The 140467-nt window shown below is 31.3% G+C and overlaps 16 protein-coding genes, 1 long non-coding RNA gene and 1 pseudogene across 24 annotated transcripts; 13 read left to right on the top strand and 5 right to left on the bottom strand.

Annotated features, from left to right (window-relative positions):
- The first annotated feature begins 15766 nt into the window (after nt 1-15766).
- LOC125370479 lies at nt 15767-20279 on the top strand. Of its 2 annotated transcripts, none has more exons than XR_007216497.1 (2): nt 15767-16276; nt 20061-20279. It is a non-coding gene; the product is annotated as an uncharacterized LOC125370479 (long non-coding RNA). The 2 variants fall into 2 exon arrangements; XR_007216498.1 differs by having other exon boundaries at nt 19994-20279.
- Nucleotides 20280-23411: 3132 nt separating this feature from the next.
- On the top strand, nt 23412-24746 carry LOC8287255 (lectin-like protein LEC). Its single transcript, XM_002530357.3, has one exon. It carries the CDS (start codon nt 23528-23530, stop codon nt 24566-24568), a length of 1041 nt encoding a protein of 346 aa, XP_002530403.2. The 5' UTR covers nt 23412-23527; the 3' UTR covers nt 24569-24746.
- A 5256-nt stretch (nt 24747-30002) lies between these two features.
- Nucleotides 30003-34428, top strand: LOC8287256 (proline transporter 1). Of its 2 annotated transcripts, none has more exons than XM_002530358.4 (7): nt 30003-30539; nt 31095-31319; nt 31437-31531; nt 31799-31988; nt 32915-33039; nt 33583-33798; nt 33911-34428. In XM_002530358.4, the coding sequence occupies exons 1-7, from the start codon at nt 30437-30439 to the stop codon at nt 34286-34288; spliced, it is 1332 nt and encodes a 443-aa protein (XP_002530404.1). In that variant the 5' UTR covers nt 30003-30436; the 3' UTR covers nt 34289-34428. The 2 variants fall into 2 exon arrangements, with proteins under 2 accessions (XP_002530404.1, XP_048231869.1); XM_048375912.1 differs by lacking the exon at nt 30003-30539 and adding an exon at nt 30649-30991.
- A 487-nt stretch (nt 34429-34915) lies between these two features.
- On the bottom strand, nt 34916-37562 carry LOC8287257 (immediate early response 3-interacting protein 1). 2 transcript variants are annotated; one of them, XM_048375913.1, is made up of 3 exons: nt 37319-37562; nt 36258-36506; nt 34916-35213 (listed from the first exon to the last, which is right to left on the bottom strand). In XM_048375913.1, the coding sequence occupies exon 2, from the start codon at nt 36499-36501 to the stop codon at nt 36268-36270; it is 234 nt and encodes a 77-aa protein (XP_048231870.1). In that variant the 5' UTR covers nt 36502-36506; nt 37319-37562; the 3' UTR covers nt 34916-35213; nt 36258-36267. The 2 variants fall into 2 exon arrangements, with proteins under 2 accessions (XP_048231870.1, XP_002530405.1); XM_002530359.4 differs by having other exon boundaries at nt 34916-35220; nt 37319-37548.
- Nucleotides 37563-38745: 1183 nt separating this feature from the next.
- LOC8287258 (O-fucosyltransferase 19) lies at nt 38746-41756 on the bottom strand. The gene is made up of 8 exons (XM_015726139.2): nt 41253-41756; nt 40951-41023; nt 40775-40845; nt 40487-40575; nt 40273-40405; nt 39927-40159; nt 39370-39846; nt 38746-39255 (listed from the first exon to the last, which is right to left on the bottom strand). The coding sequence occupies exons 1-8, from the start codon at nt 41637-41639 to the stop codon at nt 39027-39029; spliced, it is 1692 nt and encodes a 563-aa protein (XP_015581625.2). The 5' UTR covers nt 41640-41756; the 3' UTR covers nt 38746-39026.
- A 3466-nt stretch (nt 41757-45222) lies between these two features.
- On the top strand, nt 45223-47260 carry LOC8287259 (60S ribosomal protein L35a-3). The gene is made up of 5 exons (XM_002530361.3): nt 45223-45372; nt 45517-45552; nt 45967-46195; nt 46286-46328; nt 47074-47260. Exons 1-4 carry the CDS (start codon nt 45341-45343, stop codon nt 46325-46327), a joined length of 339 nt encoding a protein of 112 aa, XP_002530407.1. The 5' UTR covers nt 45223-45340; the 3' UTR covers nt 46328; nt 47074-47260.
- Nucleotides 47261-51098: 3838 nt separating this feature from the next.
- Nucleotides 51099-55594, top strand: LOC8287260 (probable sugar phosphate/phosphate translocator At3g11320). Its single transcript, XM_002530362.4, has 4 exons — nt 51099-51962; nt 52591-52694; nt 52835-53063; nt 55039-55594. Exons 1-4 carry the CDS (start codon nt 51522-51524, stop codon nt 55183-55185), a joined length of 921 nt encoding a protein of 306 aa, XP_002530408.2. The 5' UTR covers nt 51099-51521; the 3' UTR covers nt 55186-55594.
- Nucleotides 55595-56017: 423 nt separating this feature from the next.
- LOC8287261 (uncharacterized protein At2g39910) lies at nt 56018-60414 on the bottom strand. Its single transcript, XM_002530363.4, has 8 exons — nt 59962-60414; nt 59339-59879; nt 59146-59232; nt 58488-58678; nt 57784-57979; nt 57311-57375; nt 56711-56812; nt 56018-56626 (listed from the first exon to the last, which is right to left on the bottom strand). The coding sequence occupies exons 1-8, from the start codon at nt 60000-60002 to the stop codon at nt 56527-56529; spliced, it is 1323 nt and encodes a 440-aa protein (XP_002530409.2). The 5' UTR covers nt 60003-60414; the 3' UTR covers nt 56018-56526.
- A 945-nt stretch (nt 60415-61359) lies between these two features.
- On the top strand, nt 61360-63493 carry LOC8287262 (trihelix transcription factor GTL1). The gene is made up of 2 exons (XM_002530364.4): nt 61360-61850; nt 62425-63493. Exons 1-2 carry the CDS (start codon nt 61438-61440, stop codon nt 63191-63193), a joined length of 1182 nt encoding a protein of 393 aa, XP_002530410.2. The 5' UTR covers nt 61360-61437; the 3' UTR covers nt 63194-63493.
- A 1566-nt stretch (nt 63494-65059) lies between these two features.
- LOC8287263 (LIM domain-containing protein WLIM2b) lies at nt 65060-68673 on the top strand. 2 transcript variants are annotated; one of them, XM_048375731.1, is made up of 7 exons: nt 65060-65530; nt 65843-65957; nt 66221-66364; nt 66782-66881; nt 66980-67014; nt 67126-67215; nt 68208-68673. In XM_048375731.1, the coding sequence occupies exons 3-7, from the start codon at nt 66230-66232 to the stop codon at nt 68415-68417; spliced, it is 570 nt and encodes a 189-aa protein (XP_048231688.1). In that variant the 5' UTR covers nt 65060-65530; nt 65843-65957; nt 66221-66229; the 3' UTR covers nt 68418-68673. The 2 variants fall into 2 exon arrangements, with proteins under 2 accessions (XP_048231688.1, XP_002530411.1); XM_002530365.4 differs by lacking the exon at nt 65843-65957 and having other exon boundaries at nt 65066-65530.
- Nucleotides 68674-71845: 3172 nt separating this feature from the next.
- LOC8287264 (glucan endo-1,3-beta-glucosidase 2) lies at nt 71846-73603 on the top strand. The gene has a single exon (XM_015726144.2). The coding sequence runs from the start codon at nt 72232-72234 to the stop codon at nt 73378-73380; it is 1149 nt and encodes a 382-aa protein (XP_015581630.1). The 5' UTR covers nt 71846-72231; the 3' UTR covers nt 73381-73603.
- A 3003-nt stretch (nt 73604-76606) lies between these two features.
- LOC8287265 (uncharacterized protein At2g39920) lies at nt 76607-80084 on the bottom strand. 4 transcript variants are annotated; one of them, XM_048375728.1, is made up of 5 exons: nt 79932-80084; nt 79011-79164; nt 78172-78619; nt 77779-77979; nt 76607-77008 (listed from the first exon to the last, which is right to left on the bottom strand). In XM_048375728.1, the coding sequence occupies exons 2-5, from the start codon at nt 79078-79080 to the stop codon at nt 76804-76806; spliced, it is 924 nt and encodes a 307-aa protein (XP_048231685.1). In that variant the 5' UTR covers nt 79081-79164; nt 79932-80084; the 3' UTR covers nt 76607-76803. The 4 variants fall into 4 exon arrangements, with proteins under 4 accessions (XP_048231685.1, XP_048231686.1, XP_048231684.1 ...); XM_048375729.1 differs by lacking the exon at nt 79932-80084 and adding an exon at nt 79844-79889; XM_048375727.1 differs by lacking the exon at nt 79932-80084 and having other exon boundaries at nt 79011-79903.
- A 2165-nt stretch (nt 80085-82249) lies between these two features.
- Nucleotides 82250-86039, top strand: LOC8287266 (adenylosuccinate lyase). The gene is made up of 10 exons (XM_002530368.4): nt 82250-82576; nt 82712-82846; nt 83111-83326; nt 83454-83636; nt 83862-84083; nt 84254-84370; nt 84460-84603; nt 84992-85093; nt 85253-85321; nt 85446-86039. Exons 1-10 carry the CDS (start codon nt 82337-82339, stop codon nt 85677-85679), a joined length of 1662 nt encoding a protein of 553 aa, XP_002530414.3. The 5' UTR covers nt 82250-82336; the 3' UTR covers nt 85680-86039.
- Nucleotides 86040-86443: 404 nt separating this feature from the next.
- LOC8287267 (sedoheptulose-1,7-bisphosphatase, chloroplastic) lies at nt 86444-89013 on the top strand. The gene is made up of 8 exons (XM_002530369.4): nt 86444-86658; nt 86870-86989; nt 87054-87239; nt 87481-87562; nt 87658-87879; nt 88090-88190; nt 88315-88386; nt 88553-89013. The coding sequence occupies exons 1-8, from the start codon at nt 86557-86559 to the stop codon at nt 88835-88837; spliced, it is 1170 nt and encodes a 389-aa protein (XP_002530415.1). The 5' UTR covers nt 86444-86556; the 3' UTR covers nt 88838-89013.
- A 645-nt stretch (nt 89014-89658) lies between these two features.
- Nucleotides 89659-90633, top strand: LOC8287268 (annotated as a pseudogene).
- A 7529-nt stretch (nt 90634-98162) lies between these two features.
- On the top strand, nt 98163-102423 carry LOC8287269 (laccase-4). Its single transcript, XM_002530371.4, has 6 exons — nt 98163-98328; nt 99143-99294; nt 99716-99960; nt 100081-100209; nt 100338-101255; nt 101939-102423. Exons 1-6 carry the CDS (start codon nt 98239-98241, stop codon nt 102067-102069), a joined length of 1665 nt encoding a protein of 554 aa, XP_002530417.1. The 5' UTR covers nt 98163-98238; the 3' UTR covers nt 102070-102423.
- A 4489-nt stretch (nt 102424-106912) lies between these two features.
- LOC8287270 (transcription factor DIVARICATA) lies at nt 106913-109462 on the top strand. Its single transcript, XM_002530372.4, has 2 exons — nt 106913-108089; nt 108644-109462. Exons 1-2 carry the CDS (start codon nt 107701-107703, stop codon nt 109119-109121), a joined length of 867 nt encoding a protein of 288 aa, XP_002530418.1. The 5' UTR covers nt 106913-107700; the 3' UTR covers nt 109122-109462.
- A 12644-nt stretch (nt 109463-122106) lies between these two features.
- LOC8287271 (coronatine-insensitive protein 1) lies at nt 122107-126976 on the bottom strand. The gene is made up of 3 exons (XM_002530373.4): nt 125849-126976; nt 123682-124165; nt 122107-123274 (listed from the first exon to the last, which is right to left on the bottom strand). The coding sequence occupies exons 1-3, from the start codon at nt 126358-126360 to the stop codon at nt 122462-122464; spliced, it is 1809 nt and encodes a 602-aa protein (XP_002530419.3). The 5' UTR covers nt 126361-126976; the 3' UTR covers nt 122107-122461.
- Between the last annotated feature and the right edge of the window lie 13491 nt (nt 126977-140467).

Here is a 140467-nt window from a genome sequence, read left to right as displayed (position 1 = left end):
ATAGAATTAATATATATGCCACCTTCTGAATTTGATATTGATTAGTCATTTTATCTTTTGTTTTTCTATAAAAACTATTTAGCAACCTCAATTATAACTTATAAATATATTTTTACTTTGTCGGACATATGATCCATTTTATTCTTGCTTATGCGAGCAAGTGACTCATTATTTTCTTTCCCTTTTCTTGAACTTTTTTCTTTCATTTATATTGTTTTGAACTTAAGAGTAACAAAATAAATTTGAATGGCCCAAACTAATATAACAAAATTATATTTAAATCCCGTTTAGATAAATTATTTTTTTTATATTAAATAATTTTAATTTTAATTTTAAGCTAGTTTCATTTTTTTATTTATATAAATTAAATGTAACTAAAATATAACACGGATTAATGAAAAATTTATTTTTTCTCCGATCTTGCCAACAAAGCAAAAATTTATTTATAAGTTACAGCTTACCCAAATTGAAATAGCTAAATGGTTTCTATGGAAGAATAGAGGGTAAAATGATCGATCATACCAAATTCAGGAAGCCATGAATGTATTAAGTCTATAAATATACATATTTACAAATTTATATTATTTTTTAAATATCTTTGGTACGCATTTTTTAAATTACACTATCAATATATTTGTTAAAAATAATATTGATTTCACGGTACGTATGCACTCTAAATTGCACGGTTAATATATTTCTTTTAAAGCGTGTTTTTTAATTATGTAATAGAAAAAGGTATGCACCCAGTTCATGTACCAGCTCCAAATCATTTTTCATCTCTTATCATTGTCTAAATTAATTAGAGATTGTCTGTGTGTTGAAGCATCTCATATGGACTACAAAGAACAATATCCTATCGCAACTAAGTGGTCCAAGGCTAGCTAGAGTTCCTCTTCGTTCTCGATCAAAATCTTTTGTTCGTCCAATCTTTTGTACAAGCTTTTTGTGGCAATGTGAAGCACATAATTTCTTTTAAAATGAAAGAAGGAGATCAAAAGGCAAAGAAAGAGATATCGAAAGGAACTCACCATTTTCGAAATAACCAGGTAAGTTAGAGAGAAGCAGAACTATGTAATAAAACACTAAAAAGAGATCATGTGCATGCTTTCAAACCAACCAAAGTGCATGGTCCAACTTCTTCTATACCCAAAATAAAAGGACCACACCTCACATTATATCAAGATTAGGCGCATCAAAGGGCCAATTATCACCTTTTTATGGACAACCATGAATGTCCCCCAATGTGTTTGTGATGGCTAAATGGGGTGCTAACAGTAAAATCTTATGGCTCACAATATCTCTCTTTAGCATGACTAAGATTTGCACAATCCTTAAAGTGAAAGCAGCAGCATGCACCAGAAGAGAGTTCCAGAAACCCAGTGGCTAGGAAGGCTGTCTTTTGTGTGGCAAACTCAAGGACTTGCACTTACACTATCCATGGCTAAATTAGATGAATGTGAAGAGAAGGTAATGGAACGAGAAGAGATAATTGTCCTCTTGTTATGTTTTTGAAAGGAAATTACTCAAGTAAAGGTTAGGTAGAGAAAATGAAGAAATGTATTGTTCTTTTTCTTTTTCTTTTTACTGGATGCATCAGAAGAGAACAAAATTAAATTGTAAGAGATATATAGATCTTTATTGTTTAATCTATATATAAAAATTGTGATACTGTGGAAAATTGAATGTAGAAGAACTGAGATTTTATTGATTAATAATGGTTTGGAATTCTAAATTACAAAAGAAATATGTATTCTGTTATATACACTTATAGACTAACGGTAATTTTCTGTGTAGGGAAAGGTAGAAGCAGCCTTTTTCCCTTAGGGGAGAGGTGTTGCTCCTTTTCCCTAACTAGGCCTGTGATGATCTTGATATCTCAGGCCTTGACCAACAGTCAAAGACTGTTGGTCTTTAATGTCGGTCTTTGCCTGCTGAGTTTTGCAGGTATTGTATGATTTGGGTGCTTCAACACTCCCCCTCAAGGTGGGTTCGAATAAATTGATAGAACCCATCTTGCTAAGAAGTCTTTGGTGGCTTGCTTTGTCTAGGGCCTTGGTGAAGACGTCTGCCAGTTGTTCGTGGCTTCTGACAAACGGGGTTGTGATTTCTCCTGACTGGAATTTTTTTCTTATGAAGTGGCAGTCAACTTCAATATGTTTAGTCCTTTCATGAAACACTGGGTTTGATGCTATGTGTCTGGTTGCTTGATTGTCACAGTACATCTCCATTGGATCCTTGCACTTTACTCCCATGTCAGTGAGCACTTGCTTAATCTAAATAAGCTTGCTAGCTGTTGATGTCATGGCTCGGTACTCAGCTTCAGCACTGGATCTTACTGTTACTGATTATTTTTTGCTTTTCCACGTTACCAAATTTCTTCCTACAAAGACACAGAACCTAGAGGTTGATTTTCTGTCGCAACTGCCTGCCCAATCTGCATCGGAGAAACCAGCAATGGTGTTAGCATTATTATTATTCTTCATCAAAATACCTTGGCCTGGAGTACCCTTGAGATATCTTAGGATTCACGACCGCATCCGGGGTGGGAAGTCACGGGAGCATGCATAAATTGGCTAATCATGCTTACGGCATAGCTAATATCAGGCCTGGTGACAGTTAGGTAGATTAATTTTCCTACCAACCGCTGGTAGTGACCTATGTCACTTAAAGGGTCGCCATCCTCTAGATTGAGATGGGTTTTCATTTCCATTGGAGTATCTATAGGCTTGGCTCCTATTTTTCCTGTTTCTTGCAGAAGATCCAAGATATACTTTCTTTGAGATAGGAATAGTCCTTTATGAGATTTGGCTATTTCTATTCCGAGAAAGTAAGTTAGTTGACTGAGATCCTTGATATCAAATTCTTTCTTTAGAGCTTGTTTTACTACCTCAATCTCCTCATTACTATTTTCTGTAATAATAATAATATCATCCACATATACTAAAATAATTATGGTGTGAGTGTGAGTGTGTTTAAGAAACATAGAAGAGTCAGAGGTACACTTGCTGAAATTAATTTTTAAGAGAAACTGACTAAGCTTGGCATACCATGCTCTCGGTGATTGTTTCAGCCCGTAGATTGCCTTTTTTAATTTACATACCAGGGAAGGCTTAGAGGCTAATGTATGGCCTGGTGGAAGTTTTATGTATACCTCTTCGGCTAGAGACCCTTGAAGAAATGCATTCTTGACATCCATCTGAAATAAGCTCCACCCTGAGTTAGTAGTAATAGACAATAAAATACGAACTGTGCTCATTTTAGTTACTGGAGCAAAGGTCTCCTGGTAATCTACACCATAAGTTTGGGTAAAACCCTTTGCTACTAGCCGGGCTTTGTACCTTTCAATGGTACCATCATGCTTGTATTTGATCTTATTTACCCATTTACAGCCAACTGATTTTTTATTTGATGGTAGGGTAACAAGATCCCATGTTTCATTTTTCTCCAGAGCCTGGAGTTCCTCTTGCATAGCCTTACACCAATTAGGATTGGTGTTAGCGTCATAGAAGGAGGTGGGCTCTGTGTGTGATGTGAGAGTGTTTAAATAAGCTTTGTAGGAAGGTGATACTGAAATATAACTGATATAGTGATGAATGGGATATAATACCGAATTGGACACATAATCCTTTAGCCGAGTAGGAGGTCTGGTAGGTCTAGTGGATCTCCGCAGGGCAAGTTCTTCTATTGGTGACTCATGATTTTCCCCTGAAGAAGTTGCCATGGGGATGGAAGTATCTCCCCCTGAAGGGTTAGGGCCGATGACAGGCATATGCGTGCGCTCCTGTGCAGAGAGAGTGTCCTGAAGTATGCTGTCAAAAAAGAAAAAGTTAGAGGGAAACAGGTCAGTTGGGGGTGCTGTGGGAAGAGAGGGATCATTAGGAAAGTAAGGGATGGTTTCGTTAAAGGTCACATCTCGGAAAATGTATGATTTGTAAGTAGTAGGATCATAACATTTGTAGCCCTTTTTTTTCTAAGGAGTATCCAAGGAAGATGGTTTTGACACAACTTTTTTCCAGTTTATGGTGACGTCTAATGTGGACAAAGGCAGTGCAGCCAAATACCCGAATATGACCTAGATCGATTTTTCTTTGTTTGAGGAGTTCTAGGGGGCTAAGGTTGTTAAGAACGGAGCTGGGAAGCCGATTGATGAGATAGGCTGCAGTGAGGAGGGCATCCGACCAAAAAATGTGGGGAACATTATTTTGAAAAAGGAGAGTACGAGTAACCTCAAGAAGATGTCTATTTTTCCTTTCTGAAACCCCATTCTGTTCAGGGGTATAGATGCAGGTAGTTTGGTGCAGAATACCTTTTTGGAAAAAAAATTCAGAAATTTTTTTGTTGATGTATTCAGTACCATTGTCTGAACGAAAGATTTTAATTTTGGCATTGTACTGATTTTTAATAAAGGTATAAAAATTGAGAAAACATGTAAAAACATCATTTTTCCCTTTTAATAAATAGACCCAAGTAATTCGAGAGTAATCGTCAATAAAAGTAACAAAATAGTGAAAGTGATTATAGGAGGTGACGGGAGCGGGTCCCCAAACATCAGAGTGGATTAAATCAAATAATTTTTCTGATTTAGTAGACGACGATGGAAAAAGTAATCTAGTGTGCTTGGAAAATTTACAAACATCACAACAGCTGGAGTCTATTTTAAGATGGAAAAGGTGATTCAAAATTTTATCTGACGGATGCCCAAACCGCCGATGCATCAACAGGCCTTGGTTGGAAAGTTCGGTTGTGTCAGACTCTGACTGGGAGTGGTAAGATAGTATAGGCCATTGTGAAGATATCCTTCACCAATCGTCTTCCCGGTAATTCGATCCTGAAAAGTCACAGCAGATGGTGAGAAAATAACGTTGTAATTTAAAGTCTGAGTTATTTTACCAACAGATAATAAATTCGATTTAAAATTAGGTAAGAGAAAGATATTTGGTATAGGGTGATTCAAAAGGTTGGAGGAGCCAAAACCAGAAATTTCGGCTCGATCCCCATTGGCAATGATCACATGTTGGAAATTCACAGGAGTAAAATTGTGCAACTGTGTCGAATCCCAAGTCATGTGGTCGGTCGCCCCAGTATCAATGATCCAATCAGAATATGCAGGTAAAAAATCTGTGTAATTGTGAGATACTAAACCTGACCCACGGGATTGTTGAGATTGTAACATGGACTGGAGCTGAGAAATTAGGTGTGAGAGTTGGGAATTATCAACTAGGTCGGATCCGGGTTGTATTGGCTCGGCCAAGAGGTCTGGTTTAATTTGGACTAGCCCGGGAGTTATTCTTTGGACTGGACTGGACTAGACCAATGGTTCTTTGTTGGGTTGGGCGAGCGAGTTGGGTGGCCAATCTTTAAGTCGGACGTCGGGTCGGATCGGGGCAAACAAATTTGACCCATTAATGAGTCCCCCCGACCCGACAAGTGTGTCATAACCCGTAGGGTTAAACACACTTAATCCCACGACGCCGCCCACTCTATTCTCCCATCTCCTTTCTTCTTTCTCGCGCCGCCCTCTCCCTCGCTCACCTCGGTGCTGCACCGGCCGGAGGTTAGGGTGCAGGTGCCAACAACGAACGGCGGTGTGACCCTGCTTGTTGCAGTGGTGACACCGCTCGAGGTTGATGGGCATCCCCCTGCCTCGGGCTTGGTCTCCTGAGAGTGCAGTGAAGGCTCAACCTTCATTCTCTTCGGGGTTCGATGCTCCCATGGTAATACGTCGAGTTTCTTCTTGTTAAACGAGTGCTATGACGGCGTCGAGCGAAGGGAGGCTGCTTGAGAGAAGTATTTGGGACCAGAGAGCTTCATAGCTCGTATCGAGCCCGCCGAGGTAAGTGTACACTAAGTCCTGTTCCTGTCGCTTGCGTGCTTGATCGGGGTCTATTGTGGGTGGGAGGTAACTCTGTAATTCCTCCCACCGGGTTAGTACTTCGATCGCGTAGCTTGCGCTGGACCTGGTTCCTTTCTTGATGTGTGCTAATTCTTGTTTTAGACTGAAAATGTGTGCGAAGTTGTGCTCTTGTCCATACAGGTTTCTCATCTTCTCCCACACAGCCTTTGATGATGCCAGAAGCATATATAGTCTGGCAATCTGAGGCTCCATCTTGTTGGTAATGAGGGACATGACCAAATGGTCGTTTGTCTGCCATTCTTCGATGGTTTCAATCTCCTCTTTTGTTGGTTGGTTTGGATTTTGTATTGTTGGCTTGGTTAGGGTTCCTGTGATGAACCCTAACTTTTTCCTGCCACTCAAGCCAATGTAAACTGCTCTTGACCACTCGAAATAATTCTGATTTCCCTTTAACATAATGTTTGTGAGTTTGGTGAGATCATTTTGTGACATGATGAAAGAAAAAATTTCTGATTGTTGGGTAGATGATGACAGGATCAATCCCGCTCTGATACCATGTGGAAAATTGAATGTAGAAGAACTGAGATTTTATTGATTAATAATGGTTTGAAATTCTAAATTACAAAAGAAATGTATATTCTGTTATATACACTTATAGATTAACGGTAATTTTCTGTGTAGGGAAAGGTAGAAGCAGCCTTTTTCCTTTAGGGGAGAGGTGTTGCTCCTTTTTCCCTAACTAGGCCTGTGATGATCTTAATATCTGAGGCCTTAACCAACAGTCAAAGACTGTTGGTCTTTAATGTCGGTCTTTACCTGTTGAGTTTTACAGGTATTGTATGATTTGGGTGCTTCAACAGATACATAATATTCTTTAATATGTGTCATTATTTTGAGGCAATTCTTGATAGAGCAAACCCAGTAAAGAAAAACGATAATATTTTGAAGTAATAAGAATGATAAACCAAGAGAAAATTGGTGTCACCTTGAGGTATAATACCTACAAGTCTATGGAATTCTTGAGTGAAGAGGATAAACATGACATACAGGGGAATTCAGTGAGTTATATTTACTTATTTAGTTTGACAGAGGGAAGAGGAAGGATAGGAATTAATAAATCTAAAAGATATCCTTTTGGAAGTTTAATGAGATGGAAAAACAAAAGATAACTAATAAAAATCATAATAATCATATTATACCCTTAATTCTTATTATCCTTTATAATTCTTTAAAATTTGCAAACATATCATTATCACAAAGAAGAAAAGAACTTCCAAAAATAAGAATATGTTTTGAACCTTGTATTTCTTTTCTTTTCACCAATCAATTAACTCATATCTTTCTTTAAATTCCTAGACTGCTAAAAAAGAAAAACAGAAACAAAAACATATAGAAGTGGAATAATGCCACAGGCAAAGCATGGCCCAAACAAAATACAAGTCACAGTCAGAAAATTTAGTCATGTAACCAATTAAAGGGAAGTTTTGTATACAATAATAATACCGTTAATCCTCGACATCTGATGAGACATTTCGTGACCCACTTCTCTTACACACCTGATTGAAAGCTATAGAAAGTCACTCCAAACAATTTAGGAGTAGGGCAGAGTTTGTGGGGTAAAGTCTTCTGCTGTCCTCAGTACTTATTGAATTGTCCTTTATGAGACCCCTCCCCTACTTCACTCCATGTGACACTGAACATTCATCTTCTGTGTTTCCTTTGAAATCTGTCATTGACATCTTTAGGGTTTCAACTTCTACATTAAGATCCTAGCTAGGGCATCTTTCTTTTTCTATAACAAGAAGGCATAATTTCAAATGTGTTTCTGTTCTCGGATCTACTTGAACCACTTCGTAGTCAATTAATCGAAACTTTAACTTCAAACTGATTTGAAAAAAGTTACTGAAATTATTTATATGGTACTAGAGCCGTCTTGAGAAAAAATATACCTATGTTCCTTTTTATTTTTATTAACTGAATTACCTAGTTGCTACATTATTTATGTCCTTTTGATGCAAGACGTCAAGCAGTGTGGTATACAAATCTGAACACAGATTGGCCACTGTAGTGTACCACATATAGATTAGATTAGTGGGTATTACTTTAGATGGTCCCAAGAAAGTTTTGTATACATCTTCATCACTTAGCTGCACAAGTTATTGCAACACATGATTTCATTAACTTTTTTTCTCTTTTGATTTTCAGTTGTAAAAGGGTCACTTTTTTTTTTTTTGGGTTCAAGATACCAGGAAGATAAGGTCTGGACATTTGCAGGTTAAAAAGTTTAGTACTCCCAGACTATATACACTTACAATTTGAAATCAAAATTGACTGCAAAAGCTATACAAAGATGTGTACATATGTATATAGCATTCATATGTAAACTTATATCTATGTTATTATTTAGTTCTTGTCGTCAGCTCTTGATTCAAGTGAAGAGACAGAGCACTAAAAATCTCATTGCCAATGTAATAAAAGAATGATGCCAGAAGTTTTGTGGTCCATGGCTTTGAAACATGTAATGAAGCAAAATAGTCGTAAGAAGAGGGTAAGCAACTGTAGGACCACCAAATGATAATATATCAAATGATACAAAAGCAAGAAACCAAAAAAAAAAAAAAAAAAATTGAAAAAGAAAAAGGAAACAATGATAAGAAAATACAATTTATCATCAATATTATACATGTGACTACCCCTCCCCTCCATCCATTTATGATGCAAAAGAAAAATTATGATCAATCCAAAAAAAAAAAAGATAATCAATTGCTTAGAAAACAAAAAAAAATCAAGATATGATATTTACAGGTATGTATATTGTTGTTCAATTAAAATTATCGAGAGAAAAAATTATATATATTTTAAATATTCACTATCTATTTGAATTTTACCAAAAATTAACCGACCCTAAATATTAAGTTGCTGAATTTTAATAAATGCTAAAGTAGAATTGTAATTGGTTGATTTATTATGTTATAAAATTGAATTTAACATTTTGTATAAATAGGTGAAAATTAAACTGACAAGTGAAAAGAAGCTGAAAATTTTGGGATTTATTTTATAAAAGACTCAAGAAAACAAAGAGGTAAAAGATAAATAGGTAATTTATCATGAGGAGTTGAGCATCCACACTAAGGTGAAGAGTCAATTTTCTAACACTGAATCCAAACAAGAAAGGAACTGTATGTGGAAGTTGGCATATATAGAAAAGGAAAAAAGACTGTGAAATCCCCATGTGTAGAAAGTAATGACTTATGATACATAAGGCTCTATCTCTATACTTGCTGCAAAATGGCAGGATTTTTCCATGAAGGTCCCTGTGCTCTACCAGATGGGTAACAAGAACTGGAAGGATATAATATTCATGTCTTACAAAGAAGGGACACTGAATTCTCTGTGACGTATACAGCCCAAAGATGCAACCAAAAATCATTGCTGTATCAGACACAACCAGCCAGCCAAATTTTTTACATGTGTATATCAGAGAGAGTAAAAAATATATGTATATATATTTGTGGTGGGTGTGGGGTCTGTAGAGCACCATAGAAAGCCTGCACTGTGCTAATGGTCCATTTATGCTTCATTAGTGTGGACAAGATCTAGCACCATATATCATAAATCTGAAGTGGTCAACTAGGAAACCTTATTAGAGATGTGGCTACATTGCTTCCATCCAATGGTTGAGATGGGTTGTTGAGACTGCTATGCAGCTAGGTAATTAAGCACTAGTTTGTGATTTTCATTAGTCAGAAACATTTCTTTTCAAGTCATGGGTTATTTGTATGAAGGGAATGATAGTTTTCAGTGTGCGCATGGAAAACACATAAATAGAAATCATGTAAGAATTAATAGAAGTTCTGAAACTAGCTGGTTTCTCTTACTGTCTAGTTAGAAACTAACAGGATATCACATATCCTAGGTTAAGGATAAGTTAAACTGTGTAGAAGTTTCCAATAAGCATGCATGCATTTTTATGACATCTATATGGCAAAGAGGTTTTCTGCAATTGTGATATAATATTCTGAACCGAACCAGTTTTATTGCAAGTAAAGGAAGTTAAAAATCGAGACTGATCTTTGACCGAATCAAGATGAATCACCAGATGAAACCGGATTATGTTTTTCTCAATAACCGAATCCTGAAAAAAAATCAAACCGCAAATAGAAAAAAGAGATACCAAAGTGGCCCAAACACCACTATATCATATATATATATGGTGGTCGGTTGAGATAGGTAGACAAGAAATCGTTGATCAGTTCATAGGTTGCTGGGTTGACACAAAAGGGACAAAGAAATTATAAAAGGCTCTCTCAAAGTGGCAAATAACTTTAGAAACCTTAAACCCTATATCAGTTTTTCATAGCCGTTATTAGATTTATCATCAATGCATTGTTTTGAATGAGTCATTTGCAAGAGCTTAATTTAAATGAAGTCTTGCAGAATTATGTCAATCTTAATATGATTTTATTGCTTTTCAAAAAATGTTTTTTTTTTTATTTTTATTTTTATTTTTAAGTTGAAAAGAATCGAATTCTCCCAATTAATTGCCGGGGGATCATTCTGACTCTGCTTATTTAATATCCTGTCAAGGGAGATTTTCACGACTCTATTGGATAGTAAACTGTAGGACTTTTCTCTCCTTTTTCATGTATTTTCTTTTTAGTGGTAAATATTGATCGCACCATGAAATTTTGTTACTTACAATAAGGATATTTAGTGCTTTATATTTTTTTTAATTTTAATTTGAATGATAATATTTGATTATTTTCTTTTTTTACATGATTTTATAAATTGATCATGATGTAATTAATTTTCATAAGAAATCTCTTTAAGGGTTAATATTCCTAAAATCTTAGTTTGCTTGAGTTGAGGTCAATATGACATATTACTTATCTAATTCGTCTCCAATGCATAATTTTTCATGTGAAAATCTTTTAATCTCAATATGAATATTTCTCTTTTAACCAAATAAACGAAAAATAAATCTAGTAAAATGGACAAACCGGTGTCCCATAATACCCACCAAGAAAGAGTTTCGGATATGTGATTGATGAGTAAACTCTCCCAAAATGATCATTCTTGATAAATATGAAATCTTCTTAAAAAGAATAATAAGATCAAAGTTTAGAAATTAAATTTCAAAAATCGAAAATCAATGATATAATAGTTTGTATGGAAATCAAAATCAATAGATACAATAATATGAGTAATGATGGATTATGGCCCTTGTTTCCCTCCACAATTATAATTCATGACACATATATTTGTAAACTTTAATTTTTTATTTTTCTTAACATAAAAAATTTAACACAATTATATACTTAAGATTTTAATACGAAATTTTTATTAATTTTTAATCTTTTTACTTTTCTTTCTATCAATAACTTACCAATCTATCACAGTAATTAAATAAAAATTTCATTGGCTTTATTTATTTTTTCTTGCCCTTTTTCGGTGGCACACTGGCACCACTCATCATTTTAGAAGCTTTCAATCTCTTTTCAGTGATTGTCTACCCGTTGACTAGTCACCAAAAAATAGGAAATAAAATAGTTTTAAATGTAAAAGAAAAACATATAGTTCCAGCATCTTAATTATCACTAATTTAATTGTCTCTTATAGAAGGTCATTATGTGATAAAATGCAGTGTGTTTTGGGATTTACAATCCCAATCAAGTGATGAAATTATTGCACCTAGCTTTTTGAAATCACTTTTACTTTTATTTACTCATTCAAAAGATTCATTTTGGGGTCATTCACTTATCAACTCCATTAATTTAATTTTTCATTGATAAATTACTATTGATAATTTTTCATTTTTAATCTTTTAACAAAAAGTTTGATTTTCTTACTTAAATTTTTCGTACCAAACTATGAAAAATGAAAGAATGATAAGAGTGAATTAGAAATTTGTGTTTGCACTGAGTAAAATTATTGTGCTCAACTTTATGTGAACAATGTTTGGTAACTATAGTGAAAATAAAAATTTATTTATTATTTATTTGGTAAAATATTATAAATCTTTTTAATTAAAATTAAAAGAAATATTATGATTAATAACTATATTTTCTAAAATTTTATTTAAACTACAATTAAATAAATTATACTCAAATTTAATATAACATCAGTTTATTACATAAATATATAAATATATTATCATATTTTTATGATGTACATGCTATGATAATTTATCTTTATTAAAAAGAAATGACAGTAAACTTTTATAGAATAAGAAAACAAATCCTAGTTGCTGATAATAATAATGAATCAGTTCATATGTACAGAGAAAGTGTATTTAATCAAAGATTTGACAAAAGAATATCAAATTAGTTGTCTTTATGCAGAGAGATTGAGATGCAGGCATAGGAGAGACTAGAAGGTTTAAACGAGGCGCAGTGTATCACAATTCACACAGCAAACAGATCATTCTATTCCAAAACAATTGAAATAAAGCATAAAAAATTTACTTTATTGAAATCTGGTTTTAAGAGTTTAATTTTTGTAAAACTCTATTTTAAGATAAATAATTAAACAATATCTTATTATGGTGTGAACTAAAAGTACTTTCTAATACACCACAATATCTAACTGATATTATATTTTCGGGTTAAATACCTCGCTCGTATCAATGAGGAATCCAACAGTTATTTGCTGACGTGGCTGCCGGATTTATAAAATACCATAGACCTGTTGCCACATATGTTATTGATTCATTTACTTTATTCTAGTCAGCAAATAAATAACCCTAATCTCTTAAAACAAAATCAAATCTCTTCATCTCTGTAGATCTGCACAGGCAGCGGCAATCGTTGTTCACTACTCTTCTCCATCTCTGTTTTAATCAATCGCAGCAGCAACCACTCATCGTTATCTTCGTCTTTATCAGCTGGAAGCAACAATAAGCATTCTAACGACGTCCTTCATACAAGGCTGGCGAGTAGGGGACTTCTGCAAACAGAGAAGAGCAACAATAATGCATAACAGAGCTTTGCAAGGTCTAGCTTTACATCAGGTTGTGTCGAAATCTACAGGGCCAACTAAATCAGATTTCCATTTCCGTATTTTCCATCTTTAACATCAATCATAAACCATTTTGATTTTGTTTTAAGAGATTAGGGTTATTTATTTGCTGACTAGAATAAAGTAAAAGAGTCAGCAACATATATGGCAACAGATCTGTGGTATTTTATAAATTCGGCAGCCACATCAGCAAATAACTGTCGGATTCCTCATTGATATTCGCGGAAATAACATAAATAATAGAAGAGGTACCAAAAATAAACAAATTAAAGGTTTGGTACCAAATGGATATAAGTGGCCAAATTTAGTACCAACGGGCATTTAATCCTTGTATTTTCATTTCTTTCATCTTTTAAACACACTTTTACAGAAATACACTAAATATTTCACTAATATTTATATCAGTTCATGCCTATCTGATGTAATATACTAGATTTATAAAACTGTCCATTAACTTTAAAACGTCAGAGGATAATTTAATAAATATATTATATACTACGTCAAGTAGGCAAGAGTTTAAATATATATTGATGAATTGTGTAACATTACTCACTTTTAAATCAACTAAATTTATATAATTATTTCGTGATAAATATTAAAATAAAGCTGATTCTGATTTATACAAAGTATATATGTATATATCAAATTAAAAAAAAAATACTCATAAAACCACATATTTAAAAAGAAAACATGTTTTTCTATTTTCCTTTAAAATAGATCATTTTTACACAATACAACGCGAGAATATAATGAGATATATATCATTTTTACTCAACACAACACAAGAATATAACGTAATTAGGACCCAGAAACAGTCTTCTTGAAAAGAACAATCAATCAGATTTTTGGTTTCATGATTGAAATTTATAAACTTATACATATATATATTCATGTGTAGGAGCTATATCAATGAATCGAAATGGCCAAGATCAAAGATTTTCGGGTATTATATTGACAGCTAATATTTTCCTGGTTAGTACCTGTGTTGCCATGGCTACCCATGTGCACCTACGTCTTCTCTTTAGCTAGGTCCTTGCGGTTGCAGGAGCACCTAGCTAAAATCCAAGGGTAATAATCTTGCTAATTAAAGACATGGATGCTATTCTTAATTATATCTTTCCTTTATATGTATATATTTAATTAATACTTATACAATAAAGTGATTCCAGTTTAATCTTGAGCCAAGTATAAACTTTAAATTCTTTACTGAATATATTTTACTGGATATATTTTAGATGTTTACTCCTAAAGTGTCTTTAAAGAATTTATCATATTTATAGCGATAAATATATAAAAAGATAAATAAACTCTTATTTCTCGTTTCTATTCATAATCTATTAATATCAGCGGTTATTTGTTATTTTTATAATAAATATATAAAGAAACAGTTATCTCTTATTATATGCAGTATATATTGTCTGTTCGACTAGAAAAACTATAAATACGTAAAAAAATAAAAAAAAATCTATCAACTTTATAAAGATGTAAATAATTTAAACTGGCATAAAATAAGGTGAAAAACATGAAATGATGGGGGACTACTCATGGATGCACCGGCCAATGTAAAGATGAATGCAGGAAGAGAAAAAGGAAATGATGAAGGAGGAAAAGAAGAGTTGGGAGATGGGTGGGCACACCCATTAATCTGATGAGCTACACATGACCTGGAATATCATATTTTATATTTTGCACTCTACATGTTCTTAATATTTCACAATAATACAAAGTGAAAAAATGAAACTAAGACAAAACAATTAGAATCCCATTGCCATAACATTATTCAATGAAAATGTTGGCGATTTGGTCTAATAATAAATTTAAAATCACTTTATATAATTTTTTTAATATTCATACTTACTTTGACACAAAAAAAAAATTATTTATATATTTACTTTGATACATTAATATTATGCTAATGTATGATTTTTTATATTTATTGTATAATTATTTTAAATTTTAAATTTCTTGTATAAACTCATTTATATTAGTATTTTTTAGTGCAACAGACGATAAATAATTAGTATAATTAAATTATAGAAAGACTAAACTAAAAATGGTGTCACGCGATGTCATCCATCTTTGACCATGCTTGATATAAGCCTAAAAATCATACATCTTGGAATGCTTTATATCCACTAATAATATAGTATTAGGTCAGTCATATTGATCAGATCCTTGACCTTAATACCACCCATGAAGACCAATGTAAGTTATATATATGTACCTATTTTAATTTTCTAAGGAGTGCCCTAAAATTATTACTGAAGATCAAATCAAACTTTGGTAAATCAATTAAATTTAATTTGATTTCTTTAGTTAAACAATTTTGATTTGAGAATTTCATCAAACTGCATCAAATGATATTGTGAACACAAGTATATGTGTTGAGGAAATTTAAGAATTATATTCCTTGCGAAATAAGCATAAAAAAGGGTTTGGTATAAAAAAGGGAACATGGATTGGACCACATGACCTTCATAAAAATAAGCAAACAACAAATTATTCAATAAATATTGCCACCCAACTTGTTGGGGTATTTCTCAGAAGAGATAGCTGACCCACTACTGCTTAAACCTTTTCCATGTGTCTGGTTTGTTAGAGAATGGGGTCTACAATTAAATAAAAATATCTTAATTTTAAAAATAATCAATTACTTTTTATTTCTATATTCATAATAAATATTTCTTGACTATTTTTAATGTGTTGTTTTAAATTGTTAGATAAGTAATATATATTTTGAATGCCATATATTTTTATGATAATTATATATTTAATCGTTAAGTAATTTTTAAATATTTAAAAATAATTACTAATTAATATTTTAAATTTTATAACTATTATATAAATATAGCTCATTTAACAAAAATATTTTTTTAAATAGAGATTTTTTGGAAGCATAGAGCACTTATAGTCTCTCTTTTATATTTAAGAGCTCTATCTCTCTCTTCTCTCAGACTCACTTTCCTCTCTATAGTAAAGAGGAGATGGAGGAAGAGAGAGAGAGATAAGTTTTTATGGATTGTGGTCTGTTGGGTCTTCTACTACTACTACTACTGCAACTTGAGGAGACATCCAAAGGGATCGCATTGATCCTCAGAAAAATTAAGAATAATCTCTTCTTATGTAATTTCTTGCTTGTTTGCTGTTTCATTTTTTCTTTTATTTGGATCATGCTATCCCTTTGGATTCCTCCTTTGGTAGCTTCTAAAACATGGTGTTTTTTACATGGTGGTGGTGCAAACCCTCTTCCTTTTCATGCACCACCACCATCAACAACAACAACAACAACAACAACAGCCCTGATGATGGTTCGTCGAGAAAAGTGACCGGAGAACAACCTAGCGAGTGCTGAATATTATGTATGGAGGAGAAGACAATGCAAATAGTGATAGATCAGTAAGTCATGTAAGTTTCTTTAGTATCCATATATATGCTGTTTCTTTAATTCATTTGTGCTTCCTAATCTTTTCTTGCATGAATTCTCAATTTCATTATGGTTTATGCATACTAAACTAGATATTATATAACTAATTACTTTCTCCTCTAATTAATTTGCAAGCTTCTTTTCCCCTTATAAATGTGTCCATTTATATGAGGAACTCGTATAATTTATTCAGTTTTCAATAAATGACCTAACTGGTAAAAGATAAAAGATTATCATGTAAATGAAAATTGTGATTGGAACCCCAAAATCCCATACAAAATCATTGGATCTGATATTAGTTATAGGATGCAACTTGGCCCTAGTACTTGGAGAGATCAGCTCCAAGAAAAGTTTCATAATACAGGTATATCATCTTCTTCTTCTTCTTCTTCTTAATTGATTACAGTTGTCATCAGTGTGATTTTTGTTATTTCTTTATACACAAAATATATACATCTACTTTAAGATAAGAGCTAAAGATGAAAACCAAAGGATGTATACATATTCCTTAACATGTGAAAACAATTAAATTATGTCTTTTAAGGAAGTACTATTCTATACTATATACTACAGTATACTATAGGATCTTTAGGCTTAGGCTGACCTTTTATTCTTTCTTTCAGAAAAAAAGAAAAAAGAAAAGAAAGACCTTGTTTGTGTATAAAATTCTATATCTGTTAATTTCAAGCAGCTATCATATAGGTGGTGGAAGTGATATTTTAATCTCTGGTGGAGGCTCTTCTTGGGCACTTATTTCACACACCTACAATACACATATCCACCCTTCTACTCACACATCCTAAATTTGCATTTAACATCTTAGTCATTTTCAATGTAACATGCAAATCAAGCAATTAAAGCTTTGATTATTTTATAGTGAAGGCTAAAGAATGTCTTTTTATATCTTAATTACAAAGTACATATATACTATGTGCTATCCTTTGTAAAAAGGACTTTTGGGTAATTTTCTTTGTATTGAATCATCATTAACAAGCTATCCAAATAAATTTTTTTGACTAGCTTGAGTAAGAATTTTTATTTGATTACAGTTTACCCTATTTCTGGTAATTTTGATCATTACATACTTCCAACAATGTGATTTCATTTCACCTTTTTAAAAGGTAAACTTTTTTTTTTTATTTTTAAACTTCATAGAAAATTACTTGAACAATGTACATGTAAGTGCAGAAAAATGTGAAAGTTCTTATAGTTTTCTTGCTTGATGTTTGCTTTCTGCTTTGCCTGAGCCATCTCTAAAAAGTTATAAATGAAAGTTGGGTTATTAAAAAGGTCATCATAGCACAACAGAGGTAGCATGGCCAAATGTTTGAGGCAGCCCTGGCTCAAGTGTCCAAGTCACATGGTATTGAGGACTTTAATTAGAATCCAAGGTAGTGAAAGATCATAGTAAAAGGACTTAATTTCTTTTTCTTTTTCTGTTATATTTTTATTTTCTTCTTTGGGCCTCTTATTGAGTGTCCCAAAGGCAAAGGAATCATCCACATGTGATGAGAGGCCTTAGAAAATAAAAGAGTCCTTTAAGAACATTGCCCTAATTTTCTAATAATTTTTTTCTTAAAAGCAATATCCAATAGCTAGCACATGACCCCCAACATTCTAGCAATCTTTTTTCACATGGCCACAACCTTTAAGCATTGATACATCCTATTTTTATCAGTCACTCCACCAATATCAGTGCATTTCTTATTCAACAATTAAAGGGCACATCCTTAATTAATTTAGGAACTGCATATCAGTAAGGCATGAAAATGGGGGTTCTCTCCTCTAGTGTAATTACACATTCAATGTATAGATCAATTGTGGCATTCATCCATTTGAGTTAGATCATTTTATATTTAGCATGATATGTTGCATCTATATCTATCTGGTCAATACATCCAATACAGGTTACTTTCTTTTCCCTAAAATTTATATTACATGAAATTGATTATATTAATATGTAATAAGATTCATAGTTGGGTATGGGTGTGACCACCATGTCATGCCATGAAATTCAATTTGTTATTTTATTTTAGTCCAGATGCATATTTATCCTCTTAAACTTTCACTTCAGTTCGACTTGTCTTTTTGACCATAAAACAATTATAATCTTTATTACTTTTAAATACTTTTTTAGTTCAGTCAGCAAAATGCATTCTGTGACCTTATCCAGTGTGAAACTTTTTATATAGTATATAAGTTAAAATAGATATTTATGTCTTTAAATTTTAGTTATTGAGTTAGTTTAATACTTTAATTTTTATTTTTATTTAATAGGCACTTAAATTTATTTTTTTGTGATATTTTAATTTTCTTTGACATATATCTTCATTCAATACGTTCACATATATTATATAAAGGTATTTAAATATTACAAAAAAATTCAAGTGTTTATTAGGCTAAAATGAATAAAAGTGTTTAGATATTAAAAAAGTAAATATTAGGTGTCTATCAGGTTAAATCAAAAGTTAAATGTTAAACTGACTAATTGATACAAGTTTAAGAGCATAAATATAAATATATGGATTATATGGTGTATATATATATATATATATATATATATATATATATATATATATATATATATATATATGTGTGTGTGTGTGTGTGTGTGCACGCGCGCTCCTTTATGCTCTTGACTTTCTACTCTCTTTTTTTCTTTTTCTTTTTTCTAAACCTTAGGAATTCAATATTTCATTACTGATTAAAGATAGATATATTTTAGAGCAAAATAGAATGTAAAATTTTGGAAATATTAATAATTCCATTCTGATAAAGAAATGGTTGACACATTCTTATAGAGTCATAATGCTTTATCTACTTCCAACAAAGAAACTGTTCTTCAGATTTTCTTATACAAAATTTCTGAGATGTTTTCTGAAAGTTAATGATGCATATAGTAGGCCAAGCAATTATGAAATTTTAACTATAAACAGTAAAAGAGTATGTAATTCTTGAATGAAATGAATGGAAGTTGAAATGGGTACAAGAAGGTAGGGTCGTAGGGATCAGAAGTAATTAGAATTTTTCTTCTGGACAGTCGAGTGAACAAAATGTCTTCAAATGTACTCCAAAATGTCTCCTTCTTACACTACAAGGTTTTGTCTTGGATACAAGAAAAATTGACAAAAGAAAAACCCTAGACATGATTTTGGCTTCTACAAGTCTTCCAGGTATTGGATGATTCTGCTTGGGGACCCAACTCCCTTGACCTTGCCTCACAAATTTATTCTCAATATATAACATCCTATATTGTACCCTCTTTATTTCTTTTCTTTGTGGCTTTCATTTTCTGCCATGAATCAATAGGACTTTACTGAAATTTTTTATACCCTATATATGTATGCATCCTTTTGTATTTTTTATTTAGCAAGATTAATTGATCATAAAGAGGTTTAAAATGAACCCAATTTCATAGAATGTTATGTGAACTAAACTCTATAGGCAGTAAGAAATTTGATCATAGAAGAAAAAGTTTTAAGAGCTATCGTATCTATGATGAATACAAAAAGATGATTATATATCTTATATTATATAGTTTCTGACCTATTAAATTTCTAATAAGAATAAATAAATATATAAGTAAATAAGTTCTTATAGATTATGCATGATAGTAGCTGAAATTCTAATGATAAAAATGGTATAAAGACATTAATTAGATAGAGTTATAAATTAAGAAAGTTACTTCATTTTTACAGGCACAAGGGAAATATGAAGGGTTGGATTAAAGTTATTTATCGTTTCACTTTCTTATTGTTTTCACAGTAGCAGGAGAAAGTACTTGGCCGAGAAAATCTTAGCATCCTTGAGACAACATTTAATATTTCAGTTTAGAGTTAAATGGCACTATCAGTTCTCTTAATTAGTCTATATCAGCTAAAGTTTTATTTATGTCCTGGTATAAGTTTTGAGCTGCCTTATGTATAATTGACCATATATATATTAAAGAGTGAAATTACTGTTAAGTCTTACTTAACAGTTCAAGATTTTGTATGAAATGGTTGTTTGAGATGGTATCATTGGTCACTTAATATTATTAATAAGCATTTAAGTGTGTCTCTAATATTGATTTAAACTCAGCGAAATGATTTTTTTTTAATAGTGTGTCTCTAATATTCTGCTACTAAAATAAATAAAAATAGAAAGGTTGCCCTAATTTCTTGAATTCTTTGATCCAAAGACCTATGGAGAAGAAACAAATATCTATTATCACTTATATATAGCTTAATTAATCTATTAACTTTCTTTTTTGGTTTCTGATGATAAAGAATGATTGAATTAACAAGCAAGAGTGGGTTTCATATAATCATTAACTCCCCTAATCTTCACTGGAATGAGACTAACTAACAATTTGTCAAAAGCACATAAGCTTTACTACTTTTTTTTCCATATTTTTTGAAAACAAAGGAAGAAGAAGAAGAAGAAGAAGAAGAAGAGTGGGACTGATTGGGCCAGACAAAGATGTTGGAGTGCAGCACAAAATATCCCAAAATATTAAAGTGGTTAATTTGCCCCTTAAAATGTACTGTCTGGTGATTATTTTCCTCAGTGCAAACATAATCTACATATATCTTCTATGTCATTATTTTGCATTTGACTAACTTTACCTTTCCACTATCTCATCTTTATTTATATTAAAAAAAGAAACAGAAACCTTGAAGCATAAGTTATGATTTTGTTGGAGCAAGCAAGTTCTTGGCCAGGGAAATGGGTAGCCCTACACAAACATCATTGTGCCTCTTATAATATCTTTCCTTTTCGAAAGAAAAAAAGAAAAAAAGAGGAAAGAAGATTCAAGAATTCTATAATTTCAAGAATGTTCCCCATCAAATAATTATGCGTGTTGCAGTTCCAAAGCTGGCTTTCCTGTTTCTTGCTTCTTTTCCATCCCGCACAAAGAAAATGGCATTATATGCTTTTTAGCATCTAAGATTGCAAGCTTCAGTAAGAGATTTGATGATCATATTGAGGCTATACTAATTATGAAGAGACCCATCAAACCATTCACAAAAACAGAATGGCAGTTTTGATCATGGGAGTTTCTGGCAAGGTTTCGGGTTGGTCATATAATAATGTTAGAGAAGCAATGTCAGGACTGTGTTATAATTTTGCAGAATTGACTATGGCAACTCCAGCTCTGCAGACTTTTATTTGTATACAGTAATAAATCTTTGGGCACATTATTACGCGTACAAGAAGTTTTCAGCTGTTAAATAGCATATAAAAACATACCTGAAAATCACAAGCAAAGAAATTGATTTTCAAAATATACTAATATTACTAAGCAGGGGAAATTTTATTAATGAATTCTCTAACTTTGTATTAATTAATAGAAGCTCAGAATTTTATTAATGAAAAAATTGATACCGAGAATAATAGTAAATAAACAGTTTAAAAAAAATGACCGAAGACAATTATTTATAGTTCTGAAAATTAACCAAACATCAACTAAACATCAACCATACCAATCATATCTCTTTTAACATCAACAATATATCGGAATAATTATGTCAATGGTCACTTAACTTACACTAAGTTTTATTATGATCATATAACTCTTTTTGTTTCATTAAAGTAATTTAATTTTAAGTTGGATAACAAATTGTCACTTGTCTAACTCTCCTAAATCTACAATTTAAAATCTCTAATGCAATAAAATGAAATCCCTAATTCTAAAGTTTTGAGCAAAGCATTAAATTTTAATTTTTAAAAATCAATTTCAACGGCTTAGTGTCATAGACAACTAAGAGAAAACACTCTTATATACCGTAAGTTCTACATATTAGTTATTTTTGTAATTAACATTCAAATTTAATTAATTTTGTGGTTAGGCACTCTTTTAATATTGAAGTTTTTGCACCAAATAAGAACTAATTGTATATCCTCATATAGACATATGATATGTAAAAAACATAAAGAAAATGATAGCTTAAATACAAATAAGTGCAAAAATATTACTAATTTAGTGGTTGGACACACTTCCAATTTTTTATTTTTCACTTTCTTTCTTTTTTGTTTATTGTTATTATTATTTTATATTTTCACTTGATAAAAATAGAAAAAGTAATTAATATTGATTGATTAAGTTGAAAAAAAAATTATTGTAATAATAAATAGAAAAGACAATAAAAGATGAGAAGACCATAAAAAAACTATAGCCAATATTCATTATCAAATCCTAGAGGATTTTTGGAGTCTAAAGTTTGTGTCTGATTTTGGATTAAGTTAATAGTTTGGTTAAATGGTTTAATGAATAAGACAATGACTTGTTAATTTCTTAAAACACGTGTTAATCTAACATTGAATGCTTTAGACATATCATTATTCTAGCAAATTGAATCACTAGATTTTAGATAAGTGATTAACATGTTACCCAGCTTAAAATTAAATGACTGTAATGAAATAATAAAAATATATGTGACCAAATTGAAACTTATTGTAAAGTTAAGTGCTCATTGATATAATTATCACACAAATATCATTCAACTAATATAATACCCAAAAGTTTTAATTTAATTTAATAATAATCCTTTAAGAATATTTTGATAATTTAATATTTATCTATTAAGAATTTATTCAAATATTAATAAATATTTTAATCCTCAACATCTTTTAATTTGTTAATTATTTTTAATATATATAAAAAAGGGATTAAATACAAAAGAAATTCGTGGCAGAGAGTGCTGGAACCGTGCTAGTGGATGTTAGTCCCATAATATTTTTAATTAAAAAAAATCAAAGATAAAAAATAGGTAATTGATAAATGGTTGGAACAACGTGATGTGGGTATGAAACTTTTGGATAGTGATGAAGATTTGTGGGTATTTAGTTGAGATTTGCAGGTGTGTTTAATGGTGGTGTGTAGAGAAGAATGTGAAAATATAAGTGAAAGGAGTAAAAATATGAGAAATTAAAATCAAAGATATTTTTGTAATTATTTAAAAGAAAGGTATAGAGTATAATTTTCTCAAATATTAAGGTGAATGTTCCACTTTGAAGTTTATGGATTTCTTATCCGGGCTTTGATCAAAACACTAGTCTAAAGCCCAGGCCATCTGCAAATGCAATCCACAGTTCTTCCTTAATATTAACAAAATAAATATACAAATTAAATTAAAGCCTGTATTCTGTGTCTATGCAGAATAAACCCCAAAAATGGATTGTTGTAACTTTTAAGCCATAATAATAGTGATCTATCACTTACCACTTCACTACATAATTCCTTCAAAATCATGGCTACATTTCCCATTGCCAAATCCGCATTGCCCTTTCACTTGCTAATTTTCCATCTACTAACTTTATATCCCATTTATACTCTTTCACTTGAAACCCTAATCACCAGTAACCGCAACTTCGATCCCCAAACTGTCCTCCTCGGCAACGCCACAATCTCCGGTAATGGCTCTTCGGTACAACTCACTACTCCAAATGCCTCAAGCTCTGGTCTTCTCTTGTACAAGAATCCCTTCAGATTACACAGTTCTACTCCAAGCAAACCAATGTCTTTTAGCACTGAATTTGAGTTCTCATTTACTGGTAATCTCATTGGTCTTTCTCTTGTAATGGGTCCTTTTAATTTTGTGTCAAACTTTATGGGTCAAGGTGCGGTTGACAGTGTAAATAAGAAAGGGTATCTGGGTATTGAATTTGGCTATTCAAGGGATGGTAATGATGGTAATTCTACTAAGATTCTTGTACTTATAAGAGTTAATAATGAACCATTAGGGCATGTATGGACAGAACGTGGACAAAGGATGAAGGCTTGGATTGATTATGATGCGAGTTCCAAAAGAATAGAGATTAGGATAAATGAATTGAATGGTAAAAGGCCATATGATCCATTTGCTGCATATGCACTTGATTTGTCAAAAATGTGGAGCGATAATGAGGCTTTTGTGGTATTAGGCTCAAATAATGGTGGCAATCCATCAGGGACGTGTAATGTTTATTCATGGAGGTTTAGATTAAGGAAGGTTCCTAATTGGATGCATTCGTTACCGGTTAATCCACATGGTTCTATGCATAATGATAATAGTGATAATGAGAGGTTAAGAGTGCATAAGAGGAAATTTTGTCCTTTGACAATTCTTGCTGGGTTGATTTTCGCAAGCGGGTGTGTAGCATTGCTGGCATTTGTGGGGTTATATATGTGGCCAATCTTTGTCAATAGGCGCTCGGCATTTCCACTTGAAGGCAAAATGCAGAGAATGGATTTTAGGTATGAGAAGATCAGTGTCGTTGTGGAAAAAGATGGGAATGTTGTTAAGAATTAGAGTTTGTTTTGTAATGTTTGTATTTGTTGCGTAATATATGTACTTGTATTGTGAATCTTAGTTGTGCTTAGAACTTGTTGTGAATGGAGTTTGTCATGAAATTATGTTGGTTACTTCTTGTTCTTGTTGTACTAACTGATCTTATTTGAAATACAGTTTCTTTCTTTGATGTGCCCTATATATGGAGCATTCAAACTAGTAGTTTATTGTAGATATCTTTTTATTCTGGAGCATCTTGTTTGAATGTTTTGGTAAACAAGTAATTTCTTATCATATAAGTTAGATAAATGTAGCTCTTTCGAGTTCTCTATGGTCAAGCAGCGAGGATTTCTTTCTTGAGCCAGAAAAGTTGGATAGGTCTTAACACCTAAACTATAATAGCTTAACAGTCATATCAGAAGAGGAGCCCCTCTAACAGCTATATCATAAGAGAGCACCTTTAATCCCATGTTGACAGAGTGGAGCAATATGACTGCTCTGCCAGGAGATCTAGCACTACTTGTTTTATCGTTGAGGTGGATGAATGGCTATAAATGTAGTAATTTCTCTTAATTCTAGCTAAAAGGGTTCATCATGGTTTGATCAAGAATCAAACTTTCATGAAAGGAAGACTTCTGAAATGCAGCTTATATAAGTTAGCATCATATCCAGCAAGCCTTTACATGCTATTAGCTACTCTATCTTGACTGACAAAAAAGAAAAAGAGAATAGCAACAAGATAATATAACATGTTGTGAGTTCCAGCTGATGATCATCACTAGAGAACTCGATCTAATGGTGCACAGCTTGATGGATGAACGCCTCTGATCAACTGATATAGTCCTGTCTTGATACGCTGCTGATGCAGCTTATTAGTGCTTAGCTATAACAGTTTAGCAGCATAGTTGCTAAAGCTATTGCTTATTCTTGGTAATGTTGCCTTATTGTTTTGTCACTCGCTATATTTCTGGACTTCATTTTAGGCCAGAATTTTTTGTTGAAGTTATGGTTGGAAGCCTGGTGGGTGGCTCAGCCCAAAACATGAAATTACTCGTTCCTTAGGAAGCCTGTGTTTTCCGGGTCAAGCTTTGGTTAGAAAAAGGCGAAAAACTGCCAAAGAATGGCCATTGCCGAGCTGCTATTAAGTCATCTGGCTCACTTCCCGTATCTAAGGCCGTTTCCCTTTCACCCCAAAAGAGGATATGAACAAGCCAAGTGACATAGACCTCCCACCTACTTGAGAAATTTTTTTGGCTTGGCATGCCCTATTGACAGATCTTCTTTGACCCCATAAATCTTTCATAACTTGAATACCTATTCCTAGTCATGATATTTACACATCATTTATAATAATAATAATAATTATTATTATTATAATAATTATAATCTACTCTAAACTACTATAACTGCCTACAACAACAATATTCCTCTTTAAATATCAAAAACAATCTGCACTTGATCATTTATTTGGACATCTGTCTAGCAATACAAATAGAACAGAAATTCAACTTCTGATGCTTTCTTCTTTTAAAAAAACAAGTATACATGTAAAGAGAGATAAAAAAGAAATTACATTAGCATAAAATGATTGGTCCTTCACTTGCTCATTGTTCTTGAAAAATAAAAATAAAATTGATTTTTGTACAAAATGATATAAATTGTTTAGTGATTTCTATTACTTTAAGGTGGTGCTATTAAATTTAAGTCTATTGCACTAATTCTTTTTCCAATGGTTAAGCATATAATGTATATGATTTGTCTTCTTTGTTGTTTTAGAGAATTGATTTACTGCCCCACTAATTGAAGTTTTATTATTATAATTTGCATGTCCTTCCTAATCACTAGCAACCTCATAATGTGGAGTCTTATTAATTGAATTTAATTAACAAGCTTTATACAAATTGGAACCCTTTAATCCTTTATAATATCTTCAATCTTATATTAAGATTTTCAGAAACTTGCTTTGAGAAAAGATTTGGTCAAAACCAGATCTCTCCATTAGAAAAATTGAAGCCACTAAGCACCTCATGGATTGGAAAGAAACGTAAAAGCTAAGAACAAAATCTAATTAATTGCTCCACTTAAGCAGTAGCAATAGAAGTAATGCAGCTCAGGATATATGTTTGCTTGAGGACTCCAATCAAGAATATTCCTTGATTGATTGATTGATTCCCACCAAAAAGAAGTGAAAACACTAATATTTAAGCTTGTAAATTATGCAATAATGCACCATATATTAATATTTTGTTCATGTTTGCAATAATTTCTTTGTTTTGCTTTTTTCTTCTAGTGACTGTTCCATTGAAGAACTGGCACTCAGGCAGCTCATCATAAAGTTGTAAACATCAGACGGAAAATCAATCTTTTAATAAAAATGTTAGAAATCTAATTTAATTATATGTCATTGATCTTGCATAACATTTATTAATATCATGCCAATTCTATAAATAAAAAAATGCAAGAGTCTGTTAGTCCAAATTTTAATGAAAAAGACAATGATGATGATGATAATACTTATTACATGAATTTAATATTTTCATAGAATGGATTGCCATCACACGCAAAATACTATTTAATGAAAAAATAAAGTTTAGTCTTTGTATTACAAGAAAACCACTCATTTCCAAATTTAATTTAACTATCTGCAAACAATTTATAATATTATGAATATTCGAATAAAATATTTCTTTGAATAATCCTGACTATATATTTTGCTTTGTTTTCAGATTGGTACTTTAAACCAGCTGTATACTAAAAGCAAGTTTGAAATGCTTCCAAATTAAATTGAAATGCAATTTGAAAATAAAATTCCATTTTCTTATTTAATATATCATGAATTTAGATTTTTAATAGTAAGTATTTTATAGGAGGCCCATTTTAGTAAAAGTAATATCTACTAGTAATACATAATCTATATAAAAAAAATGTAATTTGAGGATATATATATATATATTTTGCATTCATTTTCATTTTCAATGCATGCCAAACCTGTTTTCTAAGATCATAAATTTTAGAATCAAATCTCATTAATCTGAAGAAAAAAATTCCATCATATGTTTATTTTAACAAGGCTTAATTGCCACAAAACTCCTGAATTTTGTACTTATTATTAAATATAGCACGTAATTTTTAAATTTTTAATTTCAACATGATTTTAATTTTAATATTTAATAAAATTATTATTAAATCTACTAACTTGTTATTAAAGAACCGAATTGACATTAAAGTTGTTGATTTGCTTTATTACTAAAATATTATCATTTAAATACATAAATTAATTATTTTTTAACTTTAAAAATTTATTAATCGTATATACTCAAATGATAATATTTTAATAGTGAGAGTATTGACTTAATTCTTTCTTTTTATTATTGTCTGGAGTTCACGCTACGTCAACAAATTTTGATAATTTCATCGAATGTTAAAATCGAAATCAATATTAAAATTTGATGTAAAAATTTGAATAATACATGCTAGATTGGATAAAAAATATAAAATAAATAATTCTTTTTTAGCAATTAAGCCTTTTAACAATGGCATGAATTATTTTATTGCCATACACTCTTTTATAATTAGGCGTTAGCTGGAAAACAAAGATTCATGCTAATGATAATAGAAACTAGAGTCATACAACATAAAATAATTATTTTTTAAATTCATTATAAAAATAATTATTTATTTGGCGCATAATTGAAGACTTGAATTTAAAAACTCAATCTTTTAAGAGAAAAGGTTGCTACAATTTAATTAAAATATACAAACTTGGTAGAATCATCTAATCATTGGTGCTCTCCTTTTTTCTTTCTTATTCTTTTACAAGTTGCAATGCAAAGGAAGAAAGACATATTAGTGACTAGTATTCTACTATCACTCTCAAAATAAAGGAAATGCCCACATACTACACGTGGCATCAAAACAACAGAGATATTATTTCTTGTTATAAACTATATTATAACATTCTAATATAATGATTTATATTATAAGAACTAAAATACGATTGATTCATTTTATTTGGTATAAAATTGATTTAATCACATTATTTACAATAAATCAAACATTTCGATTGGTTGAAATATATTAATTTATTCAATTTTTAGGGTTTTTTTCTTTAGTTTCTATGTTAAATTAAAATGAAATTGAACCTAGCAGTGAATTCCAAAAATAAAATCTTTATCTGTAATCTATAAATCATAATACAAATTGGTGCTATTTACCTTTTATTTATAAAAATTAGTTGTTTATTCGTGCATTGCACAACTATTATTATTATTTTAATTATAAAATTAAAGTTGATAAATTTAATAAAAATTTTAAATAATAATAGCAGATTAACTATTTTTAGATATTTTTTATTTTTTAAAATTTTTAGATTTTATTAATTTAATCATATACTTTTTTAATATTATATAAATTAATATACCAATATAATTAATATTAATTTTTTAGAATTAAAAGTAATTTATTATTAAATATAATATTACAAATATAATATAAGATGCTTATTTTTTAGAATTAGAATTATTATCTAATTATAAAAATAATTTATTAGTTAATATAATTAATATGTCATTTCTTAATGTAGAATTAATATTATTATTTTATTAAAAAATTATTTATTAGTTAGTATAATATTACAATATAATTAATATACTGTTTATTAGGATTAGAGTTAATGTCTAATTAGGAATATAACTTATGAATTAATAGATTAATAGAAAAAATTATAGGATTATATTAAAATAAAAATCTTACGTGTTAAAATTAAACATACTAGCAAAAAAAATTTAAATCTCAATATATAAATATATATATAGCTTCCTAAGAGTAAATGAATTCAAAACTTTTAACTTTGACAACATTTTAAATTATAAGATCAGATCACAAAAGAATTATCCTCACTCAGTTTAATTTTTCTTATAAATAATAAATGGAGTGATAATAAAAAAAAGTACACTTGATATATTCCATCATATCAGGAGATTTTTTTGATAATCAAATAATAAGAGAAATATATGATGAATAAATTTATTATAAATTAATGTGATAAAATTATATATTTATTTTGTATTTATACATGTTAATTTATAAAAAATTTGAAAATGAATCAAATACCAAGTTATTGAGCCTTTGAGGGTATGAATTTATCAGTAGTTCCCTCTTTGTTTATGAAAATAAAAGAGATTAAGATCTAATATTTTATTCTCTTCAATTAAGAGTCCAATAGCATTAACTCATGAAATAACATAAAATTATAACTTGGAGGGCTCAATAGCATAAATATCTAAAATGTGGATCCAAATAAAATATTTTTGCCAATGGAAAAGAACCAGACACATGTGGGTCCTTCAAGAATCAAGAACTTAAGAAATTGGCAGCACATAAGTTTTTTTTTTTTTTTTAACAATTAATTTTGGCACATAATTCGAAGCATAAAAATCGAACCAATTCCAAATTTCTAAAAGAAAGTAATCCAATTGTTATTGATAGATCTGCAGCAGCAATATCAAAACAACAACTTTGACAACTCTGACACCCGCCAATCCGATTCATGAAACTAAAATTACGCTAAAGAATCTAATCCTGTATCAGTGACGCAAGAATCCATTTTCTCTTTAAAAAGAAAGAAAGCCAACTTTTTTTGATTGTATTCCTGCTGTTGACATTAATTTCTTGGGATTTTATTTCTTTTCTCTTCGTATACAATTATTGAATAATAAGAGAAAGTGCCGTATTTCTGTTCTATTTATAGACGACACCCTGGCTGCTGTTAGCAATATAGTTCTTGAAGAAGAGGAGGAAGAAGGAGAGAGCGTGTCTCTCTTGGTAGGAGCAGAAGATAATCATAATCATAATCATAATCCTAATCAAAATCAAGAGCAGAGAACGACAATGGATGGTGATAGAGATGATTCTTCTTCCTGGCAAGGAAAAGTACATGATGAAGAAAAGCTAGCTGTTCAGATACCTGAGACTGCTCATCAGATTAGCAGTGGTTTGTTCCCTTGTTTCCTTAAATTTCCAAGATTCTTTTTTTTTTCTTTATTTAAAAAATGGGTTGAGTTAGTTTTCATTATGGTTTGGGATTTTAATATTCTTATTTCTTGTCGTTTTGGGTTAGCTTTTCAAGATATAATGGCTTTAATGATTTGGGATTCTTGTAAAATGGTGCTTTTGCATGCCCTTCATTTGTTGATCATTTTGGATGCTGAAAGTATCTTACTTTGTTTGGAATTTCAGTTCTTGATTGCCCTTTTCAACAACAAAGTTCAACTCTTTCTTGTTATATTTTGAGTTTGTTTGGCTATTTGGACGTTTATAGTTGAAAATGGTACTAACCAAATGGAGAAAAGAGAGACCATAAAACAAAAGTACTCTTCAGATATGGTTTGTCTCCTCTGGGCTTTTGTAAAATGTTTCATCAGTTTCAAAAATGACAGGGAAAAGGTGTTTATGTTTCTGGTTACTCTTTATATTTTAACAGTAATTTGTGGTATTGAGTTACTGTTATTCTTGAGCTTATTAGTTTATTTTCTTCTGGAATTTACAGATTCATGGTTTCAAGTCGGTTTTGTGCTTACGACTGGTATCAACAGTGCCTATGTACTAGGATATTCTGGGATAATTATGGTTCCTCTAGGTTGGATAGCTGGTGTAGTTGGTTTAGTTTTAGCCGCTGCAATATCATTGTATGCAAATTCTCTTGTTGCCAAGCTCCACGAGTATGGGGGGAAGAGACATATCAGATACAGAGATCTTGCAGGATATATTTACGGTATGAGCAGAAAGGAAACTGAAAAAGTATAGTGAATTATATGTTCTCTCTTTATTTGATCTTGTTGTCATTAGTATATTTTGATTGTCTATAATTGATGGGACCTTCTTATTGCAGGTAAGAAAGCTTATTCTATTACATGGGGATTGCAGTATGTTAATCTTTTCATGATTAATACTGGATACATTATTTTGGCTGGTCAGGCTCTTAAGGTACAATCAATTTGGGAAACTAGCTGTCCTTTAAGGGCAGCCATTTTGCATAATTTTTCTTTTTTACAATAGGCAATAAAGTAGTCATTTTATTTTACATTGTTAACAATCAAACTAAACAAACTGAAGTTAGGAGTTATAAGTGGAAAATTTCTACTCCATCAGTTATAACCCTACTGAATAAGTCTAAGAGGCCCCTTCAATTGATGGTATGGCAAGTCATTTGCAGTTTCTTTTTTTTCTGAATTTATTGCATTGATTATGCAGGCTGTCTATGTTCTTTATAGGGATGACCATGAAATGAAGCTACCATACTTCATTGCTATTGCTGGCTTTGTATGTACGTTGTTTGCCATTGCGACTCCCCATTTGTCAGCTCTAAGAATTTGGCTGGGAGTTTCAACAGTCCTCAGCTTAATATATATCATTGTAGCAATTGTTCTGTCAATTAAAGATGGTAAGTTAATGCACTTAAATTATTTTATTGTAGTATCAGTTTAGAAATTCATTCTGGTAGCTCTATGCACCTCATTTTGCATCCTTTGTTTGTTTTATGATTCTTTTTGTTTTTGTTTTTTAAAATACTTGCTTACAGTGAAGAATTGGAGGATTCTTGCAAGAGTCTTCAGTTTCACTATACTTTCCCTAATTATACAATATCTCTTTTGGACTAAAATAGCAAGTGACAAATCCCTGAATGACCAATAGTCCAATACTTAATGCAGTGAGCCCTGGAAGCTTGTTTCTCAAGATGCTGGCTACCATTCTGTGAAATTTTCAGCATTTTGGCAGTCAGCTATTCTGCTGTAATCAACCTCCCCCACTAATGCAAAAACATCTTGGCATTAAAGTTCTTTTTAAGTTGTTTATATAATAAAGTTAATAAACATGAAGCATATATATATTCTGGTATTTTATCTGTGACAACTACACAGGCAGTTGCCTATATTTTCTTTAACTGTAGTCTGAGAAACCGATGGATTCTTGTTTAATTGTATAAGGAACTATGTTTTAGGAAGCATCTTATTAATTTCAGTAAGGTGTTGCATTACTGAGCCATGTAAGCTATGGAACAATATGATGTGAAGTTTCTTATCCTTCCTGTCGTTCAAACTAAGCTGTGGATATGACTTCATGTTTTTAATAACTCTAACTATACTAGATTCTAGACTCAGAAAAGAAAACCTAAAAGTTTCTTACTGCTTGCACAGTTTTATATGTCATCATTGGTCCAAGTTTTATATTTGTGTAACTCTCCCTCTCTCGTTTCTGGCATGTTTAGTTCTGAAATTCGCATCTTTCTTATCCCCTTCTTTTGCTAACATGGCTGGTTGAAAGTAATAGTATCATGCTGAAATTTCATCAATGACTATGCTAATGAAGGTGTCAATGCACCACCAAGGGATTATAGCATTCCAGGATCGTCAACAGCCAAAATCTTTACATCAATAGGGGGAGGCGCTAGTCTGGTTTTTGCGTTTAACACAGGAATGCTTCCAGAGATACAGGTATGCAAGAAATTGGAATACACCTGTGTTCTGAATGAACTTAGACATGTTTAGACATGTTCTCTTATGCCGTCTAGATAGAGAAATATTAGAAAGTCCACTTATTATTGAATAGCTCTATAGCTGGTTGCTTTTGCTATAATGATTTAAGATTCACTCATAGTTCTCTGCTTTTACGTATGGTCTTTGGCAACCACAGTGTTTGCCTGACAGAATTATAATTGGGGGCTGGGTCATAAATCATTGAGGGATGCCTGTACACACAAGCACAAATAGGGGTAATGTTTATCATGCCTCCCTAGTTTCCCCAGGAGTTATAACTGTTAAATGTTAAACTGTTTCATTCATTTAGGATGGCCTGATTCGGAGCTACACATACAACATGTTTTGGTAGGTTGGATTACGACTGAGGTGTCCCAACATAATTGTTTAGAGATCGGGTACCTTGACAGGATATCCTAAGTATTGATGTTTCTTTGCATTTGTATTCATTTCTTTTTCTGTTTTCAAATTTTGTATCTGCTGCTGACTAATTTACAACAGGCAACAATAAGGCAACCCGTTGTTAGTAATATGATGAAGGCACTATACTTCCAGTTCTCAGTTGGACTTTTACCGTTGTTTGCCGTTACATGGATTGGTTATTGGGCTTATGGAAATTCAACAACAACCTATTTGCTTAGTAGTGTCAACGGTCCAATTTGGGTGAAGACAATGGCCAATCTTGCTGCATTCCTGCAATCAGTCATTGCTTTACATGTACTTCATCATCACTAGAGCTTTTGATAATCTCTTAATTATTTTCGATCTTTGTGACTTGCCTGCCAAGATATTACATTCCTTTGCACTAATGTAGTTGCGCGTCATGCAGATTTTTGCGAGTCCTATGTACGAGTATTTGGATACAAAGTTTGGGATTAAAGGCAGTCCACTGGCAATTCGCAATTTGTCATTTAGATTAGGGGTAAGAGGTGGCTACCTGGCTTTCAACACACTCGTGTCAGCTCTTCTGCCCTTCCTAGGAGATTTCGAAAGCCTAACAGGAGCAATCAGTACCTTTCCTCTCACGTTTATCCTTGCTAACCACATGTACTTGAGGGCAAAGAATAACAAATTGACCAATTTGCAAAAGCTTTGGCATTGGTTCAACGTGTGTTTCTTTGGCTGTGCGTCTCTTGCAGCAGCAGTTGCAGCTCTAAGGCTAATAGCTGTAGATTCCAAGAGATACCATGTTTTTGCAGATTTATGATGATGATGACAACGATGATTGATGGGAGATTCAATTAAAATCCCCCATTCCCAACATATTCCTGATTATTGAACGACGTTTTTAGATTTCATTTTGTATTTGGCTTTAGTTTACAATAAATAAAATAGTTTATTTGTCAATCAGTTTCTTCACTTGTGAAGTTTCATTCAAAGCAAGTGTTCTTGCAATAATTGGCTGTAGTACTTGATTGTTATCCTATAGATTGCATTTTTTAGGTTTCTATTATCACAAAGAAAAACTGCACTTTACAGGGTAACCATGAAAGCAGAGAGAGACAGTCATATCATTATTTTCATGCTGAATCATTCATGAAAGTTCAGGCTCTAGGGTACAACATAACCTTTATAATTAGCATAAACTGAAGAAAGGATTAGCAATGTCAAATTTTCGAAAGTTCAGCACCTGCCTAGAAACCTTGAACTAACACAATACAGTATTCAAAATTTAAGAAAAAAGAAAGAAAAGAAAAATACCTTACAGGACTAAAACAATATTCAAAATGGTGAAGTTTGGATTAGCTGCAAAGTTTATTGCTTATAAACATTATCAAGTCTATGTATATCGGTAGGAAGTGGAGATGATCCTCACTTCAATAAACAGTAGTTATAAGAAAAGTTATATTCTCATTGCTTCAATTAATAGTGGAATGATCTAGGAATAAAACGTCATATAATAGGTCAATTTCCAAAACTTCTGACAGAAGATTACAAGCATCAGGTTAAGAAATTTTCCCCAAATCTACAAAATTCGCTTCCGCAGAGCTATAATTTTCTAAAGCTAGGGATACAACCTTAAAACCACTAACCATACAAAATAATGTTTGAAGTTTTTGCTTTAATTTTCAACATATTTCTGCCCTTCCCAAATCCGCAGACTCCTATTTATCCAGTGCAACCATATAATCCTGCAACCTATTAAAACAATCGATTAATCCCACAAACAAAATTCATTCTTTAGAAGAAAGAGAAATATGCATTCATAAATACAAGTTGATATATTGTAGAAAAGGGGAAGAGGAAAACTTTAAAATATTAGAAATTTTATAAGCTAAGGACAATACATTATATGCGATGTACAAGATATATATTTACTGCCCTCTTGATTAAAAGGAAAACTAGCCAATCTACTCTTTGGTTGGAAGCAAATGCAATCCAAGATTGGCCACTGCTGGCTGCAGAACTAAATACTACAGGCTTCATCATTTAACTTTATCAGGGAACTAAGGATATAAAAATACCATTTAGCTACTTCCTGGGCAGCTATATCATGATTATTGATATCATATTTTCCTTTAGTTGTTAGGTGCTGTCTCTACATCCTAGCTGATGGTAGGTTTCCTTCCTACCTAATATGTTCTATGAAAAAGATCTTCCAAGTGATAACTGCATTTGAACTCGTTGTACATCACTGCCCACCCATTGTTGCAGACAAATGCACCAGCATAAGCATAAACTACAAAACCATAAGCACCCTACCTCTAGATGCTTAATTTGGATAAAAGGGGGGGCAGACCTGGGAGAGAGGGGCGTGAAGAAGGTTCATTTCATTCAATAACATAGTTTTAGACTTTGTTCCACATGAGATCATTCTAGGAAGGCTGGCCTACTGCATAGCTGAAACATGATAAAATCTACATATTACGGAGGCCTCAATTCCATTTCCAAATGCTAGATATTGGTTTGTGCAGCTAAATTGCATTCCACAATTAAGGGAAACTACCCTTTCATCTACCATAAGATCCTTGTCAATCAACAGCAAGTCAACAAGTAATTAAAAGGAGTCTGTTTCTATCCATGTTTTAACATGTTAGATTTAACAAACAACTTACAAATGGGAAGGGCTGCCTTAGATCCTATTTTTATTTCTCTAGCAATTTACGTAAAATCGATTCACAAACCATAGGCAATAATTGGGCAGATATAAATATAATGGAGAGGTCATATGGTACCTTCGTGGAATCATCCAGACACTAGCTTTACAACAATGCAAATAGCATTGAGTATCATGAGAGGAACTCTCATGTACTGGGTTGCATATATTAGCCCTATAAGCTGCCCCTTGAAAGACTTTGTCCGACCTCCTGAAAACTCAGAGAAGCTCCATCCTCTGGGTGCAAGGAACCGGTCTTCATTTAATATTGCTAGTGCATTTGCAAGAAGAAGAAAGCCCTCCAGTAATGTCCACAAACCCATGGTCCCTGTCCATTAAAGAACTCCTCATTAAGCCATTCATAATCTTCAGAATAAATATGAAAACATGACTTTCTTTCTCTATATTCTACATGCAAAAGAAAACAGTTCAAAATACAGAAATCAATTTAACGCATATATTTATCTAACACGCTAGGCATATATTGGGATAACCAAAGCTTTTCTTCCACTACATTCTGTATTAAATAAAAGTAGAATAGCTGCATAGTAAAATGATTTGAGAATGAAACTTCCGTACCCGACTTTAATGAAGACTAGTTTTATAGTATCTTGGATGACTAGCAAAAAAATGATAGAACCATTCTGATTAATGGAACCCAAGAACATAATTGTTTGCATAAGCAAACATGCCATAATGGGTAAATTGTTATGTATAAGGTCTTTCCCATATGTTGCATCCTTCTAATCAATAAATCTTACATATGTTATAGTAATGCTTTCCTTTTGCTTTGATCTGTAAACAACCCATCATAAGAAATGTGGTTCACTTAGTATCCAAACTGTCTAAATAATATATTATTAACAAAACTTAGGCTTGGACATTAACTGGGATGAAATATCAAACCACCAAGAACTTCCATTTTGTGTTTTCTAAAAGAATACATTAAAAAGAAAAAAAGTTATCGACAAGCAACATAAAAGTTAAAGATCGGCTAAGAAATATGAATGAATCATTTAAATGAAAGGTAACCCATTTCAGATAATAAAGTTTCTAAACTAAAGTTTATGCTAACTGATAAACTACACAGAATGTTAAGCAAAACTTGAGATTAACAGATCAAGAAAGAAAGGAAATTACCGAACAGCTAAAATATATGCAATGCGAAGTTGGTAATATTTGAATCGAAGAAGCTTTTGAACAACTGAATCGAATGGTAAGAATGGTAAATTTGGAATCTGAAATTTGAAGCCTTTCTTTAAAGCAAACTGTAAGGATTGAAAAGGCACGTTCTTGCCACAATAGTAGGCGGGTTTGATTATGAATATCCGAGTTTGGTCCGCATCCGGATCCGGATCATTCAATTTAACGCACAAAAAGGGAAAAATAAGACAATATACATTTGTTTGATTATTTAAGAGTAACATTGTTTACTAATACTATTAAGTGAAAAAATATTATTTCTGATAAAAGAAAAGAAAAGAATATTATATATTGTTATTTCCTTTCTACATTTTTATTTAAAGAGCACACACATTCTTACATAAATTACATTTGAATCAAGAAATGGACTTAGTTGCCACTGAAGAAGTTATGTCATGCATAATAGAAAACTTTAGTATTTTTTTAAATTGATCTGATAAAACATCTTAAATAAATTTATTTCTTTATTTGTCAATGAGCATGTTAACTTTTCAAATTTATTTGTCTCGATTAAGAAACTGAATCGAATGGCAAAAATAGTAAATTTGAATTAATTTCGAAAAGATACATAGATTTCCACTGAACTATTGAACAGATTCTGGAACATATCCCATTAATGTCTTGGTGTTTATGGACATCACAGCAATAATTAGATAATAAAGTATATGTGATAAAGTTTAATTCACTATGATAATGGATGTTTTAACTTTTCCAAAGGAAAGGTTGAGAAAATATTTTCTTGTGATTAGTACTTTTGCACAGCGATAGACAAATTTCATGCTTCATTTTAGCACCCTGAAATGCAATTTGTTGTTGCTTTAGCACATAGCACTACTTTCTTTCCTCTTTTTGTCTATATCATTAGTCATATGTTAATCACTTCTTTTCATTATTTCCAATTACTGCATATTGTTTTAGATTTTTAGATGCAATTAAGTTGAAGACATTTTCTTGCTGATTTAGTTTACTTTTGTGCTAATTCTGTATTGCAGGTTTTGATTCCGTTACGTTATTGGGGACCTTGTAAAGTTGAAGCTGCCTGCTGCGTTTATCTTCCAGGCAGAGTTGACATGTCTGAAACCAAGATGGTTGAAATGTCTGCATCGAATCATCTGATGATGTCCACGCATGTTCTGCAACAAGCGCAACGGATTGAGGTTCTGTACGTACGAACAGGTTAGGAATACTTTCAGTATGGATATTTTATATTCTTTGCTGTCTATTTTCTTTTTAACATTCTCCACACTGCCATGGACCCCGATCCATTTTTCTTTGATTGTACTTTCTGACTGGAACATCTCTGCTTTGAGTAGTAATTGAAGCCTACGTTATGACAATTAATTATAATTGAAGTGCCACTTTTACTGTGAAATATAAGATAAAATCACAGGCAAATGGATATTGTATACAGAATTGTATTTTGGTGATCTAGCACTTCAATGCTTTTTCATTTTTCTGGGTGAGGGACTCTCAATTTACAACTTGTAATATATTTTGGTGATCTAGCAATTGCACCAGTGATGCAAAACCTAGGTAGCAGAGCACAAAAAAAATCCTCTGATCATCTGTACAGTTCGATTGGCCATTGCAGCCAAGAGGTTAGTGTATTGCAGCTTAAGCACCTATTTGAAATGGTGAACTCTTCTTATTTTAACAAGTTTATTCTATGCAAGATGGTTGGTCTCGATTTGTCACAAATGCAGGCAGGGAAAGGGTTTGCGTAAAAGTTTTCCTCCAGTCTCGGGGAATTTCCAGGTACCCTTCGGCGAGGAGCTCCAATTCTGTCGCTATGTAGATTTCTGACTTCCACTGAGAATTCATCCTGAGATATCATGCCATTGTCTAGACGATCGATCAGTCTTGCAAAATTATATCTGCATAATTAGAGTAAGCACAACAAAAAGAGACTGTTTTATCATTTTTATACCTTGCGGATTCAAGTTCAATCCATACAAAGAGTTAATACGGCACCCAATTAACATACGTACTTGTCAGGGCTAATGGTTTTTCGAAAACCTTCAAATCTTCTGTGGCCTGTGACTGCCTTGGCCATATTTCCATCATAGCTGTAAACAAAAACGCTGCTTTCGACTGCTACAATATAATCTATTGCAGCAAGTTGATTCTGACAATTCTTGAATGGTTTCAGTTCTTCCTCTGTTCCTAGGATGAAATGAGTATATATATTCGGATACAATGCTTCAAGTGCTTTGATCCCATTTCGCCCATAAATCTCTCCTGCAACTAAATAAATTTTCGTATCATATGGATACCCCATTGTCTCAAGGAATACAGCAATCTCTCTCGGTGTCATAGGGCATAATCCTTCCAGTCTTCTTTGAGTACCGTTTATATTCTTTTCCTTCCAATGCCTTACTTTAAACCTCATTCTCTTCAGTTCTTTATCCTCAGCTTTGGTAAGATTATGACTACATCCTGTAAAAGCAAGCATGTCCTTTTCATATCTGCAATTGTTATTACAGTTAGTAAGAAAAACTGACAACAAAAGTTTGAATCCAGATAATCAAAGTTATAGCTGAGCCACCTTAAATGAAGAGCTATAAATGGTTCGCCATTACTTTTAAGCCTATCAACAAACTTCCTTCCCAGCTCGTCGATTCTTCCTGTGAACCTCAATGCCTTGTACATTGTGCGACAACGGAGTCTTTGAATCGAAGCAGCGACGCCATTGTTAGCAAGGCGAGAGTCGGAGTGTGTAAATTTGATGACCTTATACTTCTTCAGTAAAGAAGCTATATCCGTTCTGTAATAGTTAGGCTGCAGAAAATAATCAAACCGTTTTAAAGATTTGACAGTAACAACAGCATCAGTAAGCATTCAACATAATCTTCTTCTGCAGTTTCTTTGAAGTTTCACCTATAAGCGCATACCCTGGACCATGAGATGGGAGGTTTCTGTAATGGCTTTAGTGATGCAACTTGTTTTGGAAGAGACTCCACAACTTCAACATCATCTTTCAATACTTCCATGAAATGCTTCCAATCAAATATATCTTTAAAATCACTGAATCAATCAATTTCGTTAAGCAAATTTATTTTATATTTTTTAAAGTAAAATTGGAGGATTATATTATATTATCCACACCTGGAATCTGTCCAAAAGGAAGCATGATCTAAAGAAGGAAGGACCAAAGTGGCGTTTATAATTTTGGCTATGGCAACCATATCACTTATCTGTCCTCCAGTCATTTAAAGAAACAGAAAAAAGAAAACAGTTATAAAATCATCCGATTTTCAACATTTCATCGTAAAAAAATTCCAGAACTTTTCCTTATGATTGTGAAAATGATGATTACATATTCTCGTTTTGTATTGTAAATCCGACCTTGGTATTTTGTAAAAATTATAATAGATGATCAATCAAGTAACTTACCCCAATTTTCATTTGATTCAATCCACCATTTGCATGAACTAAAAGGTAGCCATCTGTCGCATTTCCAATTCCTAAACATGTACTTAGAAAGTTATGGAATCAAGTAAATGGCAGGTCAATGCGTTAAAACACAATTAAGCTAACAAATTAATTAACTACAAAATAATCAAGCATACTTTTTTCACTTCTAGATCGGTTGATGCATTTATAAAAGTTATCACTGTTGGGCTTCTTCCAAAGTTCTGGATTCTGAAAATAAAAATCCAAAAAAAAATAAAAAAATAAAATAAATGAAGAGTCAAATTATATGTTTTAATCACTACCTTTACATGAAAAAATATATATATTTTTTCAAGGAAAGTTTTGCATTGATTTAAAAGACAATGGCATTTCTTGTTTTATATTAAATAAAATAAGACAACTATATATTTGCCTACCCTAACCCTACACAGACATTTTCAGAGAGTTATAATCTAACCGATATCGACAACGTTGAAGGAGATTTCCACTTAGAATCAAAGCCTCCAAATTTTTCCTCGATAACATTATTATGAACAGCTGAGTTATCCTCAACCATTGGATGAACAAGGAAATGAGCTCTCTCCGATGAGAGTGCTGGCAGGTTATTGAGCAAATGAACCTTGGAAAGCATTGTCAGAAACGCCATAACCATCAAACTGACAAACACCAGTCTCCCCAAGAAACTCCCCGGCAAGTATCGTCGTACCCTTCTACGCAAGAAAGCTGCCTGGTTTTTTATTGACATGTTTTCTCTACCATCTTGTGATACTATTAAATCCACCAAACGCCGCCTTGTCACGTAGGCAGAGCTGTTGGTACGTGAGTTTTCTACAGAACTTGACATGGGTACATACAGAAAGGATCAATAATAGATAGAATATTAAAAATTGTTGGAGGAAAGTTGAAGTTAACGGCTGGCAATGTTTTTTTTTTTGTTTATTCCTATTGTTTTCTTCTTGTTCTCTGCACATTCTCTTTTGCTGCAATGGCTTTTTTAGAAGATAATGGATTAATGGGAGCGAAATAGGAGGCGATATAGACTCTTTATTCTAATATATTTAGTGTACAAATTATTGTTCTCAAAGAAAATATCGATTAGTATTGGTGAAGAAGAAAAGAGTTTTAATTTGGTTTGAATTACAAATTTAGGCATGATGATGAAGTAAATTATTAGGGAAGAAATTGTAATTCTAATTTAACTTAATTTGCTTTTGCTATATATATTTTTCCAGTAGACTTTTGGTATATATATATTAAACAGAGTGTGCCACGTGTATATTTATTTCATAATTAAGCTCCACTTTTTGAAAAAATTATTAAGACATTATTTTAAAAAATCAAAATACAAAGCAAATAACTGCATAAAGAAAGTATTTGTCTTGGCTAATTCTGAGTTATATTACTCTTTGAAACAGTTTTAAAACTCGAATTATGTCTCACTTGTTTTCTTATTCGAGTCTAAAATATCTGAACAAACTATGCGTTGCTAATCTAACAAAATGCTATATGGTTTTTTGCTTTAAAAAAAAAAAAATATATTGGCACAATAGAATACAAAAAGAAATTATTATCTAAATTTGGTTATGTATACCATAATTAATAGAAAAATGACACGCGTGTATAATTTTTACATTTTTAGTATTGGACGATTGACACATACTCATCATTTAAAACTAATGAATATATGTCAATCATCTCTATCAGTTTGGTGTATAGATAAGCATAAATATCCAAACTAGACAAAAAAAATTTCAATACAAATTAGCAATTATATTATGGTGTACACACAAAATATAGGTAAATTTTTTTTAAATAAAATCTCATTCATTCTTAAAGAAAACATTATATAAGAAATTAGTATGTCAAAAGAAAAAAAAAATTATTAAATAGACTTGTTCTATCATAAATCAAATCAATTATATAATGACATGTAGTTTTATTGATTAATTATTATATTTTTATTGATTGAATTTTAATCGTAAATTATTAATGGAAATAAATAATTCAATTAATAAAAACTCAATAATTAATAAATAGATTTATATATCCGCGTGAAATTGATTTATTCTACAAAATCTGCCTAAAATTTTCTCCTGAAAAGGTAAAGAAATGAAAGTGTTATTAAGTTGAAAGTTTAAAATCTGTGAAATTTCAAACTTAAAAATACCTTATAAAATTATATTCACTGAATTAAGACAGTGTGTGTTTAAAAAAATAATAATAATTAAGAACTAGTGGGGCAGATATTGATTTAATATTAAGATTAATGGGGGTACTATCTAGCTGGCTAGTTTGCAGGTTAAGAAGTTGAAATTGGCGAGTCAATTGAATCATATCTAGGGCGAACTAACAAACACTCCCTTATGCTTTTGGTGCATTCTACTAGTATTCTTCTACATTTTTTTTTAGTATTATGCTATTGTATCTTTTCATTTCAATTTGTTGCACTAATATCTCTTCTATCTAGTTTTATCGAAAATCAACTAATTAATATGTCAATTTGAAAAAAAAAAATTGTTTATTTGATTTCTAACTTATCATGTAATTAAAATTTATTAAAATTAATTTTTTTATTAAATAGAATTAAATATTTATTTAATACACTTCAAAAAAAATTGATACAGTACCGAAGTCAATTTAAATAATTTTTTCAAATTATGATAGATTTAATATTGTTTTATATATAATGAGTTTAACAGATAATACTCTAAGAAGTTGACTTTTTATTTATTTATAAAATAAAAAGAAATAAGTTAAGCCAATAATTATTTTATCTTGATTATATATATATATTAATTTCTGAAATTTAAAAATTATTTTTGATATGTTTGTTGACTTTTAACAAATAAAATTCAAATTTATATATAATTTTATAGTTTTTTCTATTAATTTATTGATTTATAAGTAACTGACTCTAATCTTAAGAAATAATATATTAATTATATTTTAATATTATATTAACTAATAAATAGTTTTCTAATCAGATAATTATACTAATTTTATTATAATAAATAGCATATTAATTGTATTTTAATATTATATTAACTATTATATTAGTTTTTTAATTAAATAATAATTTTAATTCTAGAAAGTAACATCTTAAATTATATTTTAATATTATCTTCAATAATAAATTAATTTTTAATTATATATTAAATTTTTGATTTTAAAAAATAGTAGTATCAATTATATTGATATAGTAATTTATATATATATATATTAGAACTAATTAATATATAATTTTAAAATAATTTATATATTATTATATTAATAAAATTTTAGAGTTTAAAAAAATTGAGAACGTTTAAAAATGATTAATTTACTATTATTTTAAAAAAAATTATAAATTAATATTAAATACTAAAAATTTTATTAAATTGTATTTATCACTTACTTTTATAATTAAAATAATTATAACAGTCGTGCAACGCACGAATAAACGACTAATTTCAGTAAATTTAATTATATAAAAAGTTTAGAGATCAAATATACTTTCTTTTACAATCCGCTATTAATTAGTTGATTTTAAATAAAAATAGATAGATAACGAATTAAAAATGATTGAATGTAGTAACATAAGATTGAATGGACTATACGTCATTTACCTTTATATCAAAATAAGTCATAACTAGCAATAATAATAGTGCATAAACAACTTCAATAACACATCAAAAGAAAAATAATATCTATATTGTCTTTTATAGGAAGAAATTAACGAAACTTTCATATAATTATACATTTGAGATAAAACAAAATTTATTATTATGAGAAGATTATAATTTAATGGAGTTTGACTATTATAATTTATTTTATAACTTAATATTTAATTTGTTGATAAAATAATAGCATTAAGATATAAATAAATTAATATCTTACCATATAATATAAATAAGATTGATGAGATAAAATAATAATATAATAAAATAAAATAAAGTATTAATATATATTTTTTAAGAATGTATATAAATATTATTATATAGAAAAATATTTTTTAAATATAAAAATTAAAAATTTATAATTTATGATAATATAAAATCTGATCATATTCATATTTGCCTCAAATTAAACTATAAAATTCTATAATTATATAGTGATTATTCATAAATAGAATATCTCTTTTCTGAAGCTATTAGGATCACTACAATTTGAAAGATATCTTTTACTATTAAAACTTATCATGTAATACATAAAAAAATTAATTGTAAGAATAATTCACATATATGTCCAACATTAAAAATAAAAGAAAAATCTAATTGTCACTTAATTATATGGGTGCAAAAATACATCAAACTACAAGTCTCTATTCGTATTTTTCCGAAACCACTCTCGCTCTTATACGGGCTTGATAGAAGCCCAACTTCAGAGTCTTAACAAATCATAGAAAGTTGGGCTTGAAAAAGCCCATTAGCAAACCTATCATAAACTCTTCTTCGCTCTATATAACCTAAAGAATCACTAAATTAGGGTTTTAGCTATCTTTCTCGCAGCTCGTTAAGCGTAGCCACTTACAGCGAGGGAGAAAGTGTTTAGCCGCCATACTCGAAAATGGTTAAGGGACGCGAAGGAGAGCGAGTCAGGTCTGCGATCTATTTGTTTAGTTATTTATTTGCGCATTTCCTCTATGTAAAACCCTAGCTTTTAATTGCTCATTTTTGACATAATATTTTCAATTCTTAATTTCCATTTATCTTCTTTTTTTTTTTTTTGCGCTTTTATTATAGGCTCTATGTCAGAGGAACCATTTTGGGATATAAGAGGTAATAACCCTTAAGTTTTATATGTCTATGAATTGTATTTTTTATAATTAAGTGATTTTTGATACACAAGTAATTGTATAATCTGTTTAGTTTAGATTGTTTAGGTGTCCCTTTTAATGTGTTTGGCTGCCCAAAAAATAAGGTTTATGAAATGGATGGTATTGTTGATTTACATGGTATGTTAGGCTATATTCTGAATGCTAGTGTCACTTCAGTATTTTGATCATTGAGGGAACTATATGAGTAAACTAAGTAGGTCCGTCACTGGAAGAAATGTGATTTTTTGCAACTTTCTTGGAAATGGAGTTGTATTGTATTACCCCTTTGGATAGGGTTACATTTCTTGGATGTGAAATTCAGGATTGGGGCGTTAGCTTATTATACTAATTTCGTGTTGAATTAATTGGTTGATAGGTCAAAGTCAAATCAGTACCCAAGCACATCGTTGATCCAGATTGAGGGTGTGAACACTAAGGAAGAGGTTGGATGGTATGCTGGCAAGAAAATGGCTTATATTTACAAGGCCAAGGTAAAGAAGAATGGATCCCATTATCGCTGCATTTGGGGAAAGGTTATTCGGCCACATGGTAACAGTGGTGTTGTGAGAGCTAAGTTCAAGTCCAATCTGCCCCCAAGATCCATGGTATTTTAAAAGAATAATTATTGTGATTGCTTTTCTCTGGCTTATGGATGCCAGATTTTTTATCAGAGAGTTCTTTTGCATCTTTTGCAGGGTGATAAGGTTAGAGTCTTCATGTACCCCAGCAACATTTAAGGTACTTCTCATCCTCTGGCCTGTATACTTTTTTTTTGGATAGTTGGTTTAGGTTTAACTTATTATATCTTAGTTGTTTGTCTGCTTGGTATTGAATGCAGTTTTTGAGATTTTCACTTGGTTTGCTGTTTGTCAATTGTTGCTTGGAATCTTAACATTTTCTATGCATAGATAGGCCTCCTCATTTTGTTTAATGTTTAAAATGCTTGTTATGTCATTGGAAGAATTCTTGGAAATGAGTATGAAGATGAGATTAAATGGTGATGATGAAGAGTTGATGGTTTGAAAAGTGATTTGGTGAAGAAGTGTTAATTGACTCTTAGCTGACAGTTTTTACTTCTCACTGCTTTTTCCTCCAGTAATGATCCTTTTCCTCCAGCTAGAATGCTAGACTTTAGAAATGGTTTATTTCTCAGACTGTTCTTGAAAGCTTTTGGCTAGAGATTTGGCTTACTTTTTGCATTCTGTCTTCGTTAGAGCTTTATCTAGTATTCGCTTTTTGCTTATGAGTTACAGAATTGACTGATGTGTTTCTCAGAAATCGACGACTCTAAGGTCATAATGTCATGTTTTGTGTCATTAACTGGTTAACCTTGGAAGTCAGTCTTCAATAAAGCAACTGCAATAGCATGCAACTTTGTATGGTCTTGTTTATATTTAATCAGTTACCCTGGATGCAAGGAGCTACTATGGCTTGTGCAATATTTATCCTGGTTCTGATTCTTGTGACTTTTTCTTCATTGCAGACTCCTGAGATTTGTTGATGGCAGATTGTGTTCGTTGATGACTTAGAGAAATCTGCATGTTACTTGTTTTATAAGCTAAGGCTAAATGTGTTGTGTACTCTGCAGTTTTGATGGAGTTATTTTTGTTTGTTTAGAATGGTGGATGAACATTGTTTGGCTCCTTACTAATCTCAGTTAGATTTTTCCACCCATTTGTCTTTATTTGAATTTCTGAGTAAATGCTTTTATCATCTCATTGATCTTTGCTCAAGGAAAGTTGTATGCATGCTCCTTCCCACCCTATTATCTGTGTACTATTTCCAGAATTATGCTTTATTATCTATCTGGTACTTGTATGTATTTTTAGGATCTACAATTTGATGGTGGAAACTAGGTGATGAGAAAGACTCCAGTAACCATCAATAGCTTCATCTATGTGGTGCATGACTGAATATAGTCATCTCTTGTATGTTTAGCTGTAATATTTTACTGATAAGCTTCCTTGCTGGCTCGCGGCCGTTTTTATGGATATTACTATAAACTAATTTATTGAACTAATAGGGGCCTTCCTCTGTATGTATGCATTTGACAATTTGTTTGCCACTGAAACTGACTAAATTCCTAGTGGATACCACACTTGGTAGAGTTGAGAGCTGAAATCTTGTTGCTTCGAGTCCCATTTTGTCATTTAGGTCCTCGTTACCATAATAAATCCTGAAACAGTATCAGAGGTTTTAAGAATGTTACTGTTCGATCTCTCATTTTGCTAAAATTAGGTTTAAAGTAAATAGTAGTACTGAAGTTACCAATTTCCTTCAAAACTAAGGACAAACCATGTATAGCATGTAAATTTTATCTTTTCATAATTAGCTATATTAATATTTTTGAAATTGATTTTAATTTTAATCTTTAAGTAATTATAATGTTGGGATAAGAAAAGAAAATCTGAAGTTTCACTATTTTAGTAGACAAATTGTGATTTAAAAAATATATTTTACTGTTGATTGTAAAGATTTAATTATTTTTTGTTTTGATTAGCTAAATGATTTAACGGTTTAATCCATATTATTTTCAAGAACTACATTAGTATCAGATTTTAATTAATAGTAGCATGAGAAATTAAAATAAATATTATATTATATTGCTAAGTTGGAAAATTTAAAGCAAGCTCAAAATAGAAAATTTATTTAGCAATTAAGCCAATATTTAATACAATAAAAACGATCCAGATGTCATCTCGTCATGTTAGTGTGTTCCGAGTCTTGAAAGTATGTCAACATTTATGTTCCCACCACCGACAGATTAGTTGCTTTAGGACTTGCCAACTTTTCTCGAGTCATTTTTGTTTAGACATTATTCATTTATTTTTTTGTGAAAGATTCTGGCATTTATTGCCCCTTTATTTCTTTCTTTCTTTAAATGCAAAGTGCCCAACTCGTTAGAAGCCACTCCACTTTGGTTTGAACTTATCAGGTCAATAATGTTGAAAACGACAGAAGTGTGTTGAGAAAAGAAAGAAAAGAAAGATATTTGTCTAGAAGAGCAGATTGCTGTGGAAGTATCGATTATGTTCAAAATTGTATTGGAAGGTTTTCAATAAAGAAGCATATGACTTGCATTTACAGGCCTAGTTTCATAACAGATACATATCTTAACTTACATTAAAATATTAAGTATAAATCTGGCACTTCTCGTCCGTAATTCCAAAAAAAGAAGAAGCATGTGGCCTGAAATTTTAAAGGAACCTTTTGTTGGATGAAGATGCCTACCAAGGTACCGTCATTGGCGAATGAATGATGGGTGCGTGATTAAAAGAAAAAGGGGCTGGCTGGGTCTGCAAGGAAAGTGAGCGTTGATGGAGTATGGAGTATGGAGTAGACTTTGGAGAAACCGGTTAACACTGCTAATCACAGAGATTAACATTTATTATCTCTTAGAAACTCTCCGTCTCTAACAGTTGACAAAAGTTAAATTAAAGTGTGATAATAGATTCTTTAACTACCACTGATAAAATATAAATAAAATAATCAAATGATTTCTGATCACAAGAATAATATATGGTAGGTTAGGACCAATTACAAGTTTAGGCCAAGCATCGTGAATTGCTTGCCTCCAACCTCATATATATTATATATGTATATTTATATTTTTTAATTTTAATTTCAATGGCGGAATTTATTTTACTCATAAATATAATATGGAAAAATATAAATTCATAATTTATTTAATATTTTTATATGTAGAAAAATATAAATCACACTGTTTCTTAATTGAAGCTGAGGAAAAGGATTATCTTATAGTATGAAGAAAATTACTAAAGTATAGCGCTTAAATTTATTGACCGACGTACCAAAAAATCCATTATTCCAGCTCTCTTATATGGACAGCTTGAGATATTTTGTTAACTACATAAGAATTAGAGGCTAAGAGTACTCCATAGTAATTAAATAATTTTCGGTGATATTGCTAATCTGGTATTCAACTATATATATACATACTCCGATATCTATAATTTTATCACATAAAGTTAATAGAAAATAGACTTATATGCCTATAATGTCCGGATAATCCAACAATAAACGTGATTACCTCCAAAATAATAGAAGCTTAGTGGGGCAATTATATATGGATTAAGTGGGCTCCACCAAAACCTACTAATTTTTTCTTTAACCAATTAATAATTATTAATTCAAAAATATATATAATTAATATGGCATTTGAGTCATGTAAATAGTCTTTTTCCCTTTTTTTTTCTATTTAAATGGGGATTTTATATTTTTTGCATGACATAAAAGAAAAACACATGTTGTATATTTGTATATTTATATATTCGAAAATTGTACCCAAATTAATAATAAAATTAGATTTGGATTTTGGACCGACCTCTGTTATAGTGCAGCAGGCCTGACCTGTAATTTTTTAATCTATAAAATAGTCTTCAAAACGTGTTGAGCTCGAGTGTCCTACGTGGACTATGGGTTCTAATTGAATGGAATTGGTACCCGTGGATTCCAATGGATCTCTTTCAAGTCATAGCACCAAGATTATTGACATTCTACCTAATTTTTATTTTTTATTTTTATTTTATTAAATTTTTACCTGATTTTTTTGGGTTTCCTTTAGTTTATGTTTTAATAATTATTGTTATTATTATTTTTATTGTATGATGAATAAAATACAAATTAAAGGTACACTATATGTTATCCTTTGTTTCTATTTGGATTTGTATATGGTTTGTTTGTTTTGATAATAGAGCAACAATTGGCAGGAGGAAGAGAGCTTTCTTTATTAGATTCTATTTTTGGTTAAAAAAAATTAAAAAAATGCAAGAAAAATAAATAAAAAAGATTATCATTGGTTTACATCCAAATTGAAGTATATATAGTAAAAAATATGATTTTATTCATATACTAAACTTTTTTTCTTTCTATAAAAAGTTCCCTATCTACTGTATTTCACTTCTTCTATTTTTGACTTTTTGAAAAAGAAGTGGTAAGATAATAAAGCTTCTATGGTAAAAATAGTAACTTTTGAGAAAATAATTCACTTTACTATTTATAATTAGTATTTGTGAATTAAATTATAAAAAATAATTGTTATTTTTCCACTAAAATTAATAATATATATAAAATTGATAGGAGAACCATCTTTTATTGAGTTTCAACTTCAATAGGAGCCAACTAATAATAATAAAAGAAATCCTTATTAATGTGTTCTTATAATTTTCTTCAATTCCAAATTCTTTATTAGATAACCCCAATGTAATATCATATCTTTGGTATAAATGTAAATATATATTTAAAAGAAGTTAATCTTAAGTTCCAATTTTATCATTCTCATTTATGAATTATCTCCTTTATTTTTCCTTAATAATTCTGTAAAACTAGTCTAAACCTAATTATACTCAAAAAGTCAAACTATACCTTTCCTTATACTATACACTAAAAACAAATAATAATAATAATAATAAAAACAATCAATTAAAATAAAAATAAATAAGTTTTTTCTAAGCAAATAAGAAAATACAAATAAACAAATGATAGTATTAATTAAAATCCCCCTTCCTTCCTCACGCGTTTGCCACCTCTTCTTCTTCCTCTTCCTCCTCCTCCTCCTCCTCCTCCTCTCTTCTGCTCAAAGTTCTCTCTTTACACAGGAGAAAAATAACTCACATTATTCTCTCCCTAATCCAATACCCAATACCCAATTCCAATTCCAATTCCCTCCAAACTTTCCCTCTCTAGAATTGAATTCCTCTCTCTCTCTCCCTCCCTCCCTAAAAGAAGTTTTATGATTTTCTCGTTCTCTATTTCACAGATCCATGGAAAAAGACCCACCAAACTCCATTAACAACCCATTTCTATTTCCAGATCCATAACAAAACCCATTTCAAATCTCTACCGTCGGATCAAAAAGTCATCACAAACCCAGATCTCAATCCCACCCAAACAAAGAAAAAAAGAAACACAATGAAACCCACATCACGTTTCTTCACAATAGGTTTAGTAACATCATGGTACTCCTCAAATATAGGCGTATTGTTACTGAACAAGTACTTATTGAGCAATTATGGATTTAAATATCCAATCTTTTTAACTATGTGTCATATGACTGCTTGTAGTTTATTAAGTTATGTTGCTATTGCTTGGATGAAAATGGTTCCTATGCAAACTATTCGTTCTCGTCTTCAATTTTTAAAGATCTCTGCTTTAAGTCTAGTTTTTTGTGTCTCTGTTGTTTTTGGTAATATTTCTTTACGGTTTCTTCCTGTTTCTTTTAATCAAGCTATTGGTGCTACGACACCGTTTTTCACTGCTGTTTTTGCTTATTTGATGACCTTTAAGAGAGAGGCTTGGCTTACTTATGTTACCTTGGTTCCTGTTGTTACTGGAGTTATCATTGCCAGTGGGGTATGTACTCTTTTCATTTTCGGTTCTGTATATATATATATATATATATATATATATATATATATATATATATTGCATTATTGCTGTTTTAGTTATGCGAATGTTGAAATGAGTTTTAATTTGATTGTTGATAAATTTTATTGCTTTTTATTGTCAGAAATTAGTTTGGATGTATATGAATTGGTGATTGGTTTCTCATGATTTCAATGGTTGATGGGTTTTACTTAAGTTTTTAGTGGAGTTGTTTGACTTTTTTGAACTGAATTAGTGGTGGGTGTTGTTGAAATTGGGCTTTGAGTATATGATTAGGTTGCTAGGAGACGTCCAGTAATGTTAAGAAAAAAAATGAGTGAAGCTTCTATGTGAAATGATGAAGAATAAAGAAAATAGCTTTCTGGGTTGATTGTAGTACATTACATTGTCTTGAAACTGGAGGTAAGCTATTGTAGGACTCTGGGATTTGTTTGATTCTTGTATATGAAGGTACCATCTACAAATTGAACGATTTTCTCTTTCTAAAACAGATCTGGAATGTCATAAGTGCTATTGCTTTTGTTCTTAGAAAAAGTTAAGCTACTTTGATAATGTGTCAGCCTAATAGTTATTCATCACTTTTCTCTGGCCACAGGGTGAACCAAGCTTTCATCTATTTGGGTTCATTATGTGTATTGCTGCTACAGCTGCAAGGGCATTGAAATCAGTGCTGCAAGGGATTTTACTTTCTTCTGAGGGGTAAGGATCTTTCTGTTCTGTCTTCTTTCTTGGCATTTTCTTAATGATTTAAATAATTGTTGTAGGTTGTAGATCTTTCATGCTTGTAAATGATCTGAAAGTGGAAATAGCTCCTGAAAAGCTTGTATACTATTTTATAGGGAGAAGCTGAATTCTATGAACCTCCTCCTATACATGGCTCCCATAGCTGTTGTGTTTTTACTCCCTGCAACTCTTATTATGGAAGATAATGTGGTTGGTATTACACTGGCTCTTGCAAGAGATAATATCAAGATTATCTGGTACTTATTATTCAACTCAGCACTGGCGTATTTTGTGAATTTGACCAATTTCTTGGTCACAAAACACACAAGTGCTTTGACTCTACAGGTATGCCTTGCTTTTTTGGAGATGCTTGTTTTAATTATTTTTATCCCCAAACAGAAGTTAATTTTGCTAATTACTTGTTTTATACAAAGAGCGGTTCTTAATCAATCAAATATTTGTTTACCTGGCAAAAAGAATGTAGTTTAATCATTCAGGGTGCTGAATTTAGTTTGAAGCATGAGACATTATGTAAACCATTGTAAAACCGATTTGACATATTGTCCTTGCAATGCATTATTTTTCTATTTCTTTCACTTATTTTTCTTTTCCAGTAAATTTTATCAGTGCAAAACCTCAGTCCTGGTCTCTCCTTAAGAGCCACACAATGTCTGGGTGCTAGTTTAGTAGTTTTAATATCTACTACATGTTAGCAGATTGTAAGCATTTGCATACTTGCTTGATCTTGCATGCTGGTAGTCATTTGCTGGAAAATCCATAGTGTTGGATGATTCTAGTTTGAAAGATGATTAACAAGCTGAAATATATTTCAGTGGTTACTTATGGGATTTGATATAATATGACGATACTTATTTGGGGCTTTAAAATGCATTTGGTGTCTATCGTTTGTGTGGTTATACCAAAAATGTCAGCTGCTGTTGTGAATTGGTCTTCTTCTTTTTCCTTTTTTGTTTCTAGATCCTGCTTCTGCCATTGTAATACACTTGCAAGAGCTTCTGCTTTCTTGCATATAATTCCTTGTTGGTATCTCTATCGTCCCGAAGTTGCCTTCCTTTTTTATGTGAAATTCTAGTCAAAATCTAATTTTTTGAACAATGACTCATGTCTGATAGGGAATTGGTCTGACAAAGTTCTAGAAAGTTCAACTTATGAATTTGGGATAGTTAAAGTAGATCATTTGTTTTGGGCAAGGAGACTTTGATAGCAATGACAATGATGCCTTTTCAGCATTAGCTTGTTGGACTAGTCTTTTTTAAGGGATATAGTTTGGATTTGGAATGTTTTGTGATCATTTTAAGAAACTCTAAAGTCTGGCCTTTGGAATTAGGTTTAGGGATTCAATGGTTTTGAGGTGCAGTAAGCATCTCATTTCTGCTAAAACCTTTTCTTATTTTATCTTGTTGGAAAAGGTTGTAAAAATTAGAATTTTGGTGGAAATCTATCTAGGAATCAGGAGGCTGGGGATCTCATGTAATTTTATCATGCTGGACTAGTCACTGCAATTTTTGTTTGATGTTCAGCATGCAGATTGGACTTTCTGGAATAAGTTATCTGAAAGTATTAGTCAAAATTGATGTATCAGCTATCATATGATGTAAGATGAGTTGAGAGCTAAAATGTCTGGGTGCTGGATTATGTTGAAGAATCTAATCTCTTATGTCCTTTTTGACTTTTTCTTGTGAGCAAACTTTTGTTTTGATCCTGGTGCTTGTGGCGGGAGGGCACATAGCTCATCTAGGAAAGTTAGCTATTAATGTATTTAGCAGTTTGCTTTGGCAAGTTCTTAAGCTGCAGTATGAAAACTATTTTTTAGTTTTACTAGAAATGAGGAACAAAAGAAAAAGAAAGAAAAAAGAGATGATATGGATAAATCTTTTAGGAAGCGAGAAGGGAAGCCCTCGGTATGACTGAGAAATGCAGAGTTCACTGTGAAACAAAATACTTTTGGCTCCATACCTGATAGGATAAGAATGAATGTATGAGAACTACTGAAGATTTGTGGATTGGCTTTGAGAAACAGGACTCATTTTATCTGACCTTCAGTTGAGCAGGGTTAATATACATGCATAAAATCATTTCCGCAGTTTATCAACATTTTTCATTCTCATAATCATTGAGCTACAGATTTTCGTCAATTGCATTTGGCGGGAGTCATTGAATTTTGAAATTTTTGAAGCACTCGAATGTTTTTTCTTTGTTCTTAATTCCTATTAAACTTTGTGTTTCTGCATCATTTTTGAAGATATTTTATTGAAGGCCTCCTTGTGCTTTGGGATTAAAATTGTTGTTGATCTTTCAGGTTCTAGGGAATGCAAAAGGAGCTGTGGCTGTTGTTGTTTCAATTTTAATTTTCAGAAATCCAGTATCTGTTACTGGAATGCTTGGTTACTCGCTCACAGTCATGGGAGTGATCCTTTACAGTGAAGCAAAGAAAAGAAGCAAATGATTCTTCATTGTCTGAAAACATCAATCTATACATTTCACATATTTTGTTTCCATTGGTGCCTGAGAACAGCAGCAAACTTTCTTGGGGAGCAAGCTTGGGTGGTGAATAGCGCCACGGATTGTGCCCTCTGAATCCTATATATATATTTTTTTGTTAGCTTACATGGAAGCTGGGACTCCATTTGTATCAGCAACAAGTGCAGGATTAGCAAGAAGTAGAAAACTCAAAATAAGTGACTGATTTATCTCTATTATTCCCAGCTAGGGGTTGTCGAGGAATATCATTTTATCCTTTTTATTCTTTCAGGAAAAATCTTTGTAGAATTGGGTCTCTACAGAATCAGTTTGTTATTGACATTCGCCATATTGATTAATTAATGAAAAAACGAAATACCTCCAAATTTTTAATACCATGTGTGTCATCTTATGGTGGTTTAGCTTAGGTCTAATTATCCTTTCTTCCTTTCATATACCATAAATATGATCTGTCTTTTCTTAATCAAGGCATCAAAAAGCGATTAATATTCATTCTAATTCTAAAGGCGGATGTAGGCAATAGTAGAATGAAATGGGTAAAAAAACTTTGGAAATTAAACTTTATTGTTAAATTGAGGGCTCGTCTTTCTTAATTGATCATGTCGAAAATGAAGGAGTTACATACCTAATTGCATCTAATTTCTACATATAAGGGTAAGAGGTTTCTACCTTTTGGTTGGGATGCTTGCTTTGTCTTGCAGAAAGAAACGAAGATAGTTATGCTTCTTGACAGGCTCAAAATTAAGAAGACATAAAATTTGATCAACATCCACACTAAAACTCGACCACTATCTATCAAGCCAAAGGGTACCCCGAGGGTTACCCAAATGAGACGAATTCCATGAAAAGAAATGACCATTCAGCTCAGAGACTTCTTTAAAAAAGAACCTATATGTTAAAAGTCCAGGTATAAACATAACATATACTTGTTCCAAATGGATAAGTGTCGTTAGAAGGAAAAAAGATTAAAAGCATTGATTTATTTTAAATATCTGTGCTTCTAATCTGGAAAGTGAAGAAAAATTAATTAAATAAATAAAAGCCAACTACCTTGGAATTCTCTTGCTACTTTTTTGACAATCTTTCTAGGTTTCTTTTGTGATTTTAATGAATATGAATTACCCTTTTCTTAGTCCTTACAGATAGTTTTCTTAAACTGATACCTGTTATTACCAACCCCTTTGGCAATTATGATTCAGAGGGGAAGGGGCTGCCCAGTATGGACCAAGCAGCATCTCCAATGCATGGCAAAATCTTATGGTGTTGTCTACCCCTCTTGAATGGAATAACTCTGAAAGACCTCTGCTTAGGCAGCAATATCGCACGTTAATGATGAACTAAGACTCGCCAAATTTGGATCATCCCTGTGCTTGTCCCATGCAGATTGAAATTGCAGGCCCTTGCATCTAGGAATTACACGAAAATGAGTAGAATAAAGTAACTGAGCAGAGTGCTGAGAAATGGGGAAGATAAAATAAAATGACACTTACTGCTGGAGCAAGACCAATATCTCAAGAACATTTGTTCTGATTTCTTCACGAGCTGTTTTCAATGCTGCTTCCTTATACAGCACAACAAGTTCATCCACCAATCTGAAATACGAACATAAGATGAATGAAATATGAAGATACATAGTACGCCTAACTTGTAAGATATACACATCTGGACTTAAGACTCGGTTTTTGAACACAAGTCCAGGTCATTCATATCCTTGAGGGAAAAACTGGCAACCAATGGAACTGGAAGAAGAAGAAGAAGAAGAAACTAGCAAGTTCTGATGTAGGACTGCAAGATCATGGGACATTCCATGGGAAGTTAAATCTACCAAGGGTTGTTTCAGAAGAGCATCAAGTATCTGAGCTATAAATGAGTTCAAAAAGTGCATTATATTTATAAAAAGGCACATTGCAAACACACTATTTATTATCTAGAAGTAAATTATGCAGACAGCAATTGACAGCCCGATGTAACTATATAAATCATTATATTTCTGAATTTCAAATACAATAATATGATTCTAAGCCAATGCCATGAGATTTCTAAATGCAGCCTAAGAGTATGAAAGAGAAAAACAATATTTCTTAGTTCACCTTTCAATATATGCTGTGTTCCTTATCCACGTTAACCTTATTACTGTTTGGACCTGTTTCAGAACCTGCACACAAAGCAAGACGTCCTTGTATTCATCCTCAAAGCATTATTCAAGAAAATCTTAAAACAGTTCTAGATCAATAAGAAACCAACTAAACAAATGGGGGACAAAGTTTGGCCTGATAAGCCAAATGCAAGAGAGACAAGGAAAAAGAGGAAAAACAACAGAAATTCCAACTAAAGGCTCAAGCATGGACGTTGCACCAATAAACAGTAACAATTTGGACACTAAGCTAGAATGAATAAGAAATAAAGGAAAAACAACTGATGGATGACAACCCAAAACCACACAACTCTTTTCTGTTATGTTGACAATTATCATTAAGAACCTCTTTTACCAAAAAGGATGCCATGTGGAATAATACATAAATCCTAGGAAACTCAGTGCTTATTGAATAAAATTTTTTTTTACCAGCAGAACAGTTTCATTGTCATCAGCATGCATCCACTGAAAGAAAAGTGGAAAAACCCGCCTAAAATGAGCTAATAAGACAAGACCAACAGCATGGAATAGTGGCTCTACAAATGTAAGCCATGCAATGCGGCGATCTGTATTCCTGGGTTGGCGCTCCAAGTGACTTAACATCTCATTGAGTATCCTCTCAAACCTGCACAAAAGGCAAATGGAAATAAGGAACTGTCAAATTATGAAATTTGTGAATTTGACCTACTATTTCATCGAGTATTCTCTCAAATCTGTAAAGCCGAAAATGCATGCACCATAGAATCAACAATGGTATAGTTTATTCTATTATTTAGTGGCTAATAAAGTGCATTACCATGCTACCAAAAGACTTAGAAGATGAAGGCCATATTTACACAAGAAACAAAGATCATTAAGAATTAAGATTTAAGAGAGTGCAAAGCAGATGATTCCTACTTAAGGAAGTAAAAATCATGTCTCCTTTTGCAATCCAAAATTTATTTCTTATATGTTTGCACAATAGTAATATAGCTAATGCGCTTTTTACTCTTATCTGCAACCTGCATTAGCATGCACCCTTATTAAAAAAGAAAAGTCTGATATATACTATCTTGCAGGTTAGAATACCTGCAAATCTTAACTTGGGAAAACAAATTAATAGTAAAAATTAAGCAGGCGGACAATCTGTTTACCATGGACTACGGGGATTACTACGCTGGATATGAGTCGCAAGAAGTATCGACATCTCAACTACAAGATGCCATATCTCATCAGCAGAAGCCATATTCTGGCAGCACGCATCAAGAATCACATCTTCATACCAACCAAGTTCAGTAGCATGCACATTTCTTGCAAGATGTACAAAACTAATCATGCCTTGTCCCTGAAACAGTAAAAGAAAAAAGAGCATACTACTTTAAATTTAAAAATATTAATATTATCCCCCTGAATCATTCTTTTCATAAATATGAACTGCAGATACAGGAAATCGGAAGTGGAGTTTAAGCAACTCATTTCAAGAACCTGTCTTCCATTTTTCATCATTCACTCTAAAACTAAAACTCAAAATGATTAAAATAGCAGACGGAATTCTTGTCAACTGCTTCATGTAAAAACACCAAAAGGAAACATGCTACTATCCTTTAAACTAATAGCCACTTTATCTTTAAAACATCCAGATTGGGGAACTGTCAACATCAAATCAGGGAAAGCAAATCCATTCTCTAGACACTTACTAAAAAGTTCACTTTTTTCTTTCTTCAGGGACCATGAACATAAGGTCAACTTAAGCAAACTAGAAACCAGAAGACAAGAAATTGCATACGATAAGAAGACCAAGCACATACATACTTTCACCTCAGATGACCAGTGATCAAGAGCAGTCAATCCACAAGGAATAACCAAATTACACAACTTCCCCAAATGTGGATAATCAACCTATCAAAACATACAAACAAACAAGTAAACATTAAAACTACACTATTAGACCAATTAAATAGACGCAAAAAAAAAAAAAATAATAATAATAATAATAATTTCAAACCTGAGAAACAAACCATCTGAACTGAAAAGCCGCAATAATAGCAAATCCAACAGGAGCTCTAGCTGAAGCAGCTGAAATCTCATCACCATCACTACACTTATCAATACAACTTTCCTTGATACTCTCTTTCAACAAAGGCATGACCTCAAGCATTAATTCCACGAACAATCTCTTCTCTTCACTCACCAAACCACAATCAAATCCCAAAATCTCACTGACCCTTTTCTCATTTCTCTCCCCAAAATCACTCCTGCAATAAGACCTCGAGAACTCAACAAAAGCTGAGCTGGCAACGAACGACAGGTCGTGCGGTACCCAAGAGAGTAATTCATGGTTTGAGGATTGAGAAGAGGATAATAAAGCACATGCTAAAGCAAAGTCCTTTATTGAATTGTGCAACTGGGCTTCAGAAATTTGTGGGTCTGCATTAAGATTTTGATGAGAGAGGAGTGATTCGAGTATTGATTTTGTAGAGACATTCGTGCCTTCTGGTGTTGTGTAGTTTGCTTTTGATAGATAGTTAAGTACTGTACTTGATAACCTGAATTACAGAGAATATTTTCAGAAGAAATTGAATAGAAAGGTGACATATATAAATATAGAGGGAAGAAAAGAGAGCTTACTTAATTAGTTGGATATGGAGGCTTGAGATAGAGTGTGACATTTTTGAGAGCTCAATAACTAAACGATAATCGACTTCATCAAAACGGTGCTACACTATTCGAGGCGGTGGCTTTTAGGAGGGAAAAGAGATAGTTTAATCCCTAAAACACCCAGAAGTTTATCATATTATACACTTTGATCTCCTTCTTTTCGAAATTAAAAAATCTAATCCTAAGAATTTGATAATAATTCTGGACATTAATATATTTGTCCAAGAGTCGGGCCGGTTCAAGTTTGTAGCTTTAGAATTTTGTGCTCGATCCTCGCTCCTATTTTAGTATATTTTCTTTTATGAATTCGTATTTAAAAATTAAAATTTAACATATTTTTTAACTGTAATTTCTACTTTGTTTGATCAAATGTATGAATTGAAGATAATTTTATTTTCTTGAATTTATCCTATAAATCAAGACTTTTCAAGTTATGTGATTAGTAGTGGCTCTTTCTCTTAGAAGATATTTCGACTTGAGATGAATATTAAACTCCATTATTATAACACTTATTTAAAAATAGACAATTTGATTAAAAAATTAGTAAATTTATCACTAATTAGGCTCATAATTTTTATTTTGAAGTCAAATAAATCTAATTTTTATCATATTTAATTATTATATTATACTATGTGTAAAATAGTATGAATTAAGTATTTATTAATAAATTATTAATTTTAATGATGTGTTAATGGCGATAGCAAATATAAAAATACGACAACATAGAAATAGAGCGATGGTAATAGTAGTGGTATGAAAAAAATAATTATTTAAATAGAACATAAATAAGAATAAAAATATCTTATTATTTAAAAAAAAAAATAATTCTAATATTATTTTAATATATTAATGAAAAGTTAAATCAACTTCTGGAAATGAACTAAAACTTAAATTTATTTAATTTTTAAATATAATTAATGAATTTAAATTAAACTAATTTGATCCAATAACAAACTTTGAATGATATTTCACTTGAACAGCTCTCGGCTCCCTATTGGTATCAGAGCCTTGGTGATAAAAGAAGAGAAAACCCTAAACACCATGTCAACTCAATTAAAATGTAATCTATAAGGCATAAATAATTAAAAAAGAATATCTTTCAGCATTAAAATGAAGACAATTGTAATTTAATAAAACGCTTTCAACCTTGAAAGATGACTTCGGATATTATATTTTAGCACCTCAAAGTCGTATACTTTTTTCATAAAAAGAAATTGAATAATTAATAGTGTTAACTTTGAAATAGTAGGGACCACGAACAAAACTTAAAATCCACGTCATCATCATCAGAAGGATAAAACCGTAAATATTGACAGACAAATAGGTAAGTTGCGTAATTTTCCAAAATCCCCATTTTACCACACATTTTACACTTTATCATTTACTACCTACTATTTCACCTCTCTTAAAATTTAAAAAAGAAAAACCCTCAACGCCGCCCATAATATGGAACTACTCACCGGCGGCAACCGGCAAGGGCCGAACGCCTCCGGTTTCCCTCCGCAGATATCTCCTTTATCGGCAACTGAAAACTATCTTGTTTCTTATTCGACGTCAGCGTTTCAACCATCGCCGCCGCAGAAGTTACGTCCTATTAGAGCAAACGGCAGGTCACCGTCGAGTTCTCAAGGAAATGATCTGACGTTGACAGGCGGCGGAGGTCTGGACGGAACTTTGGATAACTTGGGGCTTTTGGTGGACCAAGTTTGCGGACTTGATGACGAAGGAAATGAGTTTTTAAAGCCACTGGTGAAAGTGGAGAACAGTGGGACCCAATGTACTGAGTCGGGAGGTTCAGGTCGGGTTGGAAGGAACTTGGACCCGAATTGTGAGGGAGAGTTACTGGAGGTTGAATCTAGGTGTGTATTTGTTTGAAAAATATGTTGAAGAGGATATTATTACTATTATTGGTTTTATTTTATTCTATTAGGTGACTCTATTTATTTGGTTGCTTTATTTGTTTATTTATTTATATGACTGGCAATGTAAAAATCTTCATATAATTTGATATGTGCAAATTTGAAAGACCCAATTGTGTGTTTGTGTGCAATTAACATTAGGATGGTGATTAATTATAGAGAAATTTATACAAGTTCATTTTTTGGTGGTTCACTACAACTGGAAGAATCTATTGGCAATCAATGGTGTATGGTATTTTCCTTTATGTCTAGCATCATTTGCAACTTTTTCTTGTGGAATTTTATAAGTCACCTGCGAATCATTTGTAGGGTATTTGGTCATTTGTGTAATGGCAGAATCAAGTCATTAGTTTAATCCTAATGCTACATCTTTATCCCTTTTTCTTTCTCTTTTTCTAGTGTATTGAGAACTAGGTCCATTACTTAACGCTGAGATGCTGTTATAGTGGATTTCAGGCCACAAACTTTTCTTCGGAATCCAACTTTTAGTTGAATAAAGTCTTTTATGTTTCAGTTCATTTTCAGGTGATGATGATTCATCAGCAGGCATCACTAAATGCGGGAGTCGGAAGAGAAGGCGAAACACGAGTTTGCACAAACTTGAGAAATTCTTGGAGAGTTTGGTAATGAAGGTGCTGGACAAGCAAGAGCGGATGCATACGCAGTTAATAGAGACGATGGAGAGGAGAGAGAGGGAGAGAATAATCAGAGAAGAAGCTTGGAAACAACAGGAGATAGAAAGGATGAAAAGGGATGAAGAGGTAAGAGCTCAAGAGAATGCTCGAAACCTGGCCCTCATTTCCTTCATTCAGGATGTAATGGGCCATAACATTGAAGTGCCTCAACCTCTAACAAGTATTGCTCTTCCTGAGAAAGTTACAGAAAGAAATGGAAGCAATGTTCCCATCCAAAAGGATTTTAACAGTGATTTGAGTAATAGAAGATGGCCAGAAGCTGAGGTACAAGCACTTATAATGCTACGAGCTGGCTTGGAACAGAAGTTCCGAGTTATGGGTGCCAAATGCTCTAATGTTTGGGATGAGATATCTGTTGGAATGTGCAACATGGGCTATAACCGAACAGCAAAGAACTGCAAAGAGAAATGGGAAAACATCAACAAGTACTTCAGAAAATCTATGGGAAGTGGGGGAAAGAAGCGGTATGATAATAGCAAGTCTTGCCCGTATTTTCATGAATTGGATATTTTATACAAAAATGGGTTTGTTAGTCCAGGAAATGTCTCTGACCATACAAACATTGAAAATGAGACCAAGATTAGCTAGAGGAAAAGGCAAAATATAACATTAAAATGACTGGTTGAAGCCTTTGGTTTTGACACCAGTGACGTTGAATTGAAGAAAACCCACGTTGTATTTATTTGATTTGAGTTTTACTTTTATGTGCCTTTGATCAGTTAATGTATCTGTCTGGATTACATGTTGGTGGAACTGCTTGATTCACTGGCTGTTACTTGTTTATATGTATGGGGAAAAGTTTAACAATCACTTGTCCAACAATTTGTATGTCGAGTAGAGAGGTTCATTTAGGAAATTGTTCCTTCTTATGCCAGATTCTTCATATCCTTATTTTGAGTCATAATTAGTTGTTACTCTGCGCTTCCTGAGAATTTTCTATTATGAATTAGGTTTTCCTTGCCATATTCCAGGATATATAATATGATCCTCTAAGCATTGTTTAATTGGCTTGCACATGTTTACCCTTCTTCCATTTATGGGATTGTTACAAATACCTTGTGAGGTGCCATAATATCCACTGTCAATAGCATCTTTAGTTATTTCTCAAATTGCTCTTGATAATGTCCATTAGTAGAGTAATGAAATGACCAAGAAGAACATAAACTATTTTTATTGTTGATCCTGAATTTTTTTTTTATTTCTAATAATAAATTAATCTGCAATATGCATATCGTAAGCATTTTAGTTCCTAACAATTGTCTAATAGAAGATTATTTTGTGGAATTATATACAAATATAAGATATAAAAAGAAATGCTTCCTTCTTAAATTTTAAATGGCCATAAATTAACCTAAAAATTGAACCAAAAAAATAAAAAATAAAATTTGCAAATGGTGGTATTATTCGAATTTTCCCTTTTAGAGTAAATGAGGTTTTGCCTTTACAATAAATAAAAGAATATATTAACACATCGCAACCAAAGTACTTTTCGGGGTTTGAGGTAATTAGAAAGGAAAAAAGAAAAGGTCATCCTTTCCTTTTTATCTTCATCATAGGCTTCAAGTGCATGCTCAAGTTAGTGGCATGGCATGTGAATGCCTCCCTTGCAATTCAAGCATTGGTTAATGGTTAAAGCTACAGGGAAACATCTTACATATTTTACCTGGACTGCCCCTTTCCATCTCTACTAACTTTGCAATATCAGGTTCTATAGAAGTTCTGTTTTTCTATTTTTTGCTTGCTATCATCCATATCAATTCCAAAAACAAAAGTGATGTATAAAATGCATAACTAATTACTTAATATTGATTTGTCAGTGGATGATAAACATTTAATATGTAAATTGGTGTTAGTTATCCAACTATACTAACATGCTGGCATTCTTATAAAATAGATTAATATTCAATTGCATACCTTTTTAATTCCAACTACATTAATCATTTCATTAAATTATTATGACCGGAACTAATGTTTAGTATTGTGATTATAGTAAAGGGGTCGATGGAAAAATAGAATTAGAATAATAAATTTTATCTCGAAAATAATATAATATTTTAGTAAATATATAAATAGTTATACTAATTTATTTATATTTTTCATTTTTCTATATTTTGTAACTGCCTTTTTATAATTTCAGTTTGGACAAAAGTGAGGCTGAGCAATATGTTTAAAATTTTCTATAAATAAATGCCTAAGGTAATGTGAGATTGTTCCTTATCTGACAGGCAACAAACTTGCCATTCCATGTAATTTGGCATTCCTGGCAAATGCCAAATGTTGTCAAAACTTAAAAACAGCAAAGAAAAACCAAAATGCCAGTCAAAGAAAAAGAAACAGTTGAAGATTAACCTCATATTTTTATGGGTAATGAATCTTCTGTCCTTTCTAACATTAAAAAGAAACAGCGATGATGAAGCTGTAAAAACTTTAACCGAAACAAAGAACTGACAATGAAGGAGAAAAAAGAAAAGAAAGAAAAGCAGCAGCGTAATCGAGACCGTTGAACCAGACAAACTAATTGAAATTTTTAGTTGTGGAGCCCAACTCTCTTATAATTATATCTCAGCCAAAGATATTTCTTCTCTTTGTTTCTCTAATCTCAATTCAATTTCTCTATCTCCTATCATCATAATCATCCACTTCTTTTGTATTTGTTGTATCCCTTCACTGCAAAAAGTGCATAATTACCCGCTCCTCTCTCTTTCCTTTATGGTTGTGTTTTTTTGGGTCCTTAAAAGACATCACACCATAAACTCTCATTGACTCTTCACTCTTTCACTTTCATATCATTCTTTTCTTTTTCTTTTTTTCTTATGTTCTTTTATCATTCTTCTTTGGCTCTTTAGTTGTCTTTCTTCTTCTTTTCTTTTTTTTCCTCTTCTTTGACTCTCAGATCAAGAGTTTCAGTTTAAAGTTCTCCTCTAGGTATGAATCTTTCACTTTGTTAGTTTGGATCTCAGATCTTTACCCATTATTGATTATGTGTCTCTTGTCTTGTTTTTAGTCTCTAATTAGACTATTTAATTGGGATTTAGCTGAGATAATCTGATTTTGAATGCTTGCATTTCTGTTTTTCTAAGTCTTGGATCGGTGGCTTAATTTGTATTTTGAAGTTTATGGTTATTGTTAGTATTACCCAGAAAGCAAAGGTTAAAAATTCACCTTCTTCATGTCTCAATTGATGTCAATTTTAGTTAAAGTTTAAATTTCTTGCTTTGTATGTTAAATTTGTTGTAGGAGATAGGTCAAGAGAGAATAGGGATTTATTGAAGTTGATTGGTGAGAGATTTGGGATTTAGCTGTGCTACCCTGATTTCCGTGCTTGCATTTCTAATTTCTTAGTCTAAGATCGGTAACTTCATTCGTTTTTTAAAGTTTTTGATTATTGTTAGTACTACAGAATGCAAAGATTGAAATTTTACCTTATCTGTGTCACAATCGATATTGTTTTCTATTAAAGATTTAAAATTTCTGCTTTTATTATACTTCATTAAATGAAAGACTGTTCTAGAGAAAAATGGTTTTTATGAGTTGATTAGGGCTTTGTTGATTGGATGGTGATTCTGCAAGATAATAAAATAGTCAGATCTAAGACATGCACATATTCTTTTGCAGCTAGCTACTATGTCTTTTACCGGTACCCAGCAGAAATGCAAGGCTTGTGAGAAGACTGTGTATCCGATGGAACTGCTGTCTGCGGATGGTGTTCCTTACCATAAGTCATGCTTCAAGTGCTTTCACTGCAAAGGCACATTAAAGGTACACATATCTTAATCTTTTCTTTGCTTTACTTTCTGCTTTTGTGGCATTGTAGTGGTGAATGTTGTTGGTGCAATAGTGAATGTGGTTGATTCCATCTATGTCCTTTACCTTTCTCAGTCATGTTCAGTTTCAGATTGGTTGGTTGTTGAGCAGACTATTAGAACCCAGCTGAGAAAATGGTCTATTTTTTAATTGTTTATTTCCATTGATTATGGCAAAATAGGGAATTATCTACTGACCTTTGTTTCTCGTTTTTTATCTTAGTTGCACTATGCCAGTGGCCCTTAATTAGTTAATAATAGGATTTTTCCAAATGTGAGGACCTGTAATTTATTAGAGGGAATTCGCCAGATGACTTATATGCATATATCTTATGTTTGAGCTTATTAGGTTGTGTGATTCATATGTTTTCAGCTTAGCAATTATTCCTCGATGGAAGGTGTAGTATACTGTAAGCCTCACTTCGAACAGTTGTTCAAGGAGACGGGTAATTTCAACAAGAATTTCCAATCACGTATGTCTCTTATCCTTGCTATATTAAATGTCTTTATTCAATTTCTCAGACTTTTGTTTGTTAACCTGTTTAATTGCAATTACTTTCTTCTTCAACAGCTGCAAAGTCCGCAGAGAAGTTAACTCCTGAACTGGTAAGCATCCCCTCAGACACTGCATAGTTTTAATATCTATATACACTTTTTGCATATGATATTGTGATATCTACTTGGTGTATTTCTGATTCCCAATAGCTTGATTTGTAGACAAGGTCACCTAGCAAAGCAGCAAGCATGTTCTCTGGCACGCAAGAAAAGTGTGCTACTTGTGGTAAAACTGCTTATCCACTGGAGAAGGTAAGATTTCATAAAGACTACAAAGCATAGTGTAATTTGATCCAACATATTACCTTGTTATTATTAAATGGACGAGGGATCTTCTTCATGAATAAAGGCAGTGTTTTTTTTTGGTTATGGGGAAGGAGGGGGAAGAGATGAATTTGATCTAAATGGTACTCCAATTTGAACCTAAGTGACTGTTTTTGTTCTCTGTTTGTTCTCATTTCTTAAGCTGCCATGAATAGTACTGTATTCCTTTTTCTGGCTGAAGTTTGTAGCACTTTTTGATTGTCAATAGATATATGCATGTCATTGCATGAAGTTGCTTTAGGTTCTGCAAAGATGATAACTGAAGGTTATTTCCAATTTAAGTCATAGAAAGTAATATGTGTAGCTTTCTTTTGTTTTTTTGTATGAAAAAACTAACTTTTGGCATTTGAATTGCACTAAGAAAATTAAGTTTTGTTTGCTGCAGTCCTTTGGTCTCAATCTACTTGAAAATTAATGAAATTACATAAGGGTTAATTTCAGCTGTTGAGCAGAATTTTCTACTATTAACTCTAACCAAATACAGCCACCAATAATTACTGGTGGTTGATAGAATAGAGGATATGTGCTTGTGAATTTCTTTTAATTCCTTCCATTTTTTGTGCATTTGTAGTAGCCAAGAAACTGATTCTGGTTTAAAGTATGAGGCCATCGTTCTTAAATTTGGTGTAGAAATTCCCTTGGACTTGAAAATATTAAACATCAAAACACTGGGAAAATGTCTCAAGAATCCGGATAAAAAAAGGGGAAAGCTTCAGAATTAAAGACCAGATATTTGTGGAATTAGACATGCATATTTGGCTGAAATGCTGTGAAGTTAAAACTTATTGTGAAATTGAATTACATATAATTGTGTTGAAATTGGTTCGTTTGTCTTTCTAGTGAAGTCTGGTTGTCTAGCAACCAATCAATGCAGTTTGGTTTGTGATGTGGTTTGTTCTATTAAATAAAAAAAATTATAGGTGACAGTTGAAAGCCAAGCCTATCACAAGTCCTGTTTCAAATGCTCTCATGGTGGCTGTTCCATTTCTCCATCAAATTATGCAGCCCTTGAGGGTGTTTTATATTGCAAGCATCATTTTTCTCAACTTTTCAAGGAGAAGGGAAGCTACAACCATCTTATCAAATCCGCATCGATGAAACGTGCTGCAGCTTCAGTACCAGAAGCTTGAATGCCTTGTCCTAATTTGATAATATATGTGTGTGGATTTACTATTTACAGTGTGTGTTTTTCTTTTTTTACCTCGGATCCGACTTCCATTACGAGGAATTGGCAAAACTTAGTTCTGCCTTGTTTTTGATTCTCTTTGTTGGGAGCATCGTTGTGTTTGATTGATGGATGGGATGCCCCATTCTTGCAATTGTAAAATGAACTTTGGAGGACTTAATATGCAAATTTGGATGCTACTAGTGCTTCATCATTTTCTATTTCTTTTGCTTGTTACAGAAAGAAAGTATGGATGGTTTCATAATCTTATTTATGGATTTCATATTCCAAGAAGAGGGAATATCTAACAGTAAAAATTCTCTGAAAAATATCAGATATATAAAATCTTCCATTGTAAGGTACAACATATCACAATATTCGCTATAATAATATGCTCTCATTTATCATTCGGTCCATTTATAATCCCAATAACTTTATGTCTAGTTTTAGTGTATTGTTTTTATTGGTGTATTATTTTTATTTATGCATCAAATTGATAGACGACTAATTTATATTTGTTAGTTTTAAAATAAAGTGTGTATTATGCAGTGCATACGTCAAACTTATAATTTAGAATCAATTATACAACATATATATGATCAAATAATTATGACAGTGACTTTAGATGTCAAACCAGAGATACAAGTCACCCTTAGAATTACAGTTCAGTCTTATAATTTTTAGCCAGGTCCGTGACTGACCCTTCCTTCAAGGTAGTGAAACTGTGGATAAATTCAGATAAAAGGGTGCACCAAGAGTTATTCGATTCCAGTTATTTGTGAGAGGCCATACTTTGAAAAAGAAATACATAACTGCTTATTGGAATTAGCTGCTTTGTGACAAGATGCATGCTAAGATCTTTAGCTTTTGAGAGAAGGAAGAACTCACCAGTTTGTTGGAGCTACCATAAACCATGGAACTTGGACACAAATACTTTGAAATTCTCCTTTGTTGCTACTGATTTCCATGATCAAGTGCATACTACACAAAACCTTCGTACGACATGTCTATTCGCTTGATGATTTGTATCAAAGAAAGGTCACTATGAAGGGCTGACCAATTCGAAGGCTTTTCTAATAAATTGACCTCTAAACGTGTCCCAGAAAGCTATGACTGATCAATATTATACAACATAATTAAAGTTTTGTGATGGATTTTAGACGTCTAAAACCTGGTAGAAAAAGTTGTTGCAGAATTAGTTGCATGGGACACTTGAACTCCAGTGGGAGCAAATTTTGTTAACAAGGACTCTTTAACGGAGTAGGACTCAAGGACTTGAACAAATGCTACAGGTTTACCAGGATTTGCAGATTGCAGTATAAAACTCAGGAACAACCTAGGATTTTCATCTATGACGACGATGATGATGACGACCAAGAGATAGCGTCGTCGTTTGCCGAATTGGTCACAGCTGTGCATTGATGTGTGCAGTGCATGGCGATCTGTTGCCACTAAACACAACTTCAATGGCGTACCCCAAGTTCCATGGCTTATACTTGCTCAAAAGGAAAAACAAAGATGTGCGGCCGCGAATTCGTCAACCTTGCAAAAGATAAAAATTTAGAGCACTATCAAACTACCAAAACCGAGCAACAATCCACCAATATCATCCCTCCCCAAGAAAAGAACTAAAAGGTTTCTTCTTACTTCAGAAGGATGGTTCTTGATGCTTGAAAATCAGACCAGCCAAGTCTTTTGAAACCTTTTTCGCTGTCGAGAATTGATCTGCCTCGTGCTTATGGGCGTCGTCCTTGTGTCATCGGTTTCGCCTTATCAGCCAATCCAAGTCTCACATCAGATTTTATCTCCATGATCCTTTACCGCCTGAGTTCAACAATTGTTTCTATTATTTGTTAGTCCACTTCCAATTTACAGGTAGTTTGAGAACTTTAGATTTTTAGTTAATACCATTAATTTAAGCAATTCCTCTTTAGATTACTCTATGTTAAGTTTTTCAGAAAATTTAATTTAATTTTATTATTTTCAAATTTTATTTATTAATATAATGATGCGTATGAAAAATAATATTCTTCAAATTAATTCGTTTACAAAGGGCTACAAAGTTTTAAATCTTGTTTCTCTCCGAGTATTTTTTAAGTTAATCGTATAGATTTTATAAAGTTGTAAATTAAATAAATAAATAAAAATATTTTCATCTAACAAAAAAAATTTTCCACGAGAGCAAAATGTTAGTTATATTTATATCCGATTAGTATTTAGTAACACAAATTCTCAAGTAAAGAAATATTTTTATTTTTCAAATTAGTAACACAAATTCAAATATATATATATATATATATATATATATATATATATATATATATTAAGAATATGTGAATTTCGTTGTATGATACAAAGTACAAGAAGAAAAAAACTCTAAAAACATATTGAAACTAGCTTGAGAAATTATACAAAAGCCAATTACCCAGTCCATATAAATAAAGCAAACAAAACCCAATAAAATGGAAGCCAAAGAAAAAGAAAAATAACATTGTAATTACACAGGCAACCAACATTTTCAACTCCATTTGCTCAAAAAAATCATTTGAATTCTGCATTGTAAATCTGCAGCAAACATCAGGATTTTAACCGGTGACCAGAGAATGTTTGTCCCCGGTTGGATGTAAATTTCAAATTTCATCTCCACTCTTCGGGCTGGCAATTTTGACACGATAGGACCGGTAGTTAAACGAATTTGGATTTAAAATAAGCGTGTTTGAATTATAAATGGTTCAATTCATTAATAACACAGAAATAAACTAGATTTAAACGGATTGATCTGTCTAGCTTACGAATAACATTAACAAACATGTTTATTTAAATCGATTCATAAATTAACAGGTATATACAATATGTATAAACACGTTTAAACGCATTTATTTTCCCTCTTTATATATTTATATAAATAGTTTTATCATTTATCAAAGTATAATTATATTTCAAAATAAAAATAAAAATTTAAGTCATTTTATAATTTATTTAAATATATTTTTTAAATTATAATAGTTAGTTTTTTATTTAAAAATAATATTTTAAAAAATTGAATTTATTAAATAGGTTATACGAATCAACTCTTTTAACTTAGTTAATAAACATGTCCGTGTATGGATTTGATATTTTGACATAATTAGTCAAATAAGTCTGTTCGGATTAATTCTTTTAATGTTATACACGTATCTCGACACGACACAATTAAACACGACATGACACGAATGACCAACTCTATCTAGTCTTAATGATTGTCTAAAGGCCCTAAGAAAACATCATATTGTCTTTATAATAAAAAAAAAGGCTTAATACATAATTTTATTCTAAAATAAAATTTAACCTCTGATATAAATTTTTTATATAATTTAGTGACAAAAATATAAATATATAGGTGAAAGAGGTAAAAATCCAAAGTTAAAATATAAAAAATGTCAAAAATAAAAATTAAGAGATGTTAAATTAAAATAATAATTGATGAATGTAAGATGTCGTATCAGTAAAATTTAGGTTCAAGCTATATATTTTACCAAAAAGAAAACTGAGACGTGTATTAGTGTGCCGGTAAACGAACTCATTCCATTTTAACGGTTTCAATTCGTCTAACGTGCGCCCAGTGCGCATGCGCCGCCAAATCTAAAAATTCTTTTTCTTCTGCTGACATGGATATAGATAGATGGTAATAGTAGGACCCACTTAAACAGTCAAAACAAACACGCACAGAGAAAACGCCTGAAACAGACTCTCACTTCCGCGATAACTAACTCACTTTCTCGCCGGAAAATAAAGACACAATGAAACCGCTGATTTCTTTCCTTCTCCTCCTCTTGTTTCCGCTCCTATTAACCACCACCACCGCTGTCGCAGCACATCCACATTCTCTCTCCACTGCAATCGGCGTAACGTACACATCACCATTCTCTCAAGCAACACCATCACCACCGCCAGATAAAATCGCCGCCGCAATATCCACTCTTCACTTCCACTACCTCCGTCTCACAAACCCCGAACCTAACCTAATCCGCTCATTCGCTTTCACAAACACCTCTCTCTTCCTCTCCATCCCTAACTCTTTCCTTCTGCCTTTAGCCTCTAATCGCTCTCTCGCTCTTCGCTGGTTGTACGGCCACGTTTTACCTTTCTACCCTCGTTCCAAGATTTCTGTCATTTCCGTCGGAGACGACGCAGTCTCATCTCAGCTCGCGCCGTATTTGCTTCCTGCAATTAGAAACCTCCACCTAGCATTACGTGACCTTGGGATTAAACAAATCTCCGTTTCGACAACTTTTTCTTTTGTTAATCTCGTCACGACGCCGTTTCCACCATCATCTGCTATTTTTCAAGAACCAATGGGTGAACTTGTAATAAAACCTTTGTTGCAGTTCTTGGAAGAGACAAATTCGTCCTTTTTAGTGAAAGTTTATCCGTACAATATGTATAGGCTAAACTCTGAGATACCGATTGGATTTGCTTTGTTTCACCAGCATCCGTTTAATTTTAGGGATGATTTGGTGACTGGAGTTAGGTACCGTAATCTTTTTGATATGATGGTGGATGCTGTTATAACGGCAATGGCGGTGGCCGGACATCAGAATATCCCCGTGGTTGTGGCGGAGACAGGGTGGCCGAGTTCTGGTGGTGCGTTTCGTGAGGTTGATGCGAGTCCTGAATTTGCGGAGGCGTATATTAAGGGATTGGTTGGACATTTGAAGTCAGGTTTAGGTACGCCTTTGAGAAAAGAAGGCGGTGTTAAAGAGACTTATATTTTTGAATTGGCTGATAAGGATGTTAAGCAACAAGGGAGCAAAAGTTGGGGGATTTTGTATGCTAATTTTACTAAGAAGTATAGTGACATTGATTTCTCTAGTAATGCAAATGCTGACACGGCTGTTCTGTTTCTTGAAGGTATCTGTTTGTTAATTGTCGGTTTGTCTCTGTTTTAGGAGGTCTTGGGTTTGTGCATATTTCAAGGTTTGATACTGTTGTTGTAAAGGTTTTGAAGAATATTTGTTGTCAAGTTGTTAGTTTCAGCTGAGGAAGAAGATCACTGACTGTGATTGGTTTCTGGGTTGTCTGAGTTGTTAAAGTGTACATTGTGTTTTAAGAGAGGAAACTAAAATTTTCGAAGTGAGGATTTCTTCTCTTAAAGCCTGTGATGTGCAATTCCTGAAGGTGTAAGGAAACAAGGTTTGTGAAGATAGGTAGTTTCAGTTGTGGAAGATCACTGCTTGTGATTGGATTTGCTCTGTTTTGTTAAGTTCACATTGTGTTTCAAGGGAGGAAACTATGATTTTTGAAGCGAGGCTTGTGCTAGATAGTTGTTAGGTACTAGTGGATTTCTTCTCTTTAACTTTGTAACATACATTTCTATTAGATGAAATTGAACTCTCTGTGTTCAGATATCTTTCTTTTCTTGTCTTTTATCTTTATATTTATTTCTAGTTTCCATTTTGGTGCAAATATGATGTTTAAGCTTGTGAGTTGCAATTCTATCAAGTCTTAATAAGAATTCATAAGAGTTCCTGTATGTTCTAATCCAGTCCAAGAGCATTGAGAGGATTCTTAAAATTGGATAATGGGTAATGTTTGATCTCCAGTTCTGAACCTGGAATTTTGGCCTCCATTTGGTATTGAAACCTAATAAAAATTAGAAAAAAAAAAAAGAAATAAAGCACTGTCATCATCTTCAACATCAACCTTGAGAAAGCAAAACCTAAAAAACCCTGATTCCAATCTTCAAATACAGCTCTTTTCGAATTTGCTGGTATTTGATATGCCTGTTTCATGTTGTACTCAATTTGAGTTGCCTTGTAATATCTTTAAATAATATGTATGTGTTTTCTGTTTGAAATTATATATTTTGGGTGCAGCGCTTTCTGCTATTTTCTATTTTGGCTTGGACTAAAAGCATGGAACTTTGCAATTCAGCCTAAATTACTATAAGCTTAATCTTTATCCATTCGTACAAATGCTAACATTTCCTGGTTTTTGTTTTGGATGTCCTTTGTGATTGTGATCCAAATCAATTGGCTTGATCACTAATTGTTTCACCTCAAGTCATCTGCAACTTTTAATATGGTCTTTTGTGAAACTGAGCCACAATTTTAAGTGGGATTCCTCAATGCTCCTATCACACTTGTAGTTTTTGTGATTTGTTTCTTTAGATTGGTCTTTGTTCTTAGCCCTTTCAGTGGTATGGTTAAAAATTCTCCCTTAATTGCTTATCCTATCAGTTTGGTATCTTACAAGAAGTAGATTAAGCACCTTTTCCTCTCTCTCTTTCTCTCTCTCCCCAATCAAAACAATTGTAGTTAAACATTTCTTCTGTTTTATCTTAGAAAATCCCAGACAGAGACCAGTCATGGATTCAGTAATTTTTGCTTCAGTGCAGGTCTTGAGATGGATCTGTCAAAACAATTAGATGATTAATGGATGGTTGTTTGTTAACTTACACCATGTGAATGCAGCATAATTCTAGTAAACAGCGCTTTTCCTTATCAATGGTTTTTACTCATCATAATGGCTATTGCATCCGCCATAGGTTTTCAACTGTATCCTACCTCTCCCCAAAGGCATGCAAATTCAGATAATATGATGACTGAATGCACTAATGTAGGTTAAGTAATTGCATTATTATTCATTCAAAGTCGTGAGCATGTGCAGAAGAATAGCAACTGAATAAAGGATGTCTAGACCATCAGCATCAAGAAATGCAACAGTAAAAGCCACTTGGACACTTGCAATCCACAAAAATATTTGTTGATTTATGTCTGGAACAAATCTCAAAGGGGAAAAACCTGCTATGCATTTTACAAAGGGAAGGCTGGAAAAATATTGGAGAATCATTGTACAAGAAGGCTGGCTTACGCTATGACAAGAAACAAATAAAGAGCCACTTGGATACCACTAAAGAACAGTGGAAGATCCGGTGCAAACTACTAGTAGCATGAAATGGAACTCAGAAATTTAAAGTGTTATATAATTGATGAAGTTTGGGACGAGTATATACATGTATGTTCATTAACTCACAACATGTAATGTTATATAATTGAGAACTCTAGAAGATGATTCATAAATTTGAGGTCTTGTATTTGTTCATATTCCAAGTTATGTCACAGGAACATCCTCTATATCGGTTTAAAGAACTTTAGCACTCCGACAAACTTGATATCATATATGATTTTGCAATAAACAGCAGAGACACGGAGACCCATTTGTCCACACAAGAGGCATCCGCCTCCACTCTGCATACAAAAGGCCCAGGCAGCACAATTATGCATGATAAGAAAAAGCCCAGGCAGGATGACAGTTCTTCCATGGTTCAGCTCAAGTATGGAAGAAAAATTTCAAGTCAACCTAGCATGTGCAAGTCATCAATGAGCCTAAAGCTACCTGGACACCTAACTTACACCAGATATTGAGGTATGTTAAATGTCAAACAAAAGATGATGTTGCTTCTGAATTATATTTCCGTATTAAGATTAGTGGATTTATTACAGGCTAACTCAGAAGTTGCTGAATTTCGTTTCAAGTAACTCAAGTTGGCTAACAAGTTGGAAATCGTATTTGATGAAAATATAAATACTGGAGACACAGGACCTCGAAACAGCATAGAAGGCTTAACAATGGCTCAACTGCATCCTTTTTGCATATGGAAAAGCCAATCATGGCAAAGCCAGAACGAACAGTAGAATCTCTCTCTGAAGCAGTTGACTATGGCGAGCTTTAACTGTTCGATCTACAGAAGAGAAAATATCCTATAGGATTGCAGAATGCATCGAGTGTCTTGATGAAATGGAGGAAATAGGACAAGGGAAATGAACTTTACTTGTTTGCATTAGATGTGGAAAGGACAAAGAAGCTAACAATGTTATTATTCATCAAGCCTGTAGGATTTTACGATGGCCTAATGAAACTAAGATGTTTGGGGATTTTTCGGAGGTATTTTAAGGCTATGGGAGAGATCCTGGATATTCAAAGATTTCACTGTCAAAGCTTGTATAAGTGAGTTTATGAAATAAATACGTCCTGTAAAAACAGGAGTGATAATAGTAGTATTTTAGTCAGCAATGAATATAGGAACATGCAGCCAGTGACATGTAAGCAGTTTTAAAATGAAACCAAGTTCTGCAAATAGATAGTTATAGGGAATATGTAGAACACACAGCATTGCATTGTAAAATAATTTGATGAACTCGATCAAATCAATGATATCAACAACTTTGGTTTTATATACAACAGAAAAATCAAGCAGAATACTGGTTGTTCTGCTAAAAAAGAGCCAAATAAACAATCGAGGAACCTTAAAACTATTAATACATGAATGACAAATTGAGGGGGCACCATGGAACATGATCTATTTCAGCTCACTCATGATCTCTTTGGGATGAACCACAACAATAATAAATTGGGTTTGGAAACTTAAAAATGTGTTGTCCTGGCAATGATGGACCTATTAAAGCATCCATCTGACTGCTAATTATGCCAGTGATGCGGAAGCCCTCTCTCTGTATCATCATCCTTCGTTTCAGAAAGTATTTATGACTGTCCATTCCCATTTCATCATCCAATCTACAAGAATGGCAATCATTATAGTCAAGGCACAGGTGTGTCAGCATGTTGGCACTCACTCGACCAAATATGGATAAGTTTTATGGGTTCTTTCAGAATCTGGTAATAAAAAAGGAGATAATATAAACCTTAAGGCGCTTGTTTCTCTTTTCTTTTTGATTAATTATAAATTAGATATGAAAAGAGAAAGAAGGAAAATAGAAAGGTGTCACTAGAAAGAAATTCCTAATACAATATCCAAAAGCTAATCCGCTTCACCTAGTTCAAATAAGAGAAACTAACATAGAAAACAATGCGTAAATGTCCATAAAATTTATCAAATTGGTTTGTAATGTCAAAGCAATTTTGCAAGGAACCCACAACTAAAGAACAACTTGCCTACTATGATTGCAATATTCGGAATACATTCATAAAACAAAAGATGTTCTCTCCATATCTTCATCATAAGCATTTCTCATTAAAAATGATTATCATTAGAAGTTGTTAGTTTGGACTAAGTAGATGTTCCACAAAATCATTATAGTTTATTTATGCTCCCGGCATACATTAATCCCATCTCTATTTGAAGCAGATTTCAGTATCTTTTGTGAATCAAAGCCCTAGCTTAAGAATATATTGGAATGACCTTTTATTGCCCAAGTGATTTAAACAGAAATCAAAAACAAAAGAAAGAACACAATTATACACATGTAAGACATTCAACAGTTATAATATCATAATTTATTAACTGATAAAATCTTTCCCTGAAGAAAGAAATACAGAAGGAATACCTCATAATGACTGAAGACCAACCTCTGTATCCTGCCAAAGTAAGGTGCTCTGTAGTGGCATTCCGCAATCTCTCCGGCTTTCTTGATAACAAAATCAAAGACCAACCCCTAGCTTGAAGTTCTATATATAAACTGAGCAGAAGTCTTTGTTTCAAGTGTTTTGCTTCTTCAAAACAACCCCTACAACCATACTGATCTAATCTGTACCAGAAAAGGAAAAGAAAAAGGATTACTTCTTTTCTGTTTTTGTAAAGATTAAGGAACTACTAATAAGTGGGTGACCAAGAAGTTGCTCATTAGGTTGGTGTATGTCAAACCTATTGACAACTTAGGCAGAAGATAATGAGAAACAGAAGAGCAAGAAAAATATGATGAAAGTAATGAGGAACTTACTGGTGCATTAGTGGATGTGCATAATCAGGATTTGAGGGAAGAATGTCATCTATGTCCATTAATACCACGTTTAGACCATCATTTAATGGCTCAACACTGTCAAAGTACTTCTCCACCAACCACATAGTACTATTAAGATCTCTCTCATAGTGACTTTCCTTAATGCTATGAAAAGCAAGATTTCTGCAAATGGGAGGGAAGTCATCTGGTCCCAAGTTGTTGAGCTCTGCGTGCAGAGTGAAAGTCTTGCAGTAATTGTAATCATCATTTGGTATTTGGATCTCAATAATACCTTTGCTTCTACTCTCACAGGATTGTAACATTACTGTCAAAGCAATCAGCAAGGTGATGAATAAAACTCCAACAGTTACAAGAGCACCAACGAAGATTATCGCAGCAAAGGATGTCATGTAGAACCCTGACTCTACCACATAATGGCTCCCCATTTCTGCACTAGAGAAACACATCCAATTATCAATTACAAGATTTATGGCAGAATGATAATGAAGAGATACTCTTATCTTTCATTTACCCAGAGTTAAAGGTAAATTATAAAGAATCAGTTCCAACCCATATATCTGATTTCATGTAGCACAAGTATAACGAAAAAGTCTACACCATACAGTTAGTAAACTATATAAAATGAAACCAATAAATTTGAATAAATTGGTTCACGATAACAATCACATAACAAATAAATTTCACCACAACATTTCAGAATTCCCTTCTACTAGCTATTGACATTTTTTACTCCCCATTGATGCAGATCTGTGTTTGTATATGTCAACCACACATGCCAATCTCCATAAAAATAACAAAATAGAAAAAAAAGTGCTTACCAGAACCTCCTCTACTTAAGAGACTCTGAGCAGAGTACTCCCTCTCCATTTGATGGGCATAAGCTGACATTGTTTGAATCTAACCAGCAACTACCAGCTCAAGTAATTTGATGTGAAACTTCTGCAATTCCCCTCCAGATGATAGAAGGATCATCTAAAAGAGAGATTAAATGCACTAATATAACACATTTAACTCGGCCATATCATCAATCAGAAAGAATTCTAATCAAAGCACCAGCTCTTCTTAACAAGTTCAAAACTCAGAAAATTTACAGGCTGACGCACAGCAATTACCAGCACCACACTTCTCTACTGTTTTGCCTATAATATCCATTCAAAGATTATTTGTATTCTTCAACAAGAAAAGGGTAAGTCACCAATTGTATTGTTCAACAAGGATTCAAAGATTAATCTATCAGGATCTAAATATTCCGACTATCGGGCAAATATACTCATTGAAAGACTAATCTGCTAATCAATCTAAAACCTGTCACTCAATGAAGGCTCGCATCTACTTATCTCTTGACAGAGAATTTGATCAACTTTCACCAACTTTATAACCAGAAAAGACAATGAAACCAAATGGGTCTATAAATCTTACACTGATGAATCCAATTATTTAAAAAAAGAAAAAGAAAAAAAAAGGCCACTGAGAAGTGATACCAACTCAACAGTAATGAGAAAAAGAAAAGATAGATATTTATCTGAAAGCTTAAAATAATCTGATAAAGCCCAAGTAACGAACATAAACAATTGAAGCTAAGCAATAAAGGATAAACACTTGCAGCTTAAGATGCAATCTTTACAATAATTAAGTAAGAGAAAGAGAGTACTTGAGAGACATTAGAAGAGATGGAAATGGGGTGAGAGAAAAATATACAAATAATACAAAGGAATAAATAAACTACAAAAATTACAAACCATTTCTCCATCAGCTTTTATGTCTTTATATAAACCGGAAGTTTCCTGTTTTACTCCTTTTTAGTGACAAGTGTAAAATTACAGGCACAAGACTCAGAGATTTCAGTCATTCAGACAGCTGATATTTTTGGTACGGTTGTTTTTCTCTTGGACTTGTTCAAATATTTTATTCTACCATCGCCTTTCTACAGCCGCCAGAATTTGTTTCTACAAGTAACTTTTGTGAATTTTTTCCTGAGTAAATTTTTTGAGAAATATTGAGGTACTTTTTAATCAATTTTATTTTTTAAATCATTAAATCTTTTTATTTTCTTTTAATCCAAGTGTATCATTTTCTCATTTTTTTTATCTGTTTTTTTAGAAAAAATCAGTTTGCATTTTTTGAAAAAAGAAACATATAATAAAAAATTTATCTAAAAGGATAAATCAAATCTTGTATAAACTCAACTCCATGCTATTCTATAATAATAATAATAATAATAATAATAATAATAATAATAATACATTCAATTATAAAAAAAATATCAAATGGGAGTCAATTAGGGAATAAGTGAATAATTGTACGTGGTTAAAATATTTTATAAGAATTATTAAAAAGAGAATGTGATTTTTATTTTATTTTATAAATTCTTATTCTCTACTTTTCAGAAAAAAAAATTCATTTTTTAGGAGATGATAATCTTAGCCTTTCTATTTTATTCGTGATTTTAATTTTTTATTTTAATAATTTTTAATTTTTAATTGATGTAGTCTTTTTTTTTATTTTTTATTATGATATCTATTTTTTTGTTAAGTAGGTTTACTTTCATGGCAGGTAATTTTTTTCTAATTTATGTTAAGTTTCAATGAAATATTTCATATAAATACAATAACTGATATTTTAAATTATACTAATATGATTAAACTTTTTTTGATAAAATTAATTTATTAATTTTATATATTTTATAATAACATTAATCTATGAATTTATTTCTATAAATAATATGATGTATCTTTTCTAGTAAAAATAAAAAAACTAATAAGATGGATAAATCTCACATAATATAAGTCTTCATTCCAAGATGCTTCAAAATTATCAAATCATTCAATCATTCTATGAAAGTTTCTCATGCTAAGCAATTAAATAGTACTAGTTGTTTATTTAGATTGCACGACGGTTATTAATATTTTAATTATAAAATTAAATTTATAAATATAATTTGATAAATATTTTAATATTTAAAATTAATTTATAATAATTTAGTAAATTAATTATTTTTTAACATTTTTAATTTTTTAGAATTTTACTTATATTATTATATTAATAAAATATTTATTAATATTATTTCTAGATTAATATTATTAATAAATTATTTTTAAAATTTATATATTAAATTTTAATATTACATAAATTAATACTATCAATATAATTGATATTACTATTTTTAAGAATAAAAAATTATTATATAATTAAAAATTAAATTATTAGTAAATATAATCTTTAACAATATTATTTTTTATAGTTAGAATGATTATCTAATTAGAAATTAAGTTATTAGTTAATATAATATTAAATGTAATTAATATCGTTAGTTAATATAATTTAAAATAATTACTGTTTAATTAGAAAATTAATCATTATTTAATTAAAAAATTAATTTATTAGTAATACATTATTTTTTAAATTTAGAATGAATATTTAATTAGCAACGTAACTAATTAATAGAAAAATCAAATAATTATATATAAGCATAAATTTTATATATTAAATATAGTAGACATGTCAAAATAAAAATTTTACATGTCAAATATTAAGAACATGTATCAAAAAAGTTAAATCTCAAAATATATAAATATATATAAAAATTTTATATACAATCTATCTCATTTATATTAACTGAATTGGTAAATTATTTAAAACTACATTAACTCAATATTTTAAATAAAAATTTTACAATAAATTAATAAGCCAAATGCAGATATTTAAAAATTTTATAAAATTTAAGTAAATATATCATTTTATATTTTATATATCTAATATTTAATTCAACTAATTCTAAAAAATTTTATTTAAAATTATAAATTTTTAACTAAAATATCGAAACAAACTACGTTTTATTTCAAATTACATTATATGGAATATTATTCTATAATTTAAAAATTAAAAATTATCTCATGAATTATAAATATATATATATATTTAAAATATGAAAATATAAACACTCAAATATTAACTTTCTTGTAATAAATCCAATTTTAGTATGTTAAAAAGAAAAGAAAACAAGCTCAAGTTTAAGATAATTTTGAAAAAAGAAGAAAAAGGGCCTAATAATAATATTATACAAAGAATTAGGTTATTCCATAGATACGGACGCGAAAGAAAAAACAGGGAGCCGCTATTCAGTATCAGCTTTGCTTACTCGTTAATGGAGTTTACAGCTTTTTCTTCTTCTTCTTCTTCTTCTTCTTGTTCTAATTCTAGGGTTTTCAGTAACAGATGTTTAACAGCACCGCTGCCAACAAAACCTGGTTTACAAAAATTAACATTTCTAAATAATCCTTCAAATGCTTCACTTCGTTTCTTCTCTTCACAGTCCTCTCGCGTTTTTTATTCCTCTTGCAAGTCTAGCTTGAAAAACGAAACTCCCGTCTCTGTTTCCGTCAAGGTTTATTTATTAATATTCTTTTGACTTCTCTTAATTTCTATTATTTATTTTCTGAGAATTTTGTTTTCTTAAGATTAAAGATTGATTTGTGTGTGTGTGTGTTTTTTTTTTAATTTCTTTTTTTTTTTGTTTTAGATGGCTGCACGTGATTTTGAGTTATCGAATTTAACGGCATTATCGCCTTTGGATGGACGGTATTGGAGTAAAGTTAAAGATTTATCGCCTTATATGAGTGAATTTGGGCTAATCTACTATCGAGTTCTTGTTGAGGTACTTCTCTTTTTCTGATTTTAGTTTTATTTTTATTTTTTTCTAAAACGTGTTTGTTGTTCGTATTGTGATTGATCAGCTTTCCTAAATCCGAGTATTTTTGTTTACTTCCTTCTAAACTAATATTTTTAATCCGGTGCTAGGTAATTTCATAGTGCTTGTAGAAATTCTTGTTTCAGTTTTTATCTTTTCTATATAAACTCTTACCATTTGCTCATTTGTTTCTTGCTGATGTGTTTAATGTGTTTAAATTCCTTCTCTCAGGTTAAATGGTTGCTGAAGCTTTCACAAATTCCTGAAGTCACTGAGGTTCCCAACTTTAGTGATGAAGCTCAGTCTTATTTGCAAGGATTGATTGATGGGTTTAGCATGGATGACGCCTTGGAGGTGAAAAATATTGAGAAAGTGACGAACCATGACGTAAAAGCAGTGGAGTACTTCTTGAAAAAGAAATGCCAATCACATTCAGAGATTTCTAAGGTTGATATTAACTGCTACATGTATTGGAGTTAGTTTGCTTATATCCATCTGATCTTATTCACCTTTATTGACTTGTTCTTCTGAAATTCTTTATCACATAACCATCTCTCTCTCTAATGCCCGGCAGGTGCTTGAATTTTTCCACTTTGCTTGCACATCTGAGGATATCAACAATCTGGCCCATGCATTGATGCTGAAAGAATCAATGAATAAGGTTATTTTTCCTGCAATGGATGAATTGATCAAAGCAATATGCAACATGGCTGAAGATAATGCTTCTGTTCCAATGCTTTCTCGCACTCATGGACAGGTAAATTAGCTATCTGTCAGACGAAAAGGTTATTGAAAAAGTCGTTTTGCGAATTTGTAAAGCTAAGCAACCATCTGACTTTAATGTGTCAGATAAATTATTGCTTTTAAAAAATATATCGGTCTGTCTACACATTTATTGATCTTAACAACGGTATTTATGTTAATGATGTATATGGTATCTTTTGATGTATTTTATTAATGAGTATTATTTACTGTATTTTAGCCAGCTTCACCTACAACTTTGGGAAAGGAAATGGCAGTTTTTGCTGCTAGGTTAAGCGAACAAAGGCAGGAAATTTCTCAAGTTAAGATAAAGGGGAAGTTTGCTGGTGCAGTTGGAAATTATAACGCCCATCTTGTTGCATATCCTGAAGCCAACTGGCCTCTAATTGCTAAAGAATTTGTGGAATCCCTAGGACTGTGCTTTAATCCTTATGTCACTCAGGTATGTTCTTGTACTAGCTCTTTTCAAAAGGTATCTGGGAGCCTTCAAGTGACTTTATATCATGGTTTTTGCTTGCTTCTTCCCTTCTTTCCATTTCTATGTTTTTGTTTTATGTCTTAATAATCCATTGTTTATTCTTCTGGCTTTGTGTCTTTATATTTTTTTTGCAGATTGAACCACATGACTATATGGCAAGACTTTTTCATGCAATTATCACATTTAACACTATATTGATTGATTTTGATAGAGATATATGGGGCTACATATCCTTAGCATACTTCAAGCAGGTGGGCGTTCTGATGTGAGATTGACACTGTTAATAGTTATCTTACATTATAATGGTGATTTAGATTTTCGTTTTCACAATTTGGAGCAGATAACTAAGGCTGGGGAGATTGGGTCCTCAACTATGCCTCACAAAGTAAATCCTATTGATTTTGAAAATAGCGAAGGTAATCTTGGAAAAGCCAATGGAAGTTTATCCCATCTCAGTGAGAAGTTGCCTATTTCACGTTGGCAGGTAACACGTGGTCCATTTTCTTTTTAACTTTGTGCTACGTTATTTAGCTGCTTCTCTATTCTCCTGGTTGTTGCTTCTAGCCCCTATTGATTCGATTATTCCAATTTTAAAGAGTCATATAGACAGTCTATGCAGACCCACAGGAAGCTGCTGCATTATTGGCCTGTATGTCAAACATAGATTGCATAGTCTAGAAATGGGCAAGTCTAATTTGATCACTTATCCCATGGTTCTTTTTTCTTCCATCATGAATTAGGTCTTAAGAATCAGTTTTAGCTGTCTACTGTATTTTATGGAGCCATTATATAGATCATAAAAAACTCCTAGTATCAAATTTGGTGTTTCCTACCTTGGCAATAATATGCTTTTGTATATATCTTATTTTCAGCGTGACTTGACTGATTCAACTGTTCTGAGGAATATGGGCGAGGGCTTGGGACATTCTCTTCTTGCCTACAAAAGTGCATTGCAGGGAATAGGAAAGCTCCAGGTATGCAGTATGATATAAATGTGATGCTTCTTTTCTTGTAGGTCTGTAGGAAGCAGTTATTGCTAGGCCATATTTATTAAGAAGAACTTAGGAGTAACTATTCTTGTAATGCATTGATTTAAATCTATTCTGACTTCTGAGTGCATGTGTTTCTTTTAGGTGAATGAAAGTCGCTTGAGTGAAGACTTAAACCATTCATGGGAGGTGCTTGCTGAACCTATACAGACTGTATGTACCTTGTAATCTTTTGATTGCTATTTTGGCCTCTGTAAGCTAGTTAATTTTGAATATCAGAGCCTGATATTTTTTGCATTCAGTATATTCTGCATCTTATACTGTTGATTGTGTACAGGTTATGCGGCGATACGATGTTCCAGAGCCTTATGAGAAGCTTAAAGAGCTGACCAGGGGAAGAGCTGTTACCAAAGAAAGTCTGAGTGAATTCATTGAAGGCTTGGAATTGCCAAAAGAAACAAAAGCCTATCTTTTGCAGTTGACCCCCCATTCCTATGTTGGAGAAGCTATTGAATTAGCTAAAACGGTGAATATCACAATGAATTTAGTAAATGGGGTGAGAGCTCTATAATATGATAGTTGAAAGTTGCCCAAGACTATTATTATCTTGGCGTAAGATCAGACCATATAGCTACATGGTAAGCGACCAAGTAGATTGTTGTTATCGAAACTGATCAGCATCACATGTGCTGCCACAGTAAGGGGCTCCCAGTCTTGTAAGGCAAAAATTAGGGAGTTCTGCTTTTCAAAATTTTCACAAGAATTAGCAGTTCTCACCACTCAGAACAGCACACTTTTTCTGGTCTCTTAAACCCAATATCTTACTGCTGTATCAAACAATGGCCCCTTGGAGATATGAGGGCCAAAATTTTTGTAAATCGGATTTATCCTGTTGAGTTTGTAATCAAAATGCTTGAATTTTACGTGTGCATTCATTGTTTTCACTCTTGATAACTCCTGTATTCACTTGATCACTGGCAAAGTGGCAACTCGTGTAACCAACTTTATAATGCCCATCATGCTGGTGTATGTTCTGGCACGGTATTCAGTGAAGCATGGAAATGCGAACTCTGGTATACAACATATCTTGTTTGTGCTAAATAACAACATACTCGTGTATACGTAATGCAGACCAGAAGAAGCCGTTAAAGTATAAACCAACAAAAGAGATTGGAAGAGTTTGCTAATTGCAGCCATATATCTCTTCAATAAGACCATGGCCACAAATTTATGAGCGATGGTAATTAGCCTCACCCAAAACAAACCCACTTCACCCATCCTATCTACTCTGCATCATCCACGTGGCATTACTCTGTCAACTGCTTATCTAGTTCAAGTTTCCCACACTCCATTCCTAGTTGAAGTTTTTGCAAAACATTAGCAAACTGAAACCAGTGTCCGCTCAGAAAAGTTTCAATCTTTTCTAGTAAAAAAAGGTTATCATTAACATGGAGACTGGCATAGCTTGCTGTGCTCGTGGGGCTCTGTTGCCTGGTATTTCTTCTCAGCACTCAAAAGCCCTTGCTTCTCCACCCTCCTTCAACTCCAAGGTGTACCCATTTGTTTCAACTCCTTTTACTGTGTGAGACACATATTTGATGTACAAGTATCTCAACTATATAGTACCTGCCAATTTATATGAACTTGCATGGAAAAAAACAAATAGAGCAGCTTGATAGATATGATATTATAATTCAATGTACACACATGAATGGATGGGAAAAATTTAAACTGAAAATGGATGTCTAAATTGCATGATAGAATCTGAAATCAAGCTCGCTATTCGGGGAATCATTGCGATTGGTGCCGAAATCATCCTTCAAGGTTTCAAAGGCCAAGAATTCTTCTCTTGTGACCAGATGTGAGATTGGTGACAGTCTGGTAAGTTGTAGACAGTTCGTTTCTTTCGGATGTTAAAGGAAATAACTTAATATGAGTCCTGCAGGAAGAGTTCCTAGCAAAGGCAACCCCAGACAAGGGACTTGCTAGGTTGATGATGTGTATGGGAGAGGCGTTAAGGACCATTGCATTCAAGGTCAGGACAGCATCTTGTGGAGGAACAGCGTGTGTCAACTCCTTTGGTGATGAGCAGCTTGCTGTAGATATGCTTGCCAACCAGCTTCTGTTTGAGGTTAGACTTGAACAAATTATTTCTATTCTTTCTTAATAAGTATATTGTTAAATTAAGTTCAATATCAGTAGCTCATTAAAACTAATCAGTCCATATAACTTTGTGCACCGAAGTCTTCTTTTAGGTTCTTGAATCATTCTTAGTTGCCTAAGCTTGTGTAATTTATGTTGAAATCACATACACTGAATTTCAGAATTTGCATTGGAGTTTATAATTAATGTGTCTCAGGTTTAATATGCAGGCTTTGAATTACTCTCACTACTGCAAATATGCTTGCTCAGAAGAAGTGCCTGAGCTGCAAGACATGGGAGGCCCAGCTGAAGGTCAGCGTAATTTACAATGTGTTTATCAGTCTAAATTTGTTCACCTTTTAGATCAGTATGAGGAAAACTAATGTAATGAATCAAAATATTAACAGGAGGATTTAGTGTTGCTTTTGATCCACTTGATGGATCCAGTATCGTCGACACAAATTTCTCAGTTGGTACAATCTTTGGAGTATGGCCAGGAGATAAACTAACTGGAGTAACAGGAAGAGATCAAGTTGCTGCAGCTATGGGAGTTTATGGTCCAAGAACAACCTATGTTCTTGCTCTTAAAGACTACCCTGGCACTCACGAGTTCCTTCTCCTCGACGAAGGTGTGCCTGCAAAGTGTTATAATTCTAGCATTCAATTCATAAAGAGAGAAAAGTTTTTGTTACTGTCATGGACATCCAAGTACATGATGTACCTGGGATCTTACCAGTACAAAAGCAGCTGCTAACCCATCTTTAAGCCTTGTTTGGCTCTCAGAACCTACATTTCTTTCAACTTTCTCAAACGAATTTTCTCTTAATTGTGTTTTCCAGGAAAATGGCAACATGTCAAGGAGACAACAGAGGTTGGTGAAGGAAAATTATTTTCCCCTGGAAATTTGAGAGCCACATTTGACAACCCTGACTATGACAAGGTTTCTATTAGATACTCTTATATATCCTAGGCTACTGGATTGAAGAAATTCTGTATCCTTTTTGTTTTTGGTAAACTTTAATTCTATCTTCCTCTTAATAACTTCTTTACTTTTTACTCAACAGTTGATCAACTACTATGTGAGAGAAAAATACACCTTAAGATACACAGGAGGAATGGTGCCTGATGTTAATCAGGTATATACTTCGGCTCAGTAATACCAGAGTCATCTCCATGACTGTAAATTTACATGCTAAAACTCCACTCAAAGCTGGGCAACAAAAGAAAAAAAATTCCAAATTTCGGTCCTTATGATTTATTCTTGAGTTGTCTGATAGGATTTGTTTTACCTTTTATTTTCAGATCATTGTAAAAGAGAAGGGCATCTTCACCAACGTGATATCACCATCTTCCAAAGCTAAGCTGAGATTGTTATTTGAGGTTGCTCCTTTGGGACTCTTGATTGAGAAAGCTGGAGGCTACAGTAGTGATGGCTTCCAGTCTGTCCTTGATAAGGAGATCAAAGGTCTCGACGACAGAACTCAAGTTGCTTATGGATCGAAGGACGAGATTATCCGATTCGAAGAAACTCTGTACGGGAAATCAAGACTCAAGAGTGGAGGTGTTCCTGTTGGAGCTACTGCTTAAGTGACAATACTAGCTCCCCATGCCTTCCCTTTTTCTTCTTTGATCAAACATATCTTGTATACTTGGTTGTAAGATAGTGGGTGAAACATTCAATTATTGGAGACTCTTAGATTCATAAGGTTGGAATTGTGTTGAGATCAAAAGTCAAGCAAGAATTCATCTTTTTTTTCCTCTGATATGAGCGAAATATGCAATTAGATTGGGTTTTCAGGGGAAGTACATATAGCAACATTTTAAAGATAAGGTGATGACAATTGTGCCATTTTCAAGCACCGACTAAGTTTTCTTTAATCTATCAGGATTCACTGTGAGGTGAACAGGTAAAAGTGCCTGGTGTCTCAGAAGTTTCTGCAGTGTGAAACATTAACAATAGCACACTCTCTGCCATGGGAGGCACTAGTAGTTAGTTCATAAAATTCAAGGCAGCATTGCCTTGTCCTGCAATCTATCATCCTTTCTTGGAGGACCTTTCAACAGCAAGGCATCAGAAATTTACTTAAAGAAGATAAAAATGCAATAGAAAAATCTATCTAAACAATTGTAAGTTCCGAAGTTAGTAATCTTGGAGTTATCCATATTCCTCGTCCTTTCAGAACATGCCAACTCTTGCTTTGCCTCATTCTTTCAGAACAAACAATTTAAATGTCTTCTCATAACCAACTTTTCAGTAACTATTTCAACATCTTTATAAATCCAAAGCTGAACCTAAAACTTAAAACTATTTTCTGAAAAAAGCTGTGACAGAACTACTCAACTTCAAACAAGAAACTGAAAATCATGGTAAGCGTTCTCTTCTTTTTCATTCAAAATCTTGAAAATTCAATAATTTGGAGGAAAGCCTTTTCCCTTATATAGGCACTCGAAGGAAACAAGCAAAATGGCGCGGATCGATTAGAGGCATAGTTGAGGCACCTATAGACAAAGTCTGGAGTATAGTTTCCGAAACAAAAAGATTACCAGAATAGATGCCAATGGTAGAAAGATGCACAGATTTAGCAGGAGATGAAGGAATTCCAGGATATGTTCGATTAGTTTCTGGGTTCATGTTCCCTCAACAAGATGGTGAAAGGTCGGGATTAAGGAAAGATTGATTTCTATGGATTTAACTTCACACAGCTATGTTTACAAGATGGAAGCAAGCGATGTAGGATTAGATGGTTCTGTAAACACACTGAAACTTGTGGATTATGGGGATGATTCAACGCTAATTAATTGGTTTTTTGAGATAAACCCTTTACAAGGTGCATCTGAGGACAATATCATCGATTATCTAGGATTTCTGTATAAATCTTGCATTAATAGGAAGCAGGGTGCCTTAGAAGCTGTCATCAAAAGTATAAACAATGAATGTTAGATCAAGGGCACCAGAGTCATCTCCAAGATTGTGAAATTACAAGTTTACTTGATTGTTGAAATTAGAAGCATATAGTATACATAAAAATGTCTTAGCTATATGCTCAAAGCATTTCCAAGATTAAGGAATTTCTATATGTAATCACAAAAGCATTAAAGTTGATAACAATACTATTTCATCATTATAATTGTAAGGATCTTCAAGAGATGGACTCAAATGATGTTATTGCAATCAAATGTAAGAAAATCAAAGGGGTTTTATTTGAAGATTATTATGTCAGTTGAAGAATATGTAGCATATATCAAATGCATTATTGAGTAGTAAGTAAGAAAGTAATTAATTGTTTGCTTAGGTAAATCCTTTGTCTGCTTTCACCATAAGAGACATAAAATATGTTAAATGTGATTGTAAATGTAACCATTGCCTCTTTACAAGCAATGCCAGCCCACATAGTTAGAAATCTTACTTGCTTTTCTAAATGACTTAATTATTTTTCTTTCAATTTTAACCCTAAAGTTCAACATAATGGAGATTTTGAAGTATATACTCTAAAGGCTAAACACAAAAATTCTCAGAAAAACATATGAGTAAGAAGGATATCCTTAATGCAGTGATACAATTCAACTATTTGTGGTTTGCTATATATACATACAAATTGATTGTGGGTTTTGGGGAATTTGAATAATTTTCAAGACTACTAGAAAAGCACATGAAAAAGAATGACTATAACAGACATGAAATTGTAAAATGTAACAAGACACTTGCAGCTTTCACATTTTATTTTCACCTAAAAAGAAAACATGGTACAAAACAATTACATAGAAGTCATACTTTCTGCTTTGCACTTAAAAAATGTTTGTTATCCTTTTTCTGTGTTACAACTTCTAACCAAGACAAAAAATTATGGTAATCTTTGGAATCCTGTGTTTGTCTGTAAATGGGTATTGCTTGGAAAGGGGGGGATATAATGAAAAATTCAATGACAAAAATAAAAAATGTGGGAGTTTGAAGAAAAAACCAAAGTAGAAAAGATGTTTCATTTGGAAATTGATGGGAGGAGCTGAGCTGTTCAAACCTTAAAATCTAATTATCTTTTCTTTAAGCTATTTTTAAGATGCAGATGAGATATTGATATATGAAAACCATTTCTCAACTACAAAAAATCTGTATTATATTAAGGTTTCATATATTACATTTATGGACCATTACCCACCACCACAATCACCATCTTTCCTATACCCTTCTGGAAGGAAGACTAATTGGCTGCTATCTTCTTTTTATTTTTCAAACTAATTAATTATTATTCGTCTAATGCTACATATTAATCAAAAACTACTTGAGGTATACAATCTAATATTACACATTACTTCATATACACTTGATAATGATAATTTGACGCCTGCCATATTTATTTATATTAAAACTGAAATAATTAACAAGTTTTACCACTGAACTAAAAATAATTTATGCACAAGAATAAATTAAAATTTAGCGATTTTTTTTTACAAATTTGGCTAATTGTTTTATAAAAATAAAAAATTATTGGCAATTTTAGTATATTTTTAACTTTAATCATAATTGTGTAATGTACATATGAAACGACACCACATAAATAATTTTAGCATTTTAAGCACTTTTTATCAAATTTAAAAAGATGGGCTAAAAATATAAGAATCTCATAAATTTAATTAATTTTTTTTTAATCATTAGGTCTTATAGTATGATATTAATTTTGTAGTGATAAAAGAATTAGAATCAAACCATTTTAAAATAATCCGAGTTAGAACTATAAAATGTTAGAATATTTGCAGACAAACATAGCTAACAAATGAGCAAATAACTACACAATTGTTCATGTGAATGATTGACTAATATATAGCCAAGTTTACAGCAAGAAAAATTTAAATACAAATCCTAACAGTTCCCTACGATATCTCAACATCTATAGAATAGGTAAAGACGTTTTGTTAACGTCTACTGTTTTACTGAGTCTTTATTCAATTCAAAACTAACTTAACAATCCCTCCCTTAAGTTAACTGTGGAACTCAAGTTAGCTTAATCAACTTCCTTTTGAACTCCTAGCTAACTCCTGAAATTGATGAAGGCTTCTGTCTGCAAAGGTTTGGTCATCAAATCTGCAATTTGATCCTTGGTGCCACAGAATTCCAGTTTAATTATTCCATTTTGAACTAGCTCCCTTAAAAAGTAATAACGAACATCGATGTGCCGACTTCTTCCTTGCATTACTGGATTCTTAGAGAGCTTGATATTTGAACTGTTGTCACAAAATATGACTATTCCTTCTTCATGTGTATAACCAAGCTGCTCGGATATTCTCCTAAACTAGACTGCTTGGCTTGAGCATCCAGCAGCTGCTACAAATTCAGCTTCAGTGCTTGATAATGTAACAATCGGTTGCTTTTTGGACAACCAAGAAACTGCCCCTCCACCAATCGTAAAGACATACCCCGAGGTGCTTCGTCGATCATCTAAATCACTGGCATAATTATTGTCGGTGAAGCCAACAAGTCCTCCACCATACCTTCTGTATATAATGCCATAATCAATTGTGCCTTTTATGTACCTTAGTATCCTCTTTGCTGCTTGAAGGTGCAGAGTTGTTGGTTTACTCATGTATCTGCTAATAAAACTTACACCAAACATTAAGTCAGGTCTTGTAGTAGTAAGGTACATGAGACTACCTACAATCTGTTTGAAGTTTGTCTCGCATACTGCAACTCCCTTCGTGTCTTTGTGTAGCCTAGTTCCAGGAACAATCGGTGTCATTACCGGTTGGCATTCTTCCATGCCAAATCTCTGCAGAATCTCCTTAGCATACTTCTTTTGGCATATGAAGTTCCCATGCAATGTTTGCGTCACTTCTATCCCAAGAAAGTATTTCATGAGTCCCAGGTCCGTCATCTCGAATGTCTTCATCATGGATGCTTTGAATTCTTCCAACATGTACTCACTGTCATTTGTATAAATTAGATCATCAACATATACATTTACAATAAGTAAGTTACTTGAGCTGCTCCACTTTGTGAAGAGAGTTTGTTCATTTTGGCATTTGTCGAAGCCTTCTTCAATGAAGTATCTCTCTATCCTGCTAAACCAAGCCCTTGGTGCCTCCTTTAATCCATAAAGTGCTTTATGTAGCTTGAGTATCTTCCCATCTGAGCCTTTCGCCTTAAATCCCTGTGGTTGCTCTACATAGACATCTTCTTCGAGTTCCCCATGAAGAAACGCAAATTTAACATCTAATTGAAGAATTTTCCACCTCCTTTGAGCTGCTAACGCCACTATGGTTCTCACTGTTTCAATCCTTGCAACCGGTGCATACACTTCACCATAGTCAACTCCATACTTCTGTGAATATCCTTTTGCCACCAACCTTGCCTTGTGTTTCTCTAAGGCACCACCTGCATCAAGTTTTGTTTTATAAATCCACTTGACACCTATCACCTTTGCTCCAGCAAGTCAACCAGGCTCTATGTTTTGTTCTTCTCAATGGATTCAATCTATTTCTCCATTGCAGTGATCCAATGTTTTTCCTTTACAGCTTCCTCAAAACTGTTAGGGTCATTAGATATGACCATCATGACCATGTCTGCAGTTGTCACATTCACCTATTCTTCACTCATATAATCACCAAGCCATGCTGGAGTGCGACTAATTCTACCACTTCTGGTCTGGAGTTCACTCTGTGAGGCAGCAGCAACTGTGCTTGCTGTAGGAGCATTCAGGGCAGCAGGGGAGCGTGTTGTTGCAGCTTCATTCAAGGCAACGGATGAGGTAGAACTGCCCAGATCAGCCACACTAGCACTACCCAGAGTAGTGGTCCTACCCAGACTTGTTCCATTGATGCTTTCTTCAACTGTAGTACTTCTACTAACTTCTCTTTCTTCCCTCCCTTGCTTTGAAGTATTTTCAAATAATACATCATCAATTATATCAGTTGTCTCCCAGTCGAACTGCATCAAGTCCTCTATTGCATGTGTTGTTGTCCAATCCCAATGTCGATCTTCGTCAAACACAACATCTCTGCTCAGTATGGTTTTATTGGTGGTTGGATTAAACAATTTGTACCCCTTTGACTCATCACTAAAGCCAATGAATACACACGCCGTGATGCGTTCATCAAGCTTTGTGCATTTCTCCTTAGTTATATGGGCATAGGCAATGCAGCCAAAAACTCCGAAATGTGCAACATATGGAACTTGTCCACACCATGCTTGCTCAAGTGTGCCATGCTTAAGGGCAGTGCTGGGACATTGATTGAGCACATAATTGCTCCAATTGACTGCTTCGGCCCAAAACATCTTTGGCATCTTCTTTTCTGAGAGTATGGATCGCACCATATTAAGGATAATACGATTCTTGTGTTCAACTACGCTATTTTGCTGAGGGGTATATGCAGTGGTGAGTTGACGTCTCACTCCTTGTTCTTCATAAAATTGTCGAAACTCATTGGAATTGAACTCACTACCACGATCGGTTCTCAAGCATTTAACACCTTTACTTGTTTCTTTTTCCACTATTCTCAAAAAACATTTGAAATAGTGTAATGTTTCTGACTTTTCTACCAAAAAATATACCCATGACTTTCTACTATAGTCATCAATCAAGCATAATATGTACTTCTTACCACTAGTACTTACAGGCTTGATTGCTCCACACAAATCGGCATGGACTAGTTCTAGTACTTGTGCAGCCCTCCATGTACTTTTTTAAGGAAATGCTTGTCTGTGGTGCTTTCCCAAAAGACATTCTTTGCACGTCACCGAGGTCTGCTCCAGCATAGGTAAGCCATGCACCATTTTCTTTGCTTCTAAACCTTTAAGTGTTGCATGGTTGAGATGTCCATACCTTTTATGCCATAATGAAGTAACAGACCTATTGTTTGCAGTAAAGAAACATCTTTCACCTTCCTTAGGATTAAGCACTTCTGGAAATACAAGAAACATCCTGTTTGCACTCATGGAAGTTTCAACTATTAGCCCCCTTATTGGATGGAAAATCTTGCAAGAACCTTCCTTAATCAATACAGTGAGTCCTCACTCTTGAAATTGACCAAGACTTAAGAGGTTATTTCTAAGCTCAGGAATAAAGTAAACATCACAGATTGTATACAGCTTACCATTGAGTTTAACATGAATGTTACCTTTGCTTGTAACTCTCATTCGTGTATTGTTCCCAAGCTTAACTGATATGTTGAAGGTGGTATCCAGCCTTGAAAACTATTTTCTATCCCCACACATATGATTAGAGCAGCCTAAGTCTAGAAACCATGCATCATCCTTTCTGCCAACTTGAGTAACTGTCATGAGCATCATCCCAGAATCATACTGTGTTGAACCATAGTGTATGATAGCTGAAACTATTGCTTCTGTTGAATCTGCTACTGCTGGAGCTATTGGTAGTAGCTTTTCATCCTTTGCTATTATCTGTTATCAGTAACAACCATAAGTAGCAGTTCTTCCTCTTCTTCTTCAATATAATTTGATTCATGTTTTCAATCAGGACATTCAAATTGAAAGTGACCAAACTTGTGACACTTGTAGCACTCAATATTCTCTTTGTAATGGCTTGTTCTACTTCGGCCATGGCCTCTGCCTCTGGCTGCAAATCGTCCTCGACCTCTACCTTCTGCCTTGTCATCGTGTGTGGCCTTGAGTGCCTGCTCATCATCTTCATCCTTCTCTTTCTTGAACTTTTGCTCATGTACAAGCAAAGAACTTTGAAGTGAGTCCACCAATAGACAAGAAGTATCTTTAGACTCTTCAATGGAACACACTACATAGTTCCATTTCTCGGTAAGAGATCGTAGTATCTTCTCCATAATCTTCACATCTTCCATGCCCTCACCATAACTACGCATTTCATTAGCAATTACCATAGTTCGAGTGAAGTAGTCAGTAATGCTCTCACCGTGTTTCATCGCCAGCATTTCAAACGAACCTTTGAGACGATTCAACTGAGCCCTTCTTACTCGTTCATCTCCCTGAAACTTAATCTTCATAGCATCCCAAAGCTACTTAGTAGTATCACGTTTGGTGATAGTCTTCAAGGTGGACTTGTCAATGGCCGAGAATAGGTAATTTTTGGTCTTCAAGTCCTTTAGACGCAATTCCTCCACTGCTTTACGATTGGTTGCTGACAGTACTTCGTCGTTGTCGGATTGAATCTCAGTTTCCACGACACACCAGTACTCCTTTGATTGCAGCAAGTTCTCCATGAGGAGACTCCAGTGTTCATAGTCACCATCAAACCGTGGAATACACGGCTGAGCAAAACTGCTCCCTCCTTCATTCTGCATCTCCAGTTGTTCTCCTTGTTTGAGTTGGACTCTATCAATAACTGAAGATGCTTAACCTGTAGTGTTTCACTCACACTCAAATTTGTAACTTGAAGTTGGTCAGGCCTTCGAAAAAAGAGTGCTCTGATACCAAATGTTAGAATATTTGCAGACAAACACAGCTAACAGATGAGCAAATAACCACACAATTATTCATGTGAATGATTGACTAATATATAACCAAGTTTACAGCAAGAAAAATTCAAATACAAATCCTAACAGTTTCCTACGATATCTCAGCACCTATAGAATAGGTAAAGACGTTTTGTTAACGTCTACTGTTTTACTAAGTCTTTATTCAATTCAAAACTAACTCAACATAAAATTAATATTGTCTGGATTACTAGTAATAATTTAATATAATAAACTTATTTACTAAACCCTAAATTTCTTTTTTGTTTCCTACGCACTAGCACACACTTTCAGATTTCTTCCCTTCTTTCTTTTATCAATCACCCACACCTACATGCCAGAGCCACCAGGCCCACCACCAACTAATCAGCCACCATTTGGATGAATTGCATTAGCCATCGTTAAATTTTATATTTTATAATAAAAATAAATATTATATTTTTTATTTGTAACTAAATAATTATTAACTTCAATTTTTATAATACCGGTAAATTTTTCAGGCACATTTAGAAAATAAATTATATAAATGATTACTTTACTTTACAATTTATAATAAAAAAAATCAGACATTTAATTTGTTACAAAAAGACAATGGCAATGTATCTCAAAATTTTAATATATTTTTGTTACAAAGTGAAAGATTATTCGTATAATTTATTTTTTTTTTATCAGAAAATCTTATTAGTGTTATTAAAATTAAAATCCAGTAACTATTTAGTTATAAATTAAAATTTTAATATATTTTTATTATAAAATGTAAAATTTGGTGATGGCTAATGTAATTTACGTTCACTTCCACAACCAGATTCCCATCAAATTTCTCTGGCAGGATGTTGCACTTGCTATCAATGTAATTAGGATTGAATTATTATTATTATTATTATTATAATTATGCCCGTAGTTGTTAAAATATTTGAGACTTGATATAGAATTATACAATCAATAAAAGCATTGATGCCCACGAAAATGGCGCATTGATAATGTAGAGTTTACCATAAATCAAGAAGCTAATGATTATCCCGGGTTGGGTTTTTGTTTTTTTAAGGAAACAAATAATAATGACAAAAAGCAATAACGAATGGAAGAATTACTTCCTGATGTAGAAATGTATAGATTTTCAGGATATACAATTAACATATTACTAACACAAGTATAATATAGAAACAAGGTATCTGACTTTGAAGAGAGTGTGTGTGATATATATATATATATATATATATATATATACACAGCTGAGATGTATGTTTCAAAAAGGTTTCAGTCAATTGAAAATGGCAACAAGGTCATAGTAGCTTACTTCCAAATGAACAGGACGAGAAATTCATTGTGTAACATGCAAGTAAGAACCCTAACCCAAATCCAAACCCTCGCATGACTGCAATTTTCATTCACCTAACAAACTAAAATGACATTGCATCAAAAGATTTTATTCCTTTATAAACTTAAGGTGGCAAGTCATAGATTAGCCCTTCAACATAGTCATAAGAATCCTTCCCAAGAAACACACCACACTCGCACACAAGGAGACCGAGACAGTGAGAAACGGGAAACAAAACATGGAGTATTTTTGGGCTCGGACAATGTTGCCAATCATTTTCCTTTTTCCGGCATTGGTTGAATCCACCGTTCGTCATTATAATTTCACAGTAAGTATAACATATATATATATATGTATGTATCAATTCCTTTTGGTGAAGACTCTTGTTGCTGGCATGCACTTGTTTATTGATCAATTCTTACTTACATTAAATGCATATATTGTAACAAATATAAAAGTGATTCATATGTGTAAATATTTTATATTTTAATATTAGATAATTAATGCATTCTTAATTATTTAAATTTAATAGATATGTGTCAGTTATTTATTAGTTTAATGTATATATTTAGACATATCTCTAAACTAAGTAAAATATTCTGTGTTTGTGGTATAAGGTTATGCCACTCTACCTTACTAGGCATTGGTCTTATAATAATGGAAAAGGGGAGATTTTATATTCTTATTTCACTTCATGTATCATAGGATTGAAAGGGGTAAAGAAGAACTATAATAGCAACACAAAGCTTCAAGAAAAGCTCCCGATGAGTGCAAATATGAGCATGAGAATTTATTTAACATCAGTTTTGTCTAGTTTAGTAGTAATGGAAGTAACCCAAACCATTTTAATAGCTTGATCAACTATTTAAATTCATAATTTTGTGAGAAATCATAGTACTATTTTGATTAGTAGGAGAAACTTAATTCGTACCTTAACTCACATTTCAAGTTTAAGACAAATTTTAGCATGGATTTCTTATGTAGAATGACGATTACAACTTCCACCAACTGGCTTTAAAGCGAACCTACTACATCCATCACAAGAAAACACCATAATTAACCTCAAACGATAAGAAGAATATGTGAATAAAAAGAGAGTTGAACTGAAAAAATGCATCCTTAAATGAAAAATATACATGCAGGTGGCCACAACGAACACTACTAAGCTTTGTTCAAGTAAGTCCATCGTCACAGTCAATGGAAAGTTTCCAGGGCCAACTCTATTTGCAAGGGAAGATGATAATGTCAATGTCAGAGTTATCAACAATGTCCAATACAACGTTACCATCCACTGGTAAGAGCCATTTTTTTCATCTATTATTAAGAAATTCATTGTTTGGTTAAAGAAAAATGAGAGATGACCTTCAACTTTGTAACATTCTTTTATCTGATTAAAACCCTAAAAACAAAGGATTTTAAAAAAACTTTTATATGAGTATAGTTTTTGTGAAATACTTTTTTTATTATAAATGAGAAAAAAGATATGCACTTACTATTTTGTGGGTATAGGCTTTTATGAAATTTTAAATTTAGTAAATGAGATAAGTATACTAATTTCTTAATACGTACCAAATAAAAAAAAGTCTAACAATTTTAGAATCCACTGATTCTGATAATTTTATCCGCATGTGGCTTTTGGGTATGAATTCTGAATCATTTTTTAATAATAAAAAATTAAAATTTTCATAGAATTTTTCTTTCTGTCTTTTTGGCAGGCATGGGGTCAGGCAGCTACTTACAGGGTGGGCTGATGGTCCAGCATATATCACACAGTGCCCAATACAACCAGGGCAAAGCTATCTATACAATTTCACTCTTACAGGCCAAAGAGGTACACTTCTTTGGCATGCACATATTTCATGGCTAAGGACAACAGTACATGGTGCCATTGTCATATTGCCTAAGAAAGGTGTTCCTTACCCTTTTCCAAAACCTAACAAAGAAAAACTCATCGTCTTAGGTGAGATTTGATCTTTTGTTTTTCGTTTCATTTTCATTATAATAATTAGATTGCTGATATTTAGATCCAAAAGGTGGCCCAAGATTAATAGTGATTAGACTTGATTCTTTTAATTTGTAGGTGAATGGTGGAAAACTGATACTGAAGCAGTGATCAAGCAAGCTATGCAAACTGGTTTGGCACCAAATATTTCAGATTCTCACACCATTAATGGCCATACAGGACCAGTTCCTGGTTGCACTTCTCCAGGTATTGTCATTCTATTTCTGATTCTAATTACTATCTAGACATATTTTACTGTCCAATCCGTATAAACGTATCCTTAATAAGAAAATCACAAGCATGGTGACATTGTTCATTGGAATCTCTGTATGCAGGCTACACCTTACATGTTGAACGTGGCAAGACCTATCTGATCCGCCTTGTCAATGCAGCAGTAAACGATGAGCTATTTTTCAAAATTGCAGGCCATAATCTAACTGTTGTTGAAGTTGATGCTTGCTACACCAAACCTTTTAACACCGACATAGTATTTGTCGGCCCTGGCCAAACCACAAGTTTCCTACTAACTGCTGATCAACCCACCGGCAAGTACTTAATAGCTGTCTCTCCTTTTATGGATACTATTGTTGCTGTTGACAATGCCACTGGAATCGCTTTCTTGCGATACAAGGATACCGTAAAATTTTCTCCACCAGTCCTGACGACGACTCCAGCAATCAACGCGACATCAGAAACATCAATCTTTCTAGACAAACTTCGAAGCCTGAACTCGAAAAGATACCCTTGCAATGTCCCTTTAACAGTAGATCATTCTCTATACTTCACAATTGGGGTCGGAATTAATTCTTGCCCGACATGTGTTAATGGTAGCAGGGCAGTAGGAGACATCAACAACGTTAGTTTCGTGATGCCAACAATGGATTTGCTCGAAGCGCATTACTACAACATTAGTGGTGTTTTTACAGATGATTTTCCAGCAAATCCACCAACACCTTTTAATTATACTGGTAATTATACGGGTGGCTTTGCCACGAGTAATGGAACTAGACTTTATAGACTAGCTTTTAATTCAACGGTTCAGGTTGTGTTACAAGGAACTGGTATTTTGGCACCTGAAAGTCATCCATTTCATCTTCATGGTTTTAATTTCTTTGCTATTGGAAGGGGAGTAGGGAATTATGATCCAGTAAATGACCCAAAGAAATTCAATCTTGTTGATCCTGTGGAAAGGAATACTAATAGTGTACCTACTGGAGGATGGGTTGCAATCAGATTCCGGGCAGACAACCCAGGTAAATCTCAATCTCTTATTTTCCTCTTGTTTTTAATTTTCCCCAAGTTCTGAATTTTTATTACATTACAAGGTTTTGTATGAACTGTGGAAAATGTGGGTTGCCATATTAATCCTTTTCTTGACTATGAGATGGCACCTATACCTGTATGTTTGCCTTGTCAAAGAATGAAAATCATTTGGCGAAGTCTTCTTTTCGCTACAGCCCAACTTAAATGGTCAGTACTTCCCCCTTATCCACTGGAAATAGTTTTAATCACTCTAAAAGACATTTCATTTAACTATCTAATAATTGAGTATAATATATTTAGAATAGCTAACAATTTCCAATTAATCAAATTAAACCAATTAATAAATTAATATTGTCCCAACAGATTGATGTATAATAGGCTCGGTATAGTAGGCATTATTACTGAATGTGACACCATTGACTTAGTAGAAAAGCTCTATAGAGTTCGGATAGAAGTTCAGGTTCGAACCTCACCTCCTCATAATTAAAATAAAATCATCGAATGTTCGAACCTCACTTGCTTTTATTGATCATTGACATTGGAAATGATAATTATTTCTTTGAATATTATGCCTTGATTTGTCTATGATTTATGGATATATAACAGATGAAGTGTATAAAGAAAAATATTAGCCATTCATAGATCTCCCAAATTGGCTGTGGGTGTGTTGTAGGTGTTTGGTTTTTGCATTGCCATTTGGAAGTACATACATCATGGGGACTGAAGATGGCATTTGTGGTGGACAATGGAGAAGGCCCAAATGACTCTATCATACCACCTCCAAAAGACTTGCCGAAGTGCTAGACTTGTATAAAGCTGCTTTGAAATCAAGCATAAGAGTAGGGCATTGAAGGGAGTAGAGTCTTGAGAATGAGAGACTGATCCAAATACACAAAACAAAGATTTGATTAAGGCAATAAACAAAAGAGAAACTTTGGGTATTATTCTTCTCTTCTTTTTTCGAGTTAACAAAATGAATCTGCTCAAATTGAGTAAATAAAGCTACAAAAGATAGTTCATGTCTTACCATTTTAATTTTATTTCCGAGTAGAAATTGTTTCTGTCAGTAGTTTTTACTTGACGACATGCATATCTACGTGCTTGTAATTCTAATATTTTTCTCCTTGTAATTACAAAATGTGAAAAGTCATTAGTTTTCTTTTATTCTCAATTACAAAAGAAAAGAATATATATTAAAATGTGTTGGAAACATATTAAAATTTGTAACAGGAAAAAATAAAAATAAAAATAATAATTATTCCTACTAAGTTTTCCCTATGATGCATTCTCATTCTTATATTTTAAAAAATGGCATATTTCATCCTTCACATTTTCTACATTTCAATGCAATGGTCCTTTAAAATATATAAAATTGATTAAAGGGTAAAAAAATGTGCCATTTATGTCAAGTTCTACATGCTAATACTAAGTGCTAGGACCACTTTGTCGTCTCACTCTCTAGAATGCACATATTTTTAAAGGATATGTTTGTTATGACACTTTGGTTTATAATAAAATATAAAAGAGTTTATGTTAATAATAAGTCTCAAATTAAATTAATTTATTAATGACTTATTTATATTTTCTTCATTTCTAATATTTGGACCCATGAATTCTAAATGATAGTAAGTCATGTTAATCGTTATATCCAAATTAAATTAATTTAATAATCATTCATTTACTCTTTTCTTATTTTTAATTTTTGGAGTCATAGATTTTTACATTAGTATCAAAGCCTGAATGTGATTGAATCATTTAATTTATGGACTATATGCTACTACTTCCATTTCATACTAATTGACTCTTTTTTAAATTACAAAATATTTTAATTATTTGTCATTTTTATATATTTAATGCAACATCATTTTCTTTCTCTTTATATTAGAATAGATATAATAGATTTTGATAATATTTAAAGAACGGTAATTCATTTTATTTAGTTATTTTTTTATAATTAAATCTATTAAATATTTTCTTCATTCAAATAAAATACTAAGAAATAAAAAATAGTTAGGAAGTATATTTTATTAGTTTAACACATTAGACTTATATTGACCTTATAACTAGCAAGATCCATTAAATATTATTAAGTGTAAATTGCCCTTAAAATTAGAGTATTGAAGAATGTACTAATTTTCCTGCATAAATATAAAAGAAGAATATTATATATCTGTTAACTTGACTTTAATCATGCAAATAGTTAGATTCGGATTGAATTGATTTGTTAATAATTTATCCATATTTCTCTAATTTTTTGTTAATAATTTATTCATATTCCTCTAATTCTTTTTTAATTTTTGAGTTCATAGATTCTTATGCATATGAACAACAGTTTAATGGATGAAAGAAAAGTGCCATTTTAAAAACTATATATGATCAAAGTGTATAATAAGATAATTTTAAAGAAATTTTTTATTATTTTAAAATAAAAAGAAGAAAGTGTGTAATAAAGCAGATTTAAAAGTATTTGTAATTATTCCAAATAAAATTTTAAAAAGATCTAATCAATAGAAAAAACTATTAAAGCATTTCCAAATGACTTTCTATATAAGTTAAATATTTCATTATAAATAGGTATTCAATAAAGTAAGACTCCAACAAGCTCTTTATTTTTAAAATATAAGAACATTTCTAATAGTACTTTTTATTTTAAAGAGTATTTTTTATTTAATAAAGAATAAAAAATTTCATTTAAGTCCAATAGTCTCTTTATTTTTATCTTGGATACTATTGGTTGGCTTACTATGGGGAGGGGGATACTTTATTTTATTTTATCCAACATGCATTAATATTTTGATTTTTCTTTCCTTTCATAAGAAATAAAACTAAAAAATAGTAAAATATCAATTAATAAAATATATAAAAAATTTGTAGTTAGTAATTACAATAAGAATAAAAAATGAGATTTAGCTCTTCAAATGTAGAGAACTAAATCAACTCTTTACTTTATATTTAAAAAATAAAAAGCAAATTGAAGTCTTATTTTAGATTTTTTATAATAAAGAGTTTAATTTATATAGAGATGCTCTAAAGTGAAGAGTAAAATTCAATTCTTTAAATTTAAAGAGTCAAATTCACTCTTTATCCTTATTGTAACTAATAAACTATAAGTGTTCGCCTTTCTCTATTTTGAGGAATCTCTCATATTTAAGATTTCAGATTTTCCCAGACTCGTAACAGATGGCTAGGAACAAAAAGAGGGTCAGTAGTCTCTGCTATCGATTACAGGCAAACCGTCCCCGAGCTACAGCCCTCACTTTCAATTCAAGACACAAATAACTATATTTATTAACCATACGCTTTATCGACTGAGCTCCAGGCATCGCATAAATGATTAACCAAAAATTAACCTTATAATTAACTTTTAAACTTTTGATTAAAGATTAAAGACTAAGGATCAGAGTGGTTGGCCTTGATAAAACCAAGATTTTGAACCCATGTGTTTTCAGTATGGTTACTTAGATATTCAGTTTGATTTTAGTCTTTAAAATGAACATTTCAGTTTAGTAATATATTAAAGCACATAGAAGTTTGGCAAATTCAAAGCAACTTGAGTACTTAACTGAATTGGAAAAGGAAAATTTTTAATCTATTTCCAATGTATTGCATAAATGCTTTATATTTAATCAATAAAAAAAAGTTTTATTCAATCATCACTACAATAACGTATGCAAAAACACCAATCCACAAATATGAATTGTAATTCAATCTAAACCAAATTTATTTTCGAATCTGACTAAATTAATATATAATTTAATATGAAATTAATGGATTGTTTGAATTGAGGTATTTTAAATGAGCAATTTTGTTAAATTCATAAATTTAGTTTAAATTTATCGTTTAATAAATAAAAAAGTGGTTTATATTTATGCATTTTAGAAATTCCCCGTTGTCAAAATTTCTCATTTTATAGGATTTTAATTTCTTATATAGGAGGTGGAAAAACCACCATTTTAAAAGAATGATTGATTGTTATAATGCCTCTTTATTTCAATATTATTTCCAATAAATTTATTTTATCTCAAAATTATCTTTAACTTTTAAGCAAAAATTTAATATTTTTATGCTTAACACAAATGACGAGATTTTGAAAATCTATGAATTTTAAATCCATAGATTTTAATTAAATTTATGCATTATAAAACCCCTAAACCTAAATCTATATTATATAAATATATTAATTTCTGAGACTTAAATTTGTCTGATCTGTATGCTCAATTTTTGGCACATAGAATTTTAGTTTTCATATGTGTACTTATTTTTGACACACAGATTTTAAGCTTATGTGTAATTCTATAGTTGTTTTTATAATTTCTTGATTAATAAGTTACATTCCTAATTAAATATTGATTCAAATTCTAAAAGATAGTATATTAATTATATTTTAATATTATATTAACTAATAAATTAGTTTTTCAATTAGATAATAATTCTAGTTCTAAAAATAACATCTTAAATTATATTTTTAATATTATATTTAATAATAAATTAATTTTTTAATTATATAATAAATATTTAATCCTAAAAAATAGTAATATCAACTATATCAATCATATTAATTTATATAGTACTAAGACTAACTAATATATATTTTTACAATAAATTTTATATTATTTCACTATAAAATTTTTAAATTTAGAAAAATTAAAAATAATATTTAAAAATAATTAGTTCATTATTATTTTTTTAAATATTATAAATTATAATATTAAATCTTAAAAAATTTATTAAATTGTATCTATTATAATCAAAATAATAATTATAATCGTGCAACGCACAAATAAATTATTAATAATATCTAAATATCCAGTGCAAAAGACTATTATTTATGTTTACTCATCTAACCATTGAGTTGAGTGTATTGCCGAGGGCATGGAAGAAAAATTCAACAACTTTATACCATTAAAATTTGAAAAAAAGTACAAAATTTGATCATGTAATTTAATATTTTGACATAAAAAGTTCTGTAGTTTTTTGGGTGACACTTTAGTATTTTGAAGATTAAAACGTTAATAATTTATATCTAAATTCACTAAAACAGTTAATTAAATAGTTGTAGTTCATTCTTTTAGTGTTAATTAGTTGTGATTCTACCATCATTCTGCTCTTTACCAATTTAGCTTTCATCCAATATTAGTCATGTTAATTTTTATAGAGTTCGGAAAGGAAAATTAAAGAGAGAAAAAATAGTCTTATAATATGAATTTTTTTTTTAATTATTATCAATTCCAATGAGTTTTGAATAATTTGATAAGACTAACAAACTCTATATTTCATCATCTTTTCGATAAGATCAATTTTATAGCGATCAAACTTCATTTGAGATTTAATTTTCAAAATTAGTAATGGTGTTAATGAATTTAGACACAAATTGCTAACTATATAATTTTTAAGGTACTAAAATGTTACTAAAAAGACTACGATACCTCTTATGTCAAAAAAATTAAATCAAGAAGTTAAATAAAGGATCAATTTTGGTACTTCTACTTAAAAAATTTCAAAACCTCAAACTCATTATTTAGCCCAATTAGAACAGTAAATAAAACAACAGAAATCTGTTACCATATTTAAAAAAAGAAAAGAAGCTGTTATGCCTCCTATCTTACTCATATTTGTTTAAAACAGTTGTACTAGTAACACTACTATTGCCATACTCCAATACCAAGTAGCCACCTTTCAAGTCTCCTTTTCTCCCTCAAATTCTTCTTTTCTTCAAACTCATCCAAACCCAAATCTCAGATTCAACCATCTTTGATCCTCACTTGCTCAACTTATAGTTTATATTATATATATGTATACTTCTACAGGCAGTTTCCTGATATCTCTTTATTCTCTTCAAAGAAACCAAAAAAGAAACTAATTTTCCCGCTTTTAATTTCCTATAGATTCCTCAGCATCTCTCGTTGCCTACTTTTTCTCCACTTGATCATCATTTTTTTTCCTTTACCTTTTTTAGTTGATAATATTGATGTTAGTGCTTTTTTCTTCTTTTCATATTTTGTTCACTTTCTATTGTTTTCTCTTTCACTTTGTGTGCTAATAGTTTGCACTTTATTGGGTATAAATTCACTCTTGTGATTCATTTCTTCAAAGTTTCTGTGGGTTTTTTTTTTCAATTTCTCTGCTTCAAGTTTGAAATCCTTTTTGGGTTTTGCTTCTTTGTTAAAAAGATTAGAGTTTTTTTTTTTACTTTTTTATGATCCTTTTCGATTCTTAAAGGTTGGGCTTTATTAGATTCTCGAGTTTGTGCTTATAAGGAAAAGCTGATGATTCTTGATTCTCTTTGTATTATATGATTCTAAATTTACTGTCTTTTGATTAGACTACGAAGTAAAAGAAAAAAAAAAAAAAGCCCCTCTTTGCATATACTCTCTCTGTTTCTATTTCCTTAAACTTTCAGTTGAACATGATCAACTCATAAGCAAAATCACAGACATGGAAACTCTATATCCATCTTTGTATTACATGTCTAATTCTGATTGGTATAGCCAAAGCACAGAATGGACTAGAGAAGAGAACAAACAATTTGAGAGGGCTTTAGCTATATATGATGAACATGAACCAGATAGATGGAGAAAAGTGGCAGCCATGATTCCAGGAAAGACAGTTTATGATGTGATTAAGCAATATAGAGAGCTTGAAGATGATGTTAGTGATATAGAAGCAGGAAAGGTACCAATTCCTGGCTACAACTGTTCATCTAGTTTTACATTGGAGTTGGTTGATAATCGGAATTTTGATGAGTATAGAAAGAGGCCTTTGGCTACTAAAAGTGGTGATCAGGAAAGGAAGAAAGGAGTTCCGTGGACAGAAGATGAACACAGGTGAATTCCTTTCTTTTTTGGTTTTAATTTTTTGGTTTGAACTCTGAAGTATATAACTAGTATCTACTGGTGTTAATTTTTGGTTTCTGTTTCTAGTCATTTGGTAGAGTACAAACTCTGAATGGTCATGATCAATGGGATTTCTTGAGCAAAAACAGGAAATTCTTAAATTAAACCCTCTGTTAATTACTTTACAAAATAAAGATAAGATAATAGTTTTTTAACTGGGTTCAGCTGAATGATTGTGAAAGAACAAGGAAGCAATTAAATATTTGTTAGGTAGATTAGGCATGTTTTGTCATTCCAAAAATCTAAAGGGAACTTTTTAGGATTTAATGCCAATTGGTAATAGTTATGTCTCTGTGACATTGATTTGATAGTAGTATATTTTTTATTTAAATGATAATGGTCATGATGTTTCTAAGTGGTGTTTCCTTATATGTCTGGCCTAATTTAAGTTTTGAACTTAAGGCGACAGAAAAATGAATTCTTTCAGTAAAGGTCATGCTTTCTTGATTTTGATTCCTGTATTGGTTGATGATGATGAATTATAGGCGGTTTCTTCTGGGGCTTCTGAAGCATGGGAAAGGGGATTGGAGGAATATCTCCAGGAATTTTGTAGTCTCCAAGACTCCAACTCAAGTGGCAAGCCATGCGCAGAAGTATTTTATAAGGCAGCAGCTTTCTGGAGTGAAAGATAAGAGAAGACCAAGCATCCATGATATCACAACTTTCAACCTTACTAATGCTAATATATCAGAAGGGAATAAACCTTCTTCACTAGACCAGTCTAATACCATTTTGTCACAGCAAAAGTCCACTAGTGCTATGCAGAAAATGTTGATTGATTGGAAGCACTCAAAGAATGGATCATATATGTTACTTGATCAAACTCATGGCAACTTTATTGTATCATCTCCAAATGAGGTTGCTTCTACTGGCCTTAAACATCAGGGACAACATCTCTATGCTGGCAGCGTTCATATCAATCCCCACAACTTGGTTTTCCACAGACATCAGATTCTTGGATAAGAAAAGAGGCTGTCTTTTATATTCTGTTTTCTCTTCAGGAGAACTGGACGGCAGTACTTCTGCACAGTTCTGTGTGGTTTAGTTAATCGGAGTAGTTGTGCTAGTCATTATTTCTGAAGATAACAGAAAGCTTGTCAATTTGTCATATGTCTCAAATTTCAATGTCCACATGGTGAAAGTGAAATACTAGTCTTGGAGTTGTTGGACACAGGTGAAATCTTAATTAGCACTATTCAGAAACTTCTATGGTTATTTATCAGATTCTGAGACAGATTTTTCTTAAAGATTTTCCATCATGACTTCTCCTTCTGATATAATCAAATCCATTTTTTTTCTTTTAACCCCATTTCAATATAGACAAGATCTTGATGATTGTAATGTCTGCTGTCGAAAAAAAAAAAAAAAGATAGAAAAATCTAAGCTATTCTTAGCTTTATTCTCCAACAGCAGTAATAGAGTTTTGTTAATTAGGTACCAATTTTGCTGCAGATTTTAAAAAGGGTGATTTAAAAGCAACTTGTACATGCTCATGGATCAACTTCGAAACGATGACATATGATTCGCCATGTCAGGGATTGATGTGGCCGCTGACTCACAATGCACTGCTTTTGTGAAATGCCTTGGTATCTAATTGCTTAGCTTCTTGTTTTTTAATCCTCTCAGCTGTTCTTAGCTTTACACATACAATAAGGCCAAGTTGACCAAAGCTTTTGATGATGATTATCACCATCAGTTAGTCGCAGCTGAGTTTGCATTCCACTTAATTTTAGCATCACATGCTTCAATCATCGTAGAATATGGAATGATCCACGTAAGAATGCCAATGGGAAGTTTTACATATTTCTGTGCATGTAATGTAATGTAATGCGATCTTCTTTTTCTTTAACCAATCCACATTTCTCCCTTTCTCTTGATATTTTCTCTTTCTGCCAACCCCAATTGTCAATGGTGGCCACACTGTTTCATTAGATTGGTAGCCTCTTTTACTAGTCCCTGGAAGCATCATTTATGCTTTTCTTTATTTTTTTTGTCTTTTTCTCAAATCTATTTCCTAATTGATTCTTTTTACTTGCAACTATGCTCAGATTTTCTGCATCAACTTGTTCCTCGGAATAGACTATCCAGCTTTATAATTGGGCATCTGTGAAATTGACCTCTTTTATTTGACTTTGGAGGATTATATTTCCTTTGTTTGTTATCATTTTTTTTCCTGTTTCTTTTTTCCCCTTCTCTCATCTTCCTTGGCCTGAGGGAGGAGGGTGTAGGAGCATGGGGTAAGGGTTTATACAGTACTTGACCGCTGGAACTTTCTTGTTCCCAATGTAGTAGGTAATGAAATCAATGGTAAACTACCTTGAAAGTGGCAAGTTTCTGCTCAGTAACCTGACCCCTCTCGTCTCCAGTAAAAGAAATTTGATGTTTCATATTAGAAATTGATCGTGTAAAAAGCTATATTCATTAACTTCTGCTGATAAAAGATGGGGTATTTCATAATGGATAATTCCTTGGAAATGGAAACTAGATAAGATCACTTTCACAGTATTATTACAAACTTAACCAATTTCTTGCTAGTGCTGGAGGCCTCCAGAATGGGTTAGATTGAAAGTCTTTGTCACAAACGTAGGCCACTAAACATATATCAAAGAGAATGAATAAATAATGCCTTCTTAATGTGCTGTAACTGTTCTTGTTTTCTTTAAGTTGCTATTGTGGGTTCTGTTTAGCACCACGGTTGCTTGCTAAAATCATCAAAGAAAAAGCCCAGTGCCCACCAAATGTCATATTCTATATGTATATCATTTTCTAAACCACATATTCAGCATTTAAAATCTTCAAAGAACAGCAAAACTTTCTTTTTGATTAACCTTTTTCAGTAAATGACAAAACTACCAACTTTATAATAATTTCTTCTAAAGTAGCAGCCTTTCTGCAAGTTGCATAAGAAAGCACTCCCCCCACTTAATCAGACAAGGTTGCACTTATATGCTTTTGGCTATCTTCCTCCCATTATCTTTCTGAAAAGTTAGAAAACTAATCCTCAACAGTCTGTTACCTTCTCCTTAATGCTTAAGGATGTATATTTGCATGAGCAGTTAGGAATCAGCAGATAGCTTTGGTTGTAGGATGCACTTAAAATTATGTTTATAACATTGGAAGTTGACATCTCTAGTTGTAGGATTCTAGCTATTTGCTACCAACCGTTAACATCTAATCACTAGCCACTAGCCACTGGCCATCAGCAGTTAATTGTAAATGTTTTCAGAAATGCATCACATTCTTCGTTAAGGGTAAGACTAGTCTTAAAGATCAAAAGAAAATTCAGCGTGAAAGATGCAAAATCGATGATGCATTGGCATTGCCACACTCATTAGTGGACAGGTGATATGTAAATAGGAAATATTTATATAGGGGAATGGTTACTGTAATGGCTGTTGGTGCTCTCCCCCCTTGACTTCCTCTCCATGGAAAGTTACCCACTAGTACAAGTAATTTCAACTTTCTATGGAAAAGGAAAGTCCAGTCATTATCTGCTCGTACTTTGGTGATTCAACACTGTATATATATAATATATATATGTACTTATCAGAGCATCTGAATCTTTATGACTTGATACTTTTCAAGCTATTTTTTATACGCTGACTGAAGTCTCAACCTCTTGCCGAAATCCTTCAAATTCTTGCATTTTCCTCCTAAGGTGCATATTAAATAGTCTAATTACTCAAAACTGTGTTTCTAAACTTTTTTGTTCTACTTTGGAACTTCAGAGGAGGAAGTTTAAAAGGGTTGCAGTTGACTTTTTGAAGCAAATACTTGACCAATAGGCTAGTAGTTGAATGACCATTTCCAATTAATCACAATTACTACTCATTGCTGAAAGGAAAATGATAATTGAAAAAAAAAAAGAGCCATTAGTAGCTTGAAGCAGCATGTGGAAGTAGAAGGTAGGATTAGGGACTTGGAGAGATGAATTGTGCACTTTAAAGTGCCAAGTCCATTTACATCTTTTCTGATAGGACCAAGATTTGTAGTGAAATGTCTATGAGTGCTTTCTCTGTCTTTTGTCAAATCGACCTTCCATGAATATTGCATCATTATATCCATCCAATTCGAACTGTGTTTCTCTTTAACTTCTGAAGGGTCAATACTTCGGCCAAAAGATATTGACAATGATACTGAGCGGCTCGGATAGTCTATAGAATGAGACAAAAGATTCAATGCAACTGGCTGCCTGGGTAGGGTCTATTTTCCATGACAAAGGAAATTAAGAAATTACAAGATCATCAGTTGCAGTTCGTAGATAATCTGTATATGCTTTTGAATAGTCAATGTGGCAGTGAACCCGGAAGCTGAAATTCATGATTTCCTAAAGTGACAGCAGCCTCCAAACTTGTTCACAAATATAGAGGCCTCCATGTTCCTGATACCATAGCTTTCAATACAGGAAGTTTCTTAGCTTCCAAGTTTTTTTTATAAAACAAGGACATGACTTGGCATGCATTCCAAGCCCAGTCAGTTCTTTTGCCTTTGCTTTCGGCAAAGGCAAATTGTTCATATTAGCACTTGAGATGTCTATAGCCAGCAATGGGTTCGGCTCATATATGACTTATGTTTCATCTCCAACAGCCTCCTTAGTCCCTTTTCATGGCCTCCAAAATGGTTCTTGTAGGAATTTGGATCCGGGTAGGCACATAATGGGTAGGGAACACCCTACTTAAGAATTTCATCAGGTAAAAAAGACAACCACCTAAAGGTAGTTATTAAAAAGAAGTTGATTGTATAAATAACTACCAAAAGGTAGTTCGTTGAAGTACATATATATGAAGGCAATTAATTCGGGGAAAATGAAAATAAACTAACCTCCCCTTATCCATATATGTGATGGATATGAAAGAACTACATATAATTCTCTCCTGATTTTCTCTATGGAACAAGAGGGTATCCCCAACAGTTGAATAATAAACCTGGTAAAGTTAAAGCTGCTCCTGCTACTAAATCGACTTGAGCAACGGATGCTGGCTCTAGGAACAGAGAGAAAACCACATTAGTTCAAATCAATGGATTAAGAATTCATCATCAAACCATAGCCTTTAAATTTAGATGGACGTTGGTTGAACCATGGAAGAATTAATAAATTGTTATAGCATCACTTAAATCCATAAACACGTTTGGTAGCGAGGAGAGAGTAAAACACGTGTTGATTTGGCGTGAAATTTGTAAATTATTCTTCATTTCTTTTTAAATTTATAAAAATTAAAATTTTATTAAAAATATATATTGAATAAATTTTTTTATATATTTATAAAAACTAGTCGTTTATTCGCGTGTTATATAATTGTTGTAATTATTTTACTGTTATTATTTTAAAAAAAATTATTTTAATATATTTATTTATTTTTGACATGAAATTTTTATTTTTAAAAATTATAATAAAATTAATTTAAAATTAATATTATATTAAAAATAATACTTTTAATAAATGTTTTATATATACATGGAAACTAATCGTTTATCCGCCTGTTGTATGACGGTCGTAACCATTTTTTATAAATAATAATGTAAATTGAATTTATATAAAATTAAATTGATCTTTAAATATTGTATAATTATATAAAATACTTAAAATAATAATAAATTAAATATTTTTAATGTTTTTGTCAGTTTTTTATATTTTGAAAATTTAGTAACACAATAATATAAAAATTATCAATAAATTAATAGAAAGAAAAAATAAAATTATATATAAACTTGAGTTTTACGTGTCAATAATAAGTACACATATTAAAATAAAAATTGTATATGTCAAAACATAGTAACACATATCAAAAAGTCTTTACTAGATTATATATATATTAATATTTTTTTATTCATTTACATATACTAAAATGTTGATTTCTATATGTATAATATCCATTAGATGTAATATTCTATAATAATTAATTTTCTTTATATTGAAATATTCATTATCTGTAAATGTTCATTACAGTTAATGTTCATTTTATTCATATATTATTCATCAGTGCTAATATTAATGTTCATTATCTAGTACTGCAATGTTCATTGTCTGTATATATAATATTCATCAATATTCTCAAATAAAAATATTAATTAAAATTTACAGTAGTATATAACGTGCACATCAGTGTCTGATGTAATTTTTTTAATAAACAAAACAACGTTGGATAAACCTCTGGATTCATAAAGCTATACATCTTATAATTTGCAAGAATTAATATCTTAAGTCATCCATAAAATATTCAGGGTCTATGGATCCAAAGCCTGTTTCTGTCTCGAACAAAAAATGTGATGCTTCGGTTTGAAAATCTAATAGCATAAATGAAGGCATAGCCTATTCTAACTAGTTTGACATTTGGATCCAGAACCAACCATGAATATACGTAACCAAGGCATAGCAATTAGGGACCTAGAGCATAATTCGTTGGAAAAAGCTTATAAAAGAAGCAAGTAAAAGCATGTCATAGTCTCCTCTCATATGTGATTTTGTCTTACAGCCACTGATATACGTTCACGATCTTGCAGTAATTCGGGTTACAATCCAACAAGATCAGTTTGATCTGAATTATTCAGGTAAATTGCTCAGCTGGTACCAAAACTTGGGACTATATATCAATTTGATACCAAGATTTTAATTTGAATCAATATGGTACCAAACATACAGAAAAGTATATCAATTTAGTCCAAATATCTAATTTCCAACAACCAGTGGTGACGTGGCATGCTGAGTAGGTATATTCCGGTTGTTTCGCCCTCTCAGCGTGTGCCACGTCAATTAATAAAATCTGACTTAGTAATGGTCTCATTCCTCCCCAAATTAAATCACAATTTCTCCTAATTTTTCTCCTAATTGAAATCTAATTCAACCCCTCTCTTTTATTCCCCTCTCTTCTATTTTCCTCTCTCCTATTCCCCATAATTCAACCCCGTCGTTGCACTGTTACCCCCATTATGAAAGCAATCTCTCATTCTCACCTCGTCTTTCTTCGAGTAACTGAAAATATGTCCTAGGTCTAGTTTGTTCTCGATCGATCGTTACCACAGAAGCTTTTTCATGGATTCTCCACCTGCTTAGCTTCGTCAGAAGCCTTAACTAAGTGTGGCAGTTTAGCTTCGGTTAAAGTATTGGTAACTTGCATTTTATTCTTCCGTTCTGTATGTTACATGTTGATAGTTTTGTTTAGTTTTTGGTAACTTGCAAAGGATGTTCTTTTGTTGTTATGAGTTTTTTATCAATTTGTGTTTTCTTTTGTTCTGTATGTGTGATGAATCTTTGGTTTTATAGTTGTAGGCTTAGAGTTGTGACTAAATTAGCAGAGTTGAGCCGACTGAATTCAAGCTTAGATAAACTTAGATTATTTATTCTAGAGTTAAAGTTGGTAGGGTTCAGTCAAAGCAGCTAAAGAAGGATACTTTCATTAAACTGAAAGCCTCAACTAGAGACAACAACAAAGGAGTTAGCAAAAGTTAAAGATAGGAGAGATTGGATTGTTTGTTGCAGTTGGTATTTTTTTTTTGTAAGCTGTTTGTGTATATGATTTGAATTGTTAGTGTTGGTGTTGGTGTTGGTATTTTGTTTTGTAGGACCTTTTGTTAGTGTTGGTAGTTTATTTTGTAGGACCTTTTTCACAGTTGTAGTGTAGAACTACAATGATTTTTTATTGTAGAAAATGTTATTAAATCAATAAAAGAAACATTTATTTCTATTTATATATGTAAATAATTCTTAAAATACAAATGTTTAAGTGGTGGTGTTGCAAAAGTATTAAGTATTGCACTTTAAGTAATTATAAAATAACAACTTGTATTAAGTATGGAACACAAGAACAATGACAATATAATTAAATAATTTTGTGGTCCTGATCAAAATACAGTGTTTACACTGAGCACAATAAACAAGCATGCGAAATCTGTCCTACAGGACCATAAAAGCATCTTTAGTCCTAAAAGCAACAAAAAAAGTTTCTATACATAAACAAGTTCCTAATGTATTAAACAATGATAAGGCCAAGCTAAGGCTTGTTGTTGTCTCCAAGACCTATAGGCATCCAATGCTTCTTCTTATTTGAGGTTGCAGTCTCAACATTTCCTTTCCTCTTAGCCTTCTGAGTTGTTGCTTGCACCTTATTTTTCCCCTTTCCCAAACTTTCATTTGGAGTAGGATTAGATCTAGAAGCTTTTTTTGATGCTGTGGAAAGAGATGCAGATCTAGGAGGCAGAAATAGCTTGTTGCCCTTCTTCTTCACTGTCTTGCCGTTGCCCTTCTTCTTAACTATCTTCATATTACTGTGTTGCGAGTCTTCATTCAGGCCACTTGATTGAGTTAGAATATCACTTAGCAACTCATTGATGCTTCTAGTATTTTGATGAGGTCTTTGTGCTCCTGCAATAGTTTGGGACAGATTTGTCCAATGAGGATTAAAGTCATCTAGATCTACTAGATGACCAAGTATGTTAAACTCAGTTTGGCTTGACAATGAAGGAGTTACATTTTGCACCTACATAAGTTAAAGTAAATGTTCATTAGGTTATTACAAATACATTTAGTTATTAAAAATATACATATAACAAGAACTTATTACCTGTGCAGTCCCAATTGGATTATTTTCTAAGGATTGGGCATTAGGAAGTTGGTCAATCGTATCATAAGGAACTTCTTGGTTGCAGCTACTGTCTGTCTGGTTTGCTATCTTTTTACCTAGTAAAACACATAAATAATGTTGTTCAAGGTGTTTTAAAGAAACTTAATGTACAAAAGCTTACTTATAATTTTTTCCTTCTAGGCTGTTTTGATATAGATTTGCCATGACCATGGTATTTCTTATTGTGGCATTTAGTTCTACAACTGGTGCAAGTCATCACTGACCCTTTTTTTCTTATCTTGCCTTTTTGTAGTAGAACTGTCATCTCATCTTCTTCTAATCTCCTCCTTGTAACATATCTGCCTCTCTGTTTTGGTTGAACTGGAGCAGGAGGTAGCACAGGTGGTGCTGTGACTCTTGGTCAAAATTCATAGCTAGTAGTAGGGTTTAGCAAGTGGCTATATGTTTTTAAATAAGTATTTACCTTGTAATACTCATCTAGATAATTCTCAAGATTATCATTCTTGTACTAGATTGCACACACTGCATGGCAGCATGGTATGCCAGTTAAATCAAACCTCCTACAAGTACATGTTCTCTCCTTAATGTCAACCACAAACTGCCCCCCTAGGACCAACCACCTGAAACCTATTCCCCCCCCCCCCCCCCGACCACTCAGTTCTGAACATCCAGCAGAATTCTTTAGACTTCTCTAACTTAGCTATAATCTTAGAACAATATTGACTTGCATTTCTTTTCATAGCATCTCTCTTTTTGTGAATCCTTTTCATTAACTGTCTTACTGATCTCATTCATTGTTATAACTCCATTAGTCCTTGACTCTAGAATAAAGTTATTAAAACATTCACACAGATTGTTTAATAACATGTCACATTTAGAGGTTATCCTAAAATGTGACCTAGACCAATAGTGGGGGGTATATTGTTCATGTAGTTATGTCCTCCTTTAGAAATTTTTGCAAGTTTATCCATTATTTTCTGGAATATTTACACATAACTAGCCCTAGCAGCCCCCCAAACTATTCTTTTAGACCTAATGTATTAAACTTTTTCTTGAAATTATTGTGGACATATCTAACACAAAATCTGTGTTCTGCATTGGGAAACATCTCTTCAATTGCAGGAATTAAACCCTAATTAAGCGTAAAAAAGAATAAACCATAATTAACAACTCAAACATATAATAGTTTACATAAATGCTAAAAAATATTAAAATAAAAGGATTAGAAGCTTGTACCTTTTGTCTGTCACTCACAACATGTCATTGAAGCTTGTCTCTTCAATGACCAGATCCAATTCTCTAGTCATTGCATCTATCTCTAATCTTGACATTATATCAGCAGAAGAAAAATCTATGCTCCCAACATCCCTAATTTTTGGCCTACCCTTAGCATCTACCCCAAAACAATGTCATTATATACTGAAGTACTCTGTATGAGGCACTGCATTTGTTAAAATAGATAAAACAAATCAACTTTAACCTATATTACAAAATTTGTTTATAAGTTATACCAATCACTCAATGCAAACACTAAGTTATATCATACAATGAAAATCAATAAGAAAAAGAGTTTCAAAACACCAAACACCAGAAGAAAACACAGAACAGAAAATCATCCTTTGCAAGTTACCAAAAACCAAACACAACCATCAACATGCAACATACAAAACACAAGAACAAAATGCAAGTTACCATTACTTTAACTGAAGCTAAACTAAAATATAAAATGCAAGTTATATGACTTACAGTACACGGGTTGCCTTTTGCTTTCTTTCATTCGCCTCCATTCAAGACATGGTGCGATACGCAGTCAACAATGTGTAACGATCGAGAACAACCTAAATATAAGGATAGATTTTCAGTTACTCGAAGAAAGACGATGTTAGAATGAGAGATTGCTCTCACAGTAGGGGGGTAACAGTGCAGCGACGGGGTTGAATTATGGGGAATAGAACAAAGGGGTTCAATTAGGGTTCAATTAGAAAAAATTAGAGGAAAATTGGGATTTAATTTGGGGAGGAATGGGACCATTGTTGAGTCAGATTTCATTAATTGACGTGGCATACGCTGAGGGGGTGAAACAACCGGAATATACCTGCGTCACCATCGGTTGTCGGAAATTGGACATTTGGACTAAATTAATATATTTTTTTGTACATTTGCTACCATATTGATTCAAATTAAAGTCTTGGTATCAAATTGATATATAGTCTCAAGATTTGGTACCAGCTAGGCAATTTACTCGAATTATTCTATAGTTATTTCCATAGTAACTGTTATATGTTTGTATCATCGTCTTAAAGATTGGTAAGATTATATGATGATGGGTAGAAACCTAGTTACTTAATGTATGTCTCATAAATGTAGAAGGTCGTGTTTTAAACTTATGGAAAGGCCACATGTAAAAGGCTTAAGCTGAATACTAATTATAAAGGGCGTTATTAGATTTTCAATAAAATTACCCTCACAAAATCCGAATACATAAAAGGTCGAGAGGATTTTCTTTTTTATTTATTCTCTGACTTTTATTTGAATATTTTATTTCTCTCTAAGAACTTAACTTAAGCATTTATTCTGATCGCCTTTTTTTTTCTTCATTTTGCAGATATTTTCATTAGAATTCACCCTACCATCTCTTTCAAATCCTCCCAAAGTACCCTCATTATATCACAAACCATGGCACTTCCCCTATAACCTTATTAGGTATTGTAGTAACCTTATTACAAGGGTAACTTCAGCTCTCTATTAGGCTTTTAGAAGAGGGGATTTATTTATCTTTATTACTCTGATAGGTTTACTTGAATCAATTAGTAGTTAACTTCAATTGGAAGGAGCGTAGGGGAAACACTTGTATAGTATAAATATTCAGTGCAAGTAGAATAAGAGTCATTATTCAGTAGTTGGGCAAGAAAGGCATGGCAAGACAAAGAACTGGGATGTTCAAATTTTGATAACCATTGCATTTAGCAAAAAAATTTCTGGCATTCAAAAATGACAGTCAGAACATAGCCATATATCTTATAACACAGTCAAATCAATCACTGCTGTGGGCAAAAGAAATGCTGCCTAATTTGGCAAACTGAATACAAGCAAGGTCCATATAGAAAAGGGTTCCCAAGTCCATGCATTTGCCACAAATAAGCTGTTAAATTGCGAATTAGCAGGATCTATTACCTTATCCAAGAACAATGGGATGTAGTTTGATTACCAACATTTCTTTCTTTTTTTTTGTTTTTTTTTTTTTCAGTATAATTGTGAAGAGGAAGTGATGACCATGTGCTATAAGATGCAATAATTGTGGATATTTTTTGTGCCAGCTCATCCATTGATGATCTTTACTGTAACCATTAGCAAAGAACCAAAAAAAAAAAAAATTTCAGGACCACCAAGCCCGACACAAAATGCTTGCCAGGGACAACATTTTCTTCTGGAATTAATATGATTCATGCATATGTTTATATTCCTGTATACACATATTATGTTCTGCTGGCAAAATTAATAAACATTATCTAATCTCTGCATTCCTATTTGTCCTTTTATACCTGCATTATTCAGTCTTTCTTTAACAAAATGGTTTTACCTCAATGATTAAAAGAGGTAAATTCCTAGAAGAAGCTGTGCACCCAGTAAGCTTATTTCTGCACAAAACTCCTAACAGTCTGCTACTGTATTTATTTGAAATAAAAGCTTCTTGAAAGGCTAAGGGTTTTGTGCGTAGCAATAAGAACTCATCCATTTAGAGTATCGCCAGCCACAAATTGAATAAAACAAAAAGCTGTCTATAACTTTAAAATTAAATACTATCATTAAATCGCAAACTTTTGAATTCTTTTTAACATTTTATAGAGCGTTTGATGATCCAATTTATCACTTTTAAGATAGTTTGATAATTAAACAATTGAGTTAAAAACCACTTAAAATGGTAAGTCAAAACAATGAAATTAAGTTTTCTACTTAAAATGCTAAAGTATTGATTTTTTTATGAACCTTTAGTAGAATGACTTTTATAGCCTTAATATATTTTTAAAATTATCATAAATAATATATTCTTAAATTATTATTGTTGACTTTTATGCTCTTGTTTTTAAATATCTGAAAAAAAGAAGTTATTTTTATTACATGATAGTTTCCAATTTTTTTTAATATAATTTAAAATATATATTTAACAGCTAAATCTTAAAAATTAGTATAATAGTATTATATATGTGGAATCAATAACAAAGAGTAGCAAATATCAACATTTATGAAAGTAAGCAAAAGGATTAGTGATTTGATTTTACGGAATTGTCTCTCTTAATACAAAACTGCCAGAAATTGATAATAATAAGATTTGACACTCTGAAACGTTGATACCAACAATTGACCTGTCAACTATATATTTTTCCTTGCAGAAGATGTTTCCACATAGAGATCAATTTGACCTCTTTTCTTTGTTGATAATGATTTACGGGTCCCCTGATATTATTCTATATATAAATGATAAATTATATTTTTAAAAATATGCTACACGAAACATAGTAATTTTATTATAATATTAATAGTGTTATTTACGTTTATGATTTTATATTATAAAAACTATTACATATTTTAAATATAATTTAATATATGGTCAGAAAATAATATTTCAATTCTAGTTGGATCTTAATTCAATCTCTAATTCTTTATTTATTATTCGATCAATTCGAAATTCATTCTCCAAAATATCGCGAGCTTTTATTGATTAACTATTTTTATTAAAATAAAATTAAAGATTTAAAATGTTTTTTCTTACAATAAAAGTGGTTTGCTAGTATTTGAATTCTTCATCTTTGTTAGTCTATTATTTGTACTTATAATAATTTGTTCCATAAAATATATACTTTCAACTTTTTTTTTTAATTTAACTGTATTTATTCTTTTTTACTCTGCAACCATTTTTCTACTTTGGCGTCGTTTTCTTTAGTATGTATAAAATTAATTAATTATTTATTTATTTATTTATTTAATATATAAATAAGGATATATATATAATATATATTTAAATGAGATAACAATTTTGTAACCAGAGGAACCACTTGACAGCCTTAACTTGGAAACAAGTGGCCTCTAAAATTTTTATTGAAATTAATTTTTGAGTCCGTTCCGCCAATTATTCATTTTCGTGGCGTCTGAGTCTCACAATTTTCTTCTTTCCTTTTTCCAACCTTCAATAATTTAATCTGAAAAGAGAAGAACCATCTTAAATAAATAAATCAAGGATAAAATCACTTCAAACGAATTTCAGATTATTTGCAAGATGCTCGGATGATATCATGCATAATTGATGTGTGTGTTCGTGGTAATAATTTCTCATAGGAAGAAAGAAAGCAAAACTGTCGACGCATCACCAGTTTCAGAGCAAAGTAACAGCAATTTCCAACATTGAATCGGCACATGGAATTACAAGGTTTCCAAGCATGTAACAGAAGAATAAAAAGAAAAAAACAAAAACTTGTGCTAATTGATCCTAGAGAACAAGAAACTGGCTCACCAAAGAGTACAAGTGGTTCCAAATTACAGGGCAAATGCAAGCTTATTACAAGGTAACGGTCTACTATAAGTAAAAATACAAAATTAAAACTTAGAATCGAAACTCTCTTACCGAAGTGGGAAAAAAGAAAATAAAAAAGAAGGATGAATTTACAGACAGGGAATGTCCGGAAAAATAAAGGACGCAACCAGCATCATGTACAGCTCTCTAAGCAACTAACCTCTCTTCGGATGCAAGGGGACAACAGAATCTGGAAAATCTGTTCTTGCTCCAGCAAGGGAGTAATATGCAAGTATATGGGCTGGCTGCTCGACCAAAACATCTTCGTTGACCTGGTTAACCACGACTACCCGTCTAGGAGGAATCAACTCAATATTCCAAAAAGGGCGAGCCATTGCTAAGAGTTCACGGCCCGGAACAGATGACGCTCTATAACCTTGAACCCACAGATACCTTAAAGAAGTCAGTTGCATCACAGCTCTAGCCAGTGCCCTTTCGGTGAAGCAACAGCCCCTCATTTCTAGTTTCTGAAGACTAGGGCATCCTTTAGAAAATGCCAAAAGCCCTTCATCAGACTCTCCAACGTACCCCAAAAGCATCCATCTCACGTTTGGACTATATTCCCCAATATATCCAAGACCCACATCAGTCAAACCCCCTGGTCGGAGGTACAGAGCAAACCTTCGAAGCTTCTCACACTGCCTCAGTAGAGATCTAACACCATTGTCAAGTGGTAGATCTGTTATCCTCTCTTCTTTATCAAGCAAAACCAGGCGAAAATCATTTAGGTTCTTCAAGTGAGCACCAATATGTTCCAGAGCTGCATTTGTGATATCAGAAACATAAACAGCCAGGTACTCCAGTTCTAGACAGCCCTGCGCCAATGCAATTAATCCTCTATGTGAAACTATACCTTCTTCATCCTCCATCCCCTGCTCATCAGCACCACGCTCAATTCTAAGCCTCTTTAATCGCTTACAACTTGAAGCAAGAACTTCCAACCCTCTATCTCCAATAACATTTCTTGTCTGTCAATATATTTTATGGAAAAAGAGAAGAAACAGAATTCAGCAAAACATATTTAAAACTATATACAAATCCAAATAGATTTACATGCAAATAGAAATAAATAAAAAAATTCTAATGGATGTCAAGGTAAAATAATTCCGAACTATACAAATGAACTCAGAAATCTAAATGGCAAGGGGCACAAATAAAAGAGAAAGGAAGTGCTTTCATAATGATTAAAAATAAGCAACTGCTAAAGGATGTCAAAAGTATAAAAGCATAAACATGTTTCCTACAGCACAACCATGCCCAAGAAGATCTTAGAGCTCGTATATAAAGTAGGCACGCAAAAAAGATGCAATAGAAGTAAATTGAAACAAAAATAAAAGCAACACAACATAGAGGAAAAACATATTTGTGACTGTACCTCAAGAACTTCTAAGTTGCAGAATTTTTGAATTAGAAGACAATGATCCTCTGTATCAAGCAACGCATAGAGGAGATCCAACTTTTTGAGCAGGGATGCGAAAGGGAACACTATTGGCATTTCATTTTTTCCCAAATAGGTTAGACCCAAACGGCATAATTTTCGGGGAAATGTCACGGCAGAATACTTATCTTGTAGATCATTGGCTGAATAATTGAAGGAACCCCCACAAAATTCTTCCAAAGCAGCTGCAGCATGAAAGAAACCAGCCAGATCCAGTATTTCACAATCACTAATTTTGACAGAGACTAAACAACGACAGTTTTTGGCTATGATCTCAAGGTCTTCAAATCTCACTGCATTGAGATCCGTCATGTAAAAATTTAGAATCTCAAGAACTGTGTTGTTCATGGCAATCTCATGTAGCCAATCACCATCTTTCTCAAAAATTGCGCTCTCTTCCAAGAATAATGTTCTTAATTGCCTGGGAAAACACATAACAGGAATAAACAAAAAGCACCTAAAGCAATACGTGGTGACTGCTAAACAGTTGAGATAGAGGGCAGCAGGGCGTTGAAAAGGAAAAGAAGAAGATAACATGTAACAGTGACCTAAACATAACAGGACCAAGTTCTGGATGTCCTGGACCAGATGCAAAAAATTTAATAATCACATTCTTTTACCAGTATTAACTTTGTGATTGCAATGACAAAACTGAAGACAGTTTCCATATCTAACCCAAAAAAATCCATGCCTAAAAGGACCACAAATGCAGTCCAAAAAGTCCATTTCATAACCCTCAAACAACTAATCCATGTCAAGTTGAATTTGAAGATGGAACTTCTATCCAGCCTATCAATCTAACCTCTGAAATTATTTTCCACAAAAGTCAACTAAACAAATTAAACAGATTTTTCCACAATATAAAAAAGAAAACAAAAGGATCACTGAACACAACGAGATCATATCACTACCGATTCTAAATTGTATAAATTTCATATGAAACAAAAATAATAAGTTGTTTTCATGACTTGGCAAACTAAACCAAGATCTTTTTTTTATATACAGCATGGTATAAATTATACAGCTGCTGAAGTTAATATTACTATAAAAAACAAAAGCAATTTGATTTTTTTCCCAGAATTAAGAAAGCATGCAAGCTATATACGATACGCAACTTGCAAAGAAAAGATAACTAAGGGTCCTCAACTAACACCTATATCAAATTGAAGGAATGAATCCAGAAAACAACTAAAAGAGATACAGCAACAAAAAGTAATAAATCATGTCAAACATTCAGATAGTGAAGCAAAGCTGAAATACATTACATCCCTTCTATCTTCCACCACCTAATAGAGAATCAAGTCCCATTCCATAGTATATTAAAAGTGAATAAAATAATTACAATGTAAAGAAGCACAATGACTAAATACTTGAAAAATGAAACAATCACCAAAAACCAAGTAGAACTCATATAGAAAAGATAAAAGCTTTAACAAGCACAAAAACATAATGCTTTAGAAAAGGCAAAAACTAAATACAAAAACTTAATGTGAACTTTGGAGTAAGACCCGACATTTCTCATTAGACATCAAATATATGATAATACAATTACAAACTTAACAAGAAAAAGATCAAGTACTCAACAACTGAAGCAAATACCAAAAACCAATTAAAACCCATATAAAGATCAAAACTTTGCAAACAACAACCATAATGCTAAAACTGCAAAGATTAAAGAACAGAAATTTAGTTTGAAGTGAATCCCAACCTTTGTAATCAGAATAATTATAAACTTGTCAAGCAAAAAGATTGAATACTCATCAAGTTGCAACAAATTACCAAAAACCAATCAGAAGCACATTAAAAAAATTTTAAGACTTTAGCATCCATAATACTAGCAAAAAGGAAAAAGGAAATAAGAACTTAATTTGAAGTAAAACCTAACAATTTTAATCAAAATAATTACAAACTTGACAAGCAAAAGATCAAATACTCAACAAGTAAAGAAGAGCCAAAGACCAATTAAAACCCATATAAAGAGATTAAAAGTTTAGCAAGCACAAAACCATAAATTAGCAAAAATCTCCCACGAATGAGGTAATATAAAGAAAGGCCAAACAATTGTAGTAAAAAAGAAAAAGAAAAAAAGAAATCAAAGAAGTACCTGCAAAAGCGAGCCACGTGTAAAAGGCCATCGGTAGAGAAGCCAGAACACTTATCAAGTTTCAACACATGTAAAACCTTTCCACGAGACTTAGCTAAAAGGGCAAGATCAGAATCTTTAACGATCATACGTTTAAAATGAAGAGATTTCAAGCAAGTAAACGACGCCGCAGCAATTTCATCAATCCAAGGAGTAACATAACCGCCCCAATCTTCAGGTATTAGATTAAACATCGCAGCTCTAGGTTTCCCTTTAAGCTTTAAAGATTCAAGGTGCTTAAAACGACGACGAAGCCGATCTGGACTTGTTGTATAACATAAAGCTATCGTTATATGCTTACGTGTTAAAGCATCTAACTCGTACCATCGGCGACATACTAATGAAACGGCGTCGCGGTCTTTCGGGCCTTGGATATATGGCATCACGTAGTCTAATACGTCGGAACCGTTGCTGCAACTCCCACTGCTCATTGTTTTATTCAATTTACTGTTCTTATTATTCTCCTCTTCCATACTATCACTAGAAAAAGTAATTAAAATCAAAAACCCTAAACTAAAGTAGTTGACTAGAATTTACAAGCTAACCAATCAGTAAAATAAAAATCTCAACTTTTATAAGCAAACACATCGATTTTTGAGATTAAACCCTTAAAAACCTGAATCTTGAAAAGCTTATCTATTGAATAGTAGAATATTCATTAGAAGAGTTCAAAACTTGATTTAAAGAAGGAAAAAAAAAACTGATATTTCTACATCGGCAGTGAAAGAAATCGAGACGAAACGTTTCAAAATAGAAAGAAACGTCTCGAGAACGGATCAAGAAGTTGAGCATCAGATCGAAGTAGTAATCGATTGCTGAGATTAATCATGGAAACATTGCATAGTGAAAGAAGCAAAAGAAGAAGAAGGAGAGAGAGAGAGAGAGAGAGAGAGAGAGACAGTAGATGGACGGTGGAGAGGGAGTAGAAGGAGAGAAATAGGACGGCGACGGTTGATTCTGTTTCTTTTTCTTCTTTTCTTTATTTTTGGGGAGGTTGTGGGTTGGGGATTCGGGGAGAGGTGTGGGGGGCGGAGGGGTTCCCTAATCTGTGGGTGTGTATAATATGCGCCTCTGAGAGAGAGAGAGAGAGAGAGAGAGAGAGAATAAAATGAAAGTGGGCAAACAAAAAGAGGGGAGAAATTAGGAAAATGATAAAATGATTATTTTATTTTTGTAATATTCTATTTAGTTTATTCGGTGGTGTGGTAAAAGTGACAGATTTTATTCGAGTGTTAACGGTAACTTGGCCTATTCACCGAGCTTCAACATGTTCTTTTTCTCGAATCTGTCATAAAAAGAAAAAGAAAAAAAATCTAAAATCTTATTTCTTCAAGAGGCATCTAGTCTAACTTTAATTTATTACTTACAAAGCAATAACCAACTCAATCAAATTTAAATCATTTAATTAATCGATTGAAATCTAATAATAATTAAGATTATGTGTTAATATTGAATCATATTAAATATTAATTTTATTAATATAATAAAATATTAAATAAGTCAATTATTTATCAATTAAATATATTCTGATAATTAAATATCTTTATATGTTTATAATATTTAATAAATGGTACTTTATAATAATAAAATTTATTTATATAATTTTGATTTGTATACATATTTAAAAATAATATATAAATACCAATAATCTAAACAAGTAGAGAAATATATAAGATTAATATATTATTTAAAATAATATTAACTAATTATTTATTTCTATCAAAATCTAAAAGTTTGAGAGTATATATTTTTTTTATTTTGTAATTTTTATATATTAAATATATAATCAAAATCTAACAAGTGGGCTGTAAATTTACAATGCGTAAATCTTCTTAATATTCTTTCTTCACTTGTCTTTTTATTTTTTTTCATGAATAATTTGAATTGTATTATAATATTTTTGGACTTTGAAATTTCTGTTGAAAAAGAAGCTCAATTGAATTCATTCATAGATACTAATACTATATCTTATCAAATATAATGCAAAGGTTGTATATGCCTCAAAAATTTATTGCAAAAATGATCTTTAAATGTAATTTTTAAACTTAAATCGGTTTCAAATAATTAGGATTTCTAAACTTATTAATATTTATGAATTTAGAATTTCAATGAGTAATAATATATTTTAATACTATATTTAGTTGAAATCGATTAAAATATTTATTTTATTTAAAAAATACATGAAAGATGAAATAAAATAGAAATGATAAGTTAAAAAAGATATTTTTGCGTTATGGAATATATTAACTTACTAATGTACAATTCTTTTAAAAATTTCACGTATTTTATAGAGTTTATTTTAGTTATACTTAATTATACATAAATTTAATTATTTATATTTTTAAATTATTTTCAATTTATTTAAAGCACATAAAATTTAGATTTATAAATAAATTTTATAAATTTTAACCAAACACATTTAAGACTTGCTTATAAATCTACAATATCAAAATATTCAACTATATTAACATAGTTTTTCTCTAAAAACTGATTGTGATAATAATTTTTTTATTTTTTAATAATATATATTTTAAAGCATCTATAACATTACTTGAGCTAAGTTCCAAGTTTATTTTTTTCTTTTCTCATTTATAATTCAAAAAAATAATATATATATTTAAATTAAACAATTATCTCATATACATACCTCATCTAACTATCCAAAATAGCTGAGAAATTTATGTTCCCTTTTTCATATTACAAGGACTTTACCGTAATAAAGTTCTCCAAATGAGCAAGTCAGTGAAAATTAGTTTATGAGAATAATAAATTTTTTTATATATACATATATTTTAAATTAATTTAAAGCATATATCGAATAAGATTTTTACATAGAAGTCTTCTTTCAAACAAAAGAAATTGAAACAATGCCTTTAAAAAACTTCAATAAATTAAACTGCTTAAATTCCTTTTCAGAAGGTCTTTATTAATGTGCAAGTTTTAACAAATTATAGATATGACGATGGAATAAAAATAATCCACAATTTGCATTATAATAGATTATCAAAGATTCGTGTTCCCATTTTCTTAAATTTTCAAAAATTATAAGAATTGTCAATCTTTATTTTGTCATTTCATTTCAGTGGATTGTTATAAAAGAAAATCTTCATATTACTGAATTAATAACTAGCACAGTGATAAATTATATCTTTTCAGAATGTCGAGTCTCTAAATTAAAAGATATTAGTATGAATTTATTTAAAATAAAATACAACAGAAAAATAATGAAGATTTCATTTCTAACTTGGCCAAGGATTTGAAAATGAGCATTTGGATTTAGTAAGAAAAAAAAAAAAGAAGCATGTATGTATTTATATATATAAGTTTTGAAACATAGAAATTTCTAAAATGTGTCACTATATTTGGATATTTATATTTATTTTACCTATAAATATTATACTGATTTGTCTTTTTCATATTTAGTTAGTAAGTTATTTTTTTAATTAAATATTAATTTAACTATATTTCAATATTATCTTAAAATATAATTTTCTAATTATATAATATTTCTAATTTTAATTATATTTTTATATTAGTTATATATAATTAGTAAATCAAGCATAATTATTTTTAACGTATGTGTTAATACATAATTATTATATTTATGAATAATTATAGTTAATATATTAACTAAGAAGTTATTTTTCTAACTAAAAATGACTTTAATCCTAAAAAGTTGCATTTAACTAAATTTTAAATATTGTATTAATTAATTAATTAATTATATTTATAAGTTTATATATGATTACTACATCAATTAATAAATATTTCAAAATCATATTTATATTTATGCATCAACAAAAATTAAATGATGATTATTTTATTAAGAAAAACATTTAAAATATTTTAAATTATTATTTTCTAAAATATTGGTAATTTATAAAATATACAAAGATATATCAAATTATTTTACAAACTTATTATATTATATTATTATTTTATAAAAAATTAATAATAATAACTGCATAATACATGAGTAAATGACTTTCTTTTCAACAAGAAGTAAATGACTATTTAAGTAAAAATTACAAAATAAATACAATTGGATTTGGAAGAAAAAGAGTATGATTATGAAAGATGAGATTCGTTCGAAAGCCACGTGGCAAGAGTGTGCTTGGTCTAAGAGATAATCTAATTGCTGAGTGACAGCTGTAACCGATAGGGTTGTAGGTTAGGATGACGTGGAGACCTACTCTCGAGGCTATAGTCACCTAAGAAGTAGCGTTAGCCTGACAGGTGCCAAAATAAAACTAAAACTCGAAGAAAAATAAATTAAATATCATACTTCTAATCATTTGGATAAATTACATTAAGTACTCTTTTGAAATTTACAAATTATACAAACTACTTATACAATATGATAATTAATTATACAGTTAGTTTCGTTGTTCATTATTATATAAAATCCAGATATACAATTATTTTAATTATGTAAATTATTTCTATATTCAACTAGACTAAGACTTTGCCAAAAAATGACTAAGATAATCATAATATAGATTGAAGTATATTTTTCTTTATTTATATTATTATAAATTATTTTATCTCAATTATCATAAATAATTAAATTACTCTAAACATGCAATTTCATGAATGTATACTTAATTATAATGATAATTTTAAAAATATTAAATATATATTTTCAAAGGAGAAAGAACATGAAACTACTATAATAATTTCTTTTAAGAAAAAATGATATTATAATATAGCTATAAAAGTTTCAGTCATAATTTGAACCAATTGTAAATAGAAAATAATTCTATATTATAATAAGTTATAAATTTTTTAAATTTTATCTTAAAAGAATATTTATTTATATAGTAATATTTGTATATTTTTTTTAAAAAAATTATATACTATAATATATTTTATTTTTATATCATTGTTTTGACTCATAATTTAATTTGTATAATATAATAAGATATTAACATATTTTATATTCGATTGCTATTATTTTATCAATCAATAAAATTAAATATTGAGTTAAAAATTATTTAATACTTAAATATTTATTAAGTTATATTTTTTTATAGTCGTAGAATTTTATTTGGTATAAAGAATCATAAATAGATTTTAGATATCATTTAGATTTAGGGATTTTGGAATCCATAAGTTTAAAATTTTTAAATTTATAAAATTTTATTATTTGAATTAAACATAAAAGTAATAAATTTTTATTTAAAGTTAAGAATAATTTAGCATTTTATAAGAGACAATATTAAAATTAAAAAGTTAATATAATAATTTATCACTTTTTTAAATGGTGGATTTTGGACTTTTTCACCTATTAATGAAAAATAAAAATTTTAAAAAATAAGAAATTTTGATATATTAAATTTTTTTAGAAAATTATAAAATTTAAACCATATTTTTACTTATTAAAAATTAAATTTAAAAAAAATAATATAAAATTATTCATATAAAAGTTCTTTAATCCTTAGTGTAATGAAGAGAAGGAAATAATATTTAAAAGAAAAACAAAAAAGAAGTAGCTGATTTCATGTTCCTAGAATTTCTGAAGTTACGTCAGCTTCGTTGTGGCGAATGGTCATCCATTGGTCAGTAGTAAAATAAGATTTTATATTTGGCATGGGAAGGAGACAAGAGAATCGTCTTCCAATTTACACCAAATACAAAATTGCTGCCAATGGTTTACGAACTCAATCATTGTTAACTAGTCAAGATGCTACCGTCATAATAGTGCTGATTCAATTTGTAATTCCTTTTAATAATTAACTGTTATTATATAGTTGAAATAGGTTACTTTTTCTTATTTTCAACTTCAGAAATGGACATTGACTTCAGCCTCTCTGTTAACTTAATTAATATTAATTATTTCTTTTTGTAGGGTATTTTAAGATTTTTATTTTTCTTTATGTAATTATTTTATAAAAAAATATACGTTTTGATCTTTGATTGGTTGATTATAATAAAATATTATTTGTTCTATTATAAAATTGTGATTTTTTTTCTTTCTCTATTTTAGCTTTTCAAATACAAGGAAGTATAACTATTTTTATTTGTTTCTTTTTATTTTTCTTTATCCAAATATATAAAATAAAATAAATATAAGAATTTTAGAATTTATTTTCCCTCTTTATGCTATTTTCCTTCTAATAGAACTTCCCAAAATAAGGTTAGGGTAATGCTTAATTTACTTTGGAGAATAATAATATATGAATCTAGATTTATGTATGCGTGTTCTATTCTTGCTAAACTAGAGCTAACTTTTAAGACCCTGCTTAACTCAATTAAGTTTTATGCTATATTTAATTGAAATTTTTTTAAAAAATAATTTTATTTGAGAAAAATATAAAATATAATATAATAAAATTGAAATAAATATTTTAGTGTCATGGAATATATCGATTTAATATGTAGAATCAATTTGAAAATTCTATCTATTTTGTTAAAAATTTAATTTAGCTATAACTAACTTCATACAAATTTAATTATATAAAATTTTAAAATAATTTCTTACATTATTAAAAGCACATAAAACTTGAAATTTATAAATAAATTCAATAAAATATTATATATTTTAATCAAACAATGAATTTCTTTGTTGTTCTTTTCATTATGATTTTAGATTATATCTTCAAAAAATAGACGTAAGACCAAACTCATTTCTCAAAATTATTAAATATAAACTTAATAATGACCTTAAGAAACTATAATTAAACGAATTATAATGATTGTGGATAGAGATTGATGTGCAATTGGTTAATCAAATTCAAACCGTTGAAGCCTACATTTTTGGTGGCTAATAAGCCATAATCATTTATTACGTTTTATTTATACAAAATAAATAAAGATAAAAAAAAAAAAAAAAGAGAGAGAGAATAAGGAACCCACTTCTTGAAAGTGTTTGTTCTCTCTCTTTTGGCTTACCATTTCTTCAAATATCTTAATTATTTTATTAATATTTTGAGAATTGATTCCAACTAGGTAAAAAACCCATTACTAAATTTTTAAATTTTATTAAAGTCTTGTATCACTGTTTATAATAAAAATAAAAATATAAGAATTCAATTCAATAAATAAAAACTAAAAAGTTAAAAAGAAATCAAAAATTTAATAGGCTGTAATAATTAAAGTATATAACATGAGCAATGAAATCAAGGACCACACAAACCACCATGCTGTATAGTATCATTGATCAGAATATGGAAAAAAAAGTGTGCAATATAATTAAATTGTTAGATCAGTTTGACTATTATGTTCATGCTAATTTTGACCAAGAGAATCCTTTTGTGGGCTTTTCTATTTAGAAAAGAAAAGGGAAAAAGAAAATTGATAGAATCTGATTATGGTGGAACCCATCATTTATCATCAAACAATTTGTAATTTCTTTTCATAATTTAATCCAAAGAAGAGAATATTATTTATCCTCTACAAATCATCACCCTCAGATCATCTCTGCATATAAACTTTGTCAAATGTGCCCAACTCTCCAATCACATCTTCCTCCTTTCTTTTGACATTAAGCTAAATTCTACTTTATGTTTAATAATGCTAATATTAATTCAAGCATCTAGCTGATTAATTATTTATTTGTTTTCATTTCCTTTCTTTTAAATGCAATAGTTAGTTGCTGTGTGTGGTCCACTAAAGAACCCAACTGTGTTGCTGTATTTAAATGAAAGAAAGTAATTAAATAGTGGGCGCAATGAGCATCTAAATTAAATCTAGCTCCAATAATTGACCATTTTTAAGCGACCCACCAATTAATATATACATATATTTTCTTCAGCAAATCCATTAATCAATATTATATCTGAGCTAATTAAGCACCCATCTGGTTACTCTAAGCTAAATTTCAGTTTAGGTAAATTAACCTTTCTCTGTTTTGTAAAACAAGAGCATATGTTTTGGGAAATCATTTTTAAACTTCTGCTATTGCTGCTGAAATATTTTATTTTCAAATCAATGCATTAGATGCTTTTACTGAAGATATCTATTTGTATACTTGGTTGGTGCAAAGGGCATCCTCACATTCAACTCTGGAATCAAATCATGGGGAGTGGAAATTTACTATTTACAGCAATAATTTGTAGGATTTGTGTCTCTTTATATTCATTTTTTTTTAATGAAAAGATTTTCTTTAAATTTATGATATTCATTATGATATTTTGAAAAACAAATTGTATGGAAGAAAAAGGGAAAAACAAAATTCGAAGTTGGAATTTTAAGAGTTAATTAATTAGTATACATCTATAGTATTTGGCAATGGATGTATATATATATATCAAAAGCTTATAACCACATAATGATAATAAATTAAAGAACTACTGAAGGGCATATATGTGTAAACATTTACACAAGGCAATGCAACCAGCACAAGGACTAATAATGAAGACTCCAATTAATGCTATCACTTGAGAAGCAAACAACGCCGAATCGTACTCTTTGTATTTGAAAGCTCAGCTCTTCCATTAATGCCCAATAATGAGCTTTTTTTTTAGATCTTAGTGAGTTATTTGACTCAGTGAGTGAGGTGGTGATGAGAGACAGTATCAATAAATGAACCGTCGATCATGACCGGCTATGGACGGAGGTTATGAAGAAGCATTAGTCATGGCTGAGTTAGTGATGTTGTGGAATCGGTATTGGCTTTGCATCATCATGAATTAGTTCACTGTCATTACCACCATTAACGCAAATATAGAACTTTCTCTTTTTGTTAAATATGATCGTATTTTGAGGAGGTCTTTTCAATTTTCAGTTGAATTTCCTATTTGCTTAATGTGTGGAAATCAATTGTTGGCTGGCTATGGTTGGAGTGAATAAGAGGCATTGATTGAAAAAGAAGAACTCATAATAAGAGTTAGGTCTTCTTCTTCTTCTTCTTCTTTGAAATAGTGAGTTCTGATAAGCAAAAGGGAGAGCATCGTATTATCTGGTTTCTATGTGGAGCCTATGTGTATAACTAACCCTAACGCCATTTAATTGTCAAGTGATATTAAATTTATCAAATTTTAAATTTATATATTAAATTGTAAGAAAGATTAAATCAATATATGATATCAATAAAATTAATTGAAAAATGTATTTAAATAGTAAAAAAATCTAATTATAAATTAAATCCTTAACTTTATAAATTTTAATAATTTTTTCCAATTGTTTTACAATTTTAGAACAAATTCTTATTTTTTTAATTTATTTTTAAAAATACTTTTCAATGAAAATTTGTGAAATTTTAAAGAAAAAAAGATGATGTAGGAAGTCGATTATACTTATTAAAAGAATAACAATTATAAATAAATAAAAATAATATATCATAGACTTAATAATATGGCTATTAAAACTCTCATATATGTGTATTTTTTTACATATTTTATATCTAAATGTAACAATTTTTTTATTGACTCACTAATTTTTATGTTAGTAAGTAGAATTGACTTGCAAACATCATTTTTCTCATTGTAAAATTTCAATAAATTTGTAATTGAAAAATATTTTGAAAATAAATTGAAAGTATAGATATTTATTTTAAAATTTTAAAATAATTAAATAAAATAATTAAAAAGTCTAAAGGTTCAGAATTTAGTTAGTAATTAAGCCTAGTAAAAAAGATGTAAAAGATTGTCTAACTACAAAAGAAAAAAAAAAAGAAAAAACATATTTATATTTATTAATGATTCAAATATTTTAAAAATTTAACCATTTAAAAAAAATTCAAATTATAAGTATAAGATACAATAGTCAAGTTATATATATTTACATATTTATTTAAATAAAAAGTACAGTTGCGATTTTTTGGATTAAGATAAAATAAAATTAACAATTTATTCATACTAAATACTCCAATGATAAGAGCTTGTGTGCTTCTAATTTGATGTGGAGAGTTCTCCTCATTTTCAATCAGAGATTAATATTCTTAATACTCAGGTAATTAAAAAAAAAAAAAAAGCCCAAGAAAAAAAAAACTTAGAAATGGGGAATGTGAGGCTTAAAAGATTTAAAGAAATTGAGAAACCAAGTAATAGAAGTTTCTTTTGCTTCAATGTTGTTACAATTACAAGTTGGTAATGTAAGAAGCAGCCAATATCTGGAGCTAAAACAAAAGGGACCAGAAGCTCACATTGGTCCTCTATTTAGACAACATTATGGTCCTATCCTATGCTTTTTCTTTCCTGTTTTTTTATCTTATTTTCTTTCTTCTAAAGATTAAGACATGTTAACTCTCTCTACTCTACTCTAGTTTCATTGGCTAGCAACCAATAAGTTTACTTTATTTATCTTTTTTTATTTTTTATTTTTTTTTTAGAGAAAAAATACTACAGTAGAACCTCACTAAATAGATGAGACAATGCACTGGGTATGGTGAGAATATGATGGCAACAATGTATGCACATAACCAAAAAGAATGTGAAGAATAAATATATTTGTCCTAGACAAATAAAAAGAAATGTTGTTTTTGTTGTTTCTTGGCAAAATCCATTATTAGGCCCTTGAACTTTTTTATATTATTTTATTAAATCCTTAAAATTCTCTCTTCTTTTTTTTTTATTAAGTCATTGTATTTTTGTTTTTAGTTTTATTTAAGGATTTTTTATACATATTTTATAAGACTTTTCTTTGTTCTATTCAACCCTTTTATTTTTATTTTTACTTTAATTAAAAACTATTAATTCGTCAATATAAATAAAAATAAAAGTATAAAGGCTCCATAAAATAAAATAAAAATTAAAAGACTCAATAAAGTAATGGAGTTGCCTAGAGGGGTCTAATTGTTCCATATTATATAGTTTAAGAGCTTAAATATTTCAACCTAAAATTTAAGAGCTTAATTGAGATTTGACCAAAAAATTAAGGGTGTAACCGTGCCTTTTGCCTTACTTTAGAATTATAGATATAGCAATCTTGTAAGACTATTATAAATGAATACTCATTTAAAGTTTTAATTAGTTTCTTCTTTCATTTCAGAATAAATAGTTTTTTAAGGTAATTGCATAAAATAAGAAATTTTTCAGATTAACTTTAATTAAAATGAAGAAATAATTTAATATGATTAAGATATTATTTTATTAAAATACTTAAAATTGTTCTCTCAGTCTATTATTTTCTTTTACTATATTAATACTTTCTTTCACAAAATAAAAAAAGGAAAATTAACTAATATTTATCAATTTTTTAAAATGATACTTATTTTAAAATATTATTTTTAAATAACACTAATTAAAATATAAATTTCAAATTCGAATCACTATATAGCAATCTTAAATGATTACTATGAATACTTATGAAAACTTTTAATCTTTCCTTCTTTTGTTCCAAAATAAATAATGTTTCAAGATAATTGTATATGAATAAGAAACTTATTAAATTAGCTTTAATTATAGTGAAAAAAAATATAAAATGACTAATATATTCTTTTATTAAAATACTTAAATTTACTTTCTTACTTTATTATTTATTTTTATTTTTTTATTATATTACTATTTTCCATAAAAAAAATAACTACTATTCTATTAATCTTTTAAAAGGACTGTTAATTTAAATAGAAAAATTTATAGTGTTTTAAAATAGAGAAAGTAACATTTAATTTGCCTATAGCATTTTGAGTTTTTACTTTATCTCATTTCAGTTGAATCAATATAAATTTAATAAAAAGAACACTAAAAGAGAGCAAAACTCAATTTTGAACATCTTATTCTTTACGTAAAAGGTAAAGACAAGCCTTATTCTTTATCCCTAAATACAATTAACTACTTAACATTAATCTTATCTCATTTAAGTCCTCAATATTTATAAATCAGTTCAATGAAACTCAAAACTCAATTTTGAACTTGTAATTATTATTGTTTGCAATCAAAATATTGAGAAAAAAAGGCAGCAATTTTAAGGTTTTGATTTCAACGATTCAAGAGACATTTAAGAAAATGTAAGCTAATATTGAACAATCCATGACGAGATAAACTCCATTGAAAGATAGTGCATAGAATTCATATGACACTGATTAAAAATGAATAAAAAAATTTGATATTCGTATTTATAGTACCTTAATTTTTAATTCAATTTAAAATGCACTCGAATTTAAATTTATTTTAATTAATTGAAAAAATTTAAATAAAATAAATATCACCATAGTTAATTCCATTTAAGATAAAATTCAAGAATGGAATCACATAATAGGGATTAATGTAGTGTAAAAATTGGGCTTTAGTAGTGGCAATTAGCTTCCTAAGCCAAAATTTCTCCAAGTAGCCGTGAGATTCTCAAGTTAAACAAGTAAAGCTTTGTCAAAGTTTGATGGGTAAGCATTGGGTAGGAAATTATGGATCTATAGCATGTGCATTAGATCTTTGTCACTGAAATCTTGCTGATTTCTTGTGGCACTACATAGACAATTTTTTCAAGAACTTTGAAAGGAAAAAGAAAATTTGTCAAGGTTTTCATATTATATATATATATAGAAAGCTTGTGGAAATAAATAAATAAAAATAGAAAATGTTAAGTGCTCACTTTAAGCAATGGATTTAGGCTTTTGAAAGGCATAAAGTTACCCTTTAGCTCGAGTGAGGACCCATAGGGACAAGAAGCAACCCTACCCACCAGAACAGTATGCTTAAGAATAAAACCCTTTTTTTTTTTTTTAATCTTCAATTGGTAGAAGTGCCTTCCCCATGGAATTCAATACTATCTTTAATTTTGGGGAATAATTCCTTAAAGTTGATATTATAATTTTTATGATTAAAAATTTAAAAATATTTGATTCTTGATTAACTTTATTATTATTATTAATTAATTAATTAATTATTTTAACACAAAATAAAAGAAAACTTATATGCTTCGAGTTCAATGAGGGGGTCATTTACATAGTTGTGCAGACATTATAAAGCTATTGTTTAAAATAATGGTTTTTGACATATTGAATAATGGGCACATGAAAGAGGGAGAGAAAGTAAAAGAAACACACATATGATTCCTAAAGAGGAACCAATTTACTGTTTGGTTGGGGTTTATGTATGTATTAAGCAAAATCTTCTACCTAACTGGCAATTTGTTTCACATGTTACATGACTCTTCATTTCATATTATTCTTTTTCAACTATAAGTTGTTCCCATATACCAACTTTTGTGCCAATAATGAGTTCAAGATCCCATCCAATTTTAAAAATTCTAAGTCTTTAGTTCTACGCTATTGATTGTAATTATTTATTTAATCGAAGTTGCATTTCTTTTTGATAATTGACATAAAGAGTATAATATTAATGAGAATTATGAAATTATTGACTTATGCACATCACAAATTATATGGTTATGATAAAAGATAATTAGAATTTCATATAAGAAATTTATAATAATAAAATTAAATAAATATTGAATAAAAGAAAGATATACATTCCTATTCAATATTTTCTGCTAATATTTCATACCAATGGAATATATATAACCATAGACAACTTTGAGATCTTTATACTGTCAATTGGGCAAACTTTCGTCATATATGTTAAGTTTTCATTTAAGAAAGTCCTAATTGCCAAAAGGATTCTCAATTTTGCAGTTTTTTTTTTAATAAAAAATTTAGCATGTATTTTTTACAATTTAATTTTTAATATATTAATTTTATTAACATGTCAAAAATTCCGGCATCATAAAGAAAAGAAAGTTGACTCATCCCATTTACTGATACCTTATCGTTTAGTGCAGAAATTAGAGTGGTTTACCCTTGTCGATTTGCAACTCCTAAATTCATTTTCTTTCTTTAGATTATGCTTAACATTGTACTTTTGCAAACCCTAAATTTATATAAAGATATTGCTTAATCTGTTGGATCCTTAATTTAATATGAACAATTACCCATTGTAAATTATCATATAAAATTAAGTCCAATTAAAATTGATCTAATAAAATTTGAATAATTTAAACTTTAATGTAACTATAGAATATGAGGACCTTTAATAATACGGAGACTTAATATTTTTATTATGGGTTAAAATAGATAGCATTAGATTTTTTGTTTTCCTCTATTTATAGCGGTCTTGGTCCCTATTTTATATATTAAATTTTATTTTAAATTAACATCTCATCGCCAATTAGAAAACATAGAAAAATTAAAAAATTTTCTATAAAATATATGTTAATCTAGATAACAAACAACACGACTCTATAATTAACTCTTATAAATTCAAGTATTCTTCCACATATATTATTTTATTAATCTCTTATGATTATTTATAAAATTAATTTTGAATTTATTGGTGATGATTTCCAATATAAGTATCTAACCTATGATATCCTTGTTTATTTGCAACTCCTAAATTCATTTTCTTTATTTAGGATTTCACTATTTCAGTTTCTGTAAAAGCTGCATGCAGTAATAATATGATGAGTCAGAATTATAATATCAAATAAGTCTCCTTTTTTTTTTTTTTGGCGCTAGAGTTTTTGATATATCAGCAAATTTAGTTATAAATTTAAACAGAGATTAAAATTGAGATTAATCTTAAAACTTAGTAAAAATTGGAAAATTTGAAAAGAACTAAAAAATTTAGGACTTTCTTTTTTGATATTTAAGCCTTTTTTTTTACAAAGATATTTAAGCCTTTAAGAAAAAAAAAAAATCTTAACTGA

The sequence above is a fragment of the Ricinus communis genome, chromosome 6, assembly GCF_019578655.1.
Source record: "Ricinus communis isolate WT05 ecotype wild-type chromosome 6, ASM1957865v1, whole genome shotgun sequence".
Taxonomy (NCBI): Eukaryota; Viridiplantae; Streptophyta; class Magnoliopsida; order Malpighiales; family Euphorbiaceae; genus Ricinus; species Ricinus communis.
Note: the sequence above shows the minus strand (reverse complement) of the source record. Positions and strands in the feature narration are given on the sequence as shown.

Bases quoted from the DNA above. Each gene is read 5' to 3' on its own strand.
- LOC8287255 (XM_002530357.3), top strand. From the start codon at position 23,528: ATGGCTACATTTCCCATTGCCAAATCCGCATTGCCCTTTCACTTGCTA.
- LOC8287256 (XM_002530358.4), top strand. From the start codon at position 30,437: ATGGATGGTGATAGAGATGATTCTTCTTCCTGGCAAGGAAAAGTACAT. The intron at 31,320-31,436 runs GTATGAGCAGAA...TTCTTATTGCAG, and splicing joins TCTTGCAGGATATATTTACG to GTAAGAAAGCTTATTCTATT. The intron at 31,989-32,914 runs GTAAGTTAATGC...ATGCTAATGAAG, and splicing joins TGTTCTGTCAATTAAAGATG to GTGTCAATGCACCACCAAGG.
- LOC8287257 (XM_048375913.1), bottom strand. From the start codon at position 36,501: ATGGGTTTGTGGACATTACTGGAGGGCTTTCTTCTTCTTGCAAATGCA.
- LOC8287258 (XM_015726139.2), bottom strand. From the start codon at position 41,639: ATGTCAAGTTCTGTAGAAAACTCACGTACCAACAGCTCTGCCTACGTG. The intron at 40,406-40,486 runs GTGTGGATAATA...TGATTGATTCAG, and splicing joins TCCTTTTGGACAGATTCCAG to TGATTTTAAAGATATATTTG. The intron at 40,160-40,272 runs GTATGCGCTTAT...TATTTTCTGCAG, and splicing joins CTCCCATCTCATGGTCCAGG to CCTAACTATTACAGAACGGA.
- LOC8287259 (XM_002530361.3), top strand. From the start codon at position 45,341: ATGGTTAAGGGACGCGAAGGAGAGCGAGTCAG. The intron at 45,373-45,516 runs GTCTGCGATCTA...CTTTTATTATAG, and splicing joins CGCGAAGGAGAGCGAGTCAG to GCTCTATGTCAGAGGAACCA. The intron at 46,196-46,285 runs GTATTTTAAAAG...CATCTTTTGCAG, and splicing joins ATCTGCCCCCAAGATCCATG to GGTGATAAGGTTAGAGTCTT.
- LOC8287260 (XM_002530362.4), top strand. From the start codon at position 51,522: ATGAAACCCACATCACGTTTCTTCACAATAGGTTTAGTAACATCATGG. The intron at 51,963-52,590 runs GTATGTACTCTT...CTCTGGCCACAG, and splicing joins GAGTTATCATTGCCAGTGGG to GGTGAACCAAGCTTTCATCT. The intron at 53,064-55,038 runs GTATGCCTTGCT...TTGATCTTTCAG, and splicing joins CAAGTGCTTTGACTCTACAG to GTTCTAGGGAATGCAAAAGG.
- LOC8287261 (XM_002530363.4), bottom strand. From the start codon at position 60,002: ATGTCACACTCTATCTCAAGCCTCCATATCCAACTAATTAA. The intron at 57,980-58,487 runs GTAAACAGATTG...CCTTTTGTGCAG, and splicing joins AGTAATCCCCGTAGTCCATG to GTTTGAGAGGATACTCAATG. The intron at 56,813-57,310 runs GTGAACTAAGAA...TTCGTATTTCAG, and splicing joins AACACAGCATATATTGAAAG to ATTGGTGGATGAACTTGTTG.
- LOC8287262 (XM_002530364.4), top strand. From the start codon at position 61,438: ATGGAACTACTCACCGGCGGCAACCGGCAAGGGCCGAACGCCTCCGGT. The intron at 61,851-62,424 runs GTGTGTATTTGT...TTTATGTTTCAG, and splicing joins TTACTGGAGGTTGAATCTAG to TTCATTTTCAGGTGATGATG.
- LOC8287263 (XM_048375731.1), top strand. From the start codon at position 66,230: ATGTCTTTTACCGGTACCCAGCAGAAATGCAAGGCTTGTGAGAAGACT. The intron at 66,365-66,781 runs GTACACATATCT...ATATGTTTTCAG, and splicing joins ACTGCAAAGGCACATTAAAG to CTTAGCAATTATTCCTCGAT. The intron at 67,216-68,207 runs GTAAGATTTCAT...AAAAAATTATAG, and splicing joins CTGCTTATCCACTGGAGAAG to GTGACAGTTGAAAGCCAAGC.
- LOC8287264 (XM_015726144.2), top strand. From the start codon at position 72,232: ATGAAACCGCTGATTTCTTTCCTTCTCCTCCTCTTGTTTCCGCTCCTA.
- LOC8287265 (XM_048375728.1), bottom strand. From the start codon at position 79,080: ATGTCAGCTTATGCCCATCAAATGGAGAGGGAGTACTCTGCTCAGAGT. The intron at 78,620-79,010 runs GTAAGCACTTTT...TCTCTAGTGCAG, and splicing joins CTTAAGTAGAGGAGGTTCTG to AAATGGGGAGCCATTATGTG. The intron at 77,009-77,778 runs GTATTCCTTCTG...CCATTCTTGTAG, and splicing joins TGGTCTTCAGTCATTATGAG to ATTGGATGATGAAATGGGAA.
- LOC8287266 (XM_002530368.4), top strand. From the start codon at position 82,337: ATGGAGTTTACAGCTTTTTCTTCTTCTTCTTCTTCTTCTTCTTGTTCT. The intron at 83,327-83,453 runs GTTGATATTAAC...AATGCCCGGCAG, and splicing joins CACATTCAGAGATTTCTAAG to GTGCTTGAATTTTTCCACTT. The intron at 85,094-85,252 runs GTATGCAGTATG...TGTTTCTTTTAG, and splicing joins AGGGAATAGGAAAGCTCCAG to GTGAATGAAAGTCGCTTGAG.
- LOC8287267 (XM_002530369.4), top strand. From the start codon at position 86,557: ATGGAGACTGGCATAGCTTGCTGTGCTCGTGGGGCTCTGTTGCCTGGT. The intron at 86,990-87,053 runs GTAAGTTGTAGA...TGAGTCCTGCAG, and splicing joins GTGAGATTGGTGACAGTCTG to GAAGAGTTCCTAGCAAAGGC. The intron at 87,563-87,657 runs GTCAGCGTAATT...AAATATTAACAG, and splicing joins CATGGGAGGCCCAGCTGAAG to GAGGATTTAGTGTTGCTTTT.
- LOC8287269 (XM_002530371.4), top strand. From the start codon at position 98,239: ATGGAGTATTTTTGGGCTCGGACAATGTTGCCAATCATTTTCCTTTTT. The intron at 98,329-99,142 runs GTAAGTATAACA...ATATACATGCAG, and splicing joins TTCGTCATTATAATTTCACA to GTGGCCACAACGAACACTAC. The intron at 101,256-101,938 runs GTAAATCTCAAT...GGTGTGTTGTAG, and splicing joins ATTCCGGGCAGACAACCCAG to GTGTTTGGTTTTTGCATTGC.
- LOC8287270 (XM_002530372.4), top strand. From the start codon at position 107,701: ATGGAAACTCTATATCCATCTTTGTATTACATGTCTAATTCTGATTGG. The intron at 108,090-108,643 runs GTGAATTCCTTT...GATGAATTATAG, and splicing joins TGGACAGAAGATGAACACAG to GCGGTTTCTTCTGGGGCTTC.
- LOC8287271 (XM_002530373.4), bottom strand. From the start codon at position 126,360: ATGGAAGAGGAGAATAATAAGAACAGTAAATTGAATAAAACAATGAGC. The intron at 124,166-125,848 runs GTACTTCTTTGA...GTGTTTTCCCAG, and splicing joins CACGTGGCTCGCTTTTGCAG to GCAATTAAGAACATTATTCT. The intron at 123,275-123,681 runs GTACAGTCACAA...ATATATTGACAG, and splicing joins GCAACTTAGAAGTTCTTGAG to ACAAGAAATGTTATTGGAGA.